Genomic DNA, 144,179 nt, shown 5'->3' on the forward strand with positions numbered 1-144,179 from the left:
GGAAATTCTGAGAGCTTCAGGTGCCATGCTAATGGCTGAGTGGATGGGATAAGGAACTGCAAAACATTAAGGGAAAATGATGCCATCTAAATCGTACTTTAGAAAATTTTATTTGGGTGAAGATATCTCTGTGCTCAGAACAGGGCCCATAGAGCTTGTGAAACACATGGACACAGTGAACACTGTGATGCAATGGGCTCCCGCACAGGACCTGAGCTTCATGTTCAGTTAGTGTGAGGGAGCAGGCCACTGCAGAGGTGAGCTTAGACAATGCCACCTATTGGTTGTGGTCAGAGGGAGTGAGTAGTCACCAAACACCAAATCATTCTTTAACTTAAAAAAAAAAAGAATTGTGTCTTATATAGGTCTAATGTCTAAAACACATTCGTTTTTTAAAATATATTTTTATTAATTTCAGAGAGGAAAGGAGAGGAAGAGAGAGATAAAAACATCAATAATGAAAGAGAATCACTGATTGGCTGCCTCCTGTAACCCCGGGCAGTTGTCCTGATTGGGAATTGAACCATGACCTCCTGGTTCATAGGTCAACACTCAACCACTGAGCCACAATGGCTGGGCTAAAACACATTCTTAGATTCTGAAAAAGATAATCCACATCATGCTTCCTGCCCACATTTCTGTGGCAAAGAGAAAGATATTACAGAGTCCCTTGTGATTTTACTAATTTCTAACCCATTAGAAAAGCTAGAGTGTGAGAACCCTAAGCTTCAGAGTAAATAGCTCCTGGCTTCCATCACTGAGAATAAAGAAATCTCTGTTTTCACCCCTGAATGGGAGGTCACGAAGTGAGATGAATAATGTTCTGCAATTACTGAGCCATTCAGAATATGCTGAGTAATATATTTATATGCCATTTGCACAACTTCTTAATTAGTTTTAAATATCAGCCTTATTCTAGATGACATCTAAACTTTAATATTATCCGATTCAAGCAAATCTGTGGTTTTGAATTTGCTTTGCAAATAGTATGTTCTTCAGGGTTGCTTATGCAGCAATATCTTGATCTCTGATGCCACATGATCTGTCTTAAGAATTTTGACCAGATACTTCTATTTAGCCACAAAAATAGAATACAAATCTCTGAATAGATCTGGTGAAATAATGATTCCAGAATATGATATTCATCTGACTTTAAAAATTGCTAAAAATCTTTTCCAGGTTAAATAAACATACGTAATTTAGCTTCCTCCAGAAAAAGAAAAACATTCATTCAAGCTTTTGCAAAGGGAACTTAAAAACAAAAAACATTCACAAAGAGGAGGTAAACAGCAGATGGCCCGTGGGGACCATGGATACTGGGAATGACAGAGGCTGGGAAGAGAGCCAGGGGATATAAAATCCAGCTTTACCCTGCCGTCACCAAGTAAGACCCGTGTCTTCTGGAGGGAACGCTTTTTCTTAATTCACAAAAGTAACTGGCTTAGCACGCCCAAGAGGCCCAGACTAAAGTTGGCAGTGGAGAAAACAAAGAACCAACATGTTTATTTCAAGGAGCACAGGGACCAAGCACTAAGTGGGTCTGAGGCAAGGGACTAGTGTGAAGGCTATCTGAAAAGCTGGGCCCTTCTCCCACCCCATGCCTCGGGGGAGTGGCTCCCACCCCCAGCAGAGATCTGGAGGTTTAATCTCTGAGCAGGTGAAAAGGGGTCTCTGCTGGGGGGGACCCCAGAGGAATTTCAGGGCTGCATTTCTGACATGAGGATGAAGTGACCATTGACATTCCAAACCCTGAACAGGGAGCACCCCCAGCCCTTCCCCTTCAGTTGGCTGCCTGAACAATGTCAGTTTCAGGATGTTGACCCTAGGGTGTCCTCAGAATCAACCCACTCAGGTAAACCTAGAGGCCAACCTAAGCCACACAGAGATTCCAGTCAGCTTTCTGTCTCCCACTCGTGCATGAGCCCAAAGCCAAGTCTTAACTGACCTCTGAGATGTCTTTAACGTGGACTATACAGTCTTGTACGAAGATGTTTTGGTCAACAAGGGACCGCATATAGGACGGTGGTCCCATAAGATTATCACGGAGCTGAAAAATTCCTATCGCCTAGTGACGACATAGCTGAGGTAATGTCCTCGAGCTGCTGCAGGGACCTGTAGTGCGGCTGCCAAGCACCTGGTGCCTCTTACCTGACTTCCACATAAGACTCAGCCCTCCCTTCTTCCTTCTCCCTCCTCTGCCTCCTCCTCCCTACTTTCCATCTCTCTCTGTCCTCACTGCACTAGGGCACAATCCAGGAGGAACTTGGAGCCCAAAGCCTGACGTCACACCGCCAGGGCCTCAGACACCTTTCAGGGAACAGGTCTGGTAGCGCCATGTATTCATTACCCATGTGTTTGTGGTGATTTTGGAGTAAACAACCCCACTGCACTGCCAGTGATACAAAAATATTGTACTCACCGTGGCACTCCAATTGCCTACAGTGTTCAATCAGTAACATGCTGTAGAGGCATGCAGCCTAGGAGCAATAGGCTTCCAGTGGTCGGCAAAGTGTGGCTCGGCAAACCGTGGCTGGCGAGCCACATGTGGCTCTTTGGCACTTGAGTGTGGCTCTTCCTAAGCCTTAGGAGTACCCTAATTAAGTTAATAACAATGTACCTACCTATATAGTTTAAGTTTAAAAAATTTGGCTCTCAAAAGAAATTTCAATCGTTGTACTGTTGATATTTGGCTATGTTCACTAATGAGTTTGCCAACCACTGGATAGCATATAGCTTAAGTGGTTAGTAGGCTATACCATCTCGGTTTGGTAAGAGCATTCTATGACGATCCCACACTGATGAAATTGCCTAAGGACCCATTTCTCAGTACACAGCTCGATCGTTAGGCCATGCATGACTACAGTGATATAAGCAATAAAAAAGGGGACAAAACAAACTGGAAGAAACAGAAACTACGAGGGACAAGGAAGCATTGAATATGTAGAGATATGAGAAGATATTGCTTATATTGCTTTGGGTTGCTTAAATAAAATTGACAAATAAGGATGCTTAGAAATTAAAATATATTACAGTAAAAATGAAAAATTCAAAAGAAGGTGGGTAGTTGGAAGATATAATTGAGGAAATCTTCCCCAAAAGTACAGCAAGGAGACAAATAAATGATAAATAAGAAATTAGAGGAGCAGACTAGGCAGTCCAACATCTGATAGCATTTTTGTGTCCTATTTCTGTAACTCTTCTACTGCTAACATGAAACAGCATATATTCTCTTTTGAAGAATCTTTGAAAGGCATATGTTGTCTTGGGTAGCAATAATTAAAGTTTGGAAGGCCATCAGCCTAATGAGTTATTCATTAGGGCCAATGCTATTCTTCAGTATAACCCTAAATTAGTACACACAGCACATCCACTTACAGGAGCAACACCATCCATACTGCACACCAGCACTAAGTCCCATACAGGAGGTTCTCTCCTCCATAACCAGATAGTCTGGTCCCGAGTCACTGCTGTCCCCATGTTTAAACTTGTATCTCCTGGCACATAATGGACACCTACTAACATTCTTAATAAACATTGAGTGAATTTCCATAAACCTCCCTGTAGTGAAGGGATATGTTTTTCCCTGATATATATAGAAATTGAAGGTGACTCAACTTCAACAGCTGCAGTTAATTAAATAATTACTGTTTCCTTCACTTAATGCCTCTGGTGAGGTCATAGCAATTTAGTCACAAAAATAAACAAATAAACACCAACCCGCTTTGCAGAATATATTCACTGAGCTCTGCAGCTGTCGAGTTACTCTATGATGAATGCATTTGGCGTTGAAGAACATGGATATATACCAAACTGGCCAGAGACTGGCTATGGCATTGATGAGGCCTGGAAGTTCTTTGTATTACTTAGTTACTATGTATTAAAAAAATCAGGGGAAATCTGAGGTACACCACAACTTATGCTGATGCCAAGAATAAAGTATTCTCAAATGGTGGCAGCCCCAGAAGAAGCAGTAAGGAGGGGACTTCTGTTCTAGGTATAGCTTCTCATTCCCTGCTTCTAGTTGCCACCATCAAATGAGAAGCTCACAGACTGGTTGAGTCACTAGTACGGGTTCCCACCTAATGTTGCCTCAGACAAAGGGACCCATCTTATAGCAAAGAAGTGGTAAAATTGGATGCACAAACAAAGGTTCTACTAGTGTTTTACTTCAGCAATTTACAAATAATCAACTGCAAGCAAGTGTAACTGAGTGGTATTACACCTGCGCTGCTCACTGGTGGCTCACTTCCTGCCCCCGTGCTGCTCTGTTTCCACCACATGGGATGCATGCAAGAACTTGCTCAGCCTTCTGACACATGCACAAATCAGAAAAGGCAGGGACGTTTATACCCAGTGGGGGAGCATTGGACTGATGGCAGGAACTGGCCAGCGGCCAGCCAGAGCCCCCACCCCATCCACCCTGACCCCTCTTCAGGGTATTTTTTTTTTAACGTGGGTGATCTGCAGAGATGGGCATCTGGAGAGCATCTGTCACCTGCCTGCCTGCCTGGCACCTCATATCTCAGCAGAGAAGCCAATGCTAGCCATTCAGCCTTATAAAGTTGGGTCTGATTTCTACAAAAATAAGTCTTTTAATTGTTCTCCAGAATTAAATGATTCATGCTGAATCATCCCTAACAAAAGTCCAAAGTAATCATGATATGGATTTAGAGGAAAATAATGGTCATTATGTCATAGACATATTATGAAATTAAAATAAAGTTGGGTTTTGAATATATCCAAGGAATCATCCTTATTATACTGAGATACAAATGTACCTGATTTGTTGAGTCCTATTGATTCCAGGCACTACTGTAAGCTATTAGAATAAATAAATCAGTGAAGCAAACAAACAAACAAAAGATCCCTGGCCTTGAGAACTGTACATTTTAAGGAAAGAGTAATACAGTAAACATTATAAAATTATAAATTATATAATATTTTACCTGATGAAATGTTACATCATCAGTAATTGCTGTGAAAATACAGTGAAGGATAGGGGAATTGCAAATGCTGTGATGAAACGGGAGGAATCATTCTTAAATAGGGGTTTCAGGCTATAGGAGGTATTTGAGCAAAGTCTAAAAACTGGGGCTAGAAATAGCCTTGTAGATATTTGAGGGAAGAGTGGTCTTTTGCACAGCAAAAGAAACCATCAACAAAATAAAAACAAAGCCCACTGCATAGGAGAACATATTTGCCAAGGTGACATCCGATAAGGGTTTAATCTCTAAAATTTATAGGGAACTCATACAACTCAACAAAAGGAAGATAAACAATCCAATCAAAAAATGGGCAAAGGACCTAATAAACACTTCTCAAAGTGGACATACAGAAGGCCCAAAGTCACTAATCATCCAAGAGATGCAAAGCAAAACAACAATGAGATGCCATCTCACACCTGTCAGAATGGCTAACATCAACAAACAACAAATGCTGGCGAGGATGTGGAGAAAAGGAACTCTCATATACTGCTGGTGGGAATTCAGACTGGTACAACAACTGTGGAAAGCAGTATAGAGTTTCCTCAGAAAATTAAAAATGAAACTCCCATTTGACCCAGTAATCCCACTTATAGGAATATATCCCAAGAAATCAGAAACACCAATCAGAAAGGATATATGCACCCCTATGTTCATAGCAGCACAATTTACAATAGCTAAGATTTGGAAACAGCCTAAGAGCTCATCAGCAGATGAGTGGATTAGAAAACTGTGGTACAGCTACACAATGGAATACTATACTGCTGTAAAAAAAGAAAGAACTCTTACCATTCGCAACAGAATGGATGGACCTGGGGAGCATTATGCTAAGTGAAATAAGTCTGTCAGAGAAGGATAAAAATCACATGATCTCACTCATTTGTGGAATATAATTAACAACATAAACCCGATGAATAAAAACAGATCCAGAGACATAGAAGCATCGAACAGACCATCAAACCTCAGAGGAAAGGAAGAGGAGGGTGGGAAGTGTGTGTGTGGAGGGGGGGATGGAAGGTAAGAGATCAACCAAAGGACTTGCATGCATTCATATGACCATAACCAATGGACACAGACAGTATGGGGGTGAGGGCATGTGTTGGGGGGTGGGAGCAGTTGGGGAGAGGTCAACGGGGGAAAAAAGGAGACATATGTACTATTTTCAACAATAAAGAATTTAAATAAATAAAAAAAGAGAAGGTAAAGTGGGTTAATTGGCCAAAGCAACTGAGAAGATGAGTTGACATTAAATCAGATGGAGAAGGTTGCACAGAGACAGGAATATCATCAGTTTAGTGTTCTACATATTGATTTGTGATGTGTATTCCATATCCAAGTGGAGATGTTAAATGGGCATTTGGATGTCATTACAGATTTGGCTAGAGATCGAAATTTGAAATTTAGAAGTGATTAAATAGAATGAAATCATCAAGTGTGTGGGTATAGGTGGAGATGAGGTGGAAGAACTGAGCCTGGGGGCACTTCAGGATAAACTTGGGGAAAAGACAAGAATCAGCAAATGAGACAGTTAAGAAATGACCAGTAAGAGAGGAGGGAAACTAAGATAGTATGGTATCCTGGAAGGCATGTGAAGAAAGATTCTCAAGTGAAGGGGTGGTTACCTATGCTAAGTATTGCTGAAAGCTTAATGTGTATTGAGAAACGAATGCTTAATTTAGCAACATGGAGATCTGACCAAAAATCCTGGTGCAGTGGTGGGGTGCAGAAATTTGATTAAGTTAAAAAGAAGTTATAAGAGAAGTAATTTCAATAAACAGAGCTCACCAGGAAAGTGAATGAAGATATTTTTAAAATACGGGTTGGGGGGGGGGTGGAGGGGAGGGGATAGCATGTTTGGATGCTATCCCCGCACCCTGATGTGAATGATCCAGGAGACAGTGAAGTAGGGATAATGTAGGAGAGAGAGGAAAATTTCTAGAGATGCATCAATGAATTGACTAGAGGGGATGAGTCCTAATGCACAAGTAGAGAGACCTCCTTAAGTTATGTTATTTACAGGAAGAGGCAGGATGGCAAATTAGGAAACTACAGATGCCCTTTTACATATGTTTTGCTTTCTTGGACAAAGTATTCTTTATTCCCTATTTAGGATTTATATATTACTTTTCCATGCAATTTATTGATAACCTTTCCATTGATGATGCCCATAAAAAACACCATCTATATACATGAAAACAATATGTCAACCATTTTCTCCACCAACATTCTCTATTCCCCTGATGTTCCATGCATAAAATGAAACCTTTAGATGACAGTAACTATCCCCAGTCTTTCCACTTCCTCTGCTTTCCTTCTTCCACCCCCCCACCCCCATTCTTTCTTCCACCCTTAGGGGAAATCTTTGGAGTTGTTTTACTTCCCTTTTTTCATCATGAGTCTAACTCAACTTTTAAATTCTACTGAAGTCACTTGACACTTTCAATTTCAAGCTATTATTAGAATCTCCCCACACAAGTTCAAGAACCTTCATTAAAGTCTCTCAGGCCTCCAGTCACTATCCCTATCATTGTACATTCAGATGTAACCAGATATTGTATGGCTCCTTGCTAACCACTGTTCCTATATTCCTTGTCTTTATCCTTTTCTGACTAGTCTCATTTATTTGCTCTTTGAGGAGACAGCTTTTCCATTTCCTGAGATTAGTTCTAGATTTTTTTAAAAAACATGTTTATCTGTAAATAGTCATTCCTTCACCTTAGCACATAGATAGAAAATAGGACTAGCTGGGCATAGGATTTTTTAAAATATATATTTTATTGATTTTAGAGGGAGGAAAGGAGAGTGATAGAGAGACAGAAACATTGATGAGAGAGCTGTCTCCTACATGCCCCGTAGTGGGGATCCAGCCTCAACCTGGCATGTGCCCTGACCGGGAATCAAACCATGACCTCCTGGTTCATGGGCCAATGCTCAACAACTGGCCCTGCTGAGCATAGCATTTTGAGGATGCATTCCCTTTTCACCCAGTATTCTATAGATCAGATCGCAATGTTAGCCATTTATTAGAAACACCGTGGTATCTAAAAAAAATACACCAATTCTTTACTCACCTCCAGAGTCTGATTTACTTTATGTAAGGTGGAGCCTGACATCAGCATTTTCTGAAGCTAGCCAACAATTCTAAGGTGCAGCTAGGATTAAGAACATATAGATGGTATTCTACTGTGATGCTGTTTTGCTATTGACATTGCTGTACTGTGGTCTAGCATGGGAGACCAGAAGCCCATATTCCAGTCTGCCTTTATCATTTACTAGAGGCGCAGGGTACGAATTCGTGCACCAGTGGGGTCCCTCAGCCTGGCCTGCAGGATCGGGCCGAAACTGGCTCTCCGACATCTCCTGAGGGGTCTCGGACTGCGAGAGGGCGCAAGCCAGGCCAAGGGACTCCACGGGTGTACGATCTGGGCTGGGGAGAGACGCAGGAGGTTGGCCAGCCGGGGAGGGACCGCGGGAGGGCTCCAGAGCATGTCCAGCCCATCTCGCCCAGTCCCGATTGGCCAGACCCCAGCAGCAAGCTAACCTACCAGTCAGAGCATCTGCCCCCTGGTGGTCAGTGCACATCATAGTGACTGGTCGACTGGTCTACTGTCTGCCCCCTGGTGGTCAGTGTATGTCATAGTGAGCGGTTGAGAGGCTTTAGCATATCATTAGCATATTATGCTTGGATTGGTTGAATGGCTGACCAGTCAACCAGACTCTTAGCATATTAGGCTTTTATTATATAGGATTCTTTCCAAATAGAAACCTTAATCTTTTCTCTTTATGTCCAAACTTTTGGAATTTTACCCAACTTAGTTATGAGGTGTGTTTTTTCTTATAAATCCTGACTAGAAATGGGAAATCCTTTTAATTGGGCTTTTTTTCAACACAGAGAAGTTTTTCTTTATTATTCGATTAATTCATGTTTTGACATAATCTCCCCCCTTTTATTCTCCTGGAATTCCTGTTTTTCTGACTATCTCACTTAGCTCTTCCCTTTTGTTTTCTAACCCTTTGTATTTTATTCTGTGATATTTCCTTTACTTTTCCTTCTATGCTACTAATTCAGTAATCAACAATAAACATCTCTTTCTATTGGCATGCTGAACTTTTAAACTTTTGAAGATGGTGTTATTTAAGTGCCATAAATTGCTTTGGATTATCCTTAAATTTTACTAAATGCTTTTTACCATTTATATACTCAAATGTCTAGCAGGTATGCCACAGCAGGAGTCTAGTTTGAGTGTCTATCAGTTATTTCTTTTTGTAAGTGAGGTGAGGTCTGCTTGTATGGCTCCTTGCTAACATATTAATATGGCTCCTATTGTGACATATTTTGTTGATACTTCTTTCTTATAACCTTTGCCAATCACATGTAAAGCTTGGTGCTGGGTAACATTTCATGTGAGTCTTATTGACAGCTCTGGCTTTTGTTATTTATGATATAGGTGGAATGCCTGTATTTCCTCCTCCTTGTCTCATGAGCTCCATGAAAGCAGAAAGATGACTCTTTTATCTGACAGCTATATTCCTGTGATATGCCTTGGTTCTGGAGTGAAGGGTGCTCATGCTAGCAAAGAAAATCCTCTTCGTGTGGTGGCCTGTGGTCTCACAGTTTACACATCTCATCATCTCACAATCCTAGCCACGTGATTAACTGGCATTCATCAGCACAGCTGCAGTTCATAAATCCATAACTTACAGATATATTTACAAGAAACAGTCCAGACAGATTGGGTACACTTGTTAAAAGCATTCCTAGTGACCGGGAGCTAGTAAATTTCATAGTCAATATTTGCAAGATGTGTGGTTGGGCTTAAAAGAAAAAGTGCCTCAGCCGTTTCCAAGGTGAAAAGAATGTTACAGACCCACTGTCAACATCTTCCTGTGCAGCACCTGATCAAACAGTCAGCCAAACAAAAGCAAACCTGACACAGTGGTGAGTGTCCCAAAGGGAAAGGGCATCCTGCTAGGAAGGGGAGAACTGACAAGTCAAGGGAATCAGAGAAGATCTGTGTGAAAAAGTGACATTTGAACTGAGAATTGAAGGTGACAGAGAGTAAGAGAGAATTCTCCAGGGAAAGGAAATAGCATGTGGGTTGAGACTGGATTATGCGAATCAAGATAGACAATGGGGTAAAAATGCTTTCAGAGAGATCTGAAACGGACAATCCATGGGTAGAGCAAGATTAGTGATCAAAGAGAAACACTGCAGTAGTTTTAATGGGGGTGCACAGAGAATGACGTAAGCATTGGAGGTGAGAAGCAACTGGAAGGAGATGGGTTACATCCTACAGACATCTTAGGAGAGAGGTGATGACATGAATTGGGATCATGTCATGTAGAGGAATGTGGTTTCATGCAAAAGGTGGTTTGGAGGAAAAAGTGACTGAATTGGTGATGGGTTGCATATGGAGTGAAGACTAGAGAGGTATCAATGACATCTCCGTGCATATCTCCATGACTTGCATTAACTAGATGATACCATTCCCACAATAGGAAACGCTGGAAGCAGAACAGATCTGGGCCACTATGGGAGACAATTCAAAACCGATTCAAAGCCAAGGAGCCGATTCTTGGCCTTAGCACTTAAGCATGGTCGATCTAGATGTGGGTTGAGGTTGTCCAGAAGGCTCCTTTGGGAAGCAAATTATGACTGCATTTTAAACAAAGAGTATGTGCAAGAGTGGAAGGTCAATGTTGAGATCAGCAAACAGCTGCCCAAATGTGAGAGAAATTAAACAGCAAATGGGTAATTGAAGCATCATTGTTGCATCTTTCATTTCATATCTCTTCAAACAGCTGAGGGCTACTGGAAAGGAGGAAATGGGAGCGGGATGATGAGAGCAGAGCGAAAGGGAGAGGGAGAGAATATTTTTGCTAAAATGTATGATATGTTGTGAGATATTAAACATTAAAGAGGGTATACTGCCCTTGTTTTATATATAGGCAGATCCTTTCAACATTAATCACAAAGAAAGAAATAGCTATGCACATAGGAAAGAGTAGGAGGGGTTTCCCAAACATTTGTCAAAGCTGTGCAGTAACTCAGTTCTAGATCCCTCGCTGGCATGTCATAGTTATGTGATCTTGGACAAGTTGCTAATTCAATACATGCTTATTCAGTAAACATTCATTTATTCAACTTTAAAATATAATTAATAATAGCTGCCCTATACATATTAAATAAACTAGTGTAGGAAGGTACTTTGAAAATAGTAAAGCAGTTTTATATTTATACATATATTAATAATTATAAAATATTGTTACTATTCAATATAATTATTAATTCTCAGAACCAACAGCTACAGCCCAGAAGAAGCTGAAGGAATGAACAGCAGATGAGACTCCAGTATAAACAGAGCAGGGTAAGTTCACAGTGGGAAATCCACATAAGGACAAATAAGGTGAAGTCAAGACTGTTTATGTTTTGGGAGGTTTTACTGGAAGTTCAAGTGCAGGAAAACTCAACTTTCAAGCAAATAACAAAAATCATGGAATTATCTTGCCAGGAATAAAATCTTAGAGGAGGGGACTTCCAAGTTTTTCTTTCTTTCCCAATTGTTTTTGTTTTTTTTAAAAAGGTGTGAGGTCTGGGACAGCATGCAATTTCCTGTAAATTGTGCAGAGTAAGTATGTGGTCACCTTTTCCCCCTCAAATTTAATCTACTGGATAGTCCCATGGATTCTTCAGTAATAAAGACATCAACAGCTAACCCAGGGAACCTTTGAAGATGTGAGGGAAAGAAAGGTGGGTGTGTCATGAATGTGCAATGTAGTCATCAAGAAAGGCTGGGGAGAGGGACTTAATGCATGTCCATTCAATCATTTCTAAAATGCATTCCTTTCCAGTTCTTAATATTTCTGAAATTGGGGTGCAACTTATGAGTATTTTTAGTGCATTATTTCTTGCACACATACACCCCTTCCACCATCAATAAAACCTGCAATTGTTAAATTGTCTTCATCTGGCATTGAAAACATATTTCAGCAAGGAAATACAATACTTCATATAATAACTTAGAGTAATCACAATTTTTAATGATCTTAGCAATAAAAATAAAACAAATCATTCTTTTGCAAAAATGATATTTTGGAGAGGCTTGTCCATCTTCTTTCATTCATCTGAAAAACTTCATTAAATGCCTACTATGTGCTGGCCCTATCCCAGAAAAAAAATTCGATAGGCTCTTAGAGGAGGTGGTAAGGAGGTCAGCTTATGCTGGAAAGCCATCACTCCCAGATAGACCTGGGTTGCCTCTGCACGGAACTCACCCAGGAGGTATTTCTTTGCATCATCTCTCATTTCCTCCTCCAGGCCTTTAATTCTCCAGACATGATTTATTTTAAGACCATGGAGTCTCTTAGAGAATACTCTTGACCAATTCTTGCCTAGGTTGAGATGAAGGTCATTGATTCTGACACTCCATCAGTAATCATGACTTACTAGAGGGTGTCCCTAAATAGGAACAACAATATGATTTCTGGAAGATGCCCAAACAATTCTAGTCATCATTTCACCCCAATGATGTTCAAGATTAAGTGTTCAAGAATGGAATCCCCCAAATCTACCTCAGATATAAGGAATAAATTTTATTTTCTCATCATGACATTTAAGATTCTAAAGACTTAGTGTGAAAGAACATTTTCAACTGTTCCTTCCACTTACTTATTATATATATCCATCCAATCCTCAAAATTATTCAATGCCTGATTATTTGCTTATTACTGCCTAAGGTCTTTAATCATTATATTCTTCTATTTTTTAATAAAAGAGGAATAAAGTAAATATATTAGTTCAGTGCAAAAACTACTTCATTTTTACCCAATATAAGTAAACATATTATTCACCACCCATACCAAGGTACAAGGCACTTAGACAGCCCATAAGACTACCTCATCTGCCTCTCCAGTTATTAACATCCTTAGATATAATTATTTTTGTTGTGTGTCGCCATAGATTAGTTTTCTATAACATGGCATGACTTAATTATCTAACAAGAATAAGACAATGAAAGAGAAGGGTAGTATAGAAAGGAAAACATATTTTAGTTTTTTCTGACCAGTTCCCTCTTTCAATAGCCATTCTACAACATACCAAGAACCATGAGTTGAACCTGGGTTATCATTTAGCGATAGCAATGTCTCAAATTAATAAATACTGAATCCACAGTTTTACTGTTATCTTCATCTCTTCCATTATTTTCCCAGTAGTGTCTATGAAATAGGCTGACCAACATGGGACCCAGGAGAAAGAAAAAATTTCACTCTGAGAGAAGTGTCTTACGAAATGATTTATTTTATTTCACATGAAGATAGAAAATTATAAAAGTGTGTTTGAAGAGACCATTAGGATTTTCCATGTTAATAGTATATTATTGACTACTTTTAAATGATGATACAAACCAGCCTTTAGAATGCTGTTGTAATTTGTATAACTCTAATAGAGAAGTTCCAGAATGGCATTCTAGCATGCTCTCTCACAAAATAGCCTTCTACTGAGCCATTAATCAAGAGACACTCTAATTAATTAGTTGAACAAGCTATAAATCTACTTAACCACCCTATCACTGAGCTCCTTTTTCTTTGACTTTTATTTAAAGATATCATATGACAATTCATTGAAATGATGTGTATTATGTTTCTGGCATCTTCTGATTGACTTGTATAGTAATTCATGGAAAGGAAAGGAGAGGAGAAGAGAGGAGAGGGGAGGGGAGAGGAGGGGAGGGGAGGGGAGGGGAGGGGAGGGGAGGAGAGGAGAGGAGAGGAGAGGAGAGGAGAGGAGAGGAAAGGGAAAAGGAAAAGGAAAAGGAAAGGAGGTGAAGGAGAGGGGGAGGGAGGAGGGAGGAGAGGGGAGGGGAGGGGGAAGGGGGAGGAAGGGAAGGGAAGGGAAGGGAAGGGAAGGGAAGGGAAGGGAAGGGAAGGGAAGGGAAGGGAAGGGAAGGGAAGGGAAATAAGGTCAGTTTGAAAAAGCAATGTTCTAACCAAATTCCTACAAAAATTACCTCATGTCTCTTGACAATCCACATATTCATTAGAAAACAGCTATGTGTGAGGAACAACACCAAACAAGCAATAGGAAACAACTCCATCCTAAAGTCAATTATAATCCGTGGTAGGGGAGATAAAAAATATGAAAATGACTACTACCTAGACAGAGTCATGTCAAGATGAAGACACATTTCTCTATCAAGAAAAGACTGCAATTGGAGAGAGTGAAAGTTTAGGGCAGTTGTGCAGGCAGTCCGCAATAACTGAACTATGATTTAAGGGCAGACGTTGGGAATATGAGAAGGATAAGAGAGTCATTTTAGCAAAGGTAATAGGCACCGATAAGTATTCCTCAAAACCAAATATTTAGAACTGAAGTGTCCAAACTCATAAAGCCCTTTCTACTTCTACCACCAATTCTATTATTGCTGGAGCTCAGAACAAACAAACAAACAAAAAGGAGGTGATAGCCCAACAAATGCTGTCAGAGGCCTGTGTGGAAATATAAGGAATCTGATCCCAAGGGTCACCAGAGGGTCATCCCAAGGGTCATGCAGCAGGAAATAATATGCCACCTGCCACAAATCCTCTTTTCCCTTTGGTTGGTAGGAAGAAACTCAGAAGTCATCCAATATCAGTCAATATCAAATCAATCACTATTAATAGAAAAGTCCAACTCAGCATTGCATTTTCACTGGCCTGAAAAATGAGGCTGAGAACAGTCGGGCTGGTATTAGAGTTCAGCTTCTTCGCTTGTCTCTAGATTGAACAACTGTCTTGTGTTATCAAGCAGAAGTATAATGAAAGCACTGAAGAGGCTATCCCACATCTACTCCTGACATTTTAAATGCACATTTTAAATGTATTTTTACGTATTTGTCAAAGAAATCTGTATACACATCTAGCTCCTTATACATCTCACTTCATCTATTGCACGATAGCACATTTTATATTTGTTCAGGCATTCTGCTGTACAGATGGTTCTTAATTCATGGAAAAGGGGGGGAAAGATTTGTCAGTTTTCTTTGCAACCTTTCTTTTTATATGCTTGGTGGATATATAACATTCCCAAATGGTTCAGCAAAAGAAATAGTATTCTTTGCTCTTTTCTTTCCTCTCAGCTGCTCATTTATCTCAGCCAGTCATGTCAGGCTTATTCAATAGAGTGGAATTCTCTTGTCTTGACTATTTGAGTCAATTCAAAATTGCTTTTGAGAAATAGTTGTTTGTCCATTCTTAATTTCTTAGAGTAGGCACTCTGGTATACCTGGGAGTTACTTGTTTTTGAGTAGAACAAAAGCAAAAACTCACCTTCACTGTAAGTGAAGACTATTTATATATTTATCTTTGCTGCATATTTCTTAAGCAAGCCACCAACCTTCTTGGCACCTCTTTTATCACTGAAACTTAAGATGTTATAATGATAATAGTAATGAAAATTGTTAATAATTGGTGATTGGCATTTTATGACATTTTCATTCAACTTTCTACATACATCATCTTCTGCATTCTTTCTCAACTGGGATGCTTTACATAAAGGGGGCATGTAGATTGTCTCCAGGCTTCATGCTATGTGCCAGATGCCAAAAACACAAACACGAGAGGATTCTGGAACTCTCAGAAGAGGCCTTACAGAATATCACTAATTCTTTTCTTTGTTTTCCTTGTGTGAGTCTACCTATTATTGTCACATTTGAGTTTTAGCTCATTTGTTTAGCTTTCTTAAAAAAGTATTTTAGATCACAATAAGATAAGTCATATTATAAAGAAGGGTTAAACTCAACCCCTTTCCACTATTCTAGTTACTGAATCAAATGCTGGCAGTCAGGTAATACATGATATAAATGTGATTTCATCAGTCATTTATAGCAACATTTTCATAGTGACATGACAGTTTTATTTCTAAGATGCAAATCAGATCATGATGCTGTCTTCTCTAAAACGCTTCAGTGGCATCTTATACCTCATTGTTGAAGTTAAAACTCCTTAGCATGAAATATGTAACAAAAATATATATCTTTTTTATTTTGCTTTTGCTTATTGCTCCATTCTTTGTCACTTATTGCCACAACCCACCTTTCTTCCCTTTGTCTTATAGTTGAGGCTGCAGCCTTACCAATCTATTTGCAGTTTTCAAACACAACATACTCTCAACACCCATGTGTTGGTTGGGCTCCATAGAAAGTATACCTCCACCTCTTCACTTTCCCACTGACGTACGTCACTTCTCTGGAAATGTCAGTCATCCAGAATATTGACTAATCTGAGATGAAATTAAAATAGGTTCTCAAAAAACTAAAATCGATGTTACAAAGACCAAAGAGAGACCAAATTTAGAGCCTGTTAACTCTAAATTTAGACAAGACCTATTATCTAGTTTCTGTGTCTATAACACATTAGAAATAGCTAATTTGAAAAAAGACGTGAACTGATTGAGGAGGCCTGGTTATTAGCAAGAGTTGAAATAGGAAAAGCTGGAAAACATCAAAGGAAGAGACCAGAAAAAATTTAAAACTTTTATAAAAGATTGCAACATAGAGCAATGTGCATCATTCAGAAATAGCTAAATTATGCTTAGAATATACATTATATACAGGAGTAATATGCATTGGTAGAAAATTTTATCAGACATTTTGCAAAAACTGTGATAAAATATTTCATAACATGAAAGGGGATAATAAAGAATGGGAATTTATTATCTAACCAGATAAAACATGTGGAATAATTGCATAATTATTGATAAGTATAGTATTTTATTTGGAAGTCTTAACACATAATAATAAAGTTGTTCTACATTAAGGAAAGCTTCCAAATAAACAATGACCAGATGTGTTTTTTTTCTTAATTGTATTGACTCTTGACAATACTTTTTCAAAGCAAAAAGAAATATTTGCGTGGCATTCATAGGTTTGGCTCTCAATATACCAACTCTTAATATTTGTATTTAAAGAGGGTCCTAGGCACAGGTTTCCATATAGGATAGCAGTCTGTTTAAGGTATAATACTAAAATATTAGTTTAGATGTTTCATGATATGAATACCTATCAAGCTATTGAGGCAAGAAAGTCCGGAAAAAAGACTTCCCAGGTGCCCCGGTAGCAATTGGAGTCCATGAAGTTGTAAGAATAAATGATAACTTGATGGAAGGAAATGGTAGCCCAGAAGAACATTCCATACCTCAGCATAGTTCCCCACTGGGAAAAGGTACATTTATTTTCATTAATGCACATTTCTGCAAAAAAAAAAAAAAATGCACATTTCTGCAAAATAAGTCCACAGGGTGTTTTGTATTGTGCCACAAGAAAAAGAGAAAATATTCTCAATGATGAAGGGTACCCTTCTCTCTTGCCAGTAACTAGATATTTCCTTATCGGCTGAAAGATATCATTAGTCATTTCCTTCTGAGCTGTAACTAGAAAAACCTTTCATTTCACTGCCTGTTACTAAGTAGGAATGAAAAGTGAATTTCCTCTAAATATTTCTGATTCACAATCTCATTTCCATTTCTCCACTGTGACCTGCTTATACATTACACACTTCTGTGATTTAAGGTTCTTCTTGCCGTTCTTTTTTTAGCATTCCCCCCCCCCCACTGCCAAATACCATTTTGTCTGTCTTTTTTTATACATGATGTAATGTATGCATTGAAAAAGAGTGAAAATACATATAGCAACTTGCTATTTCTCTTCCTAAAAGAATAAATCTTTGAAAAAATTAATTGGGCATTAAAAAACTGTCTAGTACATGACTGGGAAATTTAGAATATATTCAGAAAATAATCCTCTTATAATAGGTCCTCAGTCAACAGTCTGATACCTAAAGACTTTACTAATAATCCTGATAGCCATCTGACGTTGAAAGAGAGTTGGGCCCTGCCCAGTGAGTCTCAGTAGGTTGGAGCATTGTCCTGTACACTGAAAGGTGTGCATACCTAGGCTGTGGTTTCACTCCCCAGATGGGGTGCTTATGGTAGGCCACCAATGGAGATTTCTATCTCACATGGATGTTTCTCTCTCTCTCCCTTCTCTTCTCTCTAAAATCAATAGGCATGTCCTCGGGTAAGGATTAAAAAAAGAACAAGAAAGAGTTGGGAACCTCATCGAATCGGAGGAAGTGTTGCTGAGGCTAGTGTTGCTATTCCCAGTGGACCCTGAATCTGGGTTTGGAGTTTCCTTTTTCAAAACGATCTTGTTCACACAATGCAAGTGGCACCTGGCAGTGGCAGCAGCCTTGGACAGACCACAGCCTTTTTTAAGAACACTCCCCAAATGTGCTTCCGCTGGAGTTAGAGTCCAAAGACTCAAGTTTGACTCTAGGGCCTACCACTTAAGCTTGCAAGCTGTGTGACCATGAGCTATTTACTTAACTTCTCAGTGGTAAGGCCACACATGATAATAGCCCTACAGCTCGCAGGTGGGTACTATGCACATGAAGGCACTTAGTAGAAACATCTGGCATATACGGTAGTTAATGCATAATCAACGTTAGTTATTTCTATCATTAAGGTAAGTAGTTATGTAGAAAAGAAAGCATTGATAAAATTAAAAATCCCCTGCAAATCCATTTTCAGTACCTTTTGCTGATAACGTCAGAGAGCACACAATTAGATCCTCACTCTCCTGAGCCATATATGGAGTCATCAGGGTCATTTCAGGAAGTGGCCGGAAATTTTGTGTTGTTTTAAGCCAAGTAGGAGTAAGAGGAAAAAATACGTTAGTTCCAGCAATACGTCACTAATGGAAGGCTCTCAGATGCTTGGTGCCACTCTCCAAAGAGCCGCTTTCTGGCTATACTAAGAATACAGAGAACACCACGATGTGAAAACAGGAGTCAGTTATCATGCTGCGTAGCCTCCATTTAGTCAAATGCATAGGACTCTCTGCTTGTTCTTCCTTGTGAAAGGCGACACAAAGAAGGGACGGGAGAGTTTAGAAGATTTGAAAGTCTAAGAGCCTGCTGAAATGAATAAAATGATTAGTATGGGGCAAAAAGGAACACATTCACTCAGGCTGGATTCTAAATCAGCTTTCTGCAATCACTGACTCAGTTCAATAAAAACCCTCTTCAGAAAACAAAACAAAACAAAAAAACCCTCTTCGTTCAAAAATGTTAACATCAAATGAGAAATTCAAATAACTAAAAGAAAAAAAAAGGAAAACAAAAACTTAGATGTTGGGAGGACATGTCCAAGGGCTTTACGAAAGAACAGCTGTAATCCTCATAGGAAAAAAGTTAATGAATGTGCACAACAGAGCATGGGCTGGGAAACAAACACCATACTTCTTTCAATGGCCGAGGTGGAATAAAAAATGTGTGACTTGCCCTGGCTGGTGTGGCTCAGTTGCTTGAGCATTGTCCTGTGCACTGAGAAAGAGGTCGCAGGTTCCATTCCTGATCCAGGCACATGTCCTGGTTGCAGGCTTAAACCTTAGTAGGGGGTGTGCCGGAGGCACCCAGTTGATGTTTCTCTCTCTCCTTCTCCCTTCCTCTTTCTAAAAAAAAAAAAAAAAGTGTCAATTCTGTTCATAGCTGTCTCCTTTCTTTTAACTAACAAAAGTCTTGAATTTTTATTTCAATTATTTGAGATTTGAATTTCCTCTTTACATTTTCTAGAGAATAAAAGTAAAACATTAGATCTCACTATTCTGAAACACGGTGGATTACTTGAATGAGAGAGTGGAAAAGGAAAGATGATGGGAATTGTTATGAATATTAAAGTTTTATGTGCCACACAATTGGATAACTTTGATTAGTTTCTTTTTCTATGTATGTTCCATGAATTATCTTGTTCAATCTCATAATAATCCAATAAAATAGATCTATCTCGCCCCCCCCCCCACACCATTTTACAAATAAGGAAATAATCTAAGAGAAGCTAAGTAATTTGCCAAAATAAACTCAGTAGATTGTAGAAAGTCGAGGCCAACCCAGATCTATCTGCTCCTGGGCCTTCGCTTCCTAGTTCACCACGCTCCGGTCGGCCAGAGAAGATCTACCGGAGCCTGATTCCCACCATGGACTAGTCCAGCCGTGGGCAAACTATGGCCCATGGGCCAGATCCGGCCCGTTTGAAATGAATAAAACTAAAAAAAAAAAAGACCGTACCCTTTTATGTAATGATGTTTATACTTTGAATTTTATTAGTTCACACAAACACTCCATCCATGCTTTTGTTCCAGCCCTCCGGTCCATTAAGAACCCATTGTGGCCCTCGAGTCAAAAAGTTTGCCCACCCCTGGACTAATCGCTGGCTCTGGAAGGAAAGCCAGGCCACCTTCCTCCTGGGGGGAGGCACTGCCATGCTAGAAAACAGCGGTGGGCAGTAAGGCTCTGCTCCAGGCTTACTTCCGCCTTCTGTGGGGGCTGAATTTTTCTCTGGGTTCAACCTAAGAAGCATAAAACCAAATGCACTGCCTCATTGAGCAGGGTATCAGTAATGAGCCTGCACAGGATTCCTGGCAGAGAGGATTACAAAGTAAATAGCTTGTTTGGAAAGAGTATTTGAGCTTTCGAATGGAATGGAATTAATTCTCCTAAGTGGAGGAAAGTAAATTTTGGCACATAACTTCTTGCTTAAGAAAGAAGTTAGCAATCCATGCCCTAAGCTGTAAATAATTAAGCCAGATTCTTCCCAGAAGCCAGAGCCTTCCTTGTTAGTGATGCAAGCACTCAGGACTTTGTGATTTCATTTTATTAATTAACACTGCATGGTTGAGAAGAGACTAAGATAACAATGGACGCTGAGACTTAGTGAGGGTCCCAGGTTATTCAGTGAATCGTTTTTTGTTCCAGCTCAAATGCCAACACTGCTGTCTTGTCCCTGATTTCCTCCTCTAGGTTGATGTGAACCTCACCACGCGGCTCTTCACCTCATAGAACCTTATATGGGTTAGGAATTGTCTCATATACTTTACCTTTCATATCTCAACTACACTGTTAACTCCTCAAGGCCCAGGACAAGAGCATATATGTCATTTCAATTCTGGGATGCAAGACATAGTGTGACAATACTTTACACACAATGAACCCAAACAAAGCATTTAGCATCATGAGCTTTCATAAGCCTTGGTTCTGGGCATCTATAATAATAAAAGCATAATATGCTAATTAGACTGGACAGCTGGACATCCTTCTGGACAAAGCTGTGGTGGCTGCGAGGGCCGAGGGCAGGCAGCTGTGGCAGAGTGATGGGGGTGACGCCTTCCCCTGATTAGCCCGGTCGCCTCCCACAGAGGGAGGCCAGATTGTGGCTTAGGCCCGCTCCCCATGGGGAGCGGGCCTAAGCTGTCAGTAGCACATCCCCTGAGGACTCCTGGACTATGAGAGGGGGCAGGCTGGGCTGAGGGACCCCGCCACCCCAGTGCACAAATTTTCGTGCACCGGGCCTCTAGTCTATAATAATAAAAGCGTAAAATGCAAATCAACTGAATGACTGAACAGCAGAATGACCATCCGGACAACCTTCCAGATGACCACGCTATGACACTCACTGGCGTCAGGCCAGCCAAGGCAGGTCTGATGCAATTGGTCAGGGGCCTGGCCATTGCCCCATGATCACTCTTCAGAGGGAGTCCCAGGCCACTGGCCAGTGGGGCAATCGATCAATTGGGAGGCTCTACGATCGACCCAAAGAGAGAGGCCCAGGCTACCCTGTGGTGGCTCTGCAGTGGGTGGGCAGGGCTGCAGGGACGATCTATCACGGAGCCCCATCCAGATGGGCAGGGCCTACCTCTTTGGGACAACCCATCAAGGAGCCCTGGCTGGGTGGGCAGGGCCTACCTTTCTGGGGTGTTCGATCACAGGGCTCCCAGACTGTAAGAGGGCACAGGCCATGCCGAGGGGACTCCCCCCCCCCTCCCCAGTGCACAAATTTCATGCACCAGGCCTCTAGTCTATCTATATAAAACCCTAATATGCAAATCAACCGAACAGCGGACCAACCAGTCGGCAGGGGGCAGGGCCAGAGAGTGGGCAGCACCAGGCCAGCCAAGACAGATGCCAGCAGGCAGAGGGAGGTGACCGGTGGTGGGTGGGGCCAGCCAGCGGGCAGCGCCAGGATGTCAGCCAAGGTGGGTGCCAGTGGGGGCCCTCCCGATTGGCCCACTGGTTGCCCCACAGATCAGCCCTGATCGCCATGCTTAGGGACCCTACCCTAAATATTGGGAACAGTCTCTTAGATTTAAAAATTAAAACCTGGCAAGGCTACTCTAACACTGAAAAAACGGGATGATGCAGGGATGACATGCATGGACTCCAGCTTGCACATTTTGTGGTCGGCCCTGATTCTGACACTTATAACTGTGTGACAAAGCCAATTATTTAATGTCTCTCTGCTTCAGTTTTTCCACCCATAAGATGGGGAAAATGGTACTACTGCCTCAGAAGGATCATGTTATGTACAACTTTTTATAATCAGGGCAAAAAAATGTAGCTGCCCGTACAACAGCAAGATGTCTTTCATCTGTATGAAAAGTACAGTCACTGGTTCATGCAGTGTCTCGGATTGCAAGAGGGATGTCCAACTGCCGGTTTAGGTCCGTAAACAAGCAGTTGGACATCCCCTGAGGGATCCTGGATTGCAAGAGGGCACAAGCCGGGCTAAGGGACCCCCCTCCCATGCATGAATTTCGTGCACCAGGCCTCTAGTACAGTCATAAAAAGAGCTGAGCCGTTTTAGATTTGCTGGGCACTGCAAATATAAAATAGTTATGTAAAATAGCAAATCCAATATAGTTCTAACAGCTATGTCTGTATGATTTAATTTAGTCCTCACAAGCATCCTACAAGGAAGGGCTCACAGTCCTCCCCAGTCTCACCTCAGAACCTACTTCCTTAACACTCTGCTACTTTGCCAACTACTGAGAGGACCCAGAACTAGAAAGAACTTCAAATCTTCTATTTACAGAAGGAGAACTGAAGACCCAGAGAAGGTAACTAGCTTGCCTATGGTTAAACTACTATTAAGTAGCAAAACTCAACTAGACCCCAGTGTTCTGGTCCTAAGCTCAGTTCACCCACTATAGCATACTGCCCTATTTGGGAGGCAGTACATATATGTAATTTGTGTGCAGTTTTAATGTTTTAGAGGAAAACTGTAGTAATCACAAAGGTTATCAGTCCCTTGCATACTCCATTCATGGCATATGAGTGACCTTTACAAAATAGTAATACATAATAACTTATTGTTTTAAAGGTAGCATCCCTAACCACTTAATGTTGGAAGAAAGTGTATTTCTTAACTACTAAATGGAGAAGTCAGCTAGGAGTCCTGAGTGATGTGAGATTCTGCCTTGATGAGAAATCCTGCTCGGATTTTTCCACGCAGAAAAACCGGGGGTTAGGCTTTTTTGTTGTTCATTTGTTTTAATTTTTAATTTATTTTTGTTTACCAAGTATTTCAGACATAAAAGTAGAATACATATTGTCCATCCAAGCATCTATAGGTAAAAATAACTAGGTTAAATGCATGTTAATATTTTGCTGCATATGGTTCAAAGCTCTAATTAGAAAAAATACAAAAATGTAATAAAAAATAGCCAATGGGTATGCGTGCTTCCAGACCATGTGTGCGCACCCTTCTATGTAGAAGTAAAGATACTTGCCTTGCTGCCTGGCTCCCGAGTATGTTTTGTGTTCTACGGGACCCTGGAATTTGGGGGCTCACCTTTCTCTTATAGGGAGTAAAGTGAGAGTCCTGCTGTCCTTGGTCAGCTGCAGCCTGGCACTGACCAGGAGGCTCTGACTGCTGATCAGCCACAGAAGGCACATTCTTTTTTTTTTTTTTTTTTTTTTTTTTGACTCAGGAACTGTTTATTGCATGGAGTTACAACAGGATTCTGACCATGAAGTTCTCTTTTAGGCAACAGATCCGTTAACTTTTTTGAGGATGCTTCAGATCCAACACCAACAAGGGCAAACCCCTTTAATTGGCCATTTGCTCGGTTTTCAAAAAACTTTATCTCCAAACTATCATTTATTCCCAAAGAATGCACTGCTTCAGTTAAGTCTTCATCTGTTGTCCACCATGTTAGATTTCTAATATATAATGCAATTCTCTTTCCCATATATGTATAGACAACATTTGGTGCTGCCCCTTTACCCACATCATCACCAACAGCTGGTGGGAGAGTATCCATGTAATCCCAGTCTTCTGGGGCATCTCCATTATTTGCGGATGGAGAGATGACATCATCATACAAAGCTATCTGATCATGCCCACAATATTCAGCTTCCCGGTTGAACTCTTCGCCTACATCCGCGTAAATGTCTATGTGGTCCACACCGTCCGCCATCTTCCCTCGGCCTCGGCTGCCGCCACTGCCGCCTCTTGCAGGTCTAGGGGTTCCCAAAGGTGTGGACGGAGTCGGCGAAGAAGGAATGACACGGAGACAGCATTCAGTTGATCAGCAGCCTAGCCAGCTTCTCTAGCCAGGATCTCCAGCCAGGTTCTGTCCAGAAGGCACATTCTACCCTGGCTGGAGCTGGAGATTCGGCCCTTCCTCCCCATTTGGAGCTGCCTATTATCATGGGAAGATGAACAACTTTGCTGCAGAAACCAGAATCGCCAGCCCTTTGAAGATCCCCAGCCCTTTTGCAGACCTGCAGCCTTTGCAAACCTCCAGCCTGCTTACCTGTTCACTGCCCACCTGGCACTCCCTTTGGCTGCTTCCCCATGTAACCCAGCCCTTGTATATCACTAAGCCTTTGAAGACCTCTAGTCCTTTTGCATACCTATAAACTGCCCTTTTGCCTACTTTTCCTTTGTGCTTTTGCTGTATAAGCAACTGGCTTATGGTGGGGCACAGAGCAGATTTCTGTGGCTGACCTGCTGCTCTGCCATACTGCTGGCAGTATTGGAATAAACGCTTATATATGATTCAAACAAACGGCCAATGACCCACTGCCCATCTGCTTCTTCATCTCTAAATGTGATCACTCCTCTTGCTATTCATTTCCCTTATGTGTGTCTTTTATACTTTCGCTATATATAAATGCATGTAATCATAAATAACACAATGTATATATTTAAAATACATGCGAAGGGTCCCTTTCTCCAGTGGGAAGGATGCTGGTGGTAAGGCAGATATAACTACCATGTCTTCCGGAGCTTTGACGAAACCTCAGCTATGAGGCCTGATGGCCAACCGTCTGCGATTGCATATTGTTGGAGCGATCACTGTACCCCTGGGGGATTGCAGCTTTCTGTAACTTGGCTGTGACAGAACCAAGAAAGATGTCACACGTAGATCTCTACAGAGATTATGATCCCATGAAAGATTTTGAGGACGTGAGGAAGGCTGGTATCTTTCAGAGTGCAGTGACCCTGGAATGTCAAAAGTATCTTTGGGTTGAATTCCATGGAAGTTTGTCACTGACCTGTGTTCCTGAACAATGAAACATGACTATTTGGGCTAAGGACTACTTTTTATTGATAAATAAACAATTAAGAAATACTATGGATAGTAAGTCTTTTCTTAGTTATTTTAAATATAATTCTGGGCACTTGTGTCAGATTGGTTAGGGATCTAAACTGTTTATGAACCTTATGAAGATGACTTAATTTCAGTATTAAAAATGTCATTATTTTAGGAAAAAATACGTATAAGAAGTGTTACATATTGTACGAGTCTTTTTAGACCTTACTTTCATCATTCAACACATGCTTTTGTTTTAACCTTTAGTTAGAAAGTGTTACCTTAAGGTACATAAATTAAACCTTAGGTGTTAAGGCATCCGACAAGAATGAGCATAAGATTATTTTGAAGGAAAAACCTTAAAGAGCAGATCTCGTTAAGGCAAAGAATATTATATATCTTAAATTATGTATCTTGTACACTTTAATGTAGGTGGTATACTTCTTAAAGGTGAAAAACTGACATAATAAAATTGGGGTGGAGCCCTGGCCTGTGTGGCTCAGTGGGTTGGGCTTTGTCCCATGCACCAAAGGGCTGCTGGTTTGATTCCTAGTCAGAGCACATGCCTAGGTTGCAGCCTGATTTCCTGTGGGGGGCATGCAGGAGGCATCTGATAGATGTTTCCCTCACATCAACGTTTCTCTCTCTCTTGCCCTATCTCTCTCTCTAAAAATCAATTTTAAGAAATCTGAGAAAAATAAAATTAAAGTGGAGATCCCAGTCCTCTCAGGCTTTAGGCCTTCTGCCTATCCACTGCCTTTCCAAAACTCCTATCCCCACCTGCCATCATCTCCTTAATCTCTCTCCACCCAGTGGGAACTCATCTCCTTTCCCTTGAAAACTTGCCACCCAACAAAATCTCCTAGCAAGTCCCCCACCCCCTGCCCCAGGAGCTCTCTTGCAAATGTCCTCCTTATGACAAATTGTTTTGTACTTCTTGATACATTATTCATGCTTTTAGTGGGAGAAACCTCCTCAAGGCATTTGACACAAATTTCTCATTTCCCACATCTGTTGTTGTGTGACTAAAGCATAAGCATTTATATGTAATTTTAAGAACTCAGTGGCTTCTTGAGTGGTATTTCTCCAGGACTCCACTGTCAAATAGATGGTGTTGACTTTATAAAGAGGTAAAGAGATGAATAAGGCAGTCTGAAAATTAGAGACACCAGTAAGCGTGCTGGTCTCTAACTGACCCCAAAACTAGATGAAAGCCGAAACACCAGCACAGGGGCCAAATCACCTACAAAGTAATGATTTGCTTATGTAGAAGTCACGTAATAGTTTTGCAAAACACTCTTGCTTGTATTACCTTATTTGATGTTCACAATGAGGAGATGTTAAAAAAAAAAAAAAAAAAAAGAGTGATATTTAATGCTGTAAACTAGACCCTGGCCAGGTAGCTCAGTTGGTTAGGATATTGTCCCTATGTACCAAGGTTGTGGGTTTGATCCCGGACAGGGCACATACAATCAATTAATCAATGCATAACGGAACCACAAATTGATGTTTCTTTCTCTCTCTCTCTCTCTCTCTCTCTCTCTCTCTCTCTGTCTCTCTCTCTCAAAAAAAAAATCTAGAAAAGTAATTTAAAGCTGTAGACTACTCTTCCTTCTAGTTTGCCTCTATCTTCACATGTATCATCCATTATAGAGTACTGAGACTCAAAGCTGGACATAGGCTTGCCTTTTGGAATCCAAATCAAAGAGGTAAACACACAGCACCCCCTGAGAAAATAAGCATTTTTCAGGCAATGTTCTCACAGGGCGGGCCTGCTTGCCCTCTGACAAGGTCCACTTGGCTGTTGACATTTTGCTGAAAGACTGAAATTGGGGCTAATTAGCCTAAATATCTGTAACAATATCTGGGAGGTTTTACACTGCTGCACCGCATTAAGATAACAAAAGATTAGGTGAGGACGTCATAATCTACACTTGGCGATTCTGTTTGTGCTACCGGGACCCCAGCCCCATGTCCCCGATAGGAGTGGGGGATGGTGTGGCCCATAATAAAGGTCTGTGTCTTAGCCACATACACACCCTGGCAGCTGGAGAATGTTCTCTCGCTCCCCACAAAGTCTAGATAGTTCCTGGGATGTGAATGTCTTCTCTAGTCTATTTCACTTGTCTCTTGAAGGCCATACATTGAAATGTTATAGGCTGAAAATTGTGTCCCTCCCTTTCCACTGGTAAAACCAGCCCTTTTTGCTGTTTCAACTTTGATATACAGCACATTCCAAGCAGTTTCTTGAATTGGTTTTGGGGAGATTTAGAAAATTCATCTGACCGCACTCAGTACTATACAGTTATATTTGGTATGAAATATGTATCCTTACAACGGCTTAAGTCTGATTTTTGAAATTACTTTGCAGTTCCCAGTTTCTTCTTCTTAAGGTACTGGTGATAACCAGCCACCACGGTAACTTTATATTTGCCTCCTGCCTGAATTTCTCTTTGTCTAGTTTCTGTTTTCCATGCTGTTCTTTTCTTTTTAGGAATTGTCACTTCTTTGCATCTGAGTCCTTACTTCTCAATCCCAGCATATGCAGTTCCCCAAAATGAATGCAAGAGCAACATTTAGCAACAGATGTCTAGAAGAGCTTTCAGTATGTAAAACCTTGGCTGCCTATGTATTTATTGCCCTGGGAGTGATACCTGCCTGCTTTCTTAACTCGGCAACACTGCTCACCGACCTGAGAACCTGTGGCTTTTTCTCCATCATGTTGGAAGGACCGGAGGATCACTGTAAACCCTCATGGGCAGAGCCATTTACAAATGCCTGAGCTGAACTCATGGGGGCAGGGGTGATATTTACAATATTTAATAACAAATAAGGCGTGGGCACACACTAATCAATACTGATACTTAATATTATGCAGCAATAATGAATCATCTTCAAAATGATCCTAAGAAAGGCCCAAAGGAATACTGAAGTTCATCAGATATCTTCCTGTGGGCCTGGTCTTATTAGGGGCATAGCAACATGACACTTGCTAGTCACTTGAGAAGCCCAGAATCATGTCAGAACCATAGCTACCTTGTCCCCCATTGGACTGCCACCTGACACTGTTGGCGTCATTTCTCCATCACAAATTTATGGCTTCCTGAGGCTGCATGAAACTGTATTCTTGTTCCTGCTTATTAAGCAGATGAATCTTAATCTACTGAGACAAGGGTTGTTTAACTATGTCCTCTTTCATGCAGTCACTCATTCCACTAAAGTTAACGGAGTTCCAAATATAGACCAGGCACTGAATTTATTTAAAAATTTAATAAATAAAATGATTTGAATATGTGTAGGAATGAAAGGCTGACTAAGCCATTTTGTTCCCAAATTCTCTTTGTAGCACAGGTCTGCACTATACTTAAAATAAAAAGCCTTAACACAGAGCACAATGTGGGCAAGAGGCCTCCTCTCATTTACAGAAACTGGGAGAACAAAGAAGAGACACATATATCCAAGTCATCACCGATAAGACTGTGTTATAATCTCAGGAGTTGTCACTACTTGGTAGAAAGAGGAAGAAACAAAAATATGCCCTAACTTGGTTTGGCTCAGTGGATAGAGTGTCGACCTGTGGACTGAAGGGTCCCGGGTTCAATTCCAGTCAAGGGCATGTACCTTGGTTGTGGGCACATCCCCAGTAGGGGGTGTGCAGGAGGCAGCTGATCAATGTTTCTCTCTCATTGATGTTTCTAACTCTCTATCCCTTTTCCTTCCTCTCTGTAAAAAAATCAATAAAATATATATTTTTTAAAAAAGAAACAAAAAAATGTTAATTCATAATGGTGCCAATGTGTAAGGCTACTTAGTTTCATCATAAATATTTGTATGTAGTCCTCCTTTAATCAGTACTGGCTAGAAATCTATTGCTTTGTTAGAACTTAGCACAACCCTAAATAGCTTTATGTCCCAAGGACTCCATTTTACATATTCAAAATTGACTGCTTTGTTATTTCTCAGGTCTTCAGTTGCAGATTATTGGCTCAGCTCAGTGAATTTTTCTGTATTTGGACCTGGGTCTTGGCCCACAACTCCTTAATTTAACACAAGAAGGGTTAAGTCATAAGTCTATGGAGACCTACTTCCTTATCTGCAGAGCCCAGGCTGAATTAATGGGAGGTGTTCCCGCAATTAGAGAAGCAGTGCCTTGTGTACTCATTCTGGAACTTCCTTTAGAACATGAACTTCTTGAAAACAGGAGTTATGACCATATTTACATTTGTCTGTCAGGTGCTAAGTAAGTGTTCTAAATGAATGACTAAACGGATTAGTACGCTCTGGACAGACCATTAGGCTTAGTGCTGGGCAAACATTTGAAGAGCAGTATGGGCAAACCAAAGAGAAATAACAAATGCAGGGAAGAATCTGGGGATTCTTTATTTGAAATGAAGGAAGTTGGGGTGTGTAGCCTAACAAGAAAATATGTTAAGGTTGAGGGAATAATAGTTGTCTCAAATGTCTGAATGTAGAATGTAGAATGGTGTTGGTGAAATGGGCTCCTCCCACTGACTACAAGATCCAGGAGAGCAGGGAATAGGTCCTTTTTGTCCTTAGCACTTATTTTTTTTTAATATATTTTATTGATTTTTTTTACAGAGAGGAAGGGAGAGGGATAGAGAGTTAGAAATATCGATCAGCTGCCTCCTGCACACCCCCTACTGGGGATGTGCCCGCAACCAAGGTACATGCCCTTGACTGGAATCGAACCTGGGACCCTTCAGTCCACAGGCCGGTGCTCTATCCACTGAGCCAAACCGGTTAGGGCTATCTGAGCACTTATGCCACATATTAGGCACACAACCAGAATTATCCTATCTAATAAAGAGGCAATATGCAAATTGACCATCACACCCTTGCACAAGATGGCTGCCCCCATGTGGACACAAGATGGCCACCACAAGATGGTTGGCAGGGGAGGGCAGTTGGGGGGCGACCGGGCTGGCAGGGGAGGGCAGTTGCGGGTGATCGGGCCAGCAGGGGAGCAGTTAGGAGCCAATCAGGCTGTCAGGGGAGTGCTTAGGGGGTGATCAGGCTGGCAGGCAGGCAAGTGGTTGGGAGCCAGCAGTCCTGGATTGTGAGAGGGATATCCGACTGCCAGTTTAGGCCCATTCTGTGTGGGATCGGGCCTAAACTGGCAGTCAGACATCCTCTGAGGGGTCCCAGATTGGAGATGGTGCAGGCTGGGCTGAGGGACACACCCCCCCCTCCAGTGCACAAATTTTGTGCACCGGGCCTCTAGTTAAGTGATAAAGGAATGAAGGAACACATTAATTAATGAGGTTCAGAAGTAGATTAGGGCTCAAGTATAGGCGGACTTTCATAAATGGAGAAATGATCAAAACTTAAATGACCTGCCTTTCTGAGTGGCAAGTTTTGCAGTATTTAAGCTGTTGAAATACAATCTGGATGATCATATGGTGGGTTTCTTTCAATTGTAAGATTTTCTGATCTATTCTCTGGACTTCCAATGCGTTACCCTTTATTTTCTGGATCAATTGGTTCTGACAACTATACTCAATATGAATGTGACCCAAACATCTTGGGAGCCATGATGAGTTTATCCAAACCTCTTGGAAATCATGGTGGTTGACCCAAGAAACACCAGAAAAGAAGCAGAGACAGGAATTCAATCCATAATTACTGGCAAAGGAAGACACAATGAAATAACAAAAATTTCTAAGTAGATATTCTATTAGACTCTTTTTTTTTGTAAAGAACTTCAAACAATTAAAAAGATATTTTTGTATGGAAAATAAAATTGTTTATAAAAATAGAGAAATAAAAACATCAAAAATCAACTGCATTACATATATGTGTATATATGTGTATATATTTTTTTTTTATATTGCTACAGTATGTTTACTGATTGGGATGGGCCACCCTACATAATCCTATATAATATACTAGAGGCCCAATACACGAAATTCATGCAAGGGGGTTGGCCCTCGCAGCTGTGGCAGCTTGCCTCAGCCCTCACTTCATCCAGAAGGTCATCCGGAAGGACATCTGGAAGGTCATTCAGCTGTCCCGTCTAATTAGCATATTTCGCTTTTATTATTATAGATAATCCTTTTACAGATGGCTTTGACAGTCTACACTTTTATTCATTAGAGTGTTTTAGGGAAATATATCAACCCCTTTGCTCTAGGGATTCTTTCCAATTACCTTATCCAATATCCAGAAAATATTTATTTATTTTTTTATATCCCAAAATGTTTACCGTTTCTTTTCGAAAGACAGGAACAACTGTCAAACCACTTCTTCACAGTTAATTATAACTGGGCCTCTCTCAAGGTCTTTTCCTGTACAAAGTACTTAGTCACACAGAATTATTTCTACTTGAAATAATTCTGTTTAGACAGGGTTGTAGTTTGTCTAAGACTTTTTTAAGCAGTGGAATGTTTTGAAATACAATCTCCTTTATTAATGTAAGAGCCTTGCCCGTAAACTTGAGTTAATTCTGTCAAGTCAGGAATTACTGATAGATTCCTGAATTTACTCAGAGCTTTAAATGTTGTGTTCCAAGTGCCCTTTGCCCCCCAAAATCAAGGAGTGCATTAATGCAGTTGTCACTGTAATATTTAATAAGAAATCTTGTGTGCAATTTTTGAAACTTTCCATTTGAAGGTGTTTTTCTTTGCTCCTAAATAATACAGAAGCTATCAATATACAAATAGGGCTGAGAAAGCAGGCAAGCTGGTCGATGATGCTTACTCTGCATTCCCAGTGCACAGAAAAATGGAATTTAAGAAGTCTGGAGTCCAGAGAGAAGAACAGTCTTCAAGTCCTCTGTTTTTACTATGTGCACAGTTGAAATTAACTGTCAAATGAGCTTTAAAGCTAGCTAAGTGTAAACAGAAAAAAAATAAGAACTTATGGTTAACACAAGCATGTCTGTTGTTATGCCACAAAACCACGGGGGAAGCAACAGGAATGAATTGCAGTAATGATGACAACAGCTTGTGTTATTTTTCATGTTTAATGTTTTGTAAATCCTTTAAGATAGTGAGCATTCACTCAAGGCCTTTCTACATATAAATTGAACTTTTGACCAATTATTTTTTTCTGCCTTCTCTGTAATTACTTGCATGCCCAGCTCCTCCACTGGATAGAAAATGAAGAATGGATTTTCTTTGTTTACATCTCATGCTGTGCATAGTGCTTTAGACACAGATAGACAATGAACACTGTTTTCTCAGAAGTAGTTACTTTGTATATAGTTCTAAGACTAATAGGTCTACTTCTATTCTTGTTGCCAATGAGAAAAAAAAAGAGGAGGATAAGGCAAATGGTGAGGAGAAAGGGAAAGGGGTGGAGGAGGAGACTAACATTGACTGGATTGTCATAATTAAAACAATGAATTTCCATTCAAATATATTTGGATCATTGCTCACATACATGGTACTTGACTTGGCATAATTTAATGTTCCTTAAATGCAAATTAATGGTTAAGTCACGGTCATGTTCTAGGGAATCTTGAGAAGGATTTCAAAAGACGCTTTACAAAAATTGTAAACACTGAAAAGTTTTTTACACCTCCTCCATATTTTAAATATAATGTGCAGATGAATACGGTATGCCTAACACTGGTCTTTGTAAATCGAAATAATGTTTGACAAGTACTTTTTCCAGAAACTGGCCAGTAAAATTTCAAAACTGTAAGTATGTGTACGTGTGTGTGTATAAATATATATGTATATACTAGAGGCCTGGTGCATGAAATTCGTGCACCTATGGGGTGGGGGGCGCGGATCCTTCAGCCTGGATTGCAAGAGAGCGCAAGCCAGGCCAAGGGACCCACAGGTGCACGATCAGGATCAGGAGGGATGCAGGAGGTTGGCCAGTGGGGAGGGACCGAGGGAGGGCTCCAGGGCATGTCCGGCCCATCTCACTTAGTCCCAATTGGTTGGACCCCAGCAGCAAGCTAACCTACCAGTTGGAGCGTCTGCCCCCTGGTGGTCAGTGCATGTCATAGCAAATGGTTGAGTGGCCTTAGTATATCATTAGCATATTATGCTTTGATTGGTAGAATGGACATTTGGACACTTAGCATATTAGGCTTTTATTATATAGGAGATATATATATATCTTCTTTATAATAAAAGAGTAATATGCAAACTAACCTTCACTCTGACACAAAGACGGTGGCACCCATAGCTACAAGATGGCGGTGCCCAGTCCTCTCAGTCCGCTGGAGTCCTCCAGTACCAGGGGGCGGCCACTGAGAGCAGGGCCTGCTTGGCCATCACTGCGGTGACCTGGCTAAGCGGTCCCCGGAGACAGCAGAGAACCAGGGGAGCGGGCCTAAGCTATCAGCAGGACATCCCCTGAGGGCTCCTAGACTGGAGTGGATGCAGGTCGGGCTGAGGGCCCCCCCGGCCCCGCCCCCTGAGCACAAATTTCATGCACCAGGCCTCTAATATATATATATATATTTGAATTAAGCTAATAATTCAGTGTTTTGTAATCAGGAAAATTGGTAACTGAGTAACTTACAGATGTCCTTGCAAAGATTATCCACATCAGAGTGGTGTGAGCTTTATTAGGTCTGGTCCTCAGCCAAAATGTTAATTAGCAGGGTTTGTTCTTAGTATATCTCCCTATAAACTTTTACACCTTATATTTAAGTTTTTGCCCTTTCCTCAAAATAGTCGGTCTTCAAATCAGTGACACATTCTTGTTATGATAGTTTCCATAACTCCCTTCACCTATAAAAATATCCCAAATCCCTTTTGAGCGACAGTGCAAAAAACATGATAATGATTTAAAGTGTTCTCCTTCCCAGTTTTATTTTTAACAGTGGCTTTCAAGTCTCAGGAAATCCCTCTGTCCCAGTAAATTGGGAAAGGGTGCTTACCCTACTTGCACTGAAGAACCTAAAATATGACCACTGGGGAAGACTTTTTAGCCTTCTCTCTCAAATTGCAGTTCCCAGTCACAGGTTTTGCTGCCTCTTCTCTCACATCCTTGTTCTGAATAATCTGCTTGCCTCACTCAGAGTCAAACAAATCCTGCCTTTCTCCGCGACCCCCACCCCAACTCCCCGCTGACCCCCTAAGACACATTTCCTAGGTTTGCTCAGTGTGATCTGCATGATCTAAGCCTTCCATTGTTTTGGTTGTCTCAGTAACAGATGATAATCCCAGGCATTTCAGTGGTCAATAAAATATAAACAAATTTATAAAGGGGTCCAGGTTCGTGTCATAATCCCTACCCAGGACACCTAGTCTGTTCTTAGACTGTCTTCATAGTTTCCCACCTGTAGAAAGAGCATTCTTTATTCGCAGCACTGAGATCCCATAGTGACAACAAAGAAGACCCAGAGGAAATTATCTACCAGTGCATATTATCTACACCAGTAGTTTTCATTAGTTCTAATAAGCAGAGTTTAATGATATATCTTGCCTGAGGCCAGAGGACAATATAGTGCAGTAGTTCTCAACCGTGGCTGCACATTAGAATCACCCGGGAATCTTTTTAAAATCCTGATTTCTGGGCCTCATCCTCCGGAAATTCTGTTTCTTTGTTACTAATGTTGTGGCCACACCCCATAATAAAGAAACAGAATTTCCGGAGGATGAGGCCCAGAAATCAGGATTTTAAAAAGATTCCCGGGTGATTCTAATGTGCAGCCAAGGTTGAGAACCACTGATGTAGTGAGAGAGTTCCAGCTGTCTGCAATTCTGCTCATTCCGTGGGTCTGAAACACCTACCACTTCTCTGGCATCTATGAGTTAGTAGCCTGTGCTAGAGAAGGAAACTCAAAAAAGCTCTTTGCAGGATTGTTCAAAAGTCATTTGAACAAAGTAGTAGATTTCAGTAAATAAAAAAAAACAAAAATTGACCAAATCATTTTTCTAATGGGCTGAATTATCATGTTTTAATACTAACCTCCAGAAGCTAGGAATATGACTGTATTTGGAGACAGCAACTTTCGAGAGGTAATTAAGTTAAAATGAGGTCACTAGGGTGGGTCTTATTCATGACTGGTGTCCTTAAAGAAGAGAAGATTGGGACACAGACTCAGGCAGGAGGTAAAAAACACGTGAAGACACAGGGAGAAGATAACCATCGCAAGCCGAGAGGCCTGGAACACATCCTCCCCTCATGCCCTCAGGAGAAACCAACCTTGACACAACTTTGCTCTTGGCCTTGAGGAAAAAAGTCTCTGTCGTGTAAGCCATCCAGTCTGTGGTACTGTGTTGTGGCAGCCCTGGCAAATCAATACACCTTTTCTAGTAGATAAACACAACATACTCAGGGGTTTACCGCGCTCTCATTAAGGACAGACTGGGAACCTTGCTCGAGGCAGCAGGCCAGAACAGGTGGCTTAATTTCTCACAGTTGGTTTGCAGCTCTCACATCTGAACTTGGACTCATATCCCTAAGCACCCAGTAATCTTCTTGGCAATCAAATGGGGGGAATAGAAAGGTTCTCTAAGAGAGTGAAAGGAGGATTTCAGATTTTTTTTGTTTAAACTATCCATGAGAGCGTTGAAAACAGCTTTAGGAGTGTAACATCAAGTGTTCTTCCCTCCTCTTCTCATGAATAACCTTGATCACTAATCTTTTATTTGTCACAACCCACAGCATTCCACTCAACCCTGAAAAACATAATAGTCCCTCCTGAAGAGCATTCCTCCACACGGAGTAAATTGTGAATATAACCAAATGAACATTAAACAGAAACATTGTTTTAAGAAAGAAAACGCACGCCATCTTTGTATGTCCCTTTCATTTTGCCCCATTTTTCACTGTCTTAAGAATCATCAAATTCCTTTAGCTCATATTGCCGTGCCCTTTCCTCCTTGGACGGTATTTAGAAGTTATTACAGATTCAAAAGGGGAGGTAAAGGTCTGCAATGAAAAATCAGGTGGCTGAGAAGGACAGAAATGCCTGCTTTTGTAATTCCATTCAGAGAATGTTCAAAGAAGTTTTCCCTGCTGTTTTTCACTGGCTGGTCATGCCCTGCAATCTTAACTACAATTTTCTCATCGGGCGCCTCCTCCTCTATCCCTCTCTCCCAATTTCTTTGGGCAGCAGGTGAGGTGCATCTACCAGGTTATGGGTCCTGCTTGAGAGTGTGCAATTAAGGATATCTGTCCCTGGGCCTTCTGGGCCAGGTGAACCCATAGTCTTGACAGGGTTTTAAATGGCTCTGTCATGTCATCAGCAACTTATTAATGGTTTATAGTATGCAGATACTGCTGGTCAAGTTCCATTTAGCTAGTTTTTGATTTACTGCAGAAGTTTATAGAAGCTGGCCCATTGCCCACTCTCATAAGGACTCATATGACTAGTTTCTTGAATTACACGTGAAGCATAAAGGTTTCCTAACACAGAAAATAGTGTTGAATTTAAACTCACTCACATTTTTAGTGGAAAATTGCTGTTGGCCTCCCCAATATCCATCTCTTCCCATTTCCAGGAACAGATCTTGATTAGACCCGGCGGTCTAGACAGGGTCAGAAGGAAAGAGCATGTGACCCAGATCTGACCAATCAGAGGGCCACGATTACAGCCCTCAGTGATTGGCTGAGGGACGAACACAAAGCCTAAATGGTCCAATCATAGGGACTCTTTTTTTTGAGTTATAAGGAAATAGTCTCTTGCCCTACCTATCAATCAGGGTTCATTCGGAAAAGCTGAGTCTGGCAATGCTGTACAATAGGATTTATCACAATGATTTGATCAGACACATTACCTGGCTTTTTCTTTTGTTTCTGGCACTGAGCCGGAAGTTATAGGTCTGCTTGAGTGAAGGAAAAATGGGTGTGGGCTTGGGAAGAGCAGGGACAACTAGGATCTGCATTTGTCAGCCATTGACACTCATGTTGGTCCCTCCCAGGCTCCAAGCCTGCAACCCAGCTGCTGTGGATAACCCACAGAAGTGGTGCTCTGCTGCAGATTCACACCCACACGTGGCCAGGATTTGGGGAAGGGAAAGGCGGAGAACCCAGGGAAACTGGACCTGCAGGCCAGGCAGCTGCCTCCCCCACTGACAAGCTGAGTCAGTGGCTGCCATGGGGCCTGACCCACCTCTACCTTCCAGGAGTCACAATGGCGACTGTTCCACTGTGACCATCCAGATCTTCCGAGGATTTCTCTTGAGGCAAACTCTAACCAGAATATGCAGTGGAGAGAAGAGAACTCTGGGAAACATCATTTAGTTTGGCCAAGGTGACACATTACAAAGCCATGACACCTGAGCCTGGAACAGCGGGAGAGGTGAGGCTGAGCTGCCGCTGCTCCTGCCCCATAAAGAGAGCACAGAACTGCTGGGCTGCTTTGCGGGGCCTGAGGGCGAAACATGTAATTAAAAGCAGAGAAGGGGGGAGGGGGAAACCCAGACAAGCAATTTGATTACACCTCCAAGTCCTGGAATTCCTGAAACTACCCCTGGAGTTTTCAGTTGGGAGGGACAATACATTCTTTGTGCTTAAGCTGATTTGAAATGGGTTCGCTGACACCAGCTCCGGAGGACTGCTCAGTGAGTCTCAGCTTAGGGTTGCTGAGGTTGCTCTAACTGAAGTTTCTTCCCAGTTTTAAAGAGCAGCCTTAAGTTGCATTAAATCAATCCTGGAGAAAACAAAGCAACAGTTATTTTGTATCTTATTATTGATTAGTTAAGGAGAAAGAATAAAATATATATTCCATTTTTAAGAAGATCAGCACAAAGAGAGGAAGACAATGTTCCCATTGTCTCTGGATAGTCTTCTTTCATTAGACCATTAGACCATAATCAAGTTCTCTGCTATCTCTCCCCTCACACTTTCCTCACTTTCCACCATGAAGTAAGAGGCCTGGGTGAGCACTGAATCATATTTTCTGGGAGTAAAATCCAACAGAATGGATTTTCTGACTATGACAAAGTGTAGTAACTAATTGCATATCATTAAACTTAACATGCATACAGTCAACATTACATGAAACTTGCCAATCTCAGATACTCCTTATAACACTGAATTTGGTAGAATCAGTATAAGTAAAACTAGTAACTTCATCGTGACTAAATTTTGATTTTCAACTACTAGTCATATATTTATATGGATATATTAAATGTCTCAGTACATTCCAAAGGTACAAGTCTGAACTTGAATATTAGAAACAATTAAAATCTGCTTCCTGGTAGTCTCAAATGTCTCAGAACAGAAAGGAAGAAGCCAAAGATCCTCCTACTCACCCCCAGAAGAATAACCAAAAAGAGAACTATAGAAGGAAAATGAGATATAATACATTAAGGTCAAAGTGAGGTTGTTCAGCTCATCACCCCTCCTCAGAGTCACTATCCTTTTAAAAGTAGAACTAACTACTCATTGGAGAGAGAATACCTGACTGTCTTTTTAGCAAGTGCCTGTAATCCTTTGTAATTCTACAATGAAAGTAAGGCATAATTAATCTGATCACATTAGTTAAATATATTTTTCAATGGGGGAAAATTAATTCAACATGAAATTTAACAAATGACAAACCACTGAAAAGAAGACTTTCTCCAAAAATATTTTATAGAAACAAGATCATTGAATATATTTGCAAAATCATCTTAATACACTGATAAATGTCTCAAATTCTTAATCTATTTTATTCTAATATCTTTGCATTTCAAATAGGCAGATCTTAATTATTTTAATTAGTTTTACAATCAAAATGAATATTTTCAGGCTCTTAATAATTCATTTAGAAAAAGTTCAGCTTATATAAATAAATTAAGCTATTATATAATGGGATTTAGGTGTGTATTTTTACAGCTTAAAAACTATTTCTCTGGTGGGATGACAAAAATTTGTTTATCTAAAAGCATGTTTTTCAAGTTTAATAAAGATTCTCTTCTTCCTATAGAAATGGAGGAAATTAATGCAGTGGTTCTTGACTGGGGTCCCTGGACCAGAGGCATCTGCATCACCATCCTCGGGCACCTGGACCTGCCCCATCAGAAATTCTGAGGGTGGGGCCCAGCAGTCAGTGCCAACAAACTCTCCAGGTGGTTATTTTATTCTGATGAATGTCTTTGGAGTAAGCCCACCTGGTATAATGCCAACATATGATCTTGGAACTTCACTCGCTAAGCTCTACAGCACCACATGAGAAAACACTCCATATGGGAGAGCAGGGAAGAATTTCTATGTATAAGAAGAAACAAGATCAATTTTCATTAGAAAAGCCTCCAGCAACATAATTTTTCATTATTCTCCTTGTCCTTCGAATTGCTTCAAATATTCCTTAGGCATTACAAAAATTCAAGAAAATATAATTTACATGAGCACAGTATAAAATTCAAGTTTTGAATTTTCCAATTACAGTATTATACGATTTTGAGTGTATTTTCTCTATTGCATTTTCATATCACATAGTCAAAGCTGTTTACTAGCGGCAACTTTTTTTAGATCAACACCACCCATTAATGTAGTTCATTCTGCTCCTTCCAGGAAACTAGTGATCCCCTAGTTCAAAACTACATATGGTATTTTCTACAAAAATGTGTTGTATCCGTTATCAATATGAGCAGTTAATAAGCCACTGTGGCAGGCACCTCCTTAATTGGCCTTCATATTAGGGCTTTAACAGACGGAAGTAGAGGATTGTGGCGTACACAGAAAAATTGTTATGTTGCAAGCTGAGCACTGAACTAAAATCTCATCCTGAGGCATCATTAGAGGAAAAGCCTGAGGAAACGAAAGAACTATCTATGCTTCCAAAATTGTTGAAGAAATTTTAGATTAATCGTTTTTGATGCTTTTAATGTTATCAAGGATGGGATTTAAGTGCTTTATTAATTCCCTTGATTTGCTGCCAAATATTAAAGGCAATTCATGATTACTGAGCTAATCTTTTCTGATAATGGAAATCCATTATGGAAAGAGAACTAGAAATGATTTATAAAATATTAGAATATATTTATAAGAACAGAAAGTTTGAACATGGGTTTAAAATTTGAGAGAATTTATTACAAGATTATAAAATATCTTTGTATCTATTAATATTGAAACCATGGCTTCATCCTTAAGTTACAAAGATTGTGTTTTTCATTTTTTAAACTCTTCTTAAACTTCCCAGACACAATCACAACACATGATGCTATGTAAACCTGAAGTGACTTAATTCATCTTACTTCCCCAACCAGCTAACAAAATCTCTGTCTTCTCAGACCCTGGAGCCTGGAGAAACCCAGTTATTCATTCCTTCCCGAAATTCTCTGATTTGCTGACATGTTAATAAGATTCCAAGAATGTTCTAAAGAAAGCAAAATTACCACTCAATGATTGTCTCCTGAACTTCCAAGTCATTTTTTCCCTCTCCCAGAATTTAGTTTCAACTAAAATACATTCCATTCTTGAATGTGTGTATGTAACTCCTTGGTCAGGCTTTGTACTGTTATCATCAAATATAAATATAGAAAGCTGTAGAGATTGTTCTGAAACCCTAATTCAAGTTACTTTTGCCAGCATACCAAATGCCCAGGGTGGATGTATTAAAAGCTCTGAAAAGATTCTGCTTTCACTTTTCAGCCAAATGGACATGTTTTATTCAGGATCCCAAACAAAATCCTTATTCAGCTTGTCCACATTACCTCTGAAGGTGTGTCTCTCTTTCCTTCACTCCTTCACCCTTTCAGGCATTGCCTGCCTCGCCTGCACTCCCTCCCTCCAGAGGGCTTCAGTGGTCTGAGGAACTCCCTCTTCCACCATCCCAGACTGGAAGCAATGCCTCCTCCTCCTTCAGGCTCATCATGCCTTTCCCAGCGAAAACTCACTTGATCCCCCTGATTCAGATGATGGCCTCCTATCTATACTAGTATATTTTTTGGCATCCTAGACTCTCCATTGCAGCTATTATTCCAGATGCCATTTGCATTTAACTGCATAATTATTTTTTATTATTATCTGTATCCATCACTTGGCAATCCTGATGTCAGAGATCATGCTGGTTTTATTTTCCCATTATTAACCTCAAGAATGCATGTGCCTACCACAAAAAAGGAACACTCACTCCATCTGTCAACTGAATGACAATAAATGAATGAGCATCCAAAATATATAAATACTGGCAGGTGACCAGAGAGTTGAACCCATGAGTAAGCACAGACCATTTCTTTCTGAACTCTCTGCCAGTAGTTCGCCTTTATACTGGCCCAGATTCCTATATAATCTTTATAAAACACTCTGGTACACAAACACACACATGTGTCTGCATGAACATGTGAGCATGCACACACACAGGTATCAGTGTTTTGGGTGGTTAAGACTATTACATTCAACAGTGATAAAGGAAGGTTTTATTTTTTAAAAATAACCCCTGTTATTAAAAATCCCTGAGACTTAATGAACTATTCTACATTAGTATCCTGAATAAAGGTCAAGGATTAGCTGGTCTCAAGATGCTGGAGGAAGGTGGTGGAAACTCCTGTCCATGTTTGCAGGCAACAGATTTCTGAAAACTCACACATCCCCTTTGGCAGTCTGTCAAGAGATGGTAAACAAGAGCAATGAGCTTCAATTAGAATGAAATGGCTACCATTTCCCTGTAAATTTTAATTACTATTTATATTCTAGATTTACTATTTATTTACTATTATATTCTATTTACTATTATATTCTAGATTTAAAAAAAACAAAACCAGGTTTTTCAAAGAGAAAACCTACTTCACACTAGCTTTTAACCCTGAGTATCCTATCCAGTTCTTAGTTTCTTCATATGGAAAATGGGAATAGTGCTGGCAAACTCCACTGAGAAATAAGAGATCAGATATAGGAAGCCTGCAGCCCTGTGCACAAAGTGTGTGTTTGCTTCTGCTCTCTCCCTGTCTGCCTTCTGGTAAAATGGCATGGTTCACATTGAGAGCTTCTAGTTTATCTGGGTATTAGGTGATGTGATTATGCTAATAGTCATTTGTTTTAACTTCAAGAAATTAGAAGTAACTTTGAAAGGGAGAGAGGGTTTTTCTTTCCTTTCTCAACAACAAAGCAGCCCAATGTTTGCATCTGAAATAGATACAAAAATTCATGTCTGGTTATAAAAACCCATTTTAGATTTTGTGTTCTGCTGTGCTTTCACATGGGAAATATATTTTCAAACAGGAAAAATAGAAGCATATTTTTCTGAGGACTTTCTCTTTCACACACACACACACACACACACACACACACACACACACACACACACACACATTTTCCCCTGTTATTCTCCCTCCTCCACAGGACATACCCTTCATTTCTATACTTCTTCAGAAGTGGAGAATGCAGTTGCTCTCAAAACCTCTAAAGAATGTACTAGTAGTAAAGCTCCGGTTAAGTCTCGCCATTGTTTGGTCACAGGGTTTTTCATTCTGTCCAAAGCAGATTGCAGGTCTTGTAACACATCTCTGTAGCTATTTCCATAGTGAGCACCCCAAGTATAGAGAAAATCATAAGCAGGTTTCCACATCATCTATAAAGAAAAAAAAAATAGACTGGAGTAGTGTGTAAGGAAAACGGTGTGAAACAGATGCCTAAAAAGGGTTCAAAAGCCTCCTAAGAATTAAAAGAAAATGAAATAGTAATTATACATGGACTTACTTAATGTCATAGAAAATATGTTTTAATAACTATCAGTTTCCTATGATAGCCTTGCGTCTCTAAACCAAGGACTACAAGCAGGGTCTTATTTTCTCTTGATCCACCATCTATACATTGCTCCTTGCCTTGATGTGAATATAAAATTATCTGTGCAATATTGTGATGATAACATGTTATTCAGATAATCTTTTCACGCTCTGAGACACTTTTAAGCTTAAAATAATAATTCTTTTACTGTTATATGTATCTGTGTTGAGTTTATGACCACATATCATAAGAAGGAGATGTGCAGTATTTCAATGCTTAAAATCATTTTATTCAAGCAAGTCTATAAACAAGGGAAAATGTAGCTTCATGACCACGTCAAAGGGAAAGCAAAAATCTAATTATCTAATTAAAAATGTAATTTAATAATACATTTTATGACCAAAAGAAAGATCAATATTCAACACTTCATTATGCTTTCCCTCATTACCCACCCATACCAATGACATCATTGTTTCCATAGAAATAAATGCACGTCAAAGAGGATCTTCATGCACAGGAGAATATGTAATGGTAACCAGGGCAACCAGGCTGAGAGAGAATAGAGACAAAGGCTGACCAAATAAGACAAATTGTATAATACTCACACACACAGAGACACCTTAAAATAAATTTTCTCTAGGAAAACAAAAAAATGAACCATGCAGTTATAATTGGAATATTTGAAAAATAAACTTTATTACTTGCTACTTATTTGGGCTCACTAAACTAATTCATTTGTAATGTTATCACTTGCAAAATGCAAGAACACAGACTGAGCTAAATATTATGCAGTTGCCTTCTTAAAATAGGGCCCCCATTGACAGTAATAGCAAATGAAGTAGGGCCTTGGGATATAATTGTTCACCCTCCTCTGATATCCCCATATATGCTACTATGTAAGTTAAAAGAATGAAAGACCTATATAAGGAGTATCATTATGTTTCAAATCAATCTATACAAAAGGCCATTCATCAGGCTCAAAAGATCATTTGAAGTTATTTGTCCACACTGGCATTGCTTGGGTGTCATGAACATCCATATCTTTACAAAGTTTGATTCTGCAAAGTAGAGAAGGGAAGACAACTATCAAAATTATATCATATCAAGGTGGTCATGATGCAGCAACGAAATCTTCCCAAATTTTTGTATAAGTTTTACCCAAACCAACTTACAGCTCTGAAAGAATGTGAATGAGGTGTTCTCTCGTCTATTTTTCTAAGCACTCACTGAAATCAAACCTCCTAAAAGTACAGGCCACCACTAATAGCTCAGCAGTGGAAGATAAGTTGAGGCACATTAATAGAGCCTTTTTGCCAGACTCAGTCTTGTCTGTTACAGCTCCGATGCAAAGAAGCACTAAGACAGCAGGTTACTCTGTAGCTGGTAACCCCTGTAAAAGCTTTGACACCTGTATTCTATGTTGCATTCACTTACTTTTCCCTGATGCTCAACTAACAGGTACATTATTTTTCAATTTGTCATGTATTGTTTAAAATAATGGTGTTTACATGTAAAAGATTCTAAGACTTTAACCTAAGTCCCTTAGTGACAGAGTCTGACAAAAGATGTATTTGAGGACATTTAACAATAAGCAACAACTGAGAGCATTTCAGTACCAAGGTGATAGCAGAGTATCACAGAAAACCGATGTCTCTTAAGAACTGTGGACACAGACAATAGGGTGATGAGGGTTTGGGGGGAGGAGGGGAGGACAGGAGCAGGCTGGAAGAGGTTAATGAGAGGAAAAGGAGAACCTATGTAATACTTTCAACAATAAATATCTTTAAAAATTAAAAAGAAATCACAAATAGGTAATTTTCTGGTTGTTCACTATTCTACAGATTCAAAATACCTTCACAGTCAAAACGGCCCCACTGACTTCTCAGGGAGAAAGCGCTGCATCCCATGTCTTGCTGCTGCATGTGGATTGCTCTGTATAGACAAGCCTGAGGGATTCTTAACCAGGAAGCAGCCCTAGTGCTGCAGGGAACAGGAAATACACCAAGGTGATGCAGGAGTTGGAAACTGCTAATTCAGAAGTCCAGTGAGACATCTATCTACTCAGGCAGAGGGCAAGATAACCTCACTCATTATTCAATTTGTACTCAGCAAGACAGTGTGGCCAGCTCTTACAATTTAGAAAAATTTGGATAGATTACTTCATCCTGACCCTTATTAAGACTTCTGAAAGTGTAAAAAGACTTTTCAGAGGTCCCCTAAATGACTCTGAAATGCAAGGAGGGATATTGCCCTAAACTCATTGGAAATTCCCTAGAGTCTAAGCCATAAGCAGCCTAGAAATGGATACAATTGCAATGGGCTGAGAAAGCTAGGAAAATGGTAAATTTCATGATCTGTACTAAAATATGAGCATATTTTGCATCCTATTTTTTCCCTCTTTGCAGAAAACTAGACTTGAATATTTCTTCAGTGCTCAATTTGATTTTCTACATATAATATCATTGGTTGCTTGCAACACAGATGAAGAAAAGCACTATTGTAGCACAGATATAATGGAAATATTCAAAATACATTGTCGTCCATTATATAATTATTTCACTTTTTAAACTAAGAATTATTGAATACCTACCAATATAAGTGAGTTTGATACATGAAGGGATAAAATTATTACTATAGTATGGCTCTTGTTTTTAGAAGTTTATAACATAGATGGGAGATGGGTACTTGAACAAGTGCCCAATGTATAAAAAACAGGACTTGGTAAATAATAACAACTAAGAAAATGCAAAGATTACTTGCATATTTTAATTCAGTGTGAGATAGAAATGATAGTTCCATTAACTGAGGACCTCTATGGTATAAAACAAAGAGAAATGGGTGTTGGTGTCATACTACCAAAACCTGGCTTCACATCTGCATTCCATTGCCTATTGAATGGGTCAATGTGAGTAAACTGATCAAATTATCTGGTTATTTTAATCCATAAAATATGGGTACTAACTTCCAAGTCCTGTTTCCAAGTCACTTCATGAAGTGTCTGGCATATAGTAGGAATGTGAGTACTTTTTGGGTGAGGTCAAGATAAGAAGTAAAGGAGGGGCTATCTGATAAGAAACCGTGGACATGACCTCCAGAGAGCAGTGGAGGGTTTAGCATCACTCATGATAAAGTAATGATAAAAGGCATGAGAGTAGAGGAGAATGCTAAGGAAGAGGATAAAGGGATGAAAAATTTAACCCTCAATTAAGTCTACAATTAGGGGCACAGTATGAAATAAAAACAACAAAAAATGGAGAGAAACTGGAGCCAGAACGATGGAAAATGAAACAGGGTGCTACATATTGCAAAAGCCAAGGCCTCATAACATTCCAAAAAGAGATCAGCAGTGGTTTGCTGAAGCCAGGCCCCACCAGCTCCCCAGAGCCCACTGTTCACATAGCCTCCCAACTCCCTGTTCAGTGACATATTGGGAGAGTAAAATCATCCATGTTAGAGTATTTACACTTTGGAAATTGGCAACAGCTACAATTGAAAAGTAGGTTGTTAAACATCTACCAACATGCCACTCACTGAGGACATCCCTTTTCTGTTACCTCCTCTGCTACCCCTAACATCAAGTAACGTGGAAACATGAAGGAAAACAAAAAAGCCAGGATTTGGGCAATTAGTCTTTGGAAACTTTGGAGAAGGCAGTTTAAAGAGAGAGGTGTAGGGAAGACTTCAGGAATGAGTAGGCATCAAGGAACTAAAAGGCACACAACAAATGGGTCACATTTGGAATTTGAAAGTGAAACAGAGACAAAGCTAGAAGGAGAAACAGTGAAAAATAAAAGTGTTTTTAAAAGGGAAAATATGTAAAAAGTAATATTCTACAATAAAAAGGAAGGTTTGTTTTGAACCCTAACTTTGCTAGATGGAAAATTTTGGGTTGTTGAGAATTAAAGTGACAGCATATATAAAACACTCAAGAAAAAAGAGTTAAATTCCTTTTCAGCAGAAAACCAAAGGCAAATATTAAAATTATTACGGAGCATGGGTAGGTAATTAGGGGGCAATTATCAAGAAAAAATTGAATGGGAATTGGGTCAAAAGTAAATGTTATAGTTATGTATCTTGACATACTGATAAAAAATGTTAAATTTGGGGAACTCTGTTTTCCTTTAATAAGCAAATGTCTGTCAGATATGGTAAAAATAACTTTCTTTATTGAAAATTGCCTTAACAACACTTGACAAAGTCCAGCTTTCATCAATGCAATAAACAATTGTTTGTTGTCCTTTATGATATAGATATATGACATAAGACCTCAAGCCCTTAAATACTTATATTTTTTTTCTTTTGGCATTTCTTATTATCGTATGTCATTTTAGTTTTCTTACGCAGCAAGTAAACATATATTATTAAAGGCAAAGACACAAGAGGTAACTTGAATATATTAATTAACTATGGACTTTATAAAGCTATGTTAAAAAATACATACAAATCAAGGCCACAAAGAATTCTAAACTGTGTGGTAAATGAAAGAGAAATGAAATAATTTTCTCTGGAAATGTTTGAATGAATAAAATGAGTAAAATAAACAATATCCTTTCCAAGATAACCTAAGTTATGTCCTACAAAAGCTGGAAATGAGTGGTGGACTGCCAGGACCTCTTCCAGGTTTATGTTATCATCTATCTATTCAGTGGTTTTAAAATAGTTCTGCTCTTGCTCAATGTTATGATTTAAGGGAAAATATTTAGAAACTGCACTAATGCTTTGACAAATCAAAAGGAAAGCGTGTTCCTGAGGGTTTGCTTTAGTAGAATTATTCTTAACCACAAAATAATTCCGCTCAGAGCCGTCTCACTTCTGTCACAAATATTGGACCCTCAGGCGTCATTCTTACCCCTCTACTCTTAGACTTTTTAAATGGTAACTTCATGGTGTTACTGGTTCATCTTTGAATGGGAAGGATAAGGCTGATCAAAATGCAGAGTTGTTAATTTCTCATCTCTGTGCTTTGATCTCTGTATGGAAAGGGCAGCAGCATCAATAAGCATTTAATCTATCAGAGTTGAGCAGTTTTCCGAAGTCCCAGCATTTGTGTGGGAGAAATATGTGTTGCTTTAGTTTATCTTCTAGGTACTAGAGGACAAAGACAAAGGTAAAGGGGCAATGAAAAAGTGATAAATGGAATAACAAAAGAAAAGAAACATGGATAGAGATTTAAAAAATGAAATTTTCCAAATTTAGAGTGCCTATTCCCAGAAGCCAGTAAGATTTTAGATAATAGTCTAGATAATGAAATGCAACATGAATAAAAGCAATTCAGATTGGAGCATAGCAGCTATGTCTTTTTTGAGCTTGTAAAATATGAATAGCATAAAGAAAGCAATTAGTTTTAACTACCTTTGGATAACTACATTTTACTACATTAAAGGATTAATAATCCACTTACTTTCCTCATAAAACTATAAAAGCAATGTTCCATTTTTAGTATAATTAGTTGCAGAGATATTAAGGTAAATTTGCCTTATTAGTAATTATTTATCATTTACAATTTCCAGGCAGTCCTTCCAGCACCTATAATTGGTAAGTTCATAAATGTTGTTGAAGAGGAAGTCGCCTTTATCTTCAGAAGAAAACATATTAAGGGCCCCTATTTCCTCAGAAGGAAGATGATATTTGGGTAAAACTTGACATAAGATTCTCTTGGAAAAGACTCTAAGACAACCAAGCTTTGTTTGTTCTAGGAATAACCAACCACTTGGAATGCCAGGGGGTAAGAATGAGCCAGAGGAATATGGAAGACCCATTCCTTGTTAGTACATTTGCTCAAAATAGTTTTCTATCATAAGAAAACCTGCTGGTCAAACCATTCTCACAAATTCCTAGTTAGGAAGATTCCAGGCTGCTTCCTTGTCATCCAACCCTCAACCTCCACCACAACTATATATTGGTAGAAACTCTGAACATCATAGTTTAAAGAAACTGGGCTTCTCTGATCCAATCTTTCAATTTGGAGGTAAATGAAAGAAAATACAGGGTGTGGAAAAAGTAGGTTTATAGTTGTGAGTACGTGAAACACAGTTTATTCTTGTATTATTATTTACTAGAGGCCTGGTACACAAAATTCGTGCACTGGGGGGGTGGGGGGGGGTCCCCAGCCTTCCCTGTGCCCTCTCACAGTGCAGGAGCCCTGTGATCTATCGCCCCAAAGAGGTAGGCCCCACCCACCAATCCGGGGCTCCTCAATGGATTCCCCCAAAGAGGTAGGCCGGAGCCGGAGGTCCTGCTTCCATGCTGCATGGAACCGCGGGGCCCCCCAGGCCTCACCACGCAGAGCCGCCGGGACCCGCCTCCATGTCACGCATGCAGCATCAAGTCCCCACCCACCTGTGCGTGCCTGCTGCACACGCAGTCTCCTGGTGATGGATTGTGATGGCGTGAGAGCATCACAGTGTGATGGCATGAGGGCATGACAATCATTTGCATATTAGCTCTTTATTATATAGGATTAGTTATTGCATGATTTTCCATACAAACAACTGTAAACCTACTTTTGCCCCACCCTGGATAGTGGTAAGAGCTCCGGATTTAAAGAACCACATCGTGGGTTTAAATCTAGACTCTTGAGTTATTAGCTCTAGGATCTTGGATAAGTTGCAAAACTTCTCTACAGCCTTATTTCCTCCTACTGTAAAATAGAGGGTGGAGAGGAAGGGTACCCAAAGCCATAAAAGCACTGCCAAGTATACAAAGTAAACAGGTCCAAGGGTCCTGGCACACACTAGGTGCTTGATTAATGCTAATTGGAGTTTGTACTTGAAATGACATTAAATAACAAAGTCATGGCCAAACATCTAGAAAAGGAATCCAGGTCACCTAGCCATAAATCTAGGGCCATTTCACTAAGGTATTCCCATGAATCTACCTCAATATTAAGCAGTTTCAATAAGCGCTGATCTGAGTCTTATACTTAGGTGGACTTTGGTTTTCTGAAATTCATTATTGTTTGTGTTCCTTAATAAACCTAAATCAAGTATTAGTGTTTCAAAATCCATTCTAAAATCTCTCCATAATATTTAACCTAATGTGATTACTATTTCTATTTGATATTCAGAGTGGTAATGAGACATTCAATGTATAATTAAATAAAATATCATACGAATCCAATGCTTAACCCCCTTAATTTTACTGTGATCTCTTTTTTCTTTGTTCCATCATTCCAAATAATGGAGTCTTTTGGAATTAAAGACTAGCAGCAAGAGGTAAAGTATTGTAAAAACTAGACAATGGTAATCTAAATATTATGTCACTATGCCAAATCTCTTGTACAAACAACAAAGATTTAGGGAATTGTTAGGTACGCTGGTAGGTACATTTCCATATAATACTTTTCCCTTTTTAAAGAAACTGCAAATATATGTCTTACTGAGAAGAACAGCAAACTATAGATTTCAGTGCCACGGCTAGAACTGAACCAGTTCCAGCAGATGCAAACAATGCCACGTCTTTGTAAGCAGAATCTGGGAGTTGCCACATGAGCCAAAAAAACCATTCGAGTCCAAGGACATTCCTTTTACCTTTTGCAAAGAGAGATTTTCCAAGGAAAACGAAATGGTGTTAAGCCAGTAAGAAAAAGCTGACCAGCCAAGACTTTTTCTCATTTGTTTCCATGTATAACCATCCTGCCAGTTTCTCAGAAGACATGCTGACTTTTCCCTTACCTGCATTCTTTCTATTGTTACTCTCAGCCATTTTACTAAAAATTACCATTCAGTTCCTCATTCTCTTTCCAAAATCACTCAACGTCACCTAGTTGCCAAACTCACCTCTGCCTCTTAGTCAAAATAACAGATAATAATGTATTTAGTTATTACAACCTGCAAAGCATTGTCTCAAATATTTCACATATATCTTTTTAACATTTTATTTATTTATTTTAGAGAGAGGTAATGAGGGAGAGTGTGTGTGTGTGTGTGTGTGTGTGTGTGTGAGAGAGAGAGAGAGAGAGAAGAGAAAGAGAGAGAGAGAGAGAACATTGATTTGTTGTTCCCTTATTTATGCATTTATTGGTTGATTCTTGTATGTGTCCTGACCGGGGATCAAACCTGCAACCTTGGTGTGTCAGCATGAAGCTCTAACGAACTGAGCTACCTGGCCAGGGCCACATATATTATATCTTTTAATTCTCCAAACATCTGATGAGTAAAAGAATATTATTTGCCTCAATTAAAAAAAGTTGAGTCCTACAAAAGTTAAGTAAATTTTCCAAGGTCCTAGAGCTAATAGATGGTAGAGCTGCAACTTGAATCCAGACAAGAAATCTTAACCTCTATGCTGTGGCAATCATTAGAGACTCCTTCCTCCACCAACATTAAAAAATATATATCTAATCACATATCCCAATAATTGTTAGGATAAACTCTACCCTCTAGCCCACATATCCTCCTTATTGGTCTCAAGAAGTCACTGAGATCCCCATCTAGTCCTCTCCCATTATTCAACTGTTTCCCATCCTTCAGGATTAGGCCGTGTTCCCTGATGGTTCCTCCCAACTTTGATCTTTTTCATTTAGTTAATTCTGAAAGGGATTATCAGGAGAGCACAGTGGAAAGGACTGTGCATAAAATACCCGAGTTTGAATCCTCATTCTGTCACTTAAGACCCATTTTACTCTGAATAACTTACACAAATTCATTCTCTTAGTTTGCATTCCTATAAAAAGCAGATGGTATAATGTCTTCCTTAGAAAGTTTGTTGAAATAAATGATATTGTTCATACACTCAGTTCATATACAATAAATTGCACAATTATTATCATTCTTATTCTTAGTTTCACTTTTTAAAGCATCTAACCATATACTTCTTTAAAATATAACAATTAAATATAACAGTTTATCACAATTCCCAGGCCAAATAAAATTTGGCTTAAGAGAGAAAAATCATATTTTTCATTGTTGTGTTTTCTTTAGCTCCTAATGCTCCAATGCTGAGAACGGAAGTCCCTGGGGATGTGTTAAGTATGGCTGAATTAAATACTAAGAGAAAATATACAGAGGGAAAAAATACTAAACAAGCAGGAGGAATTCCATATAGAATTTTTTTTAACTTATTAAACAATTAATAAAATTAGCTATTTGAGGTTGACCTATTCTCCCATGTCTTATCTGGACTTAGAATAAAGGGTTCTGAACACTACAGAAGCCAGTCATAAATGAGGAAGGACAGATTCCGGCTAGAAGATAAAACAGAGAATTAGATCCTCCCTATTTAAGTGTTGACCACAAAAAGACATAAACATACCTTGCCAGTTCTAAATCTATAGGTGAGTGGCTTCTGAGAAGGAAAAAAACTATTATAATTAGAAATATTGACTGTGTTGGGCTTCCGTAGGGAGGGTGGCCCACTCTGGCATGTCAGATAAGAAATCAGCCTCAACTGATGGGTGCCTGTGGTTGAGGCGAGCATTGGTAAAAAGGTATCTTAAAGGTGGAAGTGAACTTTTAGTGTCCTTGGTGAATAAGTGTCCATACTGAATAAGATGGAAAGAGCATAATCTATTCTTAGGCAGGGGGCCAATGGGAGAGCGTTGCTAGGATATGGTCATAATCCCCAGAGGGCTAAGTGAAGAGCACCTAATTTAGGCCTGTGAATATCTTATCTTTGAAATCCCCAGCACTGCCCCTTGTAAAACCCAACCGTTTTTAAAAATGTGCTATTTTTCTAATATTTTATTGATTCCTATTTTGTTTAAATGGAAGATTTAAATATCTTCAGAAAAACTCCAATTTTTACTAACTTTCACAGGAAAACCTTGGCAACAATTAAACATCTTTGCATAGCATAAGTGTCTAACAGTCATATTTCAAGTTTTATAGTTCTGTTTTTATGTAGGAATTGCAATGTCATTAGAAAAATTGAGTAATATTTATTAAAATTTAATTTAGGGAGATGATTAATTTAAAAAGTGACCTTCTCAGAAGTCCCCAGAGAGAGGCTTTTCCCCCCCCATCTTATAAAAGAGTAAGAAATGGCCAAAATACTCAACAAAAATCTAACAGACATACTATTAATGATCTCCATTCTTTAATTGGCCTGAGGCTTGATGAAGATGGTCATGGCAAATTTTAGTAGTATCATAACTTGAAAAAAGAAGAAAAAAGGTGAAATGAGATGCTTAAAGCCCCCATCCTAACCACATCTACCAGCTCTGTCATTCAGCCACCACACTGGATTGGGAGTGGGTGGGCAGAGTGTAAAGCACAAGGACCCCAAAGTCAAAGGCCTGCTCTCTAAACATGGTTCCATAAGTTTCTCACTACGCATGCTTTTAAGCAAGTAGCAGCCTCCCTACATTTTAGATAATATTAGTGCCGACCCACAAGTTTTTGTTCAAAGGATTAAGTTTATCTTTGAAATGTGACCAGAACAGTGCCTGGCACAGAGTAAGTGCTAGATAAATGTTAGATACAATAAAAATAGAACAAAGGGAAAAAGAAGTTGAAGAGAAAGGAAAGTGAGTGAGAGAGCCGGACTGTAGGCATTGGAAGTTTCCGGAATGTGTGCCCTCTGAAGTGGTGAGATAAAGGAAATAAGAGACCTTCTTATCTCCCCAGCCCAATTCCACTTTCCTTCCTCTGAGTCCCCTACCCAGAACTACTATCAGTCTGTTTTCAAATCAACTACTTGACTTGTAAATTGATCATATTTAAGAATCATCTCCTTCCTGAGAGAAAAAATTATGCAGCCATGTTTTTTCCAGGGGATGGAAATTAGCATAGATTTACTCTTTAGTTTAAGTGGCCTAACAGGTAAAGATTCCCACAGATTATTTGGGGTGGTTTAGGCCAATATACTATGGATTATTTTTAAGAATTTAATAACCGGGATCAGAATGATGGTTAGTATTAATCACAATAAATTAAACATTAGTCCCTCAAAAGACACCTAGGGGCTTTCCTTTCTGCTTCTGAGAATTTATTAACTTTGGCATAGACTTAGTTATTTGGGATTCGGGCTGTGCAAATGTAAATAATGGAAAAGTAGGCTGCTTGGCCTCCATCAAGATTTGGGGGAAGACAAACTATAAACAACCATATTAGAGAGAATTCAGATGCTTAACAAAGCTGAGAGAATAAATAACTCCGATAAATAACTTTCAACAAAAACTTTTTTAAACAGAGACTTATTAAGAAAAAAATTCCTGCTTTCAATTAGACAATTTTTAAAAAGATTTTTTAGAGACCTTTTAGGTTTAAAGAAAAAGTGAGAGGAAGGTGCAAAGATTTCCCATATACTTCCTGCCCCTCATAGGCATAGCCTCCCTATTATCAATAACTCTCCCCAGAGGTGGTGTATTTGTTACAATTGATGAATCTACAATGATACAGCACAATCACCCGAAGTCCATAGTTTACATTAGGATTTACTCTTGGTATTGTGCATTCTATGGGTTTGGACAACTGTATAGTGACATATATCCATCATTATAGTATCACTGCCCTAAAAATCATGTGCTCTTCCTATTCATCCCTCCCTCCCAATCCCTGGCAACCACTGATCTTTTTACTGTCTAGTTCCTAGTTTTGCCTTTTCTAGAATGTCATATATTTGGAATCATACAGCATGTAGCCTTTTCAGGTTGGATTATTTTGCTTAGTAATATGCATTCAAGGTTCCTCCATGTCTTTTCATGGATAACTTGTTTCATTTTAGTGCTTAATAATATTCCAAGTTCATTTTATCCATTCACCTACTGAAGGCATCTTGGTTGCTTCTAAATTTTGGTAAATGCATATATATATTTAACCTTCACCCAAGGGTATTTTTCCATTGATTTTTAGAGAGGGAAAGACAGAGAGAAATATCGATGTGAGAGAAACACATCAATTGGTTGTCTCCTGCATGTGCCGCCCCGACCAGGGCCTGGGCTGGGAAGGAGCCAGCAACCGAGGTATATGCCCTTACCAGAATCTAACCCGAGACCCTTTGGTCTGCAGGCCAATTGCTCTATCCACTGAGCCAAATCAGCTAGGGCTAAATTTTGGTAATTATAAATAAAGTTGTTATAAACATTCATGTGCAGGTTTTTGTGTAGACATGTTTTCAATGCCTTTGGGTAAATACCAAGGAGCACAAATAGAAGATATGGTAAGAGTATGTTTCATTTGTAAAAAACAGCCAAAGTCCCTTCCAAAGTGGCTGTACCATTTTGCATTCTCACCAGCAACAAATGAGGATTCCTGTTGCTCCATATCCTCAATAGCATTTGGTGTTATTAGTGTTCTGGATTTGTCAGTTAGAATAGGTGTGCAGTGATATCTCAATTGGACAACTTTCTCATCAGTTAACTGAAATATCAGAGCAGCATATCCCCCTAAATGTTGTTGTTCTTGTTTCTTATAAATTCCTCATCTTTTAGCTCATTCAGTAAAAAGTGATTTGTAAGTTGTAAGGCACTTCTTAGGGTACAGAGATAAATGTAGTCTAAGAGGAGGAAATATGTCAGCCTCCAGCTACTCTTGGCTGAAAGGTCTTGTTTAAAGGAGAGGTAGGCCCTAGGTTCCCAGAAGCCATCCTGCTGAGACCTCCACTGCACATGCTGGGATTCAACTGACTTGATTTGACTCTTGTCCCTTCATGGAAAGGTTGTTTTGTCCTGCACACCCAGCTGGCATAGTTGCTTCAAAGTAAGAAAATTTTCTCCAGCTCTATTAATTTCCAGCTCGATGCCCCAAAAGGAAGTGGAGAACACAGCTTCTGCCTCATACCAAGTCATCACTAATAAGAGAGATAATCTTCCCTTAACTGAAATACGTATCTTGAAAATGCTTACACTCATGTGAGAGAAAAATACAGAACACTTTATAGGTGCTCATCACTGGAATATTTTTATTTAAGTCATAAAAATTGTCACAATTTATTTGCTAAATAGAGCAAATATGTATCTAACTTATGCCTAACAGTATACATTTAATATTAATAAAAATTAAATTTTATTTAATATTTGCAAGATAAATATTACTTTGTGTTATGTGCTGTCATTCTATATTTGATGTCTATAGTTTCTATTATACACAAAATTGTCAAAGTGACAATGAAGCTCTTAGAGATCTTTGTTTATTATTACCATCCACCCTCTTAATGCTTATTGTCACCAAATACTATTTATCACAAATTACTAAGTCTCTGCCTAACGTTGATAAATACTTATTATTGTGTAATTTTCCCTTGCCCTGACTGGGTCCAATCTCCTCCCTTCAAAGTTATGTGTTCTCTGTCTCAAATTCTTCTAGGCTTGCCTAATAACTGACTAGCTATCCAATTTGGTCAATTCATTTGATTAAAGACCATGTTAATATGCAATCCAATAAGATAAGCATCAATATATTTTACAGGCTCTCAATGCATATTTTAAAGGCCTTTAAAGAGTGATAAGTGCATGTTTCAGAAAATATCAATGATTATAGGGACTGTGACTTCAGTTAGGGGTCCTCTAGAACAGAACCCCAATTTATCCATGTAAGTGGTTCAGGATTGATTACATTTGGTTTACTTGGTCTGCAATTTTTCACTATTGAAGTAGACAAACAGAAATATTACCTCCACAGCAACAGCTCCAGCTTTTCCTCGGTGAGGAATTTCATATGCCTCCACTTGCTGCTTTGTGAATCGTACTAGCTTTTGAGCTAGTTCCCTCCAGCCTTTTCCCAGCTTGACAGCTGAAGTCAGGAGCACAGCCTCTTGGATGATATGCGCTACTATCCCTTGGCAATCCATCTTCAGCAGGGCCTGCAGCAAGAATTACATGTCACAATTAAAAGCAACTAATGTGGGCTTTTCCCTAGAAATTCAATTTTTCATTACGTAATCTAGAAACTGGCATCCTATTTTTCACCACACATATATTTGAGTTTCCTAAATTTTAAAAAGTTGATTTACTTTTAAGCAAATCCAACCAGCAAAGTACAGAGGACACAGCTGGACCAAAATTAAAGGAGATTTAGGACCAACTCAGTGGCTAAATATAGGGCCTTGGGTAAACCACTTAACTAATATGTTTCTTAATAACTTTAACTGCAAAAGGAGGATGTTGAACTAGACCAGTGATGGTGAACCTATGACACACATGTCAGAGGTGACACGCGAACTCATTTTTTTGGTTGATTTTTCTTTATTAAATGGCATTTAAATATATAAAATAAATATCAAAAATATAAATCTTTGTTTTACTATGGTTGCAAATATCAAAAAATTTCTATATGTGACACGGCACCAGAGTTAAGTTAGGGTTTTTCAAAATGCTGACACACTGAGCTCAAAGGTTCACCATCACTGAACTAGACACTTCTAAAGACATCCTAAGGTTCTAAGGGTCTATAATTGATCAATTCAGGAATGATAATTCACTCTTCAAAAAATAATCCCTTTCCTTATCAGAGGATTGATGACAGTATTTCTCTGAGGAGCGAGCACATTGGTGCCAATAAACATTCTATTCTTCATTAAAATGTGATTTAAAATTCACAGAATTCTGCCATTGCATGTAAATGAGACACTACCACAACTTTGAACAAAGCTATTGATAATAATAACTTTAAAAAAATTATCCCTCTCCCTTCCTCACTAGTGTAATTGTGCCTAATATAAACCACAAGGTATTAAAGATAAAACATTCAGTCATCTATAATCCAAAATGGAATATCATCAGACTCTTTCTTCCTTAATTAGGCGTCTAAGCGTTGTCAATCATTACTCATTTCAAACAAGTCCATGAGTTTCTTTTTTGCCTTGAATATATTTTTAAAATATGGGATTAAATCTATCTACATTTCTTTTTTGTTCAAATAAGAAAAAAAAATGTTGGGTGGCCCCTCATCATTTAATTGCACTTAAAAATATTGTCTATCATTATAAAACAATAAGTAAAAATGAATGACCAAGTAAGGTCACAGACGGTTCTTTCCCATTAGAAGGATTACCCATGGTCTTTATACTAGTCCATAGTCCATACATTTATAGTGAGGATTTATAACTACAGGGAGAAGTAGTACTGAGCCATCAGGCCCCTAAGGTTCTTTTACTAAACTGAGGAGTGGGATTAGCAATGCTTATCTCAGTTTCTTGTTTCAAGGGGAAAAATCTGCACTTAGAATGCAAAACCCAAGTTTAAAGACCAGTTCCACATAGTACAGGACTTTAGGTAAATCTCAAAAGTATCTCTATTTAATGATTTAAAAAATAAATACAGCATTAATAACACCCCATCTAATTTCCTACAATCATTATGAAAGTTGAATCGGATGCTCAAGTACTTTGTAGAGTATCAAGTTTCAAGTATATAAGGACAGTCAGTCTCAATGTCTAGAGATGACTAAAGAGTTTAGAACCCACAATTTTTATCAGCTCCAATCCAGCTACCCCAAATTAGGATACAATCCAAGAAAAATGTATACTTATTTGCAAATTAAGTTTCAAGAGGTGGTCTCTATACCATATTTTCCATCTTCTTCTGGTCAGACAACCACACCTAAGCCCCTTCCATTTGGAAATCCTGAAGCCTCCCCTGGGACACCCTGGGAGTTTTTAGCAACTACATCCTTGAATAAGCCCTCCACCAGCACTGTCTAGTTTGTCACCAAAGCTACTCATGATCATACATCAACACAGTCAGGTTTAAACTTTCAGACCATTTGGCCAATATTACATTTTTTGCCACTAAGTTCAACAAAGCAATTTTCAATTCAAATCTTCATGTAGTACATGAGTTATGAGAGATAATGAGCTACTGCAAAATATATGTGCAGCTTTGACCTTGTAGATCAGCCAATGACTCTAAATGGCCCAGATTAAGTGATACTGCAGCACATCACCATAAAACTATACATTCAACTGCATAGGGGGCTTTTAAAATTTAACCCTTTCAGTATTACTGTAGAATCATCAAAATAATTGAAAGAGAAGAAATATTTTAAATATTCCTATTTCTTTATTACATAAATTATTGTTAATGTCATTGAATAAACTCCTCTCTGACATCCCCCGAGGGGTCCCAGATTGTGAGAGGGCACAGGCCAGGCCAAGGGACTCCACTGGTACACGATTGGGGCCAGAAAGGGATGTGGGAGGTTAGCCAGCCGGGGAGGGACCGTGGGAGGGCTCCAGGGCATGTCCAGCCTGTCTCGTTTAGTCCCATCAGCTGGACCCCTAGGGGTTGGAGTGTCACGTCATAGCAAGTGGTTGAGCGGCCTTAGCATATCCTTAGCATATTATGCTTTGATTGGTTGAACAGATGACCGGATGACCAGACACTTAGCATATTAGACTTTTATTATTATTTATACATTCACATTTTAGAAATTTTTAGAAGTATGCTCTTGATTTTTTTTTATTTTTATAAAATACCAAATTTTCTTTTTAAGGCAAAATAGTTGATCATCTTCTTTATAACTCTCCACTGAGCCTTATACTAGGTTGAATATTATGAGAAAAAAATGATCCTGTGAGTTCTACTAAAACATAAGGATTAAGAAGAAAATAAGCAATATTATTTTGGCATTATGATGAATCACATACAGAAGAAGAATATTAAACTGCTAAAGTAAAGGACATTGATTGTATGTTTTTTAAAAACCACTAAAAAGCAGACCTATAGCAAAGGCCAAGTTAATTAGTTTTGTTTCAGTTTGCTCTCATTCATCTAGTTGGAATTTCTGATATTTTAAGAGTTATTCAAATATTTTGGAGAGAAAAAGAATCTCTTAACTATTATGCTCTAGCACAAACAGAAACTTTAATCTTCCTTTAAAAGATGATCCTATGGGACTAGTTTCTGGATCTAAGAAACTAATTATATGGTCTTGCAGGAAAAGCTCTATATATATTTATTGTAAATTCACTTCAAATTATTTGAGAATGCTAAGAATTTTTTATCTCCTTCTCTCATATGTTTGGTTATAAATATCACCAAGTTAATAAAGTTTTCTATGGTAAATTAATTAGTGTGACCAAGCAATACTCACCACAACAAGCTCATAAAGAAACTTTCTGGTATTCTTGTCTCTGTGGCAATCTTCCTTTAACTTCTTTAAAACATAAGAAACTTTTTCTGATTCTTTGTCTGCATGTGTTCGTTCAAAACCTTCCAGTGCCAGATGTGAGTAACCCAGGACATCAGCTAAAACTCTCCAATCATAAACTTTTTCTGACACCAAAGTCAATATAACTGAGTAGATATAAGTCAGTTTTTTAAAGGGCAGGGCAATTTGTTCAAGAAGGTTCCTGGTTGTAAAGACACGATCTGACATTGATATTACTTGCTCTTTTGCAATCACCTTGACATTTTTGCAGTGTACGAGTCCAATCTTACCTCGCAAGACTCCCACATACCATTCTTTCACTCTGGACTGCCCAATGGCTTTTACCTTACCTTCTCCAAGAAGAGCTATTGTGTCCCCTTTGATATAGTCAAGTAAGTAGTCGATCTTGTTTTGTCTTAGCACTGTCTTCAGAGTCACTCCATATTTGGTAAAGTTTAATTTTTTGTCTTGAAATGTAGGGTATTTAACATACACTGCTGGTAATGAAGGAGCAGACTTGATTTCCCTCTCCTTCTGCAAATTACCTGGCAGACTTAAGTGTCTTTTTAGGTTTGGGGCTGGATCAGGTGTAGTGATAAAAAACTGTGTCACTGGTCTACCATTGGGAGGCCCCAACTGAACCTGGAAAACAAACAAGTGCATTTTTCTGGAGTCAACTAAAGAAAATAAAAATTGTTGATGAACTACTTGACTTGCTTGCAACTGCTTTTGTTTAAGTTCTTTTCTTTCTCCTTCTGTCTTTACTTCAAAACCAGGATCACATGAAAAAACAGAAATACTTAAATCTTGTGGCTTGTCAAGTAAGAATGAATGCTTCCCCCAGAGCTGAAACACAACTGGAGAGGTGTTTTTTCCACCCTTCTTAATATCAGAGATTGTAAGCTTTCCCGGCATATAACTGTGTCCACAAACTGTGAAAACAGTAGTGAAACTGGGATGGATATATTTGGGCCCATAAATTCCAATTGAGGTGGTTTTGTGGATATAATCCCAGATGGTGGCAGCTGGTGACTGAGTAGCTTTAGCTTGTGCAGCAACCACTAGATACATCACCTGACTCAAATCTATTAGCTTGACTTGGATGGTGTCTTTATAAATGTAGCAGTTGTTTAACACTGTGAAAGGGCCTTCTTTATTCAGGCTGTGTAAACACACCATTTCTGTCATGACTTGGCTGAAAGGATCCTTTCTCACTTCAGCCCCGATTTTCATCTCCAGCAAAATGGCTTCCATTGTGTTAAGGTTGCCTAACATGATTTCCAACAGTGGGCTTACAGTGCATGAAAGATCATGATTAAGCATTTGTGGAGGATCAAGAAAAACCCTTAGCGATACCTCTTGGAATTCACCCACAGCTATATGACCTTGGGGCACATGAACAGTGATATCTGATTCAGGTAATTGTACTGACCCTCCTTGGTGGTTTAATTTACAAACTACCACAGTCTCCGCAACTTGTGTTTGGGCCCATCCAGGACTCTGATTAATGATATTCAAATCCAGGCAGGAGCGGGCTAGCTGGCGTTGACTTAACCAAGCCATTTTATAAGCCTCTCGATCATTTTGAAGCCATTCTAAGTCGTGTTCCAGGATCTGGTCAGAGTTACGTATATTCTGATGGGCATTTGCTGTGTCATCTAATATGTCCAAAAGTTCTGAAACACTTTTAGATCTCACTGATTTCCTTGAGTAAGACTGCCTACACAACTGATGCACATCAAGTTCATCACCAGAGGTATCCAAAGAATTTCCAGTTTCAATTTCTCTTAAAAAAAGAAAAGGATCTTCCTTCAAGATGGAAATATTATTTTTCTTTTGGTTATTTCTTAGCTGAGTTATATCATCCAAAAATGGGTTAGAAGCAGACAGTTCATTCAAGAATGGATTTGTAGCTTTGGAAACATTATTGCTGTGAAGTGTGAAAGCATCTGGCCAATTGAGAAGCAAACTTGAGTCTGGACATTTGTGGCATTTTAGCAAAAACAAAGAAAAAACAGAAGTGAGTGTCATTGTGAGATACAACCAAGATTAATTTTTATTAAAAATTCAAGACTTTTTATTTTGCTTTTATATTGACAGTATAATAGGAACTGCAAAATTAATGTTAAATTTGGATAATTTTTCATGCTGTGAGGAAATGGAACTAGTTCTACCAGTTCATTTTGACCATATGTCATGCTATTTTATCTTAAGACATAATGATTTATAAATAAATAAATATTTAACAATTTAGATATCAACTTAACACACTTCCTTCAAAAGGACCCAGACTAGATATACTTATGCCTTATAGTTTTGTGTTTGACTTTCACAAAAGAAAACCTCTAAACAAACAGAATAATTTAGTCAATTACCCAGATTTTTTTCTAAACATTACATAGGTGGTCTCAAAATATATAAATTATTCATTAATTTTTTCCTTTTCTGATAATACTCAATATGTGAAAAATATCAAATATATCAGTTAATAATTAAAATAACTTAAAAAATAAGCCAAAAAGACAATGCATTTTTCAGATTATTTCCTGAGAACGTTGTTGATAAATTTTAATAACATCAAAGCCTGGCCAGCATGGCTCAGTGGTTGAGCGTCGACCTATGAACCAGAAGGTGTCAGTTCCATTCCCAGTCGGGGCACATTCCCAGGTTTCGGGCTCAATGCCCAAAGTGGGGTGTGCAGGAGGCAGCTGATCAATGATTCTCTCTCATCATTGATGTTTCTATCTCTCTCTCCCTCTCTCTTCCTCTCTGAAATCAATAAACATATATTTTTTAAAATTTTCATATACAATAAACATCAGATTAGGAATTCATTCAGCTTTGATTTTCAAGTTTAACATTACAAAGAACAGGTTTACCACTATGAAATAAAAACATTACTTTGAAAAGAGAGTATTTTAAGAATCAGCAACACATTAAAATAGTCAAATATCAACTGTAAAGAATTTCTACATATCTCACAAATATTGAAGTCCTTTTTATGTTAAGAGCTACTCAGACTTGGTCATTTCTCAATAAACAATGGTAATGATTCTGTGGACTTTGTGTGGCTAGTACGGCTTTAGCGAAAAATGAAAGCCAAGAGGCCAGCCAAAAGAGAAAAATGAGTTCAAGTAAACTGTCAGACTTTCTTTTATTAAATATATATATATGTAACTGTCAGATGATTTTTACTTTAATATTTATAGAACTATTATCTTGATTGAAATAAGTTATTAGTGGCATATATTAAAATTTAGAAGATGCATTTTGAAAAAAACAGTTGTATTTCTCCTATTTCTATACTTTCATCAAACCAGTTACATATAACTCTTTTTTTAAAAACAAATACATTTTATTGAGTTTTTACAGAGAGGAAGGGAGAGAGATAGAGAGTCAGAAACATCGATGGGAGAGAAACACCGGTCAGCTGCCTCCTGCACACCTCCCACTGGGGATGTGCCCGCAACCCAGGCACATGCCCTTGACCCCTCAGTCCGCAGGCCAACGCTCTATCCACTGAGCCAAACCGGTTTCGGCGCATATAACTCTTAAAACTACTTTTCCTCTAAGGATAAATTTAGTTCTTTTATGCTCTATAAAGATTTCATAGCTCACTCCAACCTCTAGAGATGTCTTCAACCCCCAAATTCATTATATATTTACTGATATTATATTTACCACTCATTTAATAATGAATTTTGCCTCCTCGTAATATTAATTGTAATCTGTTGCCTCCACTATTTTGCTCTTGTTAATGATAGTGTAAATATTTCTATGATAATTAGGAATTTTCTAATTCTTTTCATCTTTTGTAGCACTTTTCAGAGGTAGACTTGCAATAGCTGCTAGTACTGGATGAAAACATCACAGCAATTATTCATTCCCATACCTGTGATATTGCAATTTTTTGATGATTTTTGGGCTTCCATGTCAATCAAATTTCCTTCAGATATGCTTCGTGAAATTCCTCCTAACCAAATATGGGCTCTTTCACTGGTTAACATTTTTCCACCTACAAAGTGAAAAATAGACAACTTGTAAGCATATACATCTTGGCAGAGAAACCAAACTCAAGGTAATCACACATATGTAAGTAGAAAATTACATATAAAAATACTCTTCGTAGGTCCTCTCTTTCTGGTAGGATGTTAGAGTAGATAAGTATCAGCACTTCAGTGAAAAATACTCAGATCCTGGATTAATGCAAAAAGGAAGACCTAGAAATGCATTTGCAATCCTATAAAAAAGTAATAATGAAAATCCCAAGGATAATTTTTTTAAAGCAAAGTGCAAATTTCAATAGACATTCCCTGTTTGATGACTAAGACTAAAAAAATCACAAAACTGGAATTCTTCCCCAAATCCTTCTACACATCAATTCAGTTCTAAAAAAAAAAAAAAAAAAAATCACAATGTTATCTAAGCTAATAAAAGACAAACATGCAAATTGATGGTACCTTTGCTATGCCTTAAGCCATGCCCACCAGCCAATCAGAGTGACTATATGCAAATTAACCCAACCAAGATGGCGGCTGTCAGCCATGGAGTTGGAGCGAGCATGAGGCTTGGTTGCTCCAGTGATGGAGGAAGCCAAGCTTCCTGCCTGCTGCGGCCGGCTCTGAGCTCCACTGACGGCAACAAAGTTTCAATTATACAAGGTAAATAAATCCCAGAATAAAAAGAAAAAAAGGAGAGGCTGGGAGCTTCTGTCGCCGGGGGGCATGGCCAGCCTGAAAACGGCCCTCAGCTCCTCACCCAGACTGGCCAGGCAACCCAGTGGGGACCCCGTACCCTAAAGGGGGTGTGGCCAGCCTGAAAACAGCCATCAGCCCCTCACTCAGGCTGGCCAAACCTCCATGGGGTGAGGGTCCCCACTGGGGAGGGCTTGGCCAGCCTGAAAACAGCCATCAGCCCCTCACCCAGGCTGGCCAGGCACCCCAGTGAAAACCCCCACCCTGAAGGGGCTGTGACCAGCCTGAAAACAGCCATCAACCCCTCATCCAGGCTGTCCAGGCACCCCAGTGGGGACCCCCACCCTGAAGGGGGTTTGACCAGCCTGCAAACACCCATCAGCCCCTCACCCAGGCTAGCCAGGCACCCCAGCAGGAACCCCACCCTGATTTGAGACACCCTTCAGGGCAAACCAGCCGGCCCCCACCCATGCACCAGGCCTCTATCCTATATAATAAAAGGGTAATATGCAATCTGCCCTAACAGCAGAGTGACTGGGAATGACTGGTCACTATGACACACACTGACCACCAGGGGGCAGACGCTCAATGCAGGAGCTGCCCCCTGGTGGTCAGTGTGCTCCCACAGGGGAAGCTCTGCTCAGCTACAAGCCAGGCTGACAGCTGCCAGTACAGCAGTGGTGGTAGGAGCCTCTCTCGCCTCCTCAGCGGCACTAAGGATGTACGACTGCAGCTTAGGCCTGCTCCCCACTGGCAAGTGGACATCCCCCAAGGGCTCCCGTGCTGCCAGAGGGATGTCTGATTGCCAGCTTTGGCCGAATCCCCTGGGGAGCGGGCCTAAGCCAGCAGGTGGTCATCCCCCGAGGGGTCCCAGACTGTGAGAGGGCACAGGCTAGGCTGAGGGACACCCCCCTGAATGCACAAATTTTTGTGCACCCCACCTCTAGTGTGTATATAACATATGACATATATATATGTGTGTGTGTGTGTGTGTGTGTTTGTAAGTCCTTATGCTATTTTAAAATGTATATATTATACCTTGAGAATATTATGCTAATTGAAATCAGTCATAAAAAGCTAAGAGTCATATGACTTCACTCTTATCTATATATATAAAATCCTAATATGCAAATTGTTCCCTCAGGAGTTCAACCAGGAGACCTGGAGTTCAATTGCTCACTATGATGTACGCTGACCACCAGGAGACAGCACGGAATGAAGGAAGGCCCCCAGCCGGCAGCTGGCATTTGGGGTAAGGAAGGCCCCAATTGGCCCTGATTGCCAGCCAGGCCTAGGACCCTACCCATGTGGAATATAAAACTGAAACTCATAGACTGAGAAGAAGGGGGTTGCCAGAGGGAAGGGAGATGGGGGAGTACAAAAGGGTAAAGGGGGCCAAATATATGGGGATAGAAGATTATTTGACTTTGGGTGATGGGCACTCAATGCGATATACAGATCACATAGCCTAGTAATGTACACTTGAAACCTATATAATTTTATCAACAGTGTCATGCCAATAAATTTTATAAAAACTAAAAATAAAAAAGATCACAAAAAAGAAAAAAAAGAAAGCAAAGGGTTAATATTCAAAATAATTCAGAAGATTACAAAAGTAATGTATACCACAGATGCCAGCATTCATTGTAAATAAGTGCTGAGTAAGACAATATGAAATTGGAACAGAATTAGACTAAACACACAGAATACTCCCAGAAGTAGACTCACCCTCAAAGGCAAAAAATGGGAGAAGATATACCAATTACATATGACTAAAAAAGGAAAAAGGACTAAATTCCAAAATATATCAAGATTTCTACAAATCGCTAAGCAAAATAAAAACATTATTAAAAATTTTGGAGGGAAAATATCTGAACAAGCATTTCTCTGAAAAATTAAACACAATGACCCCTAAATAAATAAAATATGCTCTATTTATTAATAAGGGAAATGCTAAATAAAACCACATGAGATAGAATTAGTACCAATCAAATGTGCAAAAATATTTAAATCTGGCAGCACCAATTATTGGCAAAGATGTCAGGCAAAGGGGAACTCTATACACTCCTATTGGAAGTATCAATAGATACAACTGCATAGAAATCAATCTGGCATTGTCTAGGAAAGATGCTTACAGTCTACTACCCACAATTCCAATCCCATTTATTTGTTCTAGTAAAACCTCTATATGTTCATTAGAAAAGATATACATAGTGTGTTCATTATATTATATTAACAGGAAAGTGAAATCAACCATAATATCCTTTGTTATATGAATAGATAAAGAAATTGTGTCTTAATATACAGTAGTACCATGTAACTATGAACACAGATCAATTACAACTAAAAGTATCAAAGCACAACTAAAAGTACTAAACTGAAACTTAGCCTAGGTTTTTTATGCTTTTGTATGCAATTGTAAATGGGATTTTTTTTTTTTAATTTCTCCTTCTGGTTACTCATTATTAGTGTACTAGAGGCCCAGTGCACGAAAATTCATGCACTCAGGGGGTCCCTCAGCCTGGCCTGCGCCCTCTCACAGTCTGGAAGGCCTTGGGGGATGTCCAACTAACAGCTTAGGGGAGCGCGCCTAAGCCGCCCGAAGGACATACTTAGCGCTGCTGCAGAGGTGGGAGAGGCTCCCGCCACTGCCGCTGCACTCGCCAGCTGTCAGCCTGGCTTGTAGCTGAGTGGCGCTCCCCCTGTGGGAGTGCACTGACCACCAGGGGGCAGCTCCAGCCCCGCCCCCATTGCCCATCCACCACTGCTGGTTGCTGCTGCTCCCCAATCTCCGTCCCCTCCCTCTGCCTGCTGGCACCCTCCTTGGCTGGCCTGCCACCCGCTCGCCGGCCCTGCCCCCTGCCCACTGGTCATTCTGCAGTTTGGTCAATTTGCATATTAGGCTTTTATTATATAGGATAGGAATGCAACAAATTTCTGAATATTAATTTTATATCCTGCTAAAAAGTTTTTTTAAATCAGATTTTACAGAGTGCAAAAATGAATAGCAGCAATGAGACATAAATAACCTACAAGGTCAAACAGCTGGTGAGTGATTAACTCAGAAATAATTACTCATACACAGTACAGCTACCCCATAGAGCTATAACTCTGGACATTGTAACCCCTTGTCAGACTCAAGTACATTCTGAGACTACCACCTTCTAGTTCAAATTTACATTCATGCTAATTTCCTCACTTCTTGTTCTCCTTCATGTGTTAACCACATGTCTTTCAACGTTGACTCTTCTTTTTTGTCATATTCATCTTTCAAGTATTTGACATTTTACTTCCAAGAAGTTTATTTCATTTTTAAAAGAAATCAAGCCTTTTTTGGTATAAAGAGCAAATTAAATAAAGAGAAGACGAAAAAGGGAGGAAAGAAAAGGAGAGAAAAGGCATATTTTCCAAACATGATGAATAAGCAAATGCAAAACTTATCTCAGAAGGTGCCATACTTTAAAACATCAAATGGGGCAATAGCAGTTTTTTTTCCTTTGATAGTTGAAACTACACGGAAAGATTGGGCGAAAAGCCGAATTATGCAATATGCAATTTGCACTGAAACCTCAAGTTTCCTGGCAGATCTTCAAAATTCTGTGGTTGATTTTACCAACTATAATGTCAAAATCTAAGAGTCCTTAGGACGCCGTAGGTAGCTAAAACTTTGAGATAGGAAAACTAAGTTCACATCCTTCAACAAAATTAAGCAAATAAATATAAAATATGAAAAAAATTTAGATGCAAAAGTATAGTTCAAAAAGAGAAAGTACATTTTCAATTGAAAACCAATTTAGATGGATCTACCTAAACTCGAATTTCTTGTGGAGAAACGAGCAGAAAGAAAATTTATACCTAGGATTCCTTTGAGACAAACAACCCTTGATGTAAAAAATAGTTATAACCCAGTCAAAATAGTTAGGAATCCTCGCCCACATAAAAACCAGGAATGGTACCTTATGCAGCTATGATCCTGGAGAATCATAACATCTCAGAAACGAAGGCACAAGTTGATGATTAGCTAAAATTCTTTCTGGTCACCCAAGCAGATCTTCACTGTCCTTTAAGCCCGTGGTCCTAAATCTCAGCTGTACCAAAATCACCTGGAGCGCCTGATCAACACCGTTTGCTGGACCCATCCCAGCGTTTCTCATCTTGCACCCAAGAATTTGCATTTGTAACAAGTGACCCAGTGGTGTGATGCTGTAGTTCTGGGGGCCATGTTTTGAGCACCACATTTTGAAAACCCCCATGTTAATTTCTTTCCCTGGCTAAGTGGATTTCTCCCTATTCTCTGGCTGCTCCCACTAGTCTCCTTCTCCCAATCTTTTTATGTACACACACACCCACACCCACACACACACACACACACACACACACACCCACACACACACACACACACACACCCACACACACCCACACACACACACACACACACACACACACCTCACAGGACCTCATCCTAAATCTGGGTTTTTTTCCTATGAATACAGGGAGAGCTGGTATAAGAGGAAAGCCCTTGACCAGAAGGCCCACCTGTGAAAGGTAGTGCTTGTTTACACAGGTGCAAATAGCCCACCACATTTATCATTTCCCTGTGTTTTCTCCCAATTAGCTTTATACTCAGTGGCAACTGTTGTCCTAAATAGAAATGTTTAAAACTTTGTCTAAAGAAGCATGAGTCAGTCTTTGTTGGAATGAGTAAGTGGTAAAAGAGCAGTCTACTACTCACTTAATTGGGGACAACATTCTTGACAATATGCCTTTTACAACAAACTTATTCTGATTCTACATGATTCATTATTTTTTCCATAAAAAGATGAATAAAATTTTGCTTTTCATTTAGTTTACTGTTTAAATTAGGCTTTAAATAACTGAGAATATTCACCTAGTGTACAAATTAGCAAAAAATCTCAGATTTTATTTTGGGGGGGAGGGGCATGAGTTTACAAAATAATAACCAGGGAAGCAATACTGTTTAATATAATTATTTCTTTAAAATGTATTCTTTTGAAGTCATGTTTATGGTGGTTAGTATATAGTGAAAATTGCTATTTTTAGCTATCCAGTAGGTTCAAAGTAATTTCCAAATAGTCCTTGAATACCTCAGATCTCCTTTATGTTTCTATGATCTGTACTGTTTTTAACTCTTGACCTATGTACTATTAAAAGTACTTCCATGCAGGCTATAACTCTTTTTTAAAATATGTTTATTGTTTTCAGAGAGGAAGTAAGAGGGAGAGATAGAAACATCAATGGTGAGAGAGAATCATTGATCTGCTGCCTCCTGCATGCCCCCCACTGGGGATCGAGCCTGCAACCCAGGCATGTGCCCTGACCAAGAATCGAACTGTAACCTCCTGGTTCATAGGTTGATGCTCAACCACTGAGCCACACCAGCCTGGCACAGGCTATAACTCTTATAGGTGACAGCAAATGCTAAAATGTCAGAAGAGCAATTATTGGAGACGTGGATTCCTTCATTTCCTTAAGGCCAAACCTAACCAAATAGGTTGGCATTCCCTTGTATATGTGACTGCCTGAGTGGATCACAAGGAACTATAACCAACTGATGATGTTTCCCTGGTGTGTATGATGCATTTACTGGATCATGGTGTGTATGGTCTCATTGGATGTTACCCTAGGCCGTGGTCAGCAAACGGCGGCTCGCGAGTCACATGCGGCTCTTTGGCCCCTTGAGTGTGGCTCTTCCTAAGCCTTAGGAGTACCCTAATTAAGTTAATAACAATGTACCTACCTATATAGTTTAAGTTTAAAAAATTGGGCTCTCAAAAGAAATTTCAATCATTGTACTGTTGATATTTGGCTCTGTTGACTAATGAGTTTGCCGACCACTGCTAGGGCATCTTCTGATGGGCATCTTCTGATTGGAAGTGTATATACCCACCACCAGTTTATCACTGGTCATTATTACTAAAGATTTAAAATACCTAACAGGAAAAAATTACAGAAGTCACTTATCTTTTTAAAAAAAGGCTTTATAAGATTCTCCAGGGACCCTGGTGCATTAAGCTGTATTAGCAATGCACAATAATTTTGATGATGCCTCCACTCTTGGTAACTCAAAACATCCTGTCAATATGTTATCTTGTTAATTTCAGCATGTCAAACTATCACTTCCATCGTACTCAGGATCTTTCCAGCACTGGCAGAACTTAAATTTTGGAAAATTATAATATTTGTGCAGGATAACATCATATTAGTGAGCACCAATCAGAAACAGAGAAACAGTAGATCAGAAATTATTTTATGTCCAGCTTAATGATGTAGCCAAAGAACCTTCCCAGAAACCTCATTCTGGAATGGAACATGTAAGGACTCTCACCAGATTCACAAAGGAATATTTCAGATCTGTAAAATGACAAAAAAAATCCATCATAAGGGCTTTTATTGAGTGCTTCCTATATTCCCAATACCACGCATGAATTTTCTCATTTATAATTTGCAACAATTCTAAAAAGTTTGTTCTATCATTATTCCCCTTTTAAAGATAAAGAAATCAGGTTTAAGGGATTTATTTGCCCAGGATTGTATAGGTGTTAAGCAGCAGAGCCATGGTTTCAATTTAGAGATACCAGACTGTAGAGAACAAGCTTTTGAAACCTACACTGCGCTTCCTACGCATAGGTCAGACCTTCCTTCCAAAGGAAGTAAGATTTGGGACTATGCCTTGGGCTGATTGCCGGGGAACATCAAGCCTCATTCATGATCCCCGGAGATTTTCACCAAGTTCGCAGCAGGGCCCACAACATGAACATGTGATCTGTGCAGTCATACAGGGTCGCATTCTCACAGAGGCTTTATGCTTGTGTAATGGTCTGCTGTTGCCATCTTGAAATACTTAATATTGTGGTTAACAAGAAGTCCCATATTTTCATTTTGCACTGAGCACTGCAAATTATGTAGCCAGTCCTGGTTCATGGAGTTGGAAACCCTTAGCCTTCAGACCCAAGGGAAATGACTACAAGTATAAGTGCTCATGGAGAAAAGCAAAAAGCATTATTAGAAAGATGAAGAAGGCTCACTTTGCAGATGATAAAAGTGAGCTTCAGAAAGACTAAATGAATCGCCCAAGGTAGCAGGTTCAGAAATCAAACTGTCATCTCCTGATCAGAGCTTCTTAAGAAGGAGGATATGAGAATAACTAGTTCTACCCATTCCACGAATTCTATAAGAGTAAAATATGAGATATTTTAAAACTCTGATGCTATTTAATGTCACAAGTAATAAAAGCTTAGATTTTAAGACTTTGAAGCAAAAATAATGAAACATTTAACTCACTGAGTGTGAAATAAAGTGGTCTCCAGCCTCATGCTCCCCTAGAATTATATATCCTACCAAACAAGGACTATCCCCACTCTTCAGAGAGCATTTTAGCAGCTATTGACATTATTTCTTGGGACAAGAGTAACAAAGGAGGCCCCGAGGTACAGTAGGAAGAATGCAGGCTTTGAAATTAGACGGATATGGGTTCAAAGCAAAGCTGACAAATGAATTCACTGGTCTGAGTATCACTTTTCTCACCAACAGAATATAAAATATCTACTTTAAATAGTTGTTGTAATGGTATGTGAATTATATCTCAATCAAGCTTTTTTTGAAACAAAAATTACTGTAAAGATTAAATTAAAAACCATAAATCCCCAGCTAACACCAAATAGCTGCTTAAAATGATAATTCTTATCTGTTTTATTTTTCACATCTGTGCCAATTCTGTTGGTTTTAGCAAGAATAATGAGTGGCTACTGACAAAGATGCTTAAGGAATATTGTAAAAGAGGAAGAAAAAAAATCACTGTGAAATTTTAATTGCTATTTTAGCTTAATTGATTGTTCAACCTGATAATGTTCTTTTCACTTCTCTAAAGAGGATAATTGAAAAATTACTGTGTTATATGATAACCAATCTTTTCAGTCAACACTTTCCCCACTGCTATGGATAGAAATAATTATAAGATTCCCAATAGGCTTTGCCAAGAGAAAAAAAAAAACCCTCTGACAAACATTTTATGTACACCCACAGTCTTCCTTGGTTTGAACTTAGAACACTGGTGTGAATGAATCATTTATATATCATCTGGCAAACGGACCTCTTGACAGAGGGTAAATATGAATGGCTAGTCACTATTAAATGAGAACAAAATGTTCATGCACCAATCATTACTGTGGGAAGGAGCACAGGAAAAGGTTGGTGGAACTGATAAGATTAAGGAAAGGAACACACATTATGCCACATCATCCAATGTGTAAAGCAGGAGTTTCCCTTAAATTCTCAACAGTTTATTCCATCTAATTTTTAATGTTTCAGGGAATCATAGTGGGTTTTTGTGGTCAATTTCATAAACTGAGAATTGTGTACAAAGTATGAACTGTTTATCAAAGCAAAAACTTAAAAAGTACTAATATGTGTTCATATCTGAATATATAGTAAGATAGGCAGATGTAGATATAAATGTATGTACATATATAACTTAGCTAAACAAGAATAGTTTATTATTAGTAATGCCTCACTGTTCTGGAAATTGGGAAGTAAAATATTATTTCCTTTCTGAGAGATAATTAAGTCTTCAAAATTTCACTTCTTTGAAGTCAGTATCACGGATTGATGAAGTGCAAAAGAAGTCTGAAGAAGGAAACTAAGAGAGACCAAAATTTTCCTGTGTAAGAAAGGAAACAGATGTAGGGGCTTGGAGGTTCCAACTGTGGGTGATGGCAGCCTAAAAGGGAGATGGGTAATAAGATATAACCAAGGAGAATACTCTCAGTGGGACACTGAGAGGTATACTTTGTCAACCCTACCATCTACTTGGCCCATTCAGTCTTCAGAAATATTCATATTACTTACTGATGCAAAAAAATAAAATAAAATGAATAAGAGTTGCTGAGGCCTACTCAAAGGCATGAATAACAGGAAAACTCAGCTGCTCAAATGAATGAGTACATAATCAAGGGGGATCATCCATCAAGCTGGGTTTGCCCAGGATGGCCCCATTTTGAAACTAAACTCTCTCAGCCCAGGGAAAACCAGGGTAATTGGTCACTGTGATTACACAGATAGGGTATAAATACATGGCCCCACATTGAGGATGTGAAATAGTCAATGTAAATTCCTTCTACTTGAACAACATTTTTAAATATTTAAAACCACTATGTAGAAAATACAGACAGATATATTTGAGTTGTAAAGAAATAACTAATTTTAATGTTTAAATTACATTTTTTTCATTTGATTTCAGGTGTTAAATTCTAAAAAAAAACAGCAAATTAAATACAAAGGAAACCATTTGGAATGAAATAAATAAAACTGTCTATCACTGTCTTCTTTATTTCATTAAATCAGCCTGAAAGATTGAGCCCCCTCACCTTGCAGCCCAAAGGAACTTCCAACCTTTCAGAAGGAGCTCTGTCTTTCCCTTCCTCTCCATTTCCCCTTTTTATTTAAAACAGTGAAATATTGAGTTGGGAGTAGTGTGTCCCTCTGCTGAAACCCACACTGCTTCATGGGAGCTGGTGGGTTCCTTGTGTTCAGCTGGAGAAATTTGAAGGAGCCTCCGAGTTGTGTCCACATCACCACTTGGTGCCAGGTTGGGACCTCTTGGGCTGCTGCTGTTCCAGAACTTGTGATAGTCTTGCTTCCAGCCCTCTAACCGGTTGCCCTAAGGAGTTTAGTGTAAAGTAGTGGTCCTCAACTAGTCCTCTGCATCAAAATCAACTGCGGAACTTAAAAAAAAATACAGATGTACAGTTTTATCCCAAGACCACAGTGTAGAACCCAGATAGCATTTTTTTATTTATTTTTTATTGATTAAGTTATTACATATGTGTCCTTATCCCCATATTACACCCCCCAACCTCTCCCCCTCTCATGCCCTCACTCCCTGTTGTCTGTGTCCATTGGTTAGGCCTATATTCTTGCATATAAGTCCTTTGGTTGATCTCTCCCCCTTACCCCTACCCTCCCCTACCTTCCCTCTGAGGTTTGACGGTCTGATCAATGCTTCTCTGTCTCTGGATCTGTTTTTGTTCATCAGTTTATGTTTTTCATTATATTCCATAAATGAGTGAGATCATGTGATATTTATCTTTCTCTGACTGGCTTATTTCACTTGGCATAATGCTTTCCAGTTCCATCCATGCTGTTGCAAATGGTAAGAACTCCTTCTTTTTTACCACAGCGTAGTATTCCTTTGTATAGATGTACCACAGTTTTTTAATCCACTCATCTACTGATGGGCACTTAGGCCGTTTCCAAATCTTAGCTATGGTGAATTGTGTCAGATATCATTTTTATAAAAATTACCAGGAGATTCTGATGCATAGGGAAGACAGAGAGTCATCAACTCATAATTATAAAGTGACGAGAATATATTTGTTTTGTTTTAGACAAGCATATTACTAGACATAATAAAATAGATGGCAGCTCAAGATGCCCATCTCTACAAGTCAATCCTTCCAGGGGTGAAGACACTGCCCTAGACTTGGGATTTCAGGGTGATCAATGAAAAACCTTTTCCTGGTATAGCTAGGGATTACATCTAAGACCAGCTCTGCTCTTACGGTTTAGGGACAAATACTATCTCCCTCAGTATACTTTGTTGGGTTCATTTTCTCCTTGATTCTTCTTTCTCTTAGAATTATAAGATCTAGATGAAGGCACTTTGGACATTAAGACAATGTAAAGACCCGCTTTTAGCATAAGCCTCTGAGTGTAGCTTAGGCAAAAAGAGTTTTCTTATGCTCCAGGTGGCAATTTTCTAGCTCACTAAATAAATAAATAAATAAACACACACACACACACACACACACACACACACACACACACACACATATCCCAAAGAATACCTCCCTAGTTAGCATGTTCCTAGTAAAAGCATCTGGGTTTTTAATACATAAACTTTATATGGTATAAGTATCTCTCTTTTGAATCTATTGGCCAATGTCTTTCTAGGAAATATATATATTTCCTGTAAACTTAAAGGAACATTTTTAGCTAAACAATATTTTTAAAAACTGAAAGTTTCCAAATCCAACAAGTAGAACATTAGAATTATAATTAGTCATGTCAAAAATCACAATAGTACAAAGGAAATATGAATTTTGAATCTATCTATCTATCTATATATATATATATATATATATAGTGCAATTTCTTTTTCTCACTTAAAAAATTGAGAATCTGAAATTAAAGAACAAATGACTAACTTAATGCATGAAATTTCTGAGTCCCTTTGTATCTGTTAGATGAAGTTTTAAAACTCTATTGTTCAAGTATACTCTATAATTATTTTACACATTTGGTTATAAGTTTCTGCTCTGGGTGTGATAAAATTTCCAACCATGATTTTAAAATTGTAAAATCAACTTTTCTTGTAATTTCCTCTATTTTTGCTTCATAAGCTCAGAGCTTTGCTGCTAAAACCATATAAATATGTAAAGGTTATGTTTTCTTATTGAGTTTTCTCTTTATTTTCTGTAGTATTTCTCTTTATTCCCACATATGTTTTCTAATCTAAATTATATGTTGTATTGCCATTTCAACTTCATTTTTATGATTGTATTTATGATTGGTATGACCTGAGTGGTATGATCTGACTGTTTGAAGGAGAAGAGAGTGATAAGCTGTACTGTATTTGTTGATAGGTCAAGTAAAATTGAAAATAATAATTTACTGTTGAATTTGGCAATGGGAAGTCATAGGTGACCTCTATAAGAGCATTTCTGGTGGAGTGGGGGATGGGAAAAATGATCCCATGGCGTAAAAGAGAAAGGCAGAAAGATATTTTTATGATTGCTTACTGTAGATTAACTTAGATTTGCAGTAATTAATAGTAGCTAACAATTACTGGGCACAGAGAGGGTTATAAGTACTTTACACCTATTATCTCTTCTCACCAGCACAAGAGTGCTGTGGGGTAAAAGATATTATTGTCTCCACTTGGCAGTTAAGAAAACTGAGATACACAGAGATTAATGAATTTACCCAATATCATCCATCTGGAAGTAACAGCCAGAAGTCAAAGCCCGAATCTTGCCCTGATGTCCATACTGTCAGTGACCACATGCAGAGTTATCAGTGTCCCTGAAGACACTAATGTGAAAGGCCTTGAAGATCTTCTAAGGGAACAACTACAAGAATTACCACCATGTGACCAGAGCTCCTGTTACATCCATAACAAAGGTCCAACTCCTTAAAGTCTTGCTCCTTGGCCACACAGGTTGCGTTTCTCCCTGACTTCCTCATGTTGTCTCTCCAAACCCCCTGGAATCTTAAAGCATTTTTATCCTTTTCAGCTCACAGCGACCTGCTAACTTGGATGTTTTGTGAGTTTTTCAATATAAATGAGTCATTTAACGACAATATTCTAAATGGTCCTGGAAACTTTCAGAAGAAAATATTGGTCCATAAATATAAAATATTTATTCACTGAACTAAGTACTTAAAATGAAAATAAATTACTATCTTAATAACAGTATAGGTTCACTGAGTGAATATATGGCTGTGGTCATGGTGGAGCACCATAAAAAATGTAGCATCATATTGAAAAATGAGTAAAATAATATAAACAGGAGCCCAAATACTGAAAACATAAAATTAGTCTGCTGTGCTTATATCCACTGTGAAAATAATTAAAATACTATGTGGAAATTTTGAAAGGGTTCACATAAAGAAAACAAAGATGTCTGAAAATTGGTCTGCAGAATTTGAATTATCCTATTTGAAGTAGGAAAGAATAAACTTATAAAGATTCCTTAGGGAATCCAACTAATAATTTTTAAAATTATGCATAAAGAAATACAATAAGCCAAGTAAAATATCCTATAATTTAAATATACTGTAATGTGGACAAAACTGAGTAAATTATTAAACATACCTCAATTGGAATATTATGCAGTCGGTAAAGATAATCTTGATAAAAGTATGTAACAACATGAATCATACTTATGAGACTAAGGTAAGATGAAAAAAATTAAATATGGCACAAACTTAAATGCATAGAATGATTACTGTTGTGTTTTAATCAGAGAAAGAACCAAGATTGGGATGACATATTCAAAAATTTCTAGTACTGTGTTTAAGTGATAAGAATGTTTATACTTATTTTCATATTCTTTTTTATATTTTCCATCTTTTACTGAGCGGATACATTTGATTATAAAAATATTATTTTACACAGAGAAAGTAATCATAATTAAATCATAGGTAGTTTTTAAAGAGGGAGACATTTATAGAAAACCAGGATAAATAGGAAACCACAATGGGAACAAAGGAAAATTCTTAAAATGAAGATGAACTCTAGTGTGAATTAATATTTCATGGCAATCCTTTCACCTTATAGGTCCAGCAACCTACTAATCCTATGACCTCTTCACTGCCCCTTACCTGACCTGCCTCCCTGCTAACTTTCTCTTTCTATATTCACAGCATAAATGACAGGAAGTCAAATTGCCTTCTTGCATGCCTCCTTAACTTTCTAAATACTATACAACTTTCTCCTACTAACTAATGAAACCATACATTGGTGAAATCTAACATTCCACCCCTTGTCCTAATACAGAAAGCTGTTGATCTTGCTTCGTATTTTATTAACAATTTTCAAAAGAAGTCATCAGAGAGATCTTCCACCTGTTCGCAACACATGCCTTGAAGTATTTGGAGCCATGTATTTAGATTTCTTTCCTACTAGAGGCCTGATGCATGAAATTCATGCAGGAGTAGGCCTTCCTTCCTCCAGCACCCAGAATCCCGGTTTCCCTTGCAGCCCCGGCTTCGTCCAGAAGGATGGCCTGTCTAATTAGCATATTATGCTTTTATTATTATATATTACTGTGGCTGAGTTTACAGCATAGCCAGCCAAGTCTCCCCTTCTACATGTATGCAGGTCCCATTCCTGTTGACCTACTCAGAGAAAATGCACCAAAAACACTCTTCCATCTTTCCTACATTACAAGTTTATTCCCCTCTATTACATCTTTCCCATAAGCATAAAAACATGCTGATACTTCTGACATCTTAAACAAAAATTCAGCCAAACCTGTCTTGATTTTGGTTCACCTCACTGTATCTTTCCCTTTGCAGCCAAAACAGACATAACACACACACACACACACACACACACACACACACACACACACACACACCCTTCTCTCCTTATCTACAAATACTTTCTTCCTTTCTTTTTATACCATGAGATTATTTTTGCCCACCCCCTACTCCACCAGAAATGCTCTTGTTGAGGTCACCTATGACTTTCTATTGCCAAATTCAACAGTAAATTATTATTTTCAATTTTACTTGACCTATCAACAAACACAGTACAACTTATAACCCTCTTCTCCTTCAAACAGTCGATCATACCACTCAGGTCATACTATTCATCCATGTTCAAAACCTTGCAATGACTTCGCAGCCAAGTAAAAGGCAAATCATATGGCCTGTATGGCCCTACTCAATAGCATCTGGCCCTGTTGCCTGTCTAGGGTCTTTCTCCTTCCTCATATGACTCCAGCCACTCTGGTTACTTGCTGTTCCTTGACGGCACAGGGCACATTCCTGCCTCAGGGCTTTTGCACTTACTGTTTTCCCTTTCACTAGATATTTCATCAACATCTCAGATATTTTCTAAAATAGCACCTCATTAATGAGGAGTTCCCTGGCCTCCTATTTTAAATTAATAACTCAACACATATTCATTGTTGCATATCTCTTCCTTATTTTTTTCCATGCCACTTACAACAGTTAAATATGCTACATAAGTGGCTAACTTATTTTGTTACATCCCATTTTCCCCATACTAGAATGCAATCTCCTTAAGGGTGAAGATTTATTTCTTTGCCTATTTTGTTCACTCTTGTATCCCCAGTACCTAGAACAGTTTCTAGTACATAGCAGCTGTTCAATAAATAATTATACAATAAATGTTGAATAAATTTTATTTCCCCTTGAAAATTGAGAAAGAAATAACTGGATTAACAGACCAAAATTAATGTGCAACAAATCAACAGAAGTCTGTGAAGGTTTTCTAGGTAGTTTGTGAATCTACTGCAAATCTGCCATACAAGTAGTTTACACAAATGGCTGACTTTTGTTTAAAAAATGCTAACCACCCAGCTGGTGTGGCTTAGTGGTTGACCTAAGCACCAGGAGATCACGGTTCAATTCCCAGTCAGGGCACATGCCTGGGTTGTGAGCTTGATCCCCAGTGTGGGGTGTGCAGGAGGCGGCCAATCAATGATTCTCTCTCACCATTGATGTTTTTCTCTCTCCCTCTCCCTTCCTTTCTGAAATCAGTTTTAAATGCCAATCACAGTGCAAAAGCTCTGGAAAGATAATCAAGAAGTGACAGTTAAATTACACTGTCAGTTCTAGACCAAAGTGAAGGAGGCTGCCTGCAAACATAAGATGGGGGAAAGAAACAGAGACAAGTAGACAGACAGACAGAGATCCAGGGAAGTATATGAGACTCTGGTATCTATCCTTCTACCTTCTAATCTGCATTATAATCAATGGTATATTAGAGGGTTAAAGTGGCTCATTGTAAATGAGTAGAACAGACAATCACAAAATATCTTCACTTTCCTAAATTATCTTCAGATTCATACTTTGAGAGCTAGCAAATGTCTATATTCTTTAGTCTACATACATCCCAAGGTCTCATTCTGTGAATATTTGAATAGCTCACTCCTGATCTAGTTTGGTTATTAATTTCAAGCATTTATTTGTTTTACAAGCTCACAGAGACAGTCGCATGAAGTGATATTCTAAGTAAGCCCCTACTAGCTTTAATAAGTAAGCTCTTAGTTTGATGGAGGCCAGTCTTTTGTATCCCAAAGTGACTTAATAATAAAAGAAGGACATCTAGGAGATGGACTAACAATAAATAAGTGGTACTCTAAAGATAGAAAGATAATTATCTAACTGACCAGGTTTACAGTGCTAAAAAATAAACCAGGGCCATTTTATGTTTGCTCAAATATATGTATTCCAAATCATTTTTTTTCTAGTGAACATCAAATATAATTACAGTGATGCCAAATTAAATGTTTAATTTTAAGGTTTTCCACTTAACTTCCTTTACCCAAAACATTTTTATCCTAATATTTTAATTATTGTTTAGCATAGTATATTTAAAGCCAAAAATTAACTAACAAATTGTTACTGGATCTTAACATTAAATGAAAGTTTTTTTCTTGGTACAAATTTTGCAAAGCTGACAAGTGAATATAAGAGTCAAGGTATAACAAATAAACATTCCTATTGGTTGATTCTTTTGTTCAAAAAGGAATTGCCCGTGCCTTTTCCCACCCCACAGCCTGCACAGATAATTCTAAAGCATGAAAACTCTGGCGAAGGTCACAGCTTCAAAACAGCAACGAAGCCAAAATCTGTTAGGTTTTTGTCAAACCAAGAAGCATGAAAGGATTTTCATCATAAGCCCTTTTCCTAATAATAAGTACTTTTTCTTTTTTGAAAGCCTGTCTGTGAACTTCTAATGACAGAATGACCAATAGACCTACTCCTATGACTTCTGCTGATATAAAATCCAATTTGACACTGACCACACACACACACACACACACACACACACACACACATTACTCCCAATAATGTTTGCTTTCTGTTTTGTGGCAATATAGTCTTTCCTTGAAAAACACAACCTACCCTATAAACACAAAGCCAATATTTGATGAATGACCTGCTCACCTTTCTGTCACACCAGTTTCACTTATCTGAACATTTTTTCTTAGTGAACATTTTGTCCATCTCTGCAAATGACTTGCAGCAACACAGCACCTACTGTGGCACTCAGGGTCCAGTAAGAAAAAATAGAAACCATATGAGGTCTTTCTTTCCACGGGAAGTGGAAAGCTAAAAGAACAAAAAGCAAAAGTGAGTTAACCTAGATATGGATACCTACAGGAAGCAGCTACTACCCCCACGGCCAGGGAAACAAAAGGAAGGAGGAGGTGGTAGAACCCAGAACCCGTTTGCCACTGCATTTCCAGAGTGCCTCGAGAAGTACTGAAACACTAGGCATGGGGTCCCTAAGTCAGATTTGGACCATGGATGAGAGCCATGCAGCAGGTGCTTGGACAGCTGGGACGAGGTGTTTTGAACACACTAGTTGGGAAATACACTGGGACCTACAGAACTGGTGCTGGAACTGCTGAGGAGGTACCACTCAGCTCTGCTGACAAGTGCTGGCATAGCCAAGGGGAACTCCATGTGGCAGGTGCTGGGGTACCTGAGGAGGCACGAGTGCTGGATCCTAGGCAGAATTCTGTACTAAAGCTACTGGCATGGCCAGAGGATGCTGTAGTTCACAGCTTTTTGCTGCTGTGGATAGAGGCCCAGCAGCTGAAAACAGAAAATGAGTCTCTTTTCCCGTCCTTCTTTTCTCAGTCTCTTGCCAGGACCCCCCATTTGCAAGACCGAACTGGAATCTTGCTGACAATAACAACCTGCAAAGGTAATCTGTAGGGTATGGAAAATCTATAACACATAGAAGAGCATCAACTGGTAGAGATGGAGGCTGGAGGCAAACAGGCAAGTGGCTGGCACATCTCTTTTCTATGTCAATTTTTCTGTAGTATTTATCTAATATGACTACACCTAAACTTGCCAATGAGAATTTGGCATCTCATTTTTATCATTTAACTAAAGGAGTAAAACAATAAAAATAGAAGATGAGGATATAATATATATAATACATAATATGTATATATATATATTACTATAAACTAATGTTTTTATTTAAGCCTACTATTGAAGAAATTATAATTTTTCAAGTTTACTAAGGAACATTTAGTAATTTTATGCAAGTTACTAAATTATATCTATCTTTTCTTACTGTCATAAAGCCATGTTAATGTTCTACTCAAACCAATAGATTATGTTGTTGAGCAGATAATTTATACAAGAAGTATACAAGTAAGAAAAAATTTATTAGCCTGTGGTATATTAAATATGACTTCTAATTCAGTTCTTAGCTATCCTCTTATTGAGATTCCCCATGAATCTAGACTGGCCTGAGTGGTTTGCTGGACTAATAGAATGCAAGAAAAGCAATGTGTTGGGATTTCCACGTCTATCATGCAAAGCCTTGGAGCCTCTGACTAGGTCTCTTGGAAAACTTGCTCTAGGTCAGTGGTTCTCAACCTTCTGGCCCTTTAAATACAGTTCCTCATGTTGTGACCCAACCATAAAATTATTTTCGTTGCTACTTCATCACTGTAATGTTGCTACTGTTATGAATCGTAATGTAAATATCTGATATGCAGGATGGTCTTAGGCCAGTGGTCAGCAAACTCATTAGTCAACAGAACCAAATATCAACAGTACAACGATTGAAATTTCTTTTGAGAGCCAAATTTTTTAAACTTAAACTATATAGGTAGGTACATTGTTATTAACTTAATTAGGGTACTCCTAAGCTGGCCTTTGCTAAAAACGTCCTCAATCTGATTGAGGTACATTCGTTGAGGTCGACCCCTTCCAACTCTCCCATCCACACTCGTCTTGTATACTTGTTTCGTCTATCTCCTTTTGTTCAACCTCTCTGTATGTCCAAACCATCTCAACATACCTTTCTCAATCCTCGACACTACATCTTCTTTCACTCCACAATGTTCCCTAAAATTAACTTAATAAAGTTTCAATCGCACTATACATGTGCATCCGCACGTGGTATTTTGTGGAAGAGCCACACTCAAGGAGCCAAAGAGCCGCATGTGGCTTATGAGCCAGGGTTTGCCGACCACTGTCTTAGGCAACCCCTGTGAAAGGGTCGCTAGACCACCAAAGGGGTCACGACCCACAGGTTGAGAACCGCTGCTCTAGGTGAAATGAGCTGCCATTTAAGAATTCCAACTGCCCTGAGGCCACCAGGTTGAAGAATCTACATATAAATGCTCTGGCAGACAGTCCCAACTGAGCCCTGACTTCTAGTCATCCCTGCAAAGTGCCAGAGGTGAATGTGAAGCCATCTTGAACCCTCGAGTCCAGCCCACCTGCAAGCCCAGAGCCACAGTTCATACTATACTGAGCATAAAACCACCCAGCCAATCCCGACCTAAATCTCTTAGCTACCTATTTGTGAGATATAATAAAATGCTTGTTCTGAGCCGCTGTTTGGGGGTAGTCTGCTTAAGTAGCAAGAAATAACAGAATATGCTCCTTTTAAGGAGCAAAGAAACGCACACTAACACAAATTATCCCTGCAAAAGGTAACCTGGTTATGCTAGCTATATGAGCTAAAAATAATTAAATTACAAACCACAGTACTAATGAACTTCAGGGATAAAGTATGCTTATATATTACTAGTGAATTGGGAAATAATTACCAGGTTCTGACACACTGCTCAATAATGACAGAGGCAGGGAAACCAGCTTTTCTTTTTTTCTTCAAACTGAGAAAAAAGTACAACAAAGTTGTGGCCCCTTCTCGTTTTCTTTCTCCTTAGTTTTTATTAGAGAGAAACAGGAAGAACACTTTTATTTGGCTTCATGGAAGGGGTGTGAAGAGCCTCTTAAGTAGGTCTCACTCTTTCACTGCACCCAAAAGCTTAAACCTGAATCACTCAGGTGCTACCTGAGAGCCTATGCCACCTCTGGCCACGGTCCAGCGAACCACTCACAGCATACAGTTCTTATAGTCTCATCCCCAAATCAATTCCAATCAAAAGTAAAGCATATTACTCCAGCCTCCTGTCAAAGTGGCCTTCACAGAATGATGGCTTAGCACTACCTCCTTGGTTTTTACTCATGATAAAGATGAGATGCCACTATATATAAAATTTCTCTATTATTTTTGTAAAAGTTTAGTCAGGGAATTTGCCCATTGTGTCAACATATAAAGCTATGTATGGCAAATTTTTCTCAGAGTTTAGGATAGGAAAAGTTTTTTCCTCCTAATGTTAATGTTTTCTCTTATAAAAGACTAGTACCCTCTCATGCATTGGGTTTTACCTTGGCTACTAAGGAAACTTAGGCAAGGTTTTTATGCATTTTCCAATAACTTTCCATATCCCAGTTGCTTATTTGTTGAATATTTAATTTCCTCCCTAATCACCATACCTTGACATTATTATGTGAGGCTTAGCTTTATTGTTAATGGTTTTCAATTTTAATGTATACGTACTTATATGATTGGGTACTTCAAGTTATATTGGGGGAAAGTTGTATATAACAAAGTGTGTTGATGTATGTATATGTGTGTATTATATGCAATATATATGATCATTAATGGTCATTGAAAACTGAAAAGATTTAGCAGTAATTCTGAACTGAAAAGACCTTAGCAATAACTTAAGTGAATGGTTGCAAACGTAATTCTCTCATACATGAACCAATTTCTTCAAAACTTAAATACAGTTGGAAAATGAATATATAAGAGCAAAGTTCATCTGGTAGAAAGGGAAGGGGAGCATAGCCTCCACCCCTCACCTTGTTACCACCACTTTCCCCCTAGTGAGGAGCTCTGCTGTCACTCCACAGAGCTCATAGTTTTCCATGGTACATATCTGAATATTATTGATCAACTTCAGTTTCTCCTTTTATAAATATAGAAAAATGGGACAATGGATTTTATAAAAACACTTCTCTGATTGCCAGATGTTTATTTTTGTCACAGTTGAGAAATCTACCCCACTATTGGTTTAAAACTATGGTATTTCTCTTGAAAAGGGGTCAATGATTTGGTATTTTGTTAAAAGTTAAAGACAGTCTAAGATTTTTTAAAACTCAACAATGATGCAAACATTATTTTCTCTTTCCTACTTCTCCCAGGCCTATCCAGGGAGGTGCTGTCCTTTATTCTTTTCAGATTTGCTTTCCACTGGTTCTGTCCCCTAAAATCTCTCTCTCTCTCTCTTTTTTTACCTCTGAGAAAAGAATTGGATGGCTCTGCATTTTTTATATTTAATGAGCACAGATCAGATAAAGATTCTGTGGAATCTTAGTGATAACTTGTTTTTCTTTCTTGACCATTTTAAAATGTTGACCTGACTTTGATTTTTAACATTATACATACCAAATTCTATTGTCTGTTAGTAAAAGCTGCATATGTCTCTGTGTACCAGCAATCAATAAACTGAGGAATGAATAAGCTTGAGAGCATGGTTTATTTTACAAAAGTTTCCAGACAAAAACTAAGAAATATAATGTTATTATATGACATACTAAGATTTCAGACAAACTGCAGATACATCATATAAAGTTTTTTAAAGCCACATTTGAACTACAAATTTCAAAGTCACAATTTTTCATACTCAATTTTTCAGATGGAACAGGAAAGCACAGAAAAGTTAGAATCAATTTTTGTAGACTTGAACATATTGGCTTTTATGAGAAATGCTTCCAAAGCTACAATTCATTGTTTGTTTTCATTTTTTTATGTTACATACATAGGCTTATTTTGTCCACTAGAACATATAGGTGATGTCATTGATAGAAATATTTGTTTAATAAAAACCATTTCAACATTAAAAATTTCAAGGATCATACGAAGATACCACCACTTTCTAGCGGTGAAACCCTGAAGTAGCAAAGTCATTAGGGCAGACTGTCTTCCAGTTACCACACTGGCTCATCCAGGTAGAGGAAGGAACGGGAAGGCCTGAAGTTTGGATATTAGCGAAGAAACCTCAAGAAGACTACATATATCTGGATGTCCCCGAGAGCACAGGATACCAGGGACATGGAGGAGAGTGGTGTGTGTGTGCTGGGGGGGGGGGGGGGGGGGGGGGGGGGGGCGGCGGGAAGCAAACCACTGCCAAAAAGATATTGATCAAAGCAATGTCTGATCCCTTTTCATGAGTGCTGGGAAAAACCTGGCACTAATTAAACTAGTGCCTGAGTAAAGTCCCAGGGGCTTTTCTGAACTAGAATGAGGCATTGGATGGGAGATCAAGAGGAATAAAGAACTCAAATGTATCAGACTAGTTCAGGATATAAACAATGAACAAAGCAGGACTGCCAAGGACTCAATTTATTGGATGTTGGTCTTCTAGAGGCCAGGAGGGGATGAAAAGGGATCAATCGGCCAATGTAAACACTGAGGCTTATCCAGACAAGTAAATATTTTGTCCAGGCTCCACCCTTTGGTTATGTAGTCATGTCTTGATAAGCTCCTGAAGTCTGCCCCTGGTCCTAACCTTTATCATGGAATTCTCCATTCTGATATCAATCTCATCTTTAATCTCTCCAGTTACCTTTAATGAAGCAAGAGTTTTATAAGGATCACCAATTGATAAGTCAAATGACATATAGATTATCCAATTAATTCAATCAGAAGAATAAATCCAAGTCATCCCATACACCTCAAGCAGTCTTGATATAGAACAAATCTTTCAAATGAGAGACCAAATAGGACTAAAAGATAATAATCTGTATTGGCAAAACAAGGAAGAGTTCATGACAAAGAGAGATCTACAGAGGACACTGAGTGAATCCTTTGTGCATAGAAGTATGATGATGAGACTATGCAGAGAGAGGCTTTTCTAAATTATTGAGCATTATAAAATACGTTAAAAATGCAAAGCCCTCTGTAGATACCAGATCCTATGTGAGTTATTTTTCTGGCAGTAAAAAGGGAGGATGGTAATAATAGTAATCTGAATTTATGGAGGGCCTATCACCTTAGACACTTGTGCTTTAGAATGCTGGCTTATCAATCTTCAGGACTATCTTATAGGAAAAGTAGCCAATGCTATCAGCTCCTTTTGCAGATAAGAAATTGAGACACAGACAGATTATGTGGCTTATACAAAGCTTGCGCAAGGAAACTGGGAGTAGAAGGGAAAAATCGTTAGCTATGAAGGTGGGAATGTGGCCCACAGATAAGGAGTTGGCAGACTTGACCTTCTCCTGTTCAGATGCATGAAGAAAGTAGGTATCATCCCAGCTAAAGATATCTGAGGCATAAGGGGATTAAACCATGGCGAGATCTGGGAGTGTGTGGAGTGTCAGAGGCAGCCATTTAATGCAGGAGACAGCAGTGAAGTATACAGGTGAAAGCCTTGGCTTGCCTTGCTCAGCATAATGGCCATTCTGGCACCTTCTTGGCCTGAAGACAACCTGTTGTTCTCCCACCACACCCTCCAACAACACTAAGGAGATCATCACATAATCATCAGAAAGCAATCCACTTCAGAACCATGCTCTACTAGTAAAATGAAATGGCTCAAGTTAAACGGGAAACACCCAGCAACAACAGAGCACTTATTAACATGAGAAGTAAACAACACAATGAATGAAGAACTTAGAGAGGTGAGTCAAGAGCACATAAAATGTCATTCAAAGATAATACTACAGAATCCACTTCAGTCCTTACCACCTTCTTTTAATAATAAAATAGACTGTATTTTTTAAATAAATAATTCTTATTTATTAAGAAAATGTTTAAAACAAATTTAGAAATAAATAACACTAGGTATTCTACAAAATGAATCAATAAGAGAGCTGTAAATTATGAAACTATCTATCTATATATATATATATATATATATATATATATATATGGAAAAGGCCTTTAGAAAAGGGTTTTATAAAGCAGTTTTGATTTAAACACATCCTATACACTTATTAGCAAGATAATGAAGGAAAAACAAATTACTATATCATTTTGCATGCACACACACACACATGCATTTACACTCATATACTCATTTAAAATATTACTAGAAATGGAGATAAACATAAAAATATCTTTCATTAACAAACACTAAGTTATATTTCAAAATAATGATAAAAACTGAAAAAAAATATGATAACATACAAGAAAAAAAGAAGTTACTGAGAGACCTCTAGTATCAACATTCTCAATCAATTTACTCATAACAACAAATCCTGGAAGGAAAAGTAAATTATTGTCAAATTGCAACAGGCAAAAGTGCACAGGTTAATTTTAGGGAATTTCAACTTTAGGAAATGGCTTAACTCAATTCAAGACATGAGAGAGAAAGCAATTTTATAAAAGGGGTAGCCAAAACAATGCACTCAACAATCTGTACCCAATTTCCTATTTTGCTTGAGTCAGGAGAAATTCCCATTGCTTCATAGCTAAAAGACATCCTTTGCCATGCTAGCCTAGAAACATGGGTCTATCCAATGTTTGCATGTCTATCATCTGCTTCCAGGCAGAGTGGATATTCAGTGACAATACCTGGGTACCATATACTGGTTAATATCCACTCTGATAGGTCAGTAGATGTGCTATATCCTTTTTTGAATATTTGTAATTTCTTTTTTTTTTTTTAAATCTTTATTGTTCAGATTATTACATTTGTTCCTCTTTTTTCCCCCCATAACTCCCCTCCTTCCAGCTCCCACCCCACCCTCCACCCTCACTCCCCACCCACTGAGTTCATCCATAGGTGCATGATTTTTGTCCAGTCACTTCCCGAATCTCCCACACCCCTCTTCCCCCAAGAATAGTCAGTCCATTCCCTTTCTATGTCCCTGATTCATTATAGTCACCAGTTCATTCTGTACATCAGGTTATTTATTCACTTGATTCTAAGATTCATTTGTTGATAGATGCATGTTTGTTGTTCATAATTTGTATCTTTACCTTTTTCTTCTTCTTCCTCTTCTTAAAGGATACCTTTCAGCATTTCATATAATACTGGTTTGGCGGTGATGAACTCCTTTAGTTTTTCCTTATCTGTGAAGCTCTTTATCTGACCTTCAATTCTGAATGATAGCTTTGCTGGATAAAGTAATCTTGGTTGTAGGTTCTTGGTATTCAGCACTTTGAATATTTCTTGCCATTCCCTTCTGGCCTGCAAAGTTTCTGTTGAGAAATCAGCTGACAGTCGTATGGGTATTCCCTTGTAGGTAATTGAGCCTCTTTCTCTTGCTGCTTTTAAGATTTTCTCTTTGTCTTTTGCTCTTGGCATTTTAATGATGATGTGTCTTGGTGTGGTCCTCTTTGGATTCCTTTTGTTTGGGGTTCTCTGCGCTTCTTGGACCTGTAAGTCCATTTCTTTCTCCAGGTGGGGGAAGTTTTCTGCCATTATTTCTTGAAATAGGTTTTCAATATCTTGCTGTCTCTCATCTTCTGGCACTCCAATGACTCTGATATTAGTCCGCTTAAAGCTGTCCCAGAGGCTCCTTACACTATCTTCACACTTTTGGATTCTTTTTTCATTTTGCTTTTCCAATTGGGTGTTTTTTGTCGAATCTTTGGTTTGATTCTTGTGCTCCTCTGGTCTGCTATTGGGTATAATATTCTTTATTTCAGTCCGTGTATGCTTACTTTCTAATTTCTTTATCGTAGCATCGAGGGTCTCATTAGTTTTCGTGAGGCTCTGCACAAATTTATGGCAAGCCCTCAAAATTGCGATTCTTAGCTCCACATCCTCCATTTCTGTCATGTTTTTTTGTCTCCGCATCTTTTATGCTTTCTTGGTGCACCCCCTTGTGGTCTCTGTGCGCAGTCTTGTTCTAGCCAAGCCTTAATTGTTGTAGTTAACACTAGAGGGATTTGACCACCAGGCCGACTGGCTGTGGAAATCAGCTGTGTGAAAACTTCAGTCCTCAGGGGAGGCGCTAGTCCAGCCCTTGCCTGAGGCGATCGGCAAATGGCTATGCGCAGGGTTTGGGCGGGGCGGGCTCAACAGGGCGGGGGGAGGGAGCAGCTATGGCCGCTCTCAGTCCGTCCCCAGGGGCTCTGCCTCTCTGTCCCAGCAATCGCTGCAAACCTCGGAGGGGCCGTAGCCAGACAGTCCCGCTTCTCCCGTTTGAGTCCGGGTCCCCAGAGACTCGCCCGGATCTGTAGCCCAGAGTCTGAGACTCGCTCCTGACCGAAAACGACAATCGCGCCCTCAGCCGCCAGCCCGCCCTGCGCGCGCACCCTCACCACCGCACAGCCGTACCTTTAAATTTTCCACACTGCGCCTCTGCTGAGCGTCGGTATGCTGTTGTTTTTGCTTCTAGTTGAAGAGACTCTCCTCAGCCAGCCTTCCCGTGGTTCTGGTTGATGTCCGCTCCGACTTTTAGTTGTATTTTTGAAGTGGTTGTCCACGGCGGCAGTCTCCGGTGTTTACCGTTGTTTACCTATGCCGCCATCTTTGATTTCCCCGAATATTTGTAATTTCACTCTGCATCTAGGAAAGTGTCAACCTAAGTTGTTTAGCTCTCTTTTTTAAAGTCTTCAAAGATGACTGGGTATTATTTGTAAGGATGGATTTCTATTTTTATGTTTCCTTATTAAAAATATATATTCTAAAGGGAGAGATGTGGCACAATGTCATCTGAATTGATAAATCAAATATAAAGATGATCTTGATGGGTACTGGTCATACCCAGAGGAAGGTGGACACAATCTGTCGGTATGAAAAAGAGAGGAATGAAAGTAGCAGACGGATCATGATATACAAGAGGACAGGTGAGGCTTTTCTGCCCCATGGTGTCATGTAGTGTTTATGAAATGGGTTGTGAAGGTTGAGCTGTCTGGCTTCAAATGCCAGTTCACACTGGGGTTTGTAGGGAGAAGGGTAAAGAGTGCTTCAAGTAAAAGGAATGTGATGCACAGGAGATGAACATAAGAGTGAACATTCAGGAAACAGGAAGTAGTGGAGGAAGGCTGGGCCGTAACAGTGGGGTAGGAACAGAGGTAGGAGGTCTGGGGAAGTAGCAAGAGGAAAGGATGCAGAGGCCAACAGGGACTGGTCCTGAATGGTCTTATGAGACAGCCCCAGGAGCTTGAACTTTAGCCAATAAGAAAGAAGATACAGAGGAGTTAAATTAAGGGAGTAACATGATCCTGTCTATGATTTACATTTTGGGAAGCAAAAGATGGAGCAGAACTAGAGGCAAGAAGAGGTGGCAGCTGCCTGAATTAGGAAAGTAGGGGTGAGGATGGAGAGAAGTGGACAGGGCCCAACTCATTCCTCATCTTCTACTCCTGAGCCCCCTAAAGATTACAAGTCATCCCTTGAGGTCTTACACTCAAGACATACTTACATTTCATTTTTGAGCTTCAGCCTCTAGGGACACACAACTTGGAGGTCACACCCTTAGTCTATGCGCCAGTTGGACCTCTCAGACCTCCTATTAAGTAAGAGGGGTGGTGTTCATAACTCACGGACTGCTAATCATCTTTAGTTTTTTTTTAATTGCTCCTGTATTTTCTCTCTCCAATAAAACAGTTATCCCCATACACTGCTAGATGTTTGGTGTGAAGCAATAGTTTTATTATGAATTTCATTTCTCTTCATTTGTAAAAGACCAGAAAGTAAATCTGGTCTCAAAGCAATCTGTGCATAACCAAGTCAGAGATTACTTTCTTAGAGAGTCATATACCAAAGTGAAGGGATAATATAGGTAAATGTTTTTATTTAGTACTTTGCTGTCGCTACTAAAACCTTTAGCATTCACTAAAAGTCTCTTAATTGAATCTATGTCAGTGAATAAATTTTATGTGTTGTAAAATAGGAGGTATTAGACACTAGTTACAAGATTGTGCTTCCCACAAATCCAGTAATGATATGGAGAAGAGCAAAGCTTCCTTAGGGATTCCTAGATTTCAGAATATTCTTACATACATTTTGAAAGTATAGTGAAGTCAATTTTATATTTTATTCTTGCCTTGAGGGTTGACTGATGTGGCTTAGAAGAAAGAACATGGGACCTGGAATGAAAGAACTTGATCACGTTTTTAAACCTCTCTGAACTTTGATTTTTACATCTATTAAGTGGGAATAATAACTATCCCTTTTCTAGCATGTTTTGTGAGAAATAAATGGTGTAATGCCTGTGATAAGGACCAAAAGTTCTGTGGTTTGGGGAATGTTCTATATCTGTTTGGTCAAATCATGTAATCAGTAGCTACATGTAGCTATTGAACATTTGAAACATGGATAGTGCAAGTGAGGAACTGAATTTTGTATTAGGTAATTTAAATTAATTTAAAAGACAGGTAGTTAGTGGTTTGTGTTTAATTTGTTCCTACATCAAGTTAATTAACTCTATGCTGCTCTGGAAATCCTTTGATTAGTATATTGTCCTTGTTTAAGAATGAGTTTCTCTGCCTGGCAGCATGGCTCAGTGGTTGAGCACTGACCTATGAATCAGGAGCTCAGGGTACATTCCTAGTCAGGGCACATGCCCAGGTTGCTGGCTCAATCCCCAGTGTGGGGCAGGAGGCAGCCGATCAATTCCATGATTCTCTCTCATCATTGATGTTTCTCTCTCTCTCCCTCTTCCTTTCTCTCTGAAATAAATAAAAATATATTTAAAAAGAATATTTTAAAAAATGAATTTCCCTTATATGTAGGCACAGATAGGTATATAACCATTTTTAACACAATTTGTGAGACAAATCAGAATGCAATTATATTTTTGGCCACCACTTTCCTTTTAAAAATGCATTCACTGTGGGGAGTTTTTTTCTAATACCACTGATGAAAATTCCCCAGTTGGCCCCAAGTATCTTATGGTCACTCTTAGACTTAAAGAAAATCCTGTGGTTACTTTAAGTTGCAAAATGCAGTTTTGATTCATAAATTAGAATGCCCCATCCAATATTTCCATCAGCATAGCAATTTTCAAGTGTAAGACAGATCTCCCTGCATCCCCACCCTGTGAGTCTACAGCCTTCTGAGGAGGGTACAGCACAAGTCTCTTTTTCTTCCTCACCTCCTCCATCACCCAACTTGCAAGCTCCTGTTATTGAAGCCTCTAAAGTTGGCGAATGAATAAGAAAAGGGAGAAATAAAACAGGACATTTTTAATCTACTGCTCTAATTGTAAGCTGGCTTTGCCTCTGCAATATTTATTGCTGATACTGTGTGTAAGGTGTGTGTGTGTGTGTGTGTGTGTGCGCGCGCGCGCGCGTACATGTACATGAATGAGTTTTGGGGTATCCTCACAAGCTTACAACTACCTGTACATTAAGCAATGCATCTAATTCTTCTGTCAGCTGGCCTCCCTCAACTCTCATTTTCTAACAGAAAAATACCAGCTTTGAAGGGTACAGTTTCTCTAAGCTTCAGGTATAAAAAGCAACCTCCCTCATTTCTACCTCTCTACATTGGGTTAGCTATCCAAAAAGCATTCTCACAAAATCCTCTCAGTGTTTTTATCTCTTTATTTTTCTTCAAAACCAGGGAGTGGGTGAGCATATCAGGAATTGTGAAAATATCTCCATTTGGAATTTTAGTCAGATATATCTTTTTGGTATCTGACATCTATTGTCTTAGAATCTAAGTCAAATTTTCCAATTTAACATCTTTGATCACTGCAGCTGTGTCAATATCAGCTAAAGACTAGAAATTACATTAAAAAATCATCAATATGATGCTCAGTGGTTGAGCATCGACCCATGAATATCCATGAATATCCATGAATCAGAAGGTCACAGTTCGATTCCCTGTCAGGACACTGCCTGGGTTGCAGGCTCAACCCCAGTAAGGGACGTGCAGGAGACAGCCAATCAATGATTCTCATCATTCATGTTTCTCTCTCTCTCTCTCTCTCCCTTCCTCCTTCTGAAATCAATAAAAATATATTTTAAAAAATAAAAATCATCAATATGAAACCAATAAATAAACTCAGGCATATCCATAACCATGTGGTAAAGAACAATGTGGTCTCTTCATATGCAATGATATGAGTCAATCACCATAACAGGAAACTAAAGGACATTCCATATGTTTAGAATGTTTATTACTGGAAGCTTTCCAAAGAAACTGAAAGCTGTCATGCTGTCCTGAGGAGAGGACTCAGATGGGAGTCTGAAACCAGGCATTTCAGCTTACTTTATATACTATTAGAGGCCCGGTGCATGAGATTTGTGCACTGGGGGGGAGGGTGGAACAGGGGATGGTCCCTCAGCCCAGACAGTGCCCTCTCACAGTCCGGGAACCCTTGTGGGATGTCCACCTGCCAGCTTAGGCCCGATCCCCAGGGGGCAGTCAGACATCCCTCTCACAATCCGGGGCTCTCGCATTCCGGGGCTCTCGCATTCCGGGGCTCTCACATTCCGGGACCCTTTGCTCCTTACTGTCTGCCTGCAGTGGAGGCAGGAGAGGCTCCTGCCACTGCCACTGCGCTCGCCAGCCATGAGCCTGGTTTCTGGCCGAACGGCGCTCCCCCTGTGGGAGTGCACTTATCACCAGGGGGCACCTCCTGCATTGAGCTTCTGCCCCTGGTGGTCAGTGCGCATCATAGCAACCAGTCATTCTGCCATTTGGTCTATTTGCATATTAGGCTTTTATTATATAGGATATGCTTTTATATTATTTGGATTTTTTATTATATGTAAAAATTACTTTAACTTTTTATTTAATATCTTTGTAAATATATTTAGATACATTTTAAGGCCTCCAGTCACAGTTCAATTTTTAAACACATTATGTTGTCTCTTTATTGGGCACAACTTTTTTTTTCAGCCCAGACATCCTGATACAGCTGTGTCTAAACTCCAGTCCAAGTGAAGTGCACTTTTCAAATCATTGTCTAGCTCATTTATAAAATCTATAACATGAACCTTTGGAAACTTGCATGAAACATCAAAGACAATAAATATATCTGATTTTTCAGTAAATAGGTGACCTGTAACAAACATGCTTTCTTTTCCCAGATTACAGACAAAACATAAAACCACATTCATACCTTTTCCATCTGGAAAATGATGCCTGATTCTTGATATTAAAAAGCAAGTAGCAAAAATAGATACAGAGGCAGAGCAACATCGAACAGACTGTCAAACTACAGCAGGAAGGCGGGGGAGGGTTGGGGGGGGGTAAGAGATCAACCAAAGGACTTGTATACATGCATATAAGCATAACCAATGGACACAAGACACTGGGGGGTAGGGGAGGCCCGGGGGAAGGTCAAGGGGAGAAAAAAAAGGGAGACATGTAATACTCTTTGTAATACTTGAAGCAATAAAACAAAATTTTAAAAAAAGCAAATGATATTTTTATTGAATTTTCAGTTTATCAAAATCATCCACAAAGAGTACAGCCCAGTGAGAAGGGCCTGCTCACTTTGCTATTTTTCAATTAGCAAAGGATAAAGAGGCTACTTCTAGCACCTTAGTCTGAAGTTCTAGAACTAAATTTTTCAAGGAGAAAAATTCAGCAAATAAAAAAAAGTTTAATATGTGAATCAACACAATTTATTCTCTTTAGAATAGGAAGAAAAAGGAGGAGGAGGAGGAGGAGAAGGAGAATCACATAGAGTTGTACCTCTGATAAATTTTCATGAGTTCAAAATTGGGCTACTTTCTAGAAGTGTAAGAACTTTGGTCATAAAATATTTCCTGTCATCTAGTCAGGAATAGAAATTTAAAGCTATGTTTTGGAATTTAAAAAAGTTAGGTACTTAGTTCCATACAAAAGAAAAAAGAAATTGTGAAAGCAAAAACTTACAAGACAACATAAATTACAGTATTTCAATAAATATTCTAAAAGTGTATTTTTCAGGACAAAGCAAGAGTTGAAATTAGCCCAGATCCCAAAGGTCTTCCTTGTCCTCTCCCTGCTTGTCTTGTCTGTGGCTGATTTGGTCATGACCCAGGCAACCTAAAACTGCCCCTCCTCCACTCCATTGTCCTAGTGGTTTGCCACTATTGCTTTGATCATTTCTTCCCTGTTTTCTTCAGTGTTTCCACTGATGTTACCTGTTTATTTAAACACTAGAGGCCCGGTGCACAAAAATTTGTGTACTTGGGGGGGGGGAGGGGGGGGTCCCCCAGCCCGGCCTGTGCCCTCTCGCAGTCTGGGACCCCTCAGGAGATAATGACCTACTGGCTTAGGCCTGCTCCCAGGTGGCAGAGGGCAGGCCCAATCCCTAAGTGCAGCCCCTGGTCGGGCTCAGAGCAGGGCCAATTGGGGAGTTGGGGTGCCGCCCCGTCATGCACAGAGCAGGGCAGATCGGGAGGTTGCGATGCCACCCTCAGTCACGCTCAGGGTAGGGACGATTGGGGGGTTGGGGCACCGCCCCCTGTCACTCACAGAGCAGGGCCAATCAGGGGGTTGGGGCACTGCCCCCTGTCACTCACAGAGCAGGGCCAATCAGGGGGTGGGGCGCTGCCCCCTGTCACTCACAGAGCAGGGCCAATCAGGGGGTTGGGGCACTGCCCCCTGTCACTCACAGAGCAGGGCCGATCAGGGGGTTGGGGCGCTGCCCCCTGTCACTCACAGAGCAGGGCCCATCAGGGGGGTTGGGGCTCCGTACCCTGTCACACACAGAGCATGGTCGATCAGGGGGTTGGGGAGCTCCCCCCTGTCACACACAGAGCAGGGCCGATCAGGGGGTTGAGGAGCTCCCCCCTGTCACTCACAGAGTAGGGCCAATAGGGGAGTTGGGGCACCGCCCCCTGTCACACACAGAGCAGGGCAGATCAAGGGGTTGGGGCGCTGCACCCTGTCACACTCAGGGCAGGGCCAATGGGGAGGTTATGGCTCTACCCTGTCACATACAGAGCAAGGTCCATGGAGGGGTGTTGGGGCGCCACCCTCTATTACCCACAGAGCAGGGCGGATCAGGGGATTGGGGCACCGCCGCTGTCACACTCGGGGCAGGGCTGATGGAGAGGTTATGGCTCTACCCTGTCACACACAGAGCAGGGCCCGTGGGGGTGTGGTGGGGGGTGGGGTGCCGCACCGTGTCACACACAGAGCAGGGCTGATCAGGGGGTTGGTGCGCTGCACCCCGTCAAACACAGAGCCGCAGGGCAATCAGGGGATTGGGGAGCTCCCCCCTATCAGGCACAGAGCAGGGCTGATCAGGGGGTTGGGGCGCCTTCTCCTGTCAGGAACAGAGCAGGGCAGATAGGGAGGCTGTGGCCCCGCCCCCTGTCACACACAGAGCTGCAGGGCGATCAGAGGGTTTGGGTGCTGCCCCCTATCATGCTGATCCTGGTGCCGGGAGGCATATTACTTTTTTACTATATAGAATAGAGGCCTGGTGCATGGGTGAGGGCCGGCTGGTTTGCCCTGAAGGGTGTCCTGGATCAGGGTGGGGGTCCCCACTGGGGTGCCTGGCCAGGCTGGCTGAGGGGCTGAGGGCTGTTTTCCAGCTGGCAGGTGACTAAAAGCTCCCAACTGCTCCTTGTTTTCTTTTTTTTTTTTTTTTTTTAATTCTGGGCCAGCTTTAGCTCTGAGGCCTCACTGCTGAAAACATTGATACAATGTTGCGGTCCGGGGCTGACTGAAAGCCGGTTTCTGGGGTTTTGTTTAGCTTTTATATTTGCAACATAGTACTTAGTTGCTTAGAGTTGCAGCTGAGAGGCCGGCAAGTGAGGCGGGGAACGTTGGAGTCTGCAGTCACTGAAGCAAGCAAGCCTCCCTGTTCACTTCAGTGCCTGGCTGCCGGCCGCCATCTTGGCTGACAGTTAATTTGCATAAGGATATGCTGATTAGCCAATGGGAAGGGTAGCGGTCATATGCTAATTACCATGTTTCTCTTTTATTAATGTAGACTAGAGGCCCGGTGCACAAAAATTTGTGCACTCGAGGGGAAAGAGGGGGTCCCTCAGCCCGGCCTGTGCCTTCTTGCAGTCTGGGACCCCTCGGGAGATAACGACCTGCTGGCTTAGGCCTGCTCCCAGGTGGCAGAGGGCAGGCCCAATCCCTAGGTGCAGCCCCTGGTCGGGCTCAGAGCAGGGCTGATTGGGGAGTTGTGATGCCACCCTCAGTCACGCTCAGGGTAGGGCTGATTGGGGGGTTGGGGCACCGCCCCCTATCACACTCAAGGCATGGTCAATGGGGAGGTTGCGGCACCAACCCCTGTGATGCACAGAGCAGGGCCAATCAGGGGGTTGGGGCGCTGCCCCCTGTCACTCACAGAGCAGGGCCAATCAGGGGGTTGGGGCACTGCCCCCCCCCCCCCCGTCATGCACAGAGCAGGGCCCATCAGGGGGTTGGGGAGCTCCCCCCTCTCATGCACAGAGCAGGGCCCATCAGGGGGTTGGGGAGCTCCCCAGTCACGCACAGAGTAGGGCCGATAGGGGAGTTAGGGCACCGCCCCTTGTCACACTCAGGGCAGGGCCGATGGGGAGGTTATGGCTCTACCCCGTCACAGACAGAGCAGGGCCCGTGGAGGGGGGGTGGGGTTGGGACGCCGCCCCCTGTCACACACAGAGCCGCAGGGCGATCAGGGGGTTTGGGCGCTGCACCCTGTCATGCTGATCTGGTGCCAGGAGGCCTCGCTGCTCCGCTGATCCCGGTGCTGGGAGGCATATTACCCTTTTACTATATAGGATAGAGGCCTGGGGGCCGGCTGGTTTGCCCTGAAGGGGGTCCTGGATCAGGGTTGGGGTCCCCACTGGGGTGCCTGGCCAGCCTGGGTGAGGGGATGATGACTGTTTGCAGCTGGTCACACATCCTTCATGGTGGGGGTCCCCACTGGGGTGCCTGGCCAGTCTGGGTGAAGGGCTGAGGGCTGCTTTCAGGCTGGCGGTTTTGACTGAAGCTCCCAACCCCTCCTTTTTTTCTTTTTTTTTTTTTTCTTCTGGGCCAGCTTTAGCTCTGGCTCTAGTTCTGAGGCTTCTGCTGCTGGTTTGTTTGCTGTTCTGTAATCGAAACAATGTATAACTTCAGCTCTGAGATCCCGGGCCTATATTTGTTAGAATGTTTCAAACTGCCAGCTCAGAGGCCAACAGCAGCAGGCGGGGAACGTTGGAGTCTGCAGTCACTGCAGCAAGCAAGCCTCATGTTCGCTTCCAGCTGCCTGGCTGCCGGCCGCCATCTTGGCTGACAGTTAATTTGCATATACTCACTGATTAGCCAATGGGAAGGGTAGCGGTTGTACGCCAATTACCATGTTTCTCTTTTATTAGTGTAGATTCCCTATGGTTTTCTTGTTCTTTTCACTTTCAGTGATCTCTTCGAGCTATTGCAGCCTTTCCTATGATTCCACACCCCCTCCCTTTTTTTTATGGGAAAAACTCAGTGATCTTGGTCTCTAACCTAGATCTCTGCCCTGAGCTACAAAACCATAAAGCCATCATCAGAATGTCTCCATGTGAATGTTGTCATATCCTATGCATCTCAAATCAGCATCTCCAAGGTAGAACTCATCTGCTCTTCCTTTTCTCTACTAACAAAAATGCCCATTTCTTTTCCTTAAATCTGCCTTTGTTGATGGTTTTATCAGGCATATCAGATGAAAATTTTGGAGCCCTCTTAAACTTCATCCTCTCCCTCATACATTATATCCTTGTGCTTGATAAATCCTACTACCACAGTCAGTCTCGTTTTGCCACGGCAGTGTCCTGCATTCGCCCTTATTACATCATTTCTGGAGCCCCAGTGACCTCTCTGTTGCACTGGCTTCCCATTTTCTCATCTCTTCCTTCCCTGAGCCTATTTACCCACTGCCTCTGAAGTCATCATATTGAAACACAGCTCTAATCATGACATTCAAGTGTCTGTCCCTGACACTCCAGTGAAGCTGTTCCAGACAAAAGTGCCAGTGAAATGTAAAAGACCTTTCATTCTTAGGCCTCTCTGTGACATGTGACACTGTTAATTTCTCCCATCTTGGAAAGTTATTGTCTTCCCTCACTCTATACTTCATTGGATTTCCTCTTATTTCTCTGGCCTCTCCTTGTCAGTCTCTAGTATGGCTATTTCTTCCTCTGATTAAACTTTAATACTATTATGTCAGGAGGCACCATCATGAGCTCTCTTCTCTTCTCCTGAAGCAGTCCTTAATACCTCTGGGTGAGCCCATCCACACCCATGACTAGCTATGCTTGGGTATCACTGACTCCCACAACTATCTATTTCTAACCTATATGTACTCCTGACTCCTGGACCTGTCCAACTGCTTAACCAATTTCTCCATGTGGATGGTCACAGGCACATCAAAGACTACTAATCTCAACTGAACCTGTTTCTCCTATCTTCCCTATCTAAGGGAACAAGGACACTACCATCCACCCAGTTAGTTACCTATGTCAGAAACTGGGAGGTAATCCACAGTCAATTTTACCCCTTTCTTGCCCCTGAGTCACTGTCTCCAATCTATCAATTTCTGCAAAATTAATCTCTCTAACATCTTTTATAACATTCCATCAATAATGTGACTTCATTTCTGCAGGTTCTATTTTTTTCTCACCTAGATTTCTATGATAAATCCTACCTAGTTTTCTGCCTCCATATTTTCTATTCTCCCTTCACAATATTTTAAGGGTGATATTTCTAAAATGTAGGTTTCATCAGTTCAGTCTTATGAACATTCCATAAGAGCTTTATATCTCTTGTATGATATGGTCAGGAGTTTTAGTGGGTAATATGACATATAATTCATATTCTAGAAATTTACCTCTAAAAGCAATCAAACATGTCTAAGATGTTTGTATAACAATGTTCAATGTGGCACTATTCACAATAGCAAACACTGGCTACAGAAAAAGATGAACAGTAGAGTATTGTTTAAATTATAATATCATATTTAATGAGCAACTTAAAATTATGTTACAGAAGACTATATAATGATATGGAAATGTATAGTATATTGTCAAGTGAATTAAAATTATCCCATAACATTTTTTGTAAATTATTCATCATTAATATCTATTATAGCCATAAAAAGACTATCAGGATATATACACTATTTCTCTGGTCTCTCCTTGTATATCAAAGATGTATATCCTCCATAATTCTGACTGTGGTTCTCAAGTTTTCTAGAGTGAACATGCCACATTTTAAACTCAAAATAAAAGAGCACATAGTTGCTATTTTATAAAAGACTAAACTCAGTTGTCCAATTTCTTCAAGACATTTTCTCTAACCCAAAAAACATCTTGGAATATCTCTCACCATGGTCAGCCCTCTTCTCACCACAGCTCTCCAGCCTGGGTTAGGCATCTGTGTCTTGTGCAACCACTGTATTGTTTATCACACGGCATTATCAACTTTTTTATACGTTTTTTTCACTTCCTCTGTAATAGGAGCTCCTCCATCCCTATATCCCCTGCACTAAGCAAAGCACAGGTAGAATAAATGTTTACTGAATAAGTAAATGAATATTGCCACTCACCTCACAGTGACTCATACTGATTCCTCAGTGACTTCAGAATAAGTACACACTCCTTAAGCTGATATTTCAACATCCTTCATAATTACAGACAAGCTTCTTTTTCATTCATATTTTTGGCCCCATTTCCTAACTTCTACATGTTCAAGTACATCCATCTATGGGGAGAGATGGTGTCTTTCTTGTTCATATTATATCCCACACTTTAGCTCACACACAGATGTTCAGAAATTATTTGTTGAGTTAATGATTGGATAAATTAACTTTACCAAATATATCATGTACTTTTCAATTTCCCGTATTTTCTAGAAAGCTACTCCCTTCATTTTTTGCCTCTCTAACTTCCTTTCTCTTGTCTCCAAGGCTCATAAAGTTTGATCACGTATAGGGATCATTTTCCAACCTTGCTACAGAAATTAAATCCCCCCAGTACAAATATAGTATTTACTTGACATTTCCCATTACTGAATTATGCACTGGCATGCTGGGTGTACATTCCTTGGGTGTTTTGGGAAGTCATTCCACTCTTCTTTTGAGAGACTCATATATAAGTTTTCCAACTTATTTTTTTCTGGTCTCCAATGATTACAATTCAAGCAAATATTTATGGAGGCTTCTTTTTAATCCCATTATACTGAGCATCATATCTTCTAAGGAGTGGGAATTAACCAACAGTGATACCAGGAATGGCATGAGTGATTGATGGATTAGCACTTCCTCTCTTTAAGTTTTTATGAGTACATATCTCCTCTATTGTACCAGGATTCCCATGAGGGCCATGCCTCAGTCACTCTTTAACCTCAAGTCCAGTGGAAGAACATTTTAGGATTGTTCAAAGTAATTGTTAAATTAATAAATGACATTTCCTAGAGAGAGTAGACCATAAAGGTATTCAACAGCAAAACCAATACTGCCCTCTCAAACAATAAACTGTATTTATCAAGTGCTTTTGAAACTTTCTTTCTCCTTTGTTTTCATTCTAATACTATCCTGGACTTGCTTATATAGCTCATCAGAGAATTTTCATTTAAATATATCACATGCAAAATGTTGCACACTCATCACAGATATTGGTTGTTGTCACCAAATACCATAGAGGTTAATTAGTTTTAATGGACAGTTAGGCATTTGACTGGTTTTTCAAGAAAAGGTTTTCCAAAAAGTCAATAATGACATGCTTTAATGTTTAAAATAAATAAAACCTTAAATTGTCTTTTGTACTCCAAATTAGCTAGTACAGTTTAAAATAAGATGGTGTTTCACTGTCTTAATAGTCTTTGTTATCTTGGGGGCACAGCCACAAAAATAATCTGTTTATAAATAAGCTACAGGCAATGTGAGAAAGCTGCAATAAGTAATACTTTTGGTTGTATGTAAAGTTTTCAAGTAAGTTGTAACTAATAATTATGACTTCATAACTGCTAATCTGTCAGTATCCATGAAATCATATTAAAAATAACTGTTATGAATTAGAGGTAATCACATAATTAAATTAAGGATGCTATAAAAAGGATCACCACGAAGTTCAAGACAACTTTAAGAATATGCAGAAATACATCATAATAACTATGAATTATTGTTATGTAAAAACTAGGCATAAACATAGGTGATCCAATATCAATCCTGAAGTTAGATCCACTGAAAATAGACTTGAACATTATTTAAGGAGTCAGTGACACCTTAATTCTCTGTCTTCTTATTAAAAATTGTAGTGAAAATATATATAATACAAAATTTACCATCTTAACCATATGTAAATGTACAGTTCAATAGTGTTAGGTATATTTGTGATGCTGTGTGACCAATCTCCAGAATGTCTTCAAATTGCGAAACTGAAACTCTACACCATTAAACATTTCCTATTTTCTCCCTCCCCCTAACTCACTGGCAACCACCATTCTACTTTGTGTTTTTATGAATTTGCTAGTCTAGATATTTCACATAGTTAACTCATACAATATTTTTGTCTCTTTAATCTGTTTCTGAAGTTCAATTGAAACTTAATTGGGAAGAAGCCAAGTTCATCCTCTATCAGTTATTGGCTAATCATCTATTTAGTACAATGCACTATGCTAATTTCACTCTAGTAACCCAGTGAAGTAGGTTTTATGCCAACTTTACGAATGAGGAAGTTGAGTTTCAACAAGGTGAAACATCTTGTCAAAGGTCATATATTTAAATCAGAGGGGCTACTGAATCCAACTTCACCTGACTTCAATGCCCACATTCTCTTCAACACAACTGGCTGATTTTTGAAATAGTTACAATTTTCAGAGGTTTTCAACCATCTACATATTTGAAGCAAAGCAAAGTGGGGTTTTTTACATTTGATTTTGGATGTTGCATGTCTCCCTCCTCTTTTTATAAATTATTTTATTTTATATCATGTCTCAAGGTATCCTATTCCATGTGTCAAAGTTTATTCTAAACCATGTCCCACAAATTCACAAAATATAAAGCTCTGCTTGAAAAGGAAGAAGCATTTAGTTTCTTCAGTTGTTCTGGAAATGACACAATTTCCTATCTGTATTATATATCAATAGGGAAAAGAATATTAATTTTTGAAAACAACACTTACAGTTGTGGAAATGACCCCAAGCCTCTTCAGTTCAGGAACATCATGTTAGTGAATGAAAGTCACTCTGCGTAAACCAAGGGCTCTCTTCAAACATGTCTTGCTCTGCGTGTGGCACCTGAACTGCAGCTTACAGAGCCACCTGGGACTAGAAGTCCTCCCAGTGTAGCTCCAGGCTGCCCAACCAGAAATCCTAAAAGGCAGAAAACTACAACACCCACAATTCATAATTCCTCACCTGAAACCAGGATGAGAGGGTGGATGGCTACAGTTTCACTTTAGGAAGAAAGAATAAGTAGATGGAAAAGCAAAGCACTAAGTATGTAGATGGGAAAGCAAAGCAATAAGTAATCAGGTGGGTATGTCTAAGAACAATTTATAAATATGGACCTATTTCTTCAAAGGAAGCAGAAGTAGTTTGATGTTTGCCAAGAAGTACGAAGGCACCCTCAGTGTTGGCAAGAACTAAAAAGTCTTCATGCCAACAAAACCTCATGCAGCCGTGTAACCGGCCCCACCAGATTCTCTGTCAGTGATTCAGAGCTGAGGATGCCTCCCAGCCGATGGGCAGGTGAATGAAGACTTCCCAGGGGGGACTAAAAGCCTCTTCATCAGCACTATGGCTGTCACTCAGAGAAGCTACAGGCATAATGAAGACCTTCATCTTCCAAAATACCCAAGATTTTTTAAAATGTGCTTTTAAAAATGTGAGCAAAATAGAACTCTTGTTGCTATTCCCTTCCATTTCCCTTTCCATTTCTCATATGATGTTTTCCTTCTGTATGATCCAGCATTATTTCTGATTGCTCAAAGTTCAGGAACAAGAAATTTGGAGGGGAAAAAGAAAAAACAAATGTTAAAACTTGAGTAAAATGAAAGTTGCAACAATTTTTTCCCTTCTTTGCAACATCAGGAACATAGAGTATTAAAAAGAAACAAACGAAAACTAAGAAAAGGGTTTTCATACAGGATCTGTCTCTAGCCTTTACTTTCTGTTGGACACAGCCCAGAAAAATGGATACAGACAAGGTATTGGCTTAGTTGGGCCCCAAAATGTAATGGACGGCTTCAGCTAAAACAACACACAGAATAATGACACCGGATAAATTTCTTCCCCTTTTGTGCACTTTCTCTCCTTCCTCTCTACATGCCACCTCTCTACTGGGGCTCCCTGCTGCCCAACCTACGTGATCCACCCAGAGCCCTGCTAACATTTCCCCTTGGGTCATCCTGCAAGCCAAACTGAACCATTCTTTTTCCCTTTGTCACAGGTCCTTCAATCTCCTGACCGGACCCCAATGCTCCCGTATGTCACTGATATTCCTTTAAAAACAAATGGTTTTCTATTTCCACAAACCTGCAGATTTTGTTCTCTGTGCTGTTTCTTCTCCCTGGACTATTTTTGCCCACCTCTAAATGTTCAGATCTTTTCTTTCCTTCAAAGCCTAACGAAAAAAGCACTCTTCTCTAAGAAGCCCTCCCCAGTCTGCCCTAATCTGAATTATTCTCTCCCTCTTAATAAATTCCATATTTTATCTAGTCCTCTCCTAACAGATGTTATACTTTGTTTCATTGTCGTGTGTATATGTGTATACACACAGGCAATGCTACTGCCCTATTTGAAGGTAAGCCCTTACTTTATTCCCACCTTACTAACTTAGTAATTGACATGTAGCTGTTTCTGATAATCAATGAATGAAATAACTGAGATATTAACTCTAAACTGGATTTTAGTACCTACTGCCATCTTTATCTCTCTCAGAAAACATTTTCGCTTTAAAAGCTCTATATATACTATTTTCAAATTCCTCTGTGGAGTAGTCTGGTGTGGCCTCTGCAACCATATTTGCATAAAGGTAAGGTTTTAAATCTGACAGTCCCCGAAATGAAGGCTCCATGGCAGTACTCATTGCTTCCCCAGCTCTGCCTCGTGCTGTGTACTTGGCTTTCTAACAGCTTCCCAGTGACCTACCCCCAATACCATGACTGCGTCTTGGAGAGCTAGCCTTGCCTCCATCTATGAGTTTCCGATCATCAGCTCCAGCATTTCTGGTTTCCTTCCCCTTTAATCTAATCTCCTAGCTCAGATGTGGAAACTCTGACCTTTGTTCTTCTTTCAATAGTTCTTAATCACCAATCTCTCCCACCCAGGGAAGGGAATTCTCTCAGCAGTTAGTTCCTCACACCTCTGCTTCTACGGTATTCTCCTGGTCCCCACACACTCAGCTGTGTCTTCTAGCTGTCAGCCACTTGGGAAGAAGTGAACCTTTTAGATACTGCTGACACACACTGATTTTTCTATGAGCCATCAGCCTCAAAGACAGGCAGGAGTAGATGACTGTTGTCTGGACAGTCCTCCCAATTCTTCTCTGTTATATCATAAGGAATGCTAGCCCCATAGCCTGCCTGTGTGAGTGTAATGTAAGATATCTGAAACTGGGTCCGGTATTCATCCTCCACCCATAGTTTAGGGTTGCTTCCTTAAGAAAATCTCTCTTTTTTAAATCCTCTACCCTTTCCTTGCCTCATACATGTTTCTGGTACTGATTTATACAGCTGTCAGACTGGGTTGATATACTTTGTTCATTTCTGCCCTGAAATCATGATCATTTGCAGCCATGAGATTTACTGTACCTAAATAATATGGACATCTGCTATTTCTTGACAGATAGAAAAGGGTGTGGAAAGCTAGCCCCTTCTCCTCCAGTGCATGGGAAGAAGAAAGCCAGAGGTTGTGTGAGCTCTAAGGGGGCTTCAGTGGAAAAACACTGTAGGTTCTAAGAATGAAATACTATATCGGGAGCAGTCCTCAGCATTCAGCCACGCAGACTACACCATTGTATTCTCTGCCCAGTTGGGAGAGTTTATCAAGGGCTAATCCCATCCGTCAGTGTGGGAATGTGAAGGTGCCAAGAGGTCCAGCGAACCTGCAAATGCCAGGGGTTAAGAAAAAGAGGTTACACTATGCCTTCGTGACTCCAGAAATATTGTAAGAATCATCCATCAGTGGATGGCATGCTTGTGCCATGTTCCAAAAAGGCCTGTTGGTCAAGCACCAGAATCAAATCAGACTCCTCCACAGCAGGCAACCGGCCAGGACCCAGAGGCCATCACATGGACTTCAGACCCCCTACTTTCTGCACATAATGTTATGTCTGTTCTCCTACCATATACTCAAGTACCATCTTGGCAAGAAACCCGCTAAGGAGGAAGAGAACATGAAAGACTGAGAACTAAAGAGGAGTCACCCCAAAGATCACTTAAGCCAAAGAAGACTGATGTTTAAAATCTGCTTCACCCATCCACATGCTAATGGTAACAATTAGCATGGAAGCTGAAATGCCAGTGCCTGACTGTCAGGTCAGCCTGGGAGATAAGGGAGAAGCAGAGCACTTAGAAGGGCTAATCGGACACAGCTATCTGGGACCGGGAATGGCACAAAGAAGCAGGGACAACAGAATCCACTACCTTGGTGAACAGAGGCAGCTGTTCAAACAATGTCCTGCTTGGAAGTGGCTGTCGCAGCCATGGAGAGCACAGTCTGAGACTTTCAGTGATGGTCATACAAACCGTGGTTTCTGGGGCTTAGCAAAAACAACTAATTTAGTTGATCTCTTACCTCCCCCCAACCCTCCCTGGGCTTCCCACTGTAGTTTGACAGTGATCAACCGAAGGACTTGTATGCATGCATATAAGCATAACCAATGGACACAAGACACTGGTGGGTAGGGGAGGCTGGGGGAATGTCAAGCGGGGGGGGGGGGGCGGCGGGGAAGAGACATATGTAATACTCTTTGTAATACTTTAAGCAATAAAACAATAAATAAATAAATAAATAATAAATAAATAAATAAATAAAATAAAATAAACAACTAATTTATCCCCTAGCATGACTGCATTTTGGCAGCTGCTCTGTCTTCACAAGCTTGATTCTCCAGCCTTCCCAGCAATTGTGGAACTGGAGTCTGGTGGGTTGTTCTCTGGTTTGTATTAGCCAAAGTCGGTTGCTATTGCCTGGAACTAAAAACTGAGACACCTAACACAACTCTCATCTCACTGTAACATGCATCACTTCTGCCTACCACACTATATTTAGACTCCATCAGATCAAGGACTGGATGTTATTTAATCTCTGTCCAAAAGCTCCGCAGTGCCTGGCCATGATACATATTAGTTCATCTCAATTGGAATGACCAGTAAAATGATGAAACCTTGCTCAAAGTTCCTTCTAACTTATAAATTCTCCAACCATATGGAGGCTCTCAGTTGCTTATTAATGCAGAGGTAATTTTTTCTCTTAATGCCACAGTGCATTGAAAATTTAGACTTTGCCCACTATCTGTTTCTAGTAAGGACAGAAGAAGTGACTATTTGCACCCAAAGGGGGAAATCAAACACACAAAAAGTGGTTTAACTATGCCCAGGCAGTTAGTTAAAAATCAAAAGGGGATTTTCCTGGTATCCTTCAATGACCTATGTTAAATGTCACTCATATTCAGTCCTGGTAGTAAAAATATACCAGAAAGAGTAATAGGAAATAGCCATATTCCCCACAAGCTCAAATGTTTCCCAAAATGAGGCTATCTGGGAGAGAGAAAGGCCACACTTGCAAGCTTATAAGTTCCCCCTGGAGTTTTTCTCTGTCCTGTTTCAGTATTACTGACTCTCAGACGCTGGCCTGTCTGTCCATAACATCCGTTTTCTGGTTCACTTTGTCCTGAGTCATGATCACACTGTAACTTTCCAAAAATAGTTAATCACTGTGCCATTTACCAGTTAATTTCAGTGAGTAGCTCAAATCATAGTAAAATGTTAGCACCAAAGTTAATTTAGGTCAGATTGATCTTATTTCCCTAGATTAAGAAAGTGAGCCAACTTTTTCTTAAAATTTCATATTTTCCTTCATTACATCTTTCTGGCTCTTTACTCAAGCATCAGATGAATCATCCATAAATTGACCTCCATCCACCAAGCAGTAGTTTAGAGTTCATCCCTCTTTTCTTTCATTTGTTGCTTTCAGGATAACACAAGGAAGTATGTGCCAACTCTGCATGATCATAGATGTTTCCATGCTTCTCTTTTGCTATTAACCAACAACAGAATCCTCTGTGCAGCTTTTGCTAGACCACCTACACCCCTGTACTCCTTAGCTTGGATCCCCTTCCTGCAGCAGCAGCAGGTGGAGTCCTCTCAAGTCACATCTTTCTGATCCTGTCCTCACAGTCATCTCTCTCTCTCTCTCTCTCTCTCTCTCTCTCTCTCTCTCTCTCTCTCTCTCTCTCTATCCCTTCCCTCCTCCTTCCTTCCCTAACAACAGCTGAAAGAGCTACTATGCAAAGGACTCACTGATTGTATTGGGACCACCTCGTAACCCAAAATACTACCCACCCATCTTAAAATATACACCGTAAATCACATCTGCAAAATCCTTTTTGCCATGCCAGGTAACATATTCACAGGTTCCAGGGATCTTTGAAAGGCCCTTGTTCTGTCTGCCATACCGAGTTTCCACCACAGGAAATTCTCTATATAGTATTCTAGGAGTAGAGTTGGGTCTCTGCAAACTTCCCATTGGAGTTGAGAGAAAATATTTGTATTTGCACACAATGTTAGGGAAATATATATTATGGGAGAGGCATAAAGTAAGGCCCTGGGTTCTCCTTACATCACCTGCCTCTGAGTTGTCACCCATTCATTATTACATTATGAGAGACCTATGATTCGGTTCTAAAGGTGATATGCTCTCAAGAGCAATTCAATGAAATTAATTAAATAAGATGATATTAAAACAGAAATACACCTTAGAAGGGTTCCCACTGTAAGGATTCATCAACCAACATTTTAGTAGGGATTAGTTTATGAAATGGGCAGAGTAAGGGAAGGATAAAGGCAACATTAACTTGAAGAGTAGGAATTTGGCTGTATCAGAAAAGACTATATGAAGTGCCTCTCACACCCCCATGAAAAAGGAGTGTGTTCTCATCTCATGAAAGAATCTAGTAATATATATAATTTCTCATGCCTTACACAGGACTCTACTGCATGGATGATTAATCACAGATGACTGGACTGAAAATGAATGTCCACATCAAAGTGGGCCAAATGCAAGCTAGGCCAGAATTTTTTAAACTCTATGTTAGACCTATTTGTTGGTCATGAATCAATTCATCAATATTTCTAAGTGAAATGGAATATATGAAAATGGACCCGAAGAGAAGGGATAGATGGAACAAAAATAATAAAATACATTAGATTAGCTCTACGTGCATTTGAATAAAAAGGGTCAGTGTTGTTTCAGTGTGTGGTAGTGTGTGGTGGTGGTGGTGGTGGTGGTGGTGGTGGTGTGTGTGTGTATGTTTGAATACTGGGTCAAATACAATATTTTTTTGTTTGTTTCTATGGGCAAATATGAAATCTATGGAACTAAATTGAGGGCTTATGAGTATTCTGGCATAAGAGCTATGCGCTATCAATTTTTTTAGTGTTTTTTTTTTTAAAAAAATATCAGATAGTAACTAACTAACCAACCAATCAAATTATCTCTTATGACATGCAAGTGAAAAACTTCAAATAGAGTTACAGGCTCTGGAGTGTTGCAAAACCAAGATAAACACCTTGACAAGACGGAAAATAGAAACCACAAACTAGTCAAAAACTTGAGTAATATGCAGAGACCGTGGGAGGATAGAGCAGCCAGGTGGAGGGTTGGTTACTGGTGGTGACAGTAGAAACAGACAGAAAGAAGCAGAGTAAGAGAAAGGCTAGTCACAAGAAGGTCAGAATCACAGAGTTTAGAAGCATTAAATACCCATTTATAAGGCAAGGCAAGATGAGCTGTCAGTTATTCTCACATTCAGTGAATACTGAGTGCTTACTGTGTGCCAGAGACTGTTCTAAGACCTGCGGACACTGCAGTGAAGAAAACAGACTTAAACCCATGCCTTCACGGAGTCTACTTTCTACTAAGAGTTATACTCTATATTTGAGTTCTTTCTATTTCACAAATGTCACAGTGAATTCCTGTGCTCCCTGACTTTGTTCTCTATCCTTTCAACACCCTAATCATTGTATTTCTTGCAACATGAAAGAGACTAATTACTGTGGCCCAAATTAAAAGATGATGACTTAGAGTTTTACCTAGGGCTGGTTCTAAATGTACAAAACTCTCATTCTAAAGGGGATAATGTAAGAGCATGTCCTTTGCAAATAGATAGCTTTGGGGACAAGAAAATGAATGAGGTAAATTTAATATGATAAAGGTTTCATCGTTGTTTCTAGGTTTATTCATTTGCAGGATATTTATTCATTTATTTGTTCATGTTTTTATCAATTAACTTATTTTTGTTCCAATAAATGATTCTCTTTTTGAGGAACCAAGAATTACCTGTTAGTCAAAATTTGCCTAACTCTGTTAGCAGCTCTCATTGCATATCCCTTCTGTCTTTTCAAGAAATACTCAACATCAATCACCCTGGCTGGGTAGCACAGTTGACTAGAGCATCATCCCACTACGCCAAGGTTGTGGGTTCAATCTCGTCAGGGCACATATAAAAATCAACCAATGATTGCACAAATAAGTGGAACAACAAATCAATGTTCTCTTTCCCTCATTCTCCCTCTCTCTCCTTCTCTCCCTCCTTCTCTCTCCCTGAGGGATTTAGACCTTCTGAGAAGCCGCTATTCTGAACATTGCCTGTTATCCTGGTAGAGAGAGAGTCTGATAAATTTCATATAGGTAATGATAGAGTGTGCCCAGAATCAACATACATTCTTTTTGCTCATAATTCTTCAGCCCAAACAGCACACATGGCCACACTCACCCATGGTCAGCCAGGAATAGTCCCCTCTCCATGTTCACTGTCACTACCCTACTCCACCCTACACACATTCCTTGCCTGGAATTACACAACAGCCTAACTGGCCTCCCCTTATCCACTTTCAATGTTCTCAAATCCATTCTTTGCATTGAATATGGATTGTTTTTTCCAAAATGTAAATACAATGCCCTCACCTTAAAATTATTATATAGCTTTCTCTGCTGTCACATTAAAGCTAAAATCCCTACTTGGCTAGTAAGGCCCTCCATCTGTCCATTCTCAAACTATAAACTCTCAATAATTGCTCCTCACCGGAGGAAACTTCTTTTGTTTCCAGAAATTTTCCAAGTGTTCTTCCACCAAAGAGCCATTGCACATTCTCTCTAACTGGAATAATCTCTTCTCTCTTGTCCATACACACGAAAGCCTTCCTCTGAGTATCTATATGAAGTTTTTACTACCATGATAATTTTTGTGAGTAATTCGTTTGTTGTTCAGGTAGCTCCTTGAAGCCAGAGCCTGTGTTTGTGTTTCTCCGTCATTATTTTCCCAGCTGTTAGCATGGTGTCTGAGATACAGCAGATGTGTGTTAAACATAGTTTGAATGTCTGAATGGACATTTTTATATTCCTTTGTATACTCAATTTTAGAGGAAACAATATTTATCTCTTTGTTCAAAGTTGTTCCAAAAAACAAAGAGGGAGTGAGGTTTTTGTCACCTGGAACATTTATAAATATATTTTTAGGACTAGATGAGAATTTTCCTAACATGTTACTTGTTTATGATAATTATTACTGATAACCTCCCTAATAAAAGGGGCATAGTTGTTCATCTTTTCCCAATTATTTCTCATGGACATTATTCTAACATGATACTTAGCATAGAGACTAGACACATACCCAGATGGCCATTTCTATTAAAAAACAATGAAATGGGACACTGTTACAGTGACTTCTCCCCTTTATATTTCAGAAGAAATTTATGAATTTCCCAAAATGAGTTTAAAGTCATGTACATAATAAACACAGGACTACAGATTTCACTGAATTTCTGGGAAATGAAATGAAGTAACCCCACACACAGTGATTAAGGCAATGCGTCACCTAAAATCCAAGCTGATAATTTAAGACAGTCATCCTAAGAAATGAAGCTGCCAGTATAAAGAAAATAATTTATCTTAATTTGGACTCTTTTAAGTTATTAAGATTCCTCTGATAGAATTTTAAATGCTGTTCTACAAATATGTTCTTTCACACTTAAAAGTATAATTTGCATGTGTAATTGAGTAATCAATTTCTCAATAACGGACAAGGCACTAGAAATTTTACATTTTTTTCAGATTCAAATCCATATTTAAGGTATATGCATGATTAATAAAGCAATTGAAATGAACATGACTAAATAGGTCTAAGAAAGACAAAATGTCAAATATATTTGAGACTAAAATCAGAGAAATGTTACATTAATTACTCAGTATAAAACATTAACTTCTTGGAGATACATAATTAGTGAATTTTGGTACTATTATAAAAAAAAAGTTGCTTCTGTTATTATACCTACAAAATAGATATCAAAACATACAGAATAGATTTGATTCTATTCCATTAATTTTTGCAGAAGACTATTAATAGTTTACTCATTATCTAGAAAAGGCCCTACTGAATAAGAAGATTTTAATGATGTTTAAGTCATTCCTAGGTATCGTGAAACTTATTAGAAAGGTACAAAGGTACAGTCTAAAGAGATATTCTTACCATCAAAAGGTTACTTAGAGTTTCTCAGGTTTGAGACTACCTTCATTATGCAAATTCATCCCTTATTTCTTTATGTAACACACAACCATGAATCAGGCATTGCAACAAACTGAGACTCAAAGGATTTATGTGCATGTTCTTAGTGGATGAACCAGACTAGACCCTTGGTCCCTGGGCTTTTAATTCAGTGTTTTATCCACTTTGCCATAGTGACATTTAATATAATCTTTCTGGAATCATCAACATTCTAACACTTTGAGTATTTTTAAATAAATGTTTTGTATAAGTAGCTAAAAGAAACCATTTAGTAAAAAGGGAAAAATAATTTTCAAAAGAGTATTTGAGGATCAAAAACACTTTAGGGAAATGGTTTAGGATTCCAAAGAAGAAATTAAACAGAGAAAAGTCCCTTTCTTATTCACTGGTGGGTAGATGAAAGTAAAAGTTCTGAAATATGAAAGAGCTCTGGGGCTCATTTGGGTACATTTGCCTGTAAACTGTGTAATGTAAAAGAATGTTTCTGGACAATTTAATGGCCTTAGGGGGATAGTTTGTGGGTCACCACACAATTTCCTTTTATATTCATGCTGCTGATATTGACTTGCCTATGGGTCTCCTGACCAACTTTTCCGACATCATTGAGAATGTGGAGGTAACAGAACAATACTAGATTTAAAAGTGATTTTCGAAGATTCTTTCGCACATAATTTCTTTGGGGAGGGGAGTTGTGGTGGTGACATTGGGGAATGGGCAGATCCCTGTCTGAAAAGACTGTCATGCTATTTTTTAACAATTAAAAATTGTAGAGAATATGACTATTGTCACATCAAAATCAGAAAAATCTATGTTGATTCTGCTTTGACATTTTTCAAGGAGAATGAAAATGCAGGCATTCCCTAACAAATGAGCCACTGGATATACAGAGTGATTCTTCTCTATAGTCACTTTCCATCATTCCTTTCCCAATGGAGCACTGACCCCAGGGCTTTTGGAGCATCCTACAAAGAACACTCACCTTATATCACTCCAGAGTAACTAACAACCATGAGTATCTAGTGGTTTCTGTTAACATTGTATTCCCATGCCCCTAAATGGTAAGGAGACTTTTGTCATCTGGCAGTATCAGAACCATTATATCTTTGAGAGGCTGCATTCCCAATTCCAAAAATTTGACTTACATGCTATTGATAAGGTGTCTTTTTTTAAAAGTATACATGGGATAAGCCTGTGGTCTGAAAACTGCGGCTTGCGAGCCACATGCAGCTCTTTGGCCCCTTGAGTGTGGCTCTTCCACAAAATACCATGTGTGGGCCCGTGTACAGTGCAATTGAAACTTCATGGCTCATGCGCAGAAATCAGTTTTCGGCCTGGGAGAGTCTATTTTGAAGAAGTACTGTTGATATTTGGCTCTGTTGACTAATGAGTTTGCTGACCACTGAGATAAGCCCAAGGCATATCTATATATATATAATCCCAGTGACCAGAATGGCCAGTGGCTATGATGTGCACTGTGGCAGCTAACCAGCCTGATCGGGGTCCTGATTGGCCCCCAACACCCCAATCAGGGACAGAGACAGCCGGCCAACCACCTGTGGCCCCTCCGTCGGGGCAGGCCAGCTGGAACCCACCTGTGCATGAATTTGTGCACCAGGCCTCTAGTATGAAAAATAACAGTCAAGTGTGAGAGTGGTTTGAGGGACTGGATGGCATTTCTAACCATTCTTCAGATGCTTCTAAAATTTTGCAATTTTGCTGTAGTAGATAAAATACTGACATAGAAATCCAGAAATATGGATTCACATCCCAGCTTTCCCACTTGACCCAAGCCACACTTTCCCCAGCTGGAAATGGGTATAATCTCCATCCTGCCACATCTCACTCTTGTGAGGCAGCAGAGGGCTGTTATAGGACACTGGCTTCGAAGTGAGACAAATGTAGGTTTGGATTTTACCTCCATTATTTATCATATGAGAGAATGTCTCTGAGTTGCAGTTCCTTATCTTCCAGTATTTGGGGGAGGATTGATTAAAAATAATATGTGGCTAATAAGTTCTGGGCCAAGAGAAATTGCAATGATCATAAGAGATGTGGAAGGTACTCGGAAACTATAGTGTTATCTAATATAGAGTATTATATTGTTAAACATATGAATATGTATAGCCATTATGTAATTTAGATCACAACTTGAAATCACAATGCACACTGAACAGTCATAAGAATTCATCACTACAAAGTCAATCACTTTTCATTCCCAGATTAAAATAGGACATCCAACTGATCCAAGCTATTTCTTCAGAAATCTAAAGTTTTGGAACCTCTGTGGGCTGACTTGCTATTGAAGTCACAAAGGGCTGTTTAACCTTTTCCTGAGGAGGGTTGTATGCACTCTGCTTGTGTTGGGGTTTCTCCTGTGTAACTGAATTACTGTAGTGATCAGGTATTTCCTGTCTTTCGCCTCACAGGACAGCTGCTATGATGCCCCCACAAAAGCCTCTGTCTTGACTGCAGGGGACGAAAATGGGAAGTTGATTTCAACGCTCACTAAGGATTTAATTAGCCAAGGAATCAGATCACTGTCCCATTTTTAGCCTAGCTCTCCAAGAGAAGCATATTGAACCTCTAAATCATTGTCTGAAAGAAGCCTTTGGTGTGCCTGAAGGCTGATTGTAACATTGCTTGATTTACAAAATGTGCCTCTTAGCAGTCTGAGTGAATTCCAATTTCCACCCTTAAATTATATAGCAAAAGTTTTACAAAGCCACTATCTGAGTCCTATTCTTGCCCTTTACAGATATTTTGATATATGCAAGAAACACAAAAGTGTTGTGGCTGGATTCAGAATATATATATATATATATATATATATATATATATATATATATATACTTATGAGACAAAATAAGATGGTAATAGGCTGGATACAAATCAAAATTACTAAATGGCTACAGGAATTTCAGGCCTATTACATTCCCAGCTTTACTTGAGAGATAGACTTATCATAAAAATGTTTAATATTTAAGCCACATTCTATGTGTCCTTTAGCCTACTGATTGAATGTCATATCACACAGGTTTAAGTTACAATCCAGGCTCCCACACTGACTGGTAGCTGATGACAAATTCCCAATCTCTCTAACCCTCATTTGTCCCATCTGCAAATAGAAATAATAAAAATACCTACTTTATGAGACCATTGTAAAGGTTAAACTACTATCTTTATAAAGCACTTAGCATGTCTAACTCAAAGTAATTTGACAACTATCTTACATGGAGATACCAGGGTTCCCTTAAAAACATATACTGACTTAGATTTTTTTTTTTTTTTTGCCTACTATCTCTCGTGATATTGTTTAAGATCCTAAGGACAAGAAAGAAAACAAGAAACTGAAAGTCAACTGAATTAATATGAATAAAAATTTTTAAAAATAAACAGCATAATTTTGAAAACAAAAAATTTAAGTCAACATAGAAATGGTTGTTGAAATTCTGAAAATTCAAGAGGTCTCAGAACTAGAAAGCTTTAAGTCTTCAGGCCTAGAGAATCCTGAAGACTAGATGGGGAGAAAAAACAGAAAGAAAACTAAACTACAAAAAAAAATTAAGGAAGTTACAGAGTTCTTTGAAAAGAACAAAGTGGCATAGAGATTTGAACAGATGATTTTCAAAAGAACATTTCCTTCATCCATTCAAATAAGTACTCACTGAGTGTGTGACATATGCAAGGCTCTAGAAAAACAAGGTGATGCAACATGTTCTCTGCCTTTAAGAGAATTTCAACACCATAAGAGGATTATTACAGCGGAAATTCATGCCAGGAAAAGGGAGGGAGCACAGAGGAGGGACCACCTCCACCTCCTGGGCAAGAGGCTGGCAGTCCAAAAAGCCTTAACAAAGGAGGTAATAGGTAGATTGAACTGAACTAGAAGGGTGAGTAGTAACTGGCTGGGTGGAATGAAGGAAAGGGCATCCCAAGCAGACAGACCTGTGTGCACAAAGCCACAGAGGCTGGTAATAGCCCGGCATGCTTGAGGAACTGCAAGTCTGAGGTGGAGTTCACGTGGGCAGTACTTCTTCCTCTAGGGCAGTGGTTCTCAACCTTCTGGCCCTTTAAATACAGTTCCTTATGTTGTGACCCAGCCATAAAATTATTTTCGTTGCTACTTCATAACTGCGATGTTGCTACTATTATGAATCATAATGTAAATATCTGATATGCAGGATGGTCTTAGGCGACCCCTGTGAAAGGGTTGTTCGACCACCAAAGGGGTCTCGACCCACAGGTTGAGAACAGCTGCGGGCCTTTGCATGCTCCATGAGCTCTCCTCAAAAGGTTCACTCGGCTGTACTTCAGGTATGTGTTCTAGTCATTAACATACTCAGCTTAAATGTCACATCTCTAGAAAAGATTTTCAAAGCTTACAGCTTAATTTAGCCACCCTGTCATTGTCCAACAAATAACCCTATTTTTATTCTATGAACACATCTGATTAATATTTTAAAATTTCCCTTATTGGTTTATCTGTTTATTTGTTTACAGATGATCTGTCCTTAGTAGTTCCTTGAAAGTAGGCACCCTATCATGTTCACCACAGTACCCTCATTGCCTAGAATTCTGCCTATCACAAGTAGACAATAAATATTTGGTTAAATAATGAAGTAAGTTGGACGTGTAAGCAAGGGACAGAGCATGAAGGGATTTGTAAGCTGTCTTAAAGACTGTGTGTACCCCTACCCGGTTTAACTCAGTGGATAGAGCCTCAGCCTGCAGACTAAAGGGCCCCAGGTTAGATTCCAGTCAAGTGCACATGCCTGGGTTGTGGGCTTGATCCCCAGTAGAAGGCAGCTGATCAATGATTCTCTGTCATCATTGATATTTCTATCTCTCTCTCCTTTTCCCTTCCTCTCTGAAATCAATAAAAATGTATTCTTTTTATAAAAAAAAAGATTGTGTGTATTCAGTAGTTGAAGAAGAAGCAGTGATGATTAATAAGTAGGAATATATATATATATATGTATATATATATATATATATATACACACACACATATATAAAATCAATTTCCTGTTAGAAGCTCACTCTTATGATTATATAGAAGATGCACTTCAGATGAATGAGACTAGTTTGAAATCTACTGAAGTAACTAATCCAGGACATCCACAGTGAGGGAGGTGAGGTTTTTACTGATTAAAAACACATTTTTAATTGAAAGGTTGTAAGGGTGAAACCCGAGGGTGAGAGAAGAGTCTACTTCGGCTCTAAGGTTCATGACATGTCGACAATACAAGTACTTGAGAAATGAGTTTTCTAAGTCTTAAGGAAATCAGTGGTGCCAAATGAAGGAGAGCACTCAAAGGAAATGAAAACAGAGGAAAAGCTGTGGCAATGTAGAAGTCACTGGTGACATTCCAGAGCACAGAAGTAGGAATAAGTCTCATTTGCTACCAACAGTAAACTAATAGTGATAGCTCCTTGGTGGCTGCTTCTCTTTCCACCTCTGGCTGAACCTTGCCACAAGGAGATTCTCACAGACATGTGTGAAAACACAGGCCACAGGAGCAAGCTTTGTCCACACCAGCTTCCCCTAGTTGCCACTCAGGCAGATAAGTACACATACCACAGCAGCCAAAAGCTCTTCTGGAGACATCCCAAGAATTGCTTAAGGAGACATGGGGTCAACTGCACAGAGAATTCCACTGTCCTGGCTCCTGGATAATGGGGTGTCATGGACTCTGCCTGGTCCATCCCCATTGCCTTGAAGATTCCTTGACCAATGGGAAGCAACAGAGCTGGAGGATGAGAGCATGGGGTCCAGAGCAGAAGTCACTTCTATCTGGGTCTAAAGGCAGGATGGATTGCAAGAGAAACTCCAGAACTTACAACCGGTCATCTTAAAACCACCTGAAATAAAAGTAAAAAGTCTCCCTCCCCAGAAGTCCCAAACATACCTGGTTGTTCCTCATTCATTCTAAGTGGTCACAAGCCCATACTGTTGTAGGCACCAATTGCTTTGGCCAGGAGGAATGTGATCAACTATTTGACTTAACCAGGGTAGGCTGTACCCTGAGGGAGGGGTATGGACCCCATGGTCAGAGAAGGGAGGAATGGTGGATGCTAGGTCAGATAAGGTGAAAGGACGCTGAGGGACAATGGCTTTTATGTGAGCACTACAGGTGGGCATGAACCCAGATTCCAGGGATTATGGAGCAAGAAGGAATTAGAATGTATGCAGCAGCATGAAATACTGGTCATAAAAATAAAGGAAAAAGATAATTATAGCAAAGAAACAGAGGTAAGGTCTGATGACAGTTTTGTAAGACAGGGAAAATTTGAGCATTTTTGAATGTAGAGGAGAGCTTAAAACGTGGGAGTACACACAACACTTGCAGTTGGAACGCAGATTCTGATTCAGCAGGTCTGGGGTTGGGGCTTGAAACTTTGCATTTCAGACAAGCTCCCAGGTGATGCTGCTGGTTTATGAGAAGCAAGGATATAAAGAATTACGTATCAGAGAAAGAACCAGATTGAGATTGTGTCAAAAAAAAGATGAAAATCAGAGGTTTCCAGACTGTGCTCCTCTTTGGCCCTTAGAAGAGCCATTTCCCCAGCAGAAAGGTAATCTGGGCACATTCCAATGATCTTTAAAGAATACTTTGAAGAGTATTCTGAGTAGAGGCTCACCTATGATAAGCATAAAGCAGGAATGATAAGCCTGTTACTCTCGTCCTTTCTATGCCCTCAATGAAAGCATGGCTTTTGGCTCTAGCTGGTTTGACTCAGTGGATAGAGCGTCTGCCAGGTTCAATTCCAGTCAAGGGCACACGCCCAGGTTTTGGGCTCAATCCCCAGTATGGGGCATGCAGGAGGCAGCTGATCAATGATTCTCTCTTATCATTGACATTCCTATCTCTCCCTCTCCCTTCCTCTCTGAAATCAATTTAAACACACACACATACACACAAAGCATGGCTTTCATATGTGTATGTGTCCATTCTTGTCCATGTGTGCGTGCTTGTGGGCATGTGTGTGTATACGTTGAATTATTTTGACAACCTAGAAGCTGACCACAAAGTTTCAATCACGTTGTTAGTGGTCTCTCATGACTTAATTTTCAGTCATATAAATAATGAAACTGAGTTAGAACTTCACAATGTCTACTTTCTATAACTCAGAGATCTGAAAACCATGTAAATTTGCCAAGTAATGAGGTGTCAGAACCTCAGGGTAACAATACTAAAAAGTACCTTGTTAAAATAAGGAAGTATTCATTAGTGAAAATTTATTTCTGCAATTTTTGAACTGAAACAAAAATTATGTCATTTTTTTTCATAGATATTGACCTCAGCAATGACTTTTCTGAAACATTAAGCAGGGTATTGTTGTGACAAATATTTTCAATAAAGCCTTTTAATTGAAGTTTCAAAATGCTTTTTTATAAAAAATCTACCATCCCCAGTGTCTCAATTTACTGTTGGAAAATAAAACGTTCTTGCAAGTATAGATGTGTATCCTAAGATTTTACTTTGGTATATTATTCTTTGTAGAACATTCTGGAAATACAATTTGTCCCTTAGTATCTTGAATACCTGATAAAATTTGATTAGAATTTTTCCCTCTTACCTCTTCATGGCTCTTCAATCCATTTAATGCTCACCTCATTGCCTTGGGAACAGGAAAGTATAACAGGCATCATAGGAATGTCTCTAAAACCTGTTGTTTTGTCTCTGCAATTAAATGTACAGTTTTTTTAAAATCTATCATAAGTCACTAAATCCCCCTCCTTCTAGTTCTCCTACTTCCCATGTTAAGTCTTTCATTTCCTTTGTCTGGACTTCTTTCTGACTGGCTTCTCAATGACTGTCTCCACCTCATTTTCTCATCTCAGCTTATATGTCAACCCCTTCAGAGAAGTCTTCTTAATCTCCCTCCACAAAGGGACATTCTGTTGTTTTCTTTCACAGCCCTCTCCTTAATCCCATCATAGTATTACTAATAATTTATGTGAATTTGTTTATTTGATTATTTTCTGTCCCCTCTTTAGAATATTTAGTGCATAAGCTCAGCTACATATTTTCCCTTGACATTGGTTGTATGCCTGAAGCAAACATATATCACATATTATTTACTCCCATAATTTGTGTTAAATAATTATGGGAAGAAGGAACATCCATAAGCTCTTTTACATCAGAAATTCACTCTTTAATTTTTCTATATTTCATAAAACTTGTATCTCCATACTTGACATAGAGTAAGTAGATGTTCAATAAATATTGGCTGAATTAATAAAGGTGTAATCAGATAAATGTTTACAAATGTGAATAATTTCACTCTTAGCAGCCACAGGAGAAAGAAGAAGCAGGGAACAAAAAGTCATGCTATAAAGCCCATGTATACACCAACCACAAGTACCCTTTTGATTTTGCTTGATATTTGTAAGGCTTTTCCCTGGTCTTTCCAAACACTACCTACAAATGCTTTACTGAGAGTACTTGTCTAAAAAACTCCTGCAATGAAAAAATCATCTAATTTTCTCTAAGGTTTCAGTTTCCATCAACCTGTGCTATTACATTCTACAACTTCTTGTGTTCATGGGGATGGGATCGCTCTCAAAAAGAATAGACAGATATTTAGAAAAACCATGATCTTTCATCACACTAGACTGCTGTCCTATGATCATGACCAGTGACCTTCCTCAGCCATTTTGTGCCTCATGCCATGCAGTTTTTTTTCTACTTTTCATTTAGAACCTGATCCACAAGTTTATATTTTTCAAAATAAAAGACTCATGCAGATGTCTGTGTTTAAGAGTTGAGGCCCTAAGTCCAATCACTAGGTTCCATGTCTAACTCCCCTGATTATATACATGACCTTGAGCAAGAGAGATGTTTAACCTCTTTTTTTAAATTAAATCTTTATTGTTCAGTTTATTACATTTGTTCCTCTTTTTTCCCCCCCATAACTCCCCTTCTCTCAGTTCCCGCCCCACCCTCCGCCCTCACTCCCCACCCACTGTCCTCATCCATAGGTGCACGATTTTTGTCCAGTCTCTACCCGCAACTCCCACTCCCCTTTCCCCCCCAAGAATAGTCAGTCCATTCCCTTTCTATGTCTCTGGTTCTATTATAATCACCAGTTCATTCTGTACATCATATTATTTATTCACTTGATTCTTAGATTCACTTGTTAATAGATGCATGTTTGTTGTTCATAATTTGTATCTTTACCTTTTTCTTCTTCTTCCTCTTCTTAAAGGATACCTTTCAGCATTTCATATAATACTGGTTTGGTGGTGATGAACTCCTTTAGCTTTTCCTTATCTGTGAAGCTCTTTATCTGACCTTCAATTCTGAATGATAGCTTTGCTGGATAAAGTAATCTTGGTTGTAGGTTCTTGGTATTCATCACTTTGAATATTTCTTGCCATTCCCTTCTGGCCTGCAACGTTTCTGTTGAGAAATCAGCTGACAGTCGTATGGGTATTCCCTTGTAGGTAATTGAGTCTCTTTCTCTTGCTACTTTTAAGATTCTCTCTTTGTCTTTTGCTCTTGGCATTTTAAGTATGATGTGTCTTGGTGTGGTCCTCTTTGGATTCCTTTTGTTTGGGGTTCTCTGTGCTTCCTGGACTTGTAAGTCTATTTCTTTCACCAGGTAGGGGAAGTCTTCTGTCATTATTTCTTCAAATAGGTTTTCAATATCTTGCTGTCTCTCATCTTCTGGCACCCCTATAATTCTGATATTGGTGCTCTTGAAGCTGTCCCAGAGGCTCCTTACACTATCTTCGTATTTTCAGATTCTTTTTTCATTTTGCTTTTCCGGTTGGGTGTTTTTTGCTTCTTCACATTTCAAATCTTTGACTTGATTCTTGCGCTCCTCTGGTCTGCTGTTGGGTGTCTGTATAATATTCTTTATTTCAGTCAGTGTATGCTTAATTTCTAGTTGGTTCTTTATCACAACATCGAGGGTCTCATTAGTTTCCTTGAGGCTCTCATCAAGTTTGTCGGCAGTTTCTAGCAAATTATTGAAAGCCCTTAAAAGTGCGTTTTTTTAGCTCTATATCCTCCCTTTCTGTCATGTTTTTTTGTCTCTGCATTTTTTATGCTTTCTTGGTGCACCCCCTTGTGGTCTTTGTGCGCAGTCTTGTTGTAGTTAAGCCTTGATTGTTTTTGGCAATACGGGGGTGAATTGACCTCCAGGTTAACTGGCTATGAGAGTCAGCTGTGTCTGCAGTGGGAGCGCTACTGTGCTGAATCTCTAGGGCAGTGCTAATCTAGCCTTTGCCTGAGGTTCTCCGGCAAATGCCTCTGTGCAGGGCTTGGGCGGGGCGGGTCCCCAGGGGATCTACAGGGCGGGCGGAGCGAGCAGTTATGGCTGCTCTCAGTTCCGTCTCCAGAGGCTCTGCAACTGCTGCAGACCTCGGAGAGAAAGCTGCCTTCCCGCTTCTCCCGTTTGAGTCTGGGTCCCTAGAGACTCGCCCAGATCTGGAGCTCAGAGTCTGAAACTCCCTCCCGATTGAAGACAACAACCGCGCCCTCCGCCGCCAACCTGCTCCACATGCACTCCAAACCTTAGTATTTCACTTCAGCACTGCGCCTCCTCTGAGTCTCATATGGTTTCCTCTTTCCTCCTAGTTGTAGAACTTCCACTCAGCCAGCCTTTCTGTGGTTCTGGATGATGTCCGTTGCGTCTTTTAGTTGTATTTTTGAAGTGGTTGTTCGAGGCAGCAAGCTCCGGCGTTAACCTATGCTGCCATCTTGGTTCTCCTGTTTAACCTCTTTAGGTCACTACCCACAATCCTATATAATAAAGGGGTAATATGCAAATTGACCATCACTCCAATACAAGATGGCCACCCTCATGAGGTCAAAGATGGCCACCCCCATGTGAACACAAGATGGCCACCACAAGATGGCCGGCAGGGGAGGGCAGTTGAGGGTGATCAGGCCAGCAGGGGAGGGCAGTTATGGGTGACTGGGCCAGCAAAGGAGGGCACTTGGGGGCGACCAGGCCTGCAGGGGAGGACAGTTAGTGGCAACCAGGCCAGCTGGGGAGCAGTTAGGCATCTATCAGGCTGGCAGGGGAGTGGTTAGGGGGTAATAAGGCAGGCAGGCAGGCAAGCGGTTGGGAGCCAGCAGTCCTGGATTCTGAGAGGGATGTCCGACTGACTGTTTAGGCCCAATCCCCCCGGGCTGGCACATAGTAAGGACTTGATACCAGCTTTTATCAATTTAATATTCTTTTTTTATTTGTAGAGGAAAACTCCCAGGCATTTGAAAACAGTAGAGGGGGAAAAAATAAAACATTTGTCACTTGTCTCAAGGCCACTGAGGAGCTATGAATACAATCATGACTCTTTCCTGAAAAAGCAGGGTGAGAGGGAGCCTAAGAGGAAATTTAGCTCTCTGCAACACACTGGAATTCCCCAGGAACAGGGAAAGCTTCTTCACAGCTATACTGAGAACTCCTCATGTTTACTATTTTTCTAAGTCATTCTGTAGTATTTTTTCTATATCTCTTGGCCTTTCAAATTTTGCAGCAACATGTAGATGCATTAACATTGTTAGATGACAATGTCTTTAAATAAATTGGAGTAACAGAATGGCAATGCTCACAATGAAAAAAGATAAATATGTATTTAAAATAGCATTCTAACAATTCATCAAAAAACCCATTGTCACAGCATGCTCACTAACATATTGTGTGTGTGTGTGTGTGTGTGTGTGTGTGTTCACGAAAGTGTGAATATACTGAATTAAGTCCCAAACCAAGATGGATAAGAGCATCCATCCATTCTGTTTATAGCTTCCCCTAAATGTCTCAATTCTATCTTCCCTTGAAAAAGAACAACTCATTCATAAAGTTACTATATAAAATAATTCATCTCCTTATCCTGCTTTGAATATCTATTATTACATTATAGATTTATCAGTTTATTTATTGTCTATCCCTTTATTAGCATTTAAGCACTGTGAAGGCAAGGAATTTGTCTAACTCATTCATAGCTATATCTCTAGCACATAGTAGAAGTCAATAAATATTTGTGCAATGAATAAATATAACTTAAAAATCTGTGAAATATTGAGGCACTGTATTTATTTGCAGAACACAGACTCCAGTCAAATCACTGGTTGAAGTCAGTATGAGCAACAGTCTGGTGTGGCATAAATGTTAGCCTGAAGATAGATTTTAGACTTGGTTCTGCAACCAATGTGAGAATTTAGGCAAAAAGGGTATGGCTTTTATATCCGCCAAATGACATAGGTGATAAGGGAGGCCTTTTCTCTGCTGTGCTTGATTTAGTCCACTAAAAAGGGTATCTTGTTAACTCCCTATTAGCAGACTCAGATTGTTTGCTTTAAGGGCTAAGGTTATGAGGGGATGAAAAGCAGATGGGCAGCATGGAAAGATGATCAGTTTCTTTAAACAAATTTTTACATTGAAGTTATTGATGTTATTGATGACTCTCAGAGAGGACAGGACAAGCAGTGAGGTAATTTTGTTATGCTATTATGATCAACAACAAAAATGAGTTTCCTCATTTGATGATCTGTTCTGCAAAATAAAACTGTTAAGTATTCAAGGCAGAACCTAATTGAAATTATAGAAAATAATGAAGTTGTTTATAATACAAGTATTTAAAATATTTGGTTACTAATTTATAATTTGAAGCATTGCTAATTTAGGCTTTTTTAGTAAAGCTGATGGAAACATAAAAATAAGTATATGAAAATACAGACCTAATTCCTTGCATTCATTATTCCATTGGTTCAGATTATCATTTGCTTTGTGAAAAAGCTTCCTTCACTAGAAAGCTCAATGAAAAGCACAAGCTGCCATTTTCTTGATCTGGAGGAAAAGAATGGAAATCAGGGTAACAGATGCATGTTTTAAAGTTTTACACAGTATTCCATTGTTGACATGCCAAATGCAATGCATTATAATGCTCTGACATAAAATTATAAAAGCCCCAACTCTATTTTTTTAAAAAGTATCAAGCTTCACAATAGTTCCAGGCCTGAATATATTCTGCTCTAGAACTGAGTTTCCTTACAGCAATCTCATGTTTGGACAGCAAATACTGCTTCATGACATATAAAAACTGGAGTACAGTATATTTACTGCATGAGTACAAAATAATGTCATATTTCTGAATGACTTAGTAACCACAAAACATAACAATTTAAAAGAACAGAAAATTAGAAGAAGAATTGTTCACCAGGGTCAAATAAGGCAGAAAAACGGACTGTTGACTCTAGATTTCCTTTCGCACAAGAAGAAAAGCATGTTTGTTACACTGAAGGCCAAAATAATTTTAAAAATTGTAATTTCTAACGAGTAGACCTAGAGGTCCTATACAAAACAACTCTAACAAGTTTCACAGCCTTGGGAAAGAACTAGAAATGAGCTATGGACAGTGAAAAGTGAATCACAGTTACAAATACATAGGATGTACCATGGAGATAAACAGCAATAAGAAGATCAAGCCAGAAGTGTTATCATTTCTAAAATGGCATCTTTTAGTTCACTTTCTTGTGTTATGTTATTCACCACTAGCCTTGAACATTTGTGTGAGGCAACATTGCACAGAAAAAGAGTAGGAGTGGCATCAGAGCACTAAGTTCTAAACCAGACTATGCCAGTTTCTAGTGAGGAATCTGGGACAAATCACTTCACTTCCATTGAGATCCAATTTCTGAATTACCAAAAATAAAGGCGATATCTTTTGCCCCAAGGTTGATTGGGAAGATTAAAGGAAAAGCAACATCCTAGTACATAATGGACATTCAATAAGTATTAGTTTTTCCTTTTCTTTATCTAAAAATACAAAACAGTCCAAAAAAAGTCAAGTGTTTTCCATGCTTGTTGCATAAAAACGTGACCATTTCAAGCAATAAATAGCTTGAGTTTGGCAGCCATGGGTAATCTTTAATCAGAGAGCTTTTAAAAAACAACAACGATCAACTCAAAACTTTTTATGGAAATCACAATAATAATCACTTTTAAATTCTCAGTTTAATGACCTACAGCTACATAAATGACCACCAAAATGGATAAGTACTATTTTGTTCATTTATGTATGTAATATATATGAAATACTATAATCCAAAGAAATTCTATTAGTTATCTTAATACGAAGAAGACATAATAGAGTTTTTAGGCAGAAAATGAATTCTGGCTTTAGTTTTGCATCATGTGAGTATATTCTTTTGAAGTGATAATGACTTCAATATGGTATGTACTTTTATAAGTAAAGGCAGAATTGTGGAGGCTTTATTTTTTCTTTTCTTCAATTTCACCATCCATTCTAAGTATTAGTGTATATTAAAAGCCAAATTTGCTTTCTCTTCCAAAGATCCATAATGTGCTAAAGTTGAAAGCTATTACCATGGACAGCAAGACAACATCGGGAAATGCATGTCTCAGCTTCTCTCTCCAACTCCTCTCCACTTCTCTGAGCCCAGTATACTGTAGGTTCTCAATAAATGCTTGTTGGATGAATTAAGAAGTGAATGAATGATCTAAAGAACTTCCACAAATTTAAATAAAAATCTATGAAGACAGAGCACTTGATTGATACTTATTGATATCATAATTAAAGTAACCATAATAGGGCAGTGCAGAACTGTGCCAAAGGGGGTAAATGTATTTGTGCTTTTGAGGAAATGGATTAGATGTTGTAAGTAATGTGTCCAGAAAAATAACAACTACCTATAATCATTGTAAAAAGTACCAGGTGTTGAATTTGATCTAAGGACTCTGCTACAGGCTGTTTTCAAAGAGTTCACAATATGATGATAGAAATTAACAACAGAAAATAAATGTATATATAAAATAGAGGTGTATTTATGCAAATACATACAAAATAATAAGGTACACAGAAGCAGGAATAATGAATGACACTGGGGGTACAGGGTGTAGGCAGGAAGGGGGAGCATTGAGATATGCCTCTGAGGGAACAGTTTAATGGGTCTCAAAGAGGAACCGGATGTTATCAGTCATAAAAGGTGGGAAGAACATTCAGGCAGCCAGTAAAGGTATGGAACAGCAGAGAGGCCCCAACCAAATGTGGCTGGTTTAGAGAAAGGCAGGGGGATCAATGTGATGGAGCGCAGGTGGAAAGTTGGGGTGAGTATCTGGAAGGAAAGATTAGAGGGCCTTGTTTGACATTTAGAAGAATCTGCATTTTATACCGTAGGTCAGTTGTTTTCAGATTATAGAGTCCCCTCAGGACCTGCTGGGAAAGAAAAACTTCTTAGTTTTTATCTGTTTAGGCTTCCACTTAAGATTTTCTTTATGGAAAAAAAGTTGCAAAATCTGTGTTATAGGTAACGAGCCTCTTTTTTTTAATTTTTTTTTTAAAAATATATTTTGTTGATTTTTTTACAGAGAGGAAGGGAGAGAGATAGCTAGAAACATCAATGAGAGAGAAACATCGATCAGCCGCCTCCTGCACACCCCCCACTGGGGATGTGCCCGCAACCCAGGTACATGCCCTTGACCGGAACCGAACCTGGGACCCTTCAGTCCGCAGGCTGATGCTCTATCCACTGAGCCAAACCCGTTTCAGCGGTAATGAGCCTCTTAAAGGTTTTTTATTTTGTTTTGTTTATTTGTTTTCTTTTGGGGGGGGTAGATTTACAATTTAAAAAATTATTGACTGGATCTTCTGTGGAAGTGGGAAAAGCCCAAGGTCAGATCTTGAAAAGAATTAGGTTGCCAACATGAAAGATCTGGGGAGCCTATTTCAAGAGGGCATCAAGTGGGATGCACAGCATGCCATTGGAGCAGAAAGTTAGTCCTCTGTACAACTCTTCTCCACGCCCTGGAGTAAATGAATGGACTCAACATTAAGAAAAAGCTAATCAGGATTAGTCCAAAGTTTCAGCTTGGATTTTTGCATATATAAAGAAATTCTTCCACATGATAAGGAATAAGAGAAAAAGATCAGTTTTAGGTCCAAAAATATGGATTGAATTTGAAGTATTGTAGTCCATGTAAATAAATATGTGTATTTAGGGGATGGGCATAAAAGTGTGGGGGCAGGAAAGAAAGATCTAGACTGATAATACAGCTTTTGGAGCTAGTGGCATAGGAGTGTGTCTTTAGCTATAAATATGTAGTAGATGCCTCAAGGAAGATGAGTATGTGAAAGGTCCAAAAATAAATTTTACTTTATTTAAGGGGTAAGCAGAAGGATAGAAATCTGTGAAAGAATCTAAGTAAGAAGGGAAAGAAAAAATAGGAGCCTGTAGTGTCACACAAAGTAACAGGTTTCAAGGAGAGGGTCAAACATTGCAGAAAGATCAAGTAAGACAAAGACTAAGGAGGGTCTGTTGAACTTGGCAATATTAACCGCCTTAGAGACCTCACCTAAAGCAGACCTACTGGTGGAATGGTGAAAGCAGAAGTGAAATATTTAGGAATTTGTGGAATGTATAGAAGGTACTGGGGTTCCGTTCAGAGTGAACTTCAGGAGCAAAAATACTGACTATGTGTGCAGATTTTGTTAGAGGCTTCAAGAAAGTCAACATGGCTGTAGGAAAATATCAGTAAGTGTAAAATTCCTACTTACCTATGAAATAGAGAAGAGGTATTGATTGTAAGGACCATAGAGTTTTTAAAGGAAGTTAAGAACTTTTGGAATAAAAAAAAGTAAATTGATAAACTTCATCTGATAACTGATTTATAATTTTGTCTATTCAGTCTGGATTAATTTCATTTGTATTGCCATGACTGTATAAAATTAGATCAAACTAATGAGGAATTCCAAAGTCAAAATATCACATAATGGCCATAGCCAGGAGAATTGGTACTGGGATTTGGCTCTGTGCTGTCTTGTAAGTAGAAGAAACATTGAAGTATTCTGAAGGCAACAAATCAGGTCAAAGAACATGTAAACAGCTCTTTCCCAACTAAGGAATAGATGAAGAACAGCATGGCCATTCTAGCATTAATGGTATTATTATTTTTTTAAAGTTCAAGGGCTAACATATTTTGTTAATTTGGTGAGGAAAGCAATGACCTACTTTCTATAACTATGTTCAGTGAGAGAACAAGTGAACTTTACTTTTCAAGGACTCTCTTTTATTCCAAGAATAAAAATTCTTCCTCACAAAATATTTATGTGTGTGTGTTTTTTTCCAAAAATGACGAATATAATTTAAGGATTTATGTTTCCTCCAATTTTGATTATAACTCTATCATCTTTATTATGAACTAACAAATTTCTAAATAAATACCTGTTTAAAAGTTGAATACTGCCTAGCTGGCGTGGCTCAGTGGTTGAGTGTCAACCTATGAACCAGGAGGTCATGGTTCAATTCCCTGTCAGGGCACATGCCTAGGTTGTGGGCTCGATCCCCAGTGTGGGGCATGCCGAAGGCAGCCCATCAATGATTTTCTCTCTCATCATTGATATTTCTGTCTCTCTCTCTCTCCTTCCCCTTTCCTCTCTGAAATCAATAAAAAAAATGTATATATATTTTAAATTGAATACCTACAACTTTGTTTTATTTAACAGGTTGCAATCTACCCTACTCTAAATCTAGTCAGCTTTGTTGACAGTTGACTGATACAGGCAGAGAATGTCTATAAGTTACTTGAAAGAAGATGGCTATATTGCCAGGGCTTCACAGATGTTCAATAACTTCTTACTAACTAAATTAGGTCATATATAAAATAATATTGGCCAAAGTTCACCTATTCCCATTGTGATGTCATCTTATTTTGAAAAAATACTCCCCAACAATTAAGGAATATTAAAGAACTCAATAGCTATTAATCTTGAAAACAGGTTTTGTTTGGATTCATTTGAAAAGTTATCATTTTCTATGCAAACAGAAATACTTTAATCCAGATATCAAGACATCAATACCAAGAGGGCCAAGGAGACAATACAAAAAGGAGAAATGTGTGGGTGTAAGGGACTAAAGATATTGTACCTGAAAGGGGTCAGGCCAGTGCTATATAACTTCAGAGTATCATCCTGCATGGGCATCTGGTCCCATATCATTTGATTTTTCAGGAGATCCCAGAAATATTTAGTTTGAGGCTAAATCTCCTACTTTAAAATTTTGATTGCAATTATTTTTTAAAACACCATGTGATCAACTCCTCTGGTCTAGGTAAATACTTGCCAATTAAGGTCTTCAGACATCAAACACATTAAGAAGGATGAAAAATTGCAGTAAACAAATTATTTGTTCAGTCTGTGCCATCTGGATTACAAATAAACTTTCTCACTGATGAGGGTATAAAATACACTCTATAAGCTGTAGGAATTATTCTCAAATTCTCTTTTCTCCTTTCAGCTGCAGCAGTCTATAATGCTACCACAATCTGGAAGTTGAATATTAAAATGAATAAGAAGAAAACAGACTTAAAAACTTTGTATAAGTTACACTGCAGTTGAGACCGAAAGACACATTGTCTTTTAGCACAAATACATTATAAACTACAACACATAACAAAAATTCAATTAAAATACACTTAAGTTAAAAGATTAAAAATGCAATTCCTTTCATTATTAGAAACAATAATTAGCTCATTCCTGATAACATAAATGAAGAAGTCACTATGTTTTAGGTATATTTTATGACATAACATCATTTAATTGAGGAAGGACACATTTGTGCAATTCACTTATGACTTATTCATTGCACATGTCTGGATCATAAAGTATTACTATTGTTCCATCACATAGGAAGCACACCAGGACCCTACTCAGCCAAAGCACCCAGCAGTAGAAACACCACATGTGGGCCAACTTTTGTGATACTTCAGTGGAAGGATTTAGAATAATTCAGCTGTGGATTTTTCCCTAAAAAAGATTATCAGTCTGCACCATGCAATACTTTCAAGACTATACTTTAACAGTTAGACACTTAGATGAGTATCTTTGGGAAGGGAAGGTAGTGTTTCTCAGCACAGCACAAAACAAATGCACAGAGGCAGAGAGAACTGAATTGGAATCCCAGATGCCACTCATTGGGTATGTAACTTTGGATTAATCTCCAAAACTTTATTGAGTAGCTTCCATATGCGAGGCACTATGCTAAGTACTGGGTGTACAAAAGTGAAGAAAATATAATCCTGGCCCAAAGCAGCTTAAAATTCAATAGGAGAATCAGAAGAGAATAGGCAATTTCAACACAGAATCATAAGGCTATAGTAAATGTAGGCAGCGTATTTTTGGAACATATAGAAGTAACATCTATGCCAAACTTAAGCTGTAAGATTTCCTAGAGGAAGTGATATATGGAGGAAGGATAGAAGATACGTAAGTGAAAAATATTTTATAAGGAGGAGTTAACATATTCAAAGGCCAGAAATTGAAAGAGAGCCTATACTTCTGAGGACCTGCTCAAGGTTTTTATGGCTGTGCAAATGTACATGATGGACTATCAGCTGGACAATCCTCAATGTTTATCATAGCCAGAAAGTTTGAAGGAAGAATAAAAAACACCACCTTATTACAATTCATTCATTTCCTACTCTTAACAAATGGTTATGTCAATCTACTATGTTTAAGAAACTGTAGGTCACTCCAGCTTGGACCTCTTCTTACCTCCTCCATTCCAGTGACATAGGCAGAATGAAAAAGAGCTAGTGTATGAAATGCTTCAGTGTGGAGGTTTCGAAGATTGCTCTCCTTATGCTTCAAGAAAAAGTTGTCTTTAAATGTGGAAAAAGAGACCACCCTGGAACAGAGGAGAAGGGAGAGTGCAGGTGCAGTAGTACCTGAAGTTATTCAAATAGACCCCAGGACCACCTTTAGTGTGTCCCCTGTACCTTGTTGACTCCAGAGGACCCAGGATCCAGACCCACATATCTGGACCCGGGTCCCAGGCCCATCATTAAAGACTCAAGAGCCAATAATAACTCAAGAGCCAAGGCCTGCCCCTGTGGACCCAGGACCTAGGCCAGGTCCCATGTCACCAGGCCTGCTCAGTTGCTGACCAGGTTCAGAACAGCCTGCCCAAAGACTCCAGTGGCAAGCCTGCTCACAGAAGGTACCAGTCAGCCCACCAAGATTCTCTGACTCGTAAAGGGATTTTCCTGCCTAAGCCAGTCTGTAAAAACTGTAAAAGGTGCCTGCTTCATCAAATGTCCAGACAACAATGCAAGACCACAAGGATTATGATTAATCAAGGAAACATTACACCATCAAAATAAATAAATAAATCTCCAGTGATTGATCCTAAATAAATGGAGATCTATGCACTGTCTGACAAAAAAAAATTCAGAATAATCCTCTTAAAGATTTCAGTAAAGTAAGAGGAAACACAGAAAACTGAAAAAATTAGGGGAAAATGTATGGACAAACTGAGAGTTTAACAAAGAAACAGAAGCAAAAATACAGTGTTGAATACAATGACTTCACTGAAGAATTTAAGAGAGCATCAACAGCAGACTCCACCAAGCAGAAGAAAAATTAGTGATCTAGAAAACAAGTCATTTGAAATTGCCAGTTGTGGAGAGCGGCTACAGCATTCAGACAGGATCACACCTCAGACTGACTTGTGGCAAAGCCACATACAAGTCCCAGCTTGGAGGGCAAATTATAATTATAGCCAAAAGGCTATGGTTGTAAGCTTGACCTTATAGTCTGATCCTGAAGTCCTAGGTAGCTAAAGGATGTGGGCTGTGGAGGGTGCAGCAAGTGCTGCCTAAACAAAGCTTGATAGAGTTCAGAGAATGGCAATAACAGGAAAGAAGTAGATTTGAAACCCGCAAGAACATTGAAAACATCTTGCCCTTATTTTGCTTTGTGTGATCTAATTATAAAATAAAGCTTCGGCTTACAGGCTGTGTCACTGTTTCCTCATCCAGGCCAGGTGGATCCCAACTGTATTCTCTTGTTTGTTTTCTTTAATCCTTCACCACCCCTACTTATGTTCACACCTGGCTGTGCTGGATTCAGTTCAGCCAGTTAAAGGAGCAAAAAGAAAAAAAGAGTGAATTTTGGGATATCTTTAATAGAAACAGATGGTATCTCTAATGAATTCCACCAAATATTTTAAAAAATAATGAATGCCAACCCTTCTCAAACTCTTTGAAATATTGAAGAGGAGAAAGCAGTTTTAAAATCATTTTATTTGGCCAGCAATACCCTGATACCAAAGTCACATAAGGACACTACAAGAGAAGAAAACTATAGGCCAATATACCTGATGAATACAGATGCAAAAATTCTCAACTATTAGAACTTTTTTTTTTAAAATTAAAATGTCAGGTTTATTCTTTTTTTTAAATTTTTTTTATTGCTTAAAGCATTACAAAGGGTATTACATATGTGTCCTTTTTTTCCCCACCTTGACAATACCCTGGCTTCCCCTACCCCCCAGTGTCTTATGTTCATTGGTTATGCTCATATGCATGCATACAAGTCCTTCAGTTGATCTCTTACCCCCCTCCCTCCTGCCCCCCAACCCTCCCTGGCCTTCCCGCTGCAGTTTGACAATCTGTGTGAGGCAGCTCTGCCTCTGTAACTATTATTGTTCAAAAGTTTATAATGGTCTCTATTATCCATGAATGAGTGAGATCATGTGGTATTTTTCCTTCATTGACTGGCTTATTTCACTTAGCATAATGCTCTCCAGCTCCATCCATGACGTTGCAAATTGTAAGAGTTCCTTCTTTCTTACAGCAGCATAGTATTCACCAATCAGAAAGGATATATGCACCCATATGTTCATAGCAGCACAATTCACCATAGCTAAGATCTGGAAACAGCCTAAATGCCCATCAGTAGATGAATGGATTAGAAAACTGTGGTACATCTACACGATGGAATACTATGCTGCTGTAAGAACTTTTTTTTTTAATCCAAACCCAAGGATATTTTTCCATTGATTTTCAGAGAGAGTGGAAGAGAGAGGGAAAGACAGAGAGAAATATCTATGTGATTAGTTGCCTTCTGCTTGCATCCTACCAGGGCCTGGGCAGGGAGGAGCCTACAACGGAGGTATATGCCCTTGACCAGAATCGAAACTGGGACCTTTCAGTCTGTGGGCCTACATGCACTCTATCGGCTGAATGAAACCTAGGGCTCAACTGTTAGAACTTTTAATGAGAAGTTTCAGCATACAAAATCTACACATAAAAACCAATTGCATTTCTATGTACCAACAATGAGCTATCTATAATAATAAAAGCATAATATGCTAATTAGACCAGATGGCATTCCAGACATCCATCTGGATGACCTTCCAGATGAAGCCGGGGCTGTGAGGGAAGCCCGGTCCCAGGTGCCTGCCAGTGGCCAGAGGGAATCCCGGGTCTAGGGTGCCAGAGGGAAGCCAGTGCCAGTAGCTGGGGGAAAGATGGCCTACTCTTGCACGAATTTCGTGCATCAGGCCTCTAGTCTGAAAATTAAGAAAGAAAACAACTCCATTTACAATAGCATCAAAAACAATAAAATATTTGGAATAAAATTAACCAAGGAGGCAAACACTATATAACACATTAATGAAAGAAACTGAAGAAGACACAAATAAATGGAAAAATATCCCATGTTCATGGATTAGAAGAATTAATATTGTTAAAATACCCATGATACCCAAAGGCATTTATTTTTATTATTTAATATATTTTAAATTGATTTCAGAGAGAAGAAGGGAGAGGGAGAGAGAGATAGGAACATCATGATGAGGAAGAACCATTGATTGACTGCCTCCACATGACCCACACTGGGGATCCAGCCTGCAACCGGGCATGTGCCCTGACTGGGAATCAAACCCTGACCTCCTGGTTCATAGGTCAATACTCAACCACTGAGCCGCACTGGCCAGGCTATTTTATTTTTTAAGCCTCACCCAAGGATATGCTTTTATTGAATTTTTTAGAGAGAGGAAGGCAGAGAAAGAGACAGAGAGAGAAAGAGAGAGAGGGAGAGAAAGAGAGAGAAAGAGGTGAGAGAGAAACATCCACCGGTTGTCTCCCAAACACATCTCAACTGGGGATCCAACCTGCAAACTAGGTATGTGCCCTGACCAGGAAGCAAACCCGCAACCTTTTTTCTGCACAGGACAAGGTTCCAACCAATTAAGCCACCCAGACATTTATTGATTCAATGTAATCCCTGTCAAAGTTCTAATGGCATTTTTTTTTACAGATATAGAAAAAACAAACCTAAAATTCATATGGAATTACTAAAGACCCCAAATAGCCAAAGCAATCTTGAGAAAAAACAACAAAGCTGGAAATGCCACACTTCCTCATTTAAAATTATACTACAAAGCTATAGTAATAAAAACAGTATAATACTGGCATAAAAACAGACCCATAGACCAATGGAACAGGATTGAGAGCCCAGAAATAAACCCATGCATATATGTCCAACTAATAACTTACAAGGTAGTAAAAAATACTCAGTGGGGAAAAGATAGTCTCTTTAATCAATAGTGTTAGGAAAACTGGATATCCACATGCAAAAGAATGGAACTGGATCTTACACCACTCACAAAAATTAATTCAAAATAGATTAAGGAAGGGGTCCTCAAACTACAGCCCGTGGGCCACATGCAAATACAAATATTGTATTTGTTCCCGTTTTGTTTTTTTTACTTCAAAATAAGATATGTGCAGTCTGCATAGGAATTTGTTCATAGTTTTTTTTAAAACTATAGTCCGGCCCTCCAACGGTCTGAGGGACAGTGAACTGGCCCCCTGTTTAAAAAGCTTGAGGACCCCTGGATTAAGGACTTAAATGTAAGACCTGAATCCATAAAATTCTTAGAAGAAAACAAGGAAAAATCTTGACTTTGGATTTGACAATGATTTTTTGGATATAACATCAAAAGCACAAGCAGTGAAAGCAAAAATAAATAAGACTACATCAATGAGTGTAAACAATAAACTACTAGCTAGATAGTAAATTTGAGCCCCCCCAAAGTGTTTGATGAACATAAATTTTCTATTTTTAAAAAAGATGAATAATCTATTCCCTAAATAAGCAACCCCAGTTATTCACGATTTTGACTTTATTCATGATAGCAAAAAGAACAGTAAACACAACATTCACTGTTCAGAATATGTGTATTTCAATAAAAACTATATGTGATAGCTGGACAATTTTGGGCAAGTAACTACTCTCTCAAGTTTTACAATAGTCAAAAGGATATTATGTGTAAAGTAGTTATAAAACTTAAGAAACACAATATAGATTTATGAAACAACTAGAGGCCCGTTGCACAACATTCATGCACTGGGGGAGGGGAGGGTCCCTCAGCCCAACCTGCACCCTCTAGCAGTCTGGGACCCCTCGGGGGATGTCCGCCTGCCGGCTTAGGCTCTAAGCACTGCTGTGGAGGTGAGAGAGGCTCTCACCACCGCTGCTATGCTCGCCAACCATGAGCCCAGCTTCTGGCTGAGCAGTGCTCCCCCTGAAGGAGTGCACTAACCACCAGGGGGCAGCTCCTGCATTGAGCATCTGCCCCCTGGTGGTCAGTGCTCGTCATAGTGACTGGTCATTCTGCTGTTCAGTCGATTTGCATATTATCCTTTTATTGGGTTTTCTCCATATAACTCTGCTCCTTATATGAAAATTCTTATCTAGCTAGTGTTCTTTTGTTATTCTTCACTTATTTTATCTTGATGTATTTATTTCTCCTTATGACTTATTAACACTTTATGACTACCTTATTTTGTAACCTGACTATGACTAAACTAGACTAAACTAGAAGGCCCAGTATTCACTAATATATTGTACTGTGCTGTGACCTTTTGATAATTCTCAAAGACAATGAGAGATAGCAATAATATGAATGCAGAGGGAAGCAATTACTTTTGGTAATTTATCTAGAAAATAACTATATGTGACATTTAATTTATTATTTCATTTACATTTGATTGAATCAACCTATATTATTTTGTTTTGTTTTTAATTAACTTATTTTTTTCTGTATTTTCTTGAAATCTTTTTCTGCATATTCTAGAAGATATGTAAAATACTGGTAGTTATATTTTTATCAGTTTATATGAAATAAATGTAATTTTCCAAACAAGACTAAAAAAATGATAGGAGGGAATTCTTAATTAGATGAAAAAAATAAGTTATTTGAAGTTAAAAGGTCTTACACGCACATGCATATTTATCTAAACATCCTGACGATGCCAACATATCTTGACCTCAAGCCCTATAGTGATTCAAGTCAGAATAATTATACCAGCAGGTAAGCAGAGAGTATTGTGCATAAATGACCTTTTGTTGAATCTGCTTGGCCTTGTGTGAAGCAAACAATATATTATTTTTTTATTCAAAGATTTGGAAGATGTGTTGCTACTTACACTTTTACAATATGTTAGTATTTCTATTTTCACTTTTTTTAGAGTATACAACTTTATTATTATGCTTTATTTTTTTAGAGTTTGCTTTCTTGTTTTCAAACAAGATGTATTATCTATTTAGTATATGAATTCATTTATTTTATCTGTTATTTATATCTATTTATTATCTTTGATAATAAATATCCAATTAGAAAAAAAACATTCCCAGTGGGAGAATAATAATATTAATACCATTATGCAAAATGTCATTTTAATTTGTATTTTGAATAATTTTATAGAGCAAGAGTCCCTGGAGCTTCAAGTCTATTTTGACATCTGCTTAATTCATCTGCTTAATAACCAAGCTATGCTGAAGCAGTTGTGTTAACAAAAGAAATTATTGGTGCTGTCCTATTCTTAGTTGTATGGCCTTCTGTTTCTCACCTCCTAGACTTTCATATAAATCTAACAAAAAGCATAAGCATTTGGAGTACAGGATCATAAAATTCCTTCTGCATTATTTGGCCAGTTATTTAACTGAATTTTTTAAATGTTGAAGATTTGGCCCTGGCTGGATGCTTCAGTTGGATGGAGCATTGTCCCTTACACCAAAAAGTTTCGGTTCTATTTCCGGTCAGACCACATACCTAGTTTGTGGTTTGATCCCTGGTTGGGGTGTGAGTGGGAGACAATCAATCGATGTTTCTCTCTAACATGAATGTTTCTCTTTTTTTCTCTCTCTCTCTCTTCCTCTCTTTCTCTTTCTCTCCCCTCCTTGCTCTTTAAAATAATTTAAAAAATACGTCCCCGAGTGAGGATTTAAAAAAAAATGGTTGAAGATTTGGACAAAATAATAAAAATTCAGTTTATTATCTCAATGTTTCTTTTTTCTTCTGTTAAGTTTGTGAAATTCCTATATTTAGGAATAACTGGTGAATGGTATACTATTATTAATATTCTATTTAACAGAGCTACTATATACTTTGTGTGAGAGTTTCAATAAATATTGGATTTTAAATCAACTAACATTTATGGGGTCCTACTCTGTACCAGGTATTATATATACTACAATTTTCAATGTGTCATTTAAGCCTCACAATAAACTATGTTATTATTATAACCATTGCACAGAATGACCAATAAAAAGTCAGAGGTCCAGGAGTATGCCTCAGGTTCCAGGCTGGTAAATGAAGTATAGAAACTTAAACCTAAAATTCTCATTTTAAAACTAGCATTTGTCTTACCATAGTACATTTAATACGATAAATAACAACAATCATGAATATGAGACATCTATTATATGCCATGTACTTTTCCCATTTGTCACAATCCAATGAAATTAGCTCTATTTTTCAGATAAATAAATTGATGATCAAAAAGTTTAGTCAGTTGCCGAGTCACCCAGCAGGTAAGGGGTGAAATTCAAATTCAAATTTTAGCCAGGCCACCCGACTTCAACATTTAAATTTTTTCCTAAGATATCATGCTGACTTCCAATTGTCACTAAAACTTACAAAACTACAGTTCAATCTATATGAGATGAACAGTTGGTAGCTCAGGAGTTAACACTTCAAGGTCATCATTAAGGATTCCTTTTCCATTGCTTATGTATGTGAGGTGCTGGCTTGAGTGGGGTTTTTGTTTGGTTGTTTTTTTTTTGTGTTTTTGTTTTGTTTTGGTTACCAGAGATTCAATAAATATAAATGATTGTTTCAATTTTTTATTTTACTTATATTTGAATATTTGGCATTATGCACTGTATTTTAAAAACTCTGGCAGGGTCAGTTTTTCACACAATCAGATTAATAAAAAGTATTATAACTGTTTCGGTTAGCAAAAGGAAACTAAACAAACATAGGAAAGGATTAAACAGAAAAATATATGTAATTCATTTTGTGAAGTGATGTAGTCTACTGGTATAAGCAGGTACATACACAATTTCATACATAAATTAATACATACTACCAAACATACATACATAGTTACATACACATGATGAATAAGCAGGAAGTTTTTTTAAAAAAAGGCTGGGGCCTGGCTGGCATGGCTAAGTGGTTGAGTGTCGACCTATGAACCAAGAGGTCATGGTTCGATTCCCGGTCAGGGTACATGCCCAGGTTGCGGGCTCAATCCCCTGTGTGGGAAGTGCAGGAGGCAGCCTATCACTGATTCTCTCTCATCATTGTTGTTTCTATCTCGCTCTCTCCTTTCCCCTTCCTCTCTGAAGTCAATAAAAAAAAATATCGTAAAAAAAGGCTGGGAATCTTTAGGCCGTAAGGACTTAACTATAGGACATAACATTTTGAAATCAACTTTATTCAGTAATAATTTATAGTAATGTAATTCTCCCATTTTAAGTGTACAGTTCAATGATTTTTGACAATATAGAAATAACCACCACCACGAGGAAGATATAGAACATTTATATCATCTAATATTTTGCTCATGTCCCTAGGAAGTTAATCCTTCTTTTCATTACGAGTCACCCACTGATCTAATCTGTATTACTATAGATTAATTTTGTCTATTCTAGAACTTCACATAAATGAAATCAGAGAGTAGCTGAACTCTATTGTCTGTCTTTTTTTGCTCACCATAATACTTTGAATATTTACCCATATTTTTGTAAGTATCAATAGTTCATTCTTTTTTATTGCTGAGTAATATTCCATTGTATGTATATACCACAAATGGTTTATCCATTCATCAATTGATGGACATTTGGATTGTTTCCAGTTTTCTAATGTTATAAATAAAGCTTATATGAACATCTGTGTACAGGTACATTCTCATTTTTCTTGGTAAATACCTAGGAATGGAATTGTAGGGTTGCATAAGTAGAGGCCAATTATACATGAAACTGTCAAACTGTCCTTCAAATAGGTTTTACCCTTTCATCCTTTCATACTATATCAGCAGTGTATGAAAGCTTCAGTTGCTACCATACCCTAGTCACATTTGTTATTGTCACTCTTAATAAATTGTAGTCATTTAAGTGAATATGGAGTGTTTTATCCTTGCACTTCTAATGTGCATTCGGGAAACAGCTTATTTTTGAGGAGGACTACATTAGCAACTGAGAATGGTTAAAATGGTTGATGGTAGAACCACACATGGGTCTGAATTCCAGATCTGGCATCCACTACATGTGTGACTATGAATAAATTGTCTTAGCTCCTCTGTGTTTCAATTTCCTCCTCTGTTAAGTCACAGTAAAAATAGTACCTTCTTCAGATTTTGTTTTGAACTTTGAAGAGAAAATAAATGTAAAACACTAAACATAGTGCCTGGATCATAGTAAGTGTTCAATAAAAGTTAACTAAGATTACTATTCCTATTTCATAGGATTATAAATTTTTAAAAATTACATTAATTTTAATTCTAATGACCATAACAATCATGCTATGCCTTTATAAGGTCTTTCTTATGTAACACATGAAGAATTTCTTCTAGGTCAACCATAATATAAAGATAAATTATTCTGGAAGGTACCATTATACTACATTCTTTTTTAAAAAATGTTTGGTTACCTTTTAAGCTGGGATTGGATCCCAACAAAATATGCTGACAGTATTATTTTATATGGTCTTAATCATAGAAAGTGGCAGCATTAAGTATTTAAAACAACCTATAATAGATCACAAGCATCCTACCCCACTACGCCTTCACCACCCACAAGCAACCTTTGTGGTCTCAATAACTCCCTAAAATGCCAACTTTTATTTTATCCTGACACCAACATGTTCTCTCTCTCCTCGTAGGGTCAGATTCCCCACCCAGCTCTCTCACCCAGGGTATAGGCTGTTCACCAGCACTGCCTGTAACCATCCCTCTATCCTGGCTAGTGACACCACAGTCAGCTTCCCCTGCTCTTGTCCCATGGCTGAATCTCTCCTTAAGTCAGTCAGTTCTGCCAAATCATCTCGCTTTGCTTCTGTGTGGTCTGAGAGTTGGCACAGAGACAGGCAGTGAGTTCCGTGACTTACTGTTTGGTTTGCTTTCACAATTAGGAAAGAAGATTAGGAGTAGCCAATAGACATTTATTTTCAAGAAAAGTGTCCTTCTGTGAAAAACAAAGAGCTGCCTTAAAACTCTGAAAAGTTGAATTTGAACTAATTGCTCTTCAGTCATTGTCTTATTTGGTGATTCTAATATGTTTTCCACTTGAATATTCTGTTATTTATGAGCTTACTGTTACAGGATTTAAAAAAAAAAAACACCAAATTAGTGTTTGATCTGTTAATATATAGCAATGAAGAAATTTATACTTTGTTTTCCAGTCCTCTCCTGTACAATCTTATTTGTATATCATAAACACTGAGTTTGAAAGCATCAGATAACAGGACATGCCACAATTACCACTATTAATACCAAGAACAACAACATTGAGGGTGGGCTGAAGTTAATGGGGAGAATTACAGTAAAAATAAAATAGAATCCTGTCACTAGAAGACAACTAGAGGAGGGCTTCAGGCATAGAAAACAGGCAGAAGTCCATTATTCAGCACTGGGAATGGATATAGGGCAGAAACCAGTCAACAACTGAGGGTACAAGTTGTATAAGTTTATCTGGGCAGTGGATCACATTGGTCCAGAAGATTGGTAAGGATGTCTGCCTTCAAGCAGGAAGTGAATGAATTCATGCCTCCAGACATTCACCATTGGGATGAAACAAGAAGCCATTCACTATGTTTACAGGTTTCTCCATTTTTTATGCCTCATTTCTGGTATTTTTTCTCTTAATTGGGATTTACTGCCTTCCTCATCATTTTGCATAGTTTAAGTCAATGCTTCTATCCAAAACTTACAGCTAGATAGAGTTGGATCTACTAAGGGCTAGACTTCCTTCATCTAGGCAACTTCTTATCTTAGCACAGCTTCCTGGACTTTAGCTCACCTGCCTGCCTAAGGCCTATTATATTCCAGACCTCCCATGTCTAACTAGACCCCAGTTCCTGTTTCCTCCTGCTCAATTCAGTCTTGGGGCCATCCATGTATTATACTTACAATCTTCTCCAAACGCACTCAAAAAACTGTGGCAAGATGGCAGAGAAAAGCAGA

The 144,179-nt window shown here is 39.1% G+C and overlaps 1 protein-coding gene across 1 annotated transcript; it reads right to left on the reverse strand.

Annotated features, from left to right (window-relative positions):
- Nucleotides 1–40,331: 40,331 nt before the first annotated feature.
- On the reverse strand, nt 40,332–104,355 carry MACC1 (MET transcriptional regulator MACC1). Its single transcript, XM_070424409.1, has 6 exons — nt 104,287–104,355; nt 63,893–64,015; nt 59,944–61,976; nt 56,525–56,713; nt 42,597–42,818; nt 40,332–41,851 (listed from the first exon to the last, which is right to left on the reverse strand). The coding sequence occupies exons 2-5, from the start codon at nt 64,005–64,007 to the stop codon at nt 42,606–42,608; spliced, it is 2,550 nt and encodes an 849-aa protein (XP_070280510.1). The 5' UTR covers nt 64,008–64,015; nt 104,287–104,355; the 3' UTR covers nt 40,332–41,851; nt 42,597–42,605.
- Between the last annotated feature and the right edge of the window lie 39,824 nt (nt 104,356–144,179).

This window comes from Myotis yumanensis, unplaced genomic scaffold (genome assembly GCF_028538775.1).
Source record: "Myotis yumanensis isolate MYYU_CA2020_CCGP unplaced genomic scaffold, mMyoYum1.0.hap1 SCAF_9, whole genome shotgun sequence".
Taxonomy (NCBI): Eukaryota; Metazoa; Chordata; class Mammalia; order Chiroptera; family Vespertilionidae; genus Myotis; species Myotis yumanensis.

What these genes read in the sequence shown, in the direction of transcription:
- MACC1 (XM_070424409.1), bottom strand. Translation starts at nt 64,007, where the DNA reads ATGTTAACCAGTGAAAGAGCCCATATTTGGTTAGGAGGAATTTCACGA. An exon ending in TTCTTTATGAGCTTGTTGTG is followed by an intron (nt 56,714 to 59,943) that starts GTGAGTATTGCT and finishes TTCTTGCTGCAG; the next exon opens with GCCCTGCTGAAGATGGATTG. An exon ending in CTGGAGCTGTTGCTGTGGAG is followed by an intron (nt 42,819 to 56,524) that starts GTAATATTTCTG and finishes TTTTCTTTATAG; the next exon opens with ATGATGTGGAAACCTGCTTA.